This window comes from Poecilia mexicana, unplaced genomic scaffold (assembly GCF_051168715.1).
Source record: "Poecilia mexicana isolate PSO_F unplaced genomic scaffold, ASM5116871v1 scaffold_17, whole genome shotgun sequence".
Taxonomy (NCBI): domain Eukaryota; kingdom Metazoa; phylum Chordata; class Actinopteri; order Cyprinodontiformes; family Poeciliidae; genus Poecilia; species Poecilia mexicana.
In genome coordinates, this window is record NW_028263386.1 from 26,149,167 (window position 1) to 26,285,723 (window position 136,557).

At 40.8% G+C, this 136,557-nt stretch overlaps 2 protein-coding genes and 1 pseudogene across 3 annotated transcripts; 2 read left to right on the forward strand and 1 right to left on the reverse strand.

Annotated features, from left to right (window-relative positions):
- The first annotated feature begins 8,379 nt into the window (after positions 1 to 8,379).
- ephb3a (eph receptor B3a) lies at positions 8,380 to 71,165 on the forward strand. Of its 2 annotated transcripts, XM_088014381.1 has the most exons (15): positions 8,380 to 8,919; positions 23,122 to 23,186; positions 26,791 to 27,463; positions 34,739 to 34,894; positions 40,363 to 40,698; positions 44,122 to 44,246; positions 46,721 to 46,877; positions 47,059 to 47,167; positions 47,467 to 47,519; positions 50,689 to 50,811; positions 51,483 to 51,730; positions 59,073 to 59,288; positions 61,219 to 61,368; positions 64,373 to 64,566; positions 68,027 to 71,165. In XM_088014381.1, the coding sequence occupies exons 1-15, from the start codon at positions 8,856 to 8,858 to the stop codon at positions 68,136 to 68,138; spliced, it is 2,781 nt and encodes a 926-aa protein (XP_087870507.1). In that variant the 5' UTR covers positions 8,380 to 8,855; the 3' UTR covers positions 68,139 to 71,165. The 2 variants fall into 2 exon arrangements, with proteins under 2 accessions (XP_087870507.1, XP_087870506.1); XM_088014380.1 differs by lacking the exons at positions 64,373 to 64,566; positions 68,027 to 71,165 and having other exon boundaries at positions 61,219 to 62,139.
- A 23,882-nt stretch (positions 71,166 to 95,047) lies between these two features.
- On the forward strand, positions 95,048 to 96,177 carry LOC148154831 (uncharacterized; annotated as a pseudogene).
- A 26,877-nt stretch (positions 96,178 to 123,054) lies between these two features.
- On the reverse strand, positions 123,055 to 135,573 carry mfsd8l2 (major facilitator superfamily domain containing 8-like 2). Its single transcript, XM_088014846.1, has 10 exons — positions 135,498 to 135,573; positions 134,161 to 134,379; positions 133,874 to 133,936; positions 133,162 to 133,281; positions 132,870 to 132,949; positions 132,236 to 132,497; positions 129,702 to 129,775; positions 126,829 to 127,042; positions 124,711 to 125,144; positions 123,055 to 123,265 (listed from the first exon to the last, which is right to left on the reverse strand). The coding sequence occupies exons 1-10, from the start codon at positions 135,571 to 135,573 to the stop codon at positions 123,185 to 123,187; spliced, it is 1,623 nt and encodes a 540-aa protein (XP_087870972.1). The 3' UTR covers positions 123,055 to 123,184.
- Positions 135,574 to 136,557: the final 984 nt, after the last annotated feature.

Genomic DNA, 136,557 nt, shown 5'->3' on the forward strand with positions numbered 1-136,557 from the left:
TCATGGCCTTTCAGTTTGTAATTATACTAAATTATGCATCTGTAGAATGAATATGGATTTTGCTCTTTAAAAAAAAAAATCATTCTATATATGTATTTAAATTTAGGTGCTGCATGGGAGAAACATATAACATGCAAAGAGCTTAAGCTCTGAGGATTAGGAGCTTGCTGAATTCATGTAATATTGATTTTTAAAAAAAGAAAGAAATAGCGGCATGTGTGTAAGATGAATCCGCGAACGCTACATGCGCACGAAGCTGCACTCGCACGAGTCGAACCGGTCACACTTCAAAATACACACGCAGCTCGCTTTGTGGAGATGTTCTTCTGCAGTCCCCTTCTTGTCAACTTAACATTCCTGTCTCTCTCAGCTAGTTCTCGTTCCCTCCACCTCATCCCCGGCTCCTCAGGACTTTGCTCCACGCTCTGTGAAATATGTATTTTTTTTCCCCCCCTCCCTCCTCCCCTCGGCCCCTGCTGGAGCTTAGAAACTGGTTTCTCATCTGCTGCTGGATGGGAAGAGTCTGTGGGTCGGCATTTCTTTATTCCACCTGTCAGAGTGGCAGCAGAGGCGCGCGGTCCAGCCGGCCCACTGGTAACGTCAGTGTAGCTTTGGGATTTAGCTAGCCTGTTGATCCTGTCTGAGCTGGGGAACTTTATGTTTTTTCTGCTGAGGTAACACCTGAACGGAGCATGGATGAACTCTGGAATATTTCATGTGCTTTTGCTGTCTAGACACATTTTTATGTCTTTACATGAGTTTGGCGTACAGACCAACGCTATTATAGATAGCCAAAACTAGAGAAATAGCAAAACCTTAAATTTCGTCAACTCAAATAAATAAAAACGGTAATTAATGGGGAAAAACAATAACTAACTGGAACTATATTATTTATATATTTTAAAAAACTAAACTATATTAAAACTATATGTGTTCTATGTGTTTATGAATCTGTTTATTAGCTTTTCGAACTGATGTGAAATTGATTTTTGTTTCCCTACACAAGCAAATTAAGGCACTCCATAATCCTCCTTACTCTAGTCCCCAAAATGGCAACAGCAAAATTTGCGAGAAAACACCAGAGTCAGTCCAACAATAAGTGAACATGTTTTTTTTTAAAATAACATCTTCTGCTGAGTGTTCAAAATGCAATCAATGTATATATATTCACAATACAACACTTGACCTTTTTGAATTCTGTTGTTACTACTAGATACTAGTAGCAACAACTAGTATCTAGTATTAGTTACTAGCTACAGAATAACTAGTAAGTACTACTAGTTATAATATAACTAGTGACTATGTGAGTTTTATTTTATTGTGACTTTGTCTAATTCAGTTAGTTTGAATAATTTTAGAGTGTGTTTGATAGTTTTTAAATTATTAATTAAATGTTTGGTTTTCATTAGTTATGGTAAGTAGTAATACTAATAGTACTACTAGTAGTACTATAGTTACTATAGTACTGGTAACTACTACTAGTAGTATACTGTAACTGAAAACTAAACTAAATATTTAATTAATAACCTTTAAAAGCTAGCAGACACACTAAAATTATTCAAACTGAGTTAGACAAAGTCACAACAAAATAAAACTAAATTATAATGAAAAACCCAGACTTTTTATAACCCCGGTACAGACGCAAAAATATTTATTGACATCCCTGGTGACAAAAAAAATCATAACTGAGCTGAAGAGGAGAGAGCAGAAGAGATTAATGATGATTATGCATCATCATTCTGTAGAGGAGGAATTTTACAAAGTATTGACAGCAGAGGTCAGGGTTGCATTTAAAAGCCTGAGCGCCCCTGGATCAGAGGAAGCTCTGGTTACTCCACCCCCACAAATTCCTTTATGCATGCCAATTACAATAGTGGTAGTTATGTACACATAAATGTTAAAGCTCTCCAGTCCTTGGCCACATAAGGACACAGGTTTTCCTTCCTCTCATTAACACCGGGTCATTTTGAGACAAGAAATCTTTTATCCACACAACGACAACAACCCAAAATGTACCTGGTCTGCACTTGGTGATGGGATGAAATCACTGGAGCACGACAAAAACAAAAAAGGTAGCATGAAGCACACACTGCGGGTTGCTGTTACATCTGACATGTGAGGGATAAGTAGAAAGTTCAGAGTATGACAATTGGTAAATTACCAGCACTTAATTTAAATATTTAACATTACATGGGAACAACTCAGAGATAAACTGTTTAGTTGTGTTTCTCCACTTAATGAAGCCAATGAAGGAGCTTCTACCCTCATTAATGATGCACTTTTTCTTAAGCACTAGCTGTTTCCATTACAAATGTGCGCAAACCTTTGTCTGTTCTGTCAGTGTCGGAAAACACAATTTTCACAGTTGCTGTTTTTCCACAATAGGTAATATATTCTTCAGTCGTCCATGACGCTGGGTTCATCAACCATTACAGGAGACATCAGCGTCTTATTTAGTGACAGGCCTACGTGGGAGAGGCTACGTATGCGGCACATAGGGAAATTGTAATCATTTATTTTAAAGAAGAGCTAAAAATTCCATGCCTTCAAATGACACACAACCTTTCATGAACTGTGTGATGTTTGTGAGCCAGAACCCCCCACACCCCCCCAAAAAAAAAAAAAAAAAAAAACATCCTCCTCCTAACACTTCCTGTAATCTTCTTCAGTATTTTCACTGGTAGCAGGATCCGGCTGCTGATCATGTGACTCCTGTGGAAAATATAAACAATACAGCTGAAAAACCACCTCATATTACTGAAAAACTTTTTATTAAAAAAAAGTTTTGTTTTTTTTTTACATTTGCAGTTTTTCGTTAAGCACATTTATTTTCATAATTTCAGTTTGGGTAATGCTCAGTGGAAATGCAGCTATAGAAAGTACTCCTGTGCTATGGTCTTTACTTTTGTGTGTGTATGTGTGTGTGTGTGTGTGTGTGTGTGTGTTTCTGCACAGTCATCTCAAACCCGCAGCAGATGGCTGGGCCAGGCTCTGGTTCTGCTGGAGTTTTCTTACTGTTAAAATGGGCTTTTCCTCTCCATTTTCACTGCAGACCCATTCAATAAATTACAGGAATGAAATTAATTGCTGGTTTTGTTCTGGGAAATTTATTACTAAGTGAAACATATATGGGTTAATAGCAGACAGATGGATGTTTGAAAGCCTTTATTTCTGTTAACTAGGATTTTCCACTTATAGGTAGTGAAAACATGATATTCCAAATTAGAATGTAACAGACCAATAAAAAACACTATTTTTCAAAACAGAAGAAAAATATGTTTAATAGCTGCTAAAAAGTTATTTTCAAAACAAACTTTTCACCGTTATCTCACTGTTGCTAACTTGATGACTTTGTCTCTATATTTATAAGTAAGCCCCCCCTGGCCGGCATCCCAAAGCTGTGGGATATTGGACAAAACAACATTTTTTTCATAAAATGGTTCCCCACTAGAGAAAGGTTCTAAAGTTAAAAGTTTTATCTTTTTCTAAAATTTCTCCATTTGCGATTATGCTCCTGCAATTCTCCATATCTCTACCACTGCTGCAAATACATTTTTCCCCCCTCATCTTTATTCAGCAATAAATCAAATGGAAGTTTATTAAGAGTGAGAAACACACACAAGAAAAGGGGTTGAGATTGGATTTATATTGGCTTTTTGAGCCATTAATTAGAAACATTCCACACGCTGTGTTTTTCCGAGATACCAGGGGGATTGAAAGATGAATTCAAAAGTAGATTTGTAAAAAAATAAATAAAAAATTTGTCCGATTCGCCGTGGGTCTCCGAGGAGCTTCTTAGAAAACACACACAAACAAGCAATCAGCAGTCAGTGGGGGATATTAAAAAAGACTAATTAGAAAGAACTGTGCAGCAGCAGCAGACAGCGTTTAATATCACCTGGTCATGATGACTGTGCTGATGCCGGTGTGACAGCTGTTTTCTTCTTCTCCTCCTCCTCCTCCTCCTCCTCTTTTTTTCCCTCTTTTCTGCTGGTTAAAAAGAGCTGTCCGTCAGTGGTTTTGGTGGCGCGGGCTAACCCCGTCCTGCTGGGAGCTGAACTGTAGTTAATTAGTACACAAAGCCTGAGAGACAAAGGAAGTTAGGGAGGTGAGGACGGCGGGGTGGGGAGGGGGGGACTGTTTGGAAGTGTGTGTCTGAAGCCTGGGGAGAGGGGGGGACGTCATGAGCAGTTTTTTTTTTCTTTTGGGAAGAGGTTGGACTCTGAGTGTGTGGGGGTGTGTGTGTGCATGTGTGTGTGCGTGTGTGTGTGTGTGTGTGTGTGCGTGTGCGTGTGTGTGTGTGTGTGTGTGTTCCTGTGTGGAGACTCAGTGGGAACAGAGGCTCACAGTCAGATGAATTGGAAGTGTGAAGGGGAGCCCTGTCCCTGAGCTGAGCGCTATACTACCAGCTCACACACACACACACGCATACACACGCTCCTCTGGAACCCATCAAGGGACAAAAGACGAGGGTTTGGGATCTGGTGGAAAAGGGAGCCAAAAGGGAGAGAATGTGAGAGACAGAGACTGCGAAAGGTCAAAGTATGACAAGAACTAATGAGGGAAGTGTCTGTCAGGGCTTGGCTGAGATGGTACCACCACTGGTAAACTGGATCCTGTTTCATAAACTGCTCAGAGACAAATATGATCTGCTCCAGGAAAGTGTGTCTGTGGTGGCACAGAGCTGTAGGCAGGGGCTGGTATGAGTCTCAACTGGATGAAAAGTCAGTAAATATGCCACAATGTCACTGTGGACACAGTTTGAAATACAATGTGACATTATGTAATTTCTTTGATTTGGAACGGAAAAGCAAGATGATGCCTCCAGCTCTTAAAATAATTTCATAAAATCACATTGCAATATCTCAATAACAATAGCTCAACAGCATGTAAGTATCTATGGCATTTATTTATTTTTCTATAAAAACATACGGTAACACTTTATTTGAAGGGGGGTGAATAAGACTGTCATGACACTTTCATAAATATGACATAACATCTGTCATGAACATGAATATTTCATGAATTCATGAATATTTATGACTGTTGTCATAAAGTGTCATTCGGTAAATTATGACACTTTTAATACAAAGCTGACATTATTCAAAATGTCTTTGTTATGACAACTTGACATTAACCAGGAAATCATTACTGTTTAAACTTTACCTTTAATAACATAAAGTTACCTAATTTTTAAAGTGCAATCAGTAATACTTTTATAACTAATTTATATCAGTAATGATTTCTTGGTTAATGTCAAGTTGTCATAACAAAGGCATTTTGAATAATGTCAACTTTGTATTAAAAGTGTCATAATTTACCGAATGACGCTTTATGACAGTCATAAATATTCATGAAGGCTTATTCATGTTCATGACATGTGTTATGTCATGTTTATGACAGAGTCATGACAGTCTTATTCAACCCCCTTCAAATAAAGTGTTACCAAACATACTAAAGTGATTAGTTTGAAATAAACATGGTTAATGTGTCAAATAGCATACTACTACTCTATGTGGGGTAACACAATCCATTTGATCAAGTAACTGTTACCTTCAGTTGTTATAAAAAAAACTCCTATAAATAAAATGTAACTTAAAAGAAATTTGACTTCATAATTTAACGCCTTAAAATTGGGCCTCTGTTTCTTTAAGACACTCTGTCTCTGAAACTCCACCTTCAGGAGGTCATCACAACATGGCTCCTCTATTAACCCTTTAACTTTTTTACCACCATTGCACTGAGAAGTAGCTCCTATAATGAGCTCAGCAGATGCACAGTTCCACGAGGTTTTTGCTAATTGCTGCTGGCTAGTCTGAAGGAGCTGATGGGGGAATCTTAGAAGAGGGTTGCTCTGTAAAGTAGAAGCTCGGAAGCTTGAAAACGGCAGCTCTGAGGAAGAGCTAAGTCCTCAAAGACACGTTAGGTCAACCCAGGAGTTTTTGCACATCTGAATGGTTGCCTCTAGAGATTCAAGGATTTCTCAAACATGCATGAAAACAATCAAGGCGACGCTCCAGGCATGTTTCTGATGAGGGAATCAGAATATGCTGTCATAAAAATGCACCTTTCCGCGACGTGTCTGGCGGACATCCCTTTGAGTATGCGCGGACCTCCATGGAGGTCTGAGTGTGTGGGGACCTTTAGCTTGTATGTCATCAATTGTGACAAAATGGAGTGGTGTCAGATTTTAGCTGTTGGAGGATTTCTCTTTTATCTTTGGCAAAAGACTGTGAGCCATTTCTCCCATTAATGCTAGACTCATGCATGTGTTTTGATTGTATTTACCCACAGTTCCCTGCGCTGTAGTTCGCTTCTTGCTTTTGGAGCGGTTTCTGGTGTGCTTAGCATTCACATATGCATTGGAACTGCACCAAGAGTTCACTTCAACCAAACAAAGACCTAGGTTTGTAGGACCAGAGTTCACTTTTTTGGACGGCATCAAAGTTCAATTGCATATTGACACCAAACAAACTGGACTTTCTAGGCAAATGAACTAGAGTTTGGATAAAGTGGGCTAGAGGTGGTATGAATGCACCTTAAGTGTCATTCTAACAGCCAGCTGACCTGCAGTGCACAGGTAAGGATGACTTAAAACAGCATTATTTGAGTAAAACTGTTGGGTGAGGTTAGGTAGCCTTCTTTCAGCCAGTTGACCAGCAGTGTGGAGCAACAGGTAAGAAAGGGTCATCACTGATTCACTTCATGCTTCAGCAGTGGAGAGAAAACTCCAGTCACGTTCTCTGGAATCACTTTTAAATTATTTTAATCTAATAAACAGTATCATATAACTTGTAGTTTAAAACTGAAATTTTGATAGGCCCCAATAGGCCTACCAGAAGCTCCTACACAACCCTGCTAAAAGTTTACTGACTGCTGTAAAACGATTCAACCCATTCCTTCTTTTTGTTATCCCTCCTAATATCCAATTACGCCCATAGCAGCGGTTCATGCTGAGACTAAGTGAAATCTGTGGGTTTGGTTCTGTTAAATCCAGTGTGGCTGAGCTCAAATCAGATGGTTATTATGGAGTATCAGCCACCCGGGCCACTCAATAAGCCGCGGGAAGCGCTGTCTGTTCACGGCTCTCGCTGACATTCTCCGCCGGTATGACCGCAGTCCATTTAATGCCACCATCGATCGGCGCTGCAACGGCGCTGTGCGCAACCTTCAGGCCGGTGTTAAGCGCAGCGGCGGCCGTCTGGCAGGTACGAGTCTGCGGGCACACTAAGAAGTCTCCTTCGCCACCACCTCCTCTTCCTCCCACCTTAACACTCTTTTGTCCTGCACCCACTTCCACGAGCGCACACGGCTGCGTCGAGCTCGGTTTAAAGAGCTGGGACACGGACGGAAGTTTGGGGGGTTTTCACTACAAAGTAAAAGCCTTATTTTCCAATCAGTGACGTCAGACTTTGTTAAGTTGTGGCATCTTTGGTTATGATGAAGTAGATTATATCTGATCCTGTGTGGGGAGTTTCTTTCTTCTTCTTTTGCCTCAAAGCTAGAGTTTCACAATAAGAAAAAACAAACTTCAAAACCATTTTTCCCATACGATATGCTAAGTAAACCAAAAATGGCATATTTTCACCATGTCATTAATACATTTATAAATGTCACATCTCTAAATATGTGACTTTTTTTTAAATATTGCTAGCTAAATATTTAGTTAGGTTAGCTTGCTAGCTAAATATTTAGGTTAGCGCTAAATACTTAGCTTGGAAAATAAATTAAACATTTAGCTCAGATCTAAACCTTTAGTGTGGTATCTATTTTAATAGCTAAATACTGAATTAGCAAGTTAAACATTTAGCTTGGAATTGTAACATTTAGAAAAATGAAAAACAGCATAACACCCATTTTTTTCTCTCAAGTATTTGAGGATTTTAGTTGCTTTCTGACATTTGGGGTATTTATAACCCCATCAAATAACAGGGGTACACTGGGATTTTGATACCCAATTACAAATAAACACCAGATACATCTATCACTTGACGTTTGTATATACAGCACAGTCAAAACATTTTTTTAAGTGATATATAAATATTATTGTAGGGAAGTAGTTTTCAAGCCTTTCATTTAATATGACAATTTTACCTTTCCAACTGGGAAGAAGATATTTCTAAACAGCAGTTTACATTCTTTCTTTCAGCCAACTGACCAGCAGTATGCAGCAAAAACTGTGGAAGGGGGACCTGCACAGTAAATTTGTTTCAGTTAATGCATTAATTATTCTTATTTTTGTTATTTGTGTGCTCTTATTTTGAAAGTCTTACAAGGAAGCATTGGACTAATTATGTCTGCCTTGCTGCTGCTGAGCACCCCCCCCCCCCATCCCTCCCTCCTCCACCCTCTTTCGGTCTCTATTGCCATTCCGACGCACATCCCTCGCAGAGGAGCACCATCCTGGCGGAGCTGGATAGGGTGCCGCTTCTCGGGTCCCTCTGCGCAGAAGAGGACTTCACCCACCGGGGTTCCGGTACCTCGCCTCCTCCCCCTTGGGCCCCGGGAGAGCCTTCGGCGCGGAGATGCGCCCCTGGAGCGGAGCTCGCTGTCGGTAAAGTCACACAAAGAGAATGAGACTGTGAAGCGGCGCGACATTCATCACCCCGGAGGAGTAATAACGGCACCAGCCTGCATGGTTTTATATTGAGGATTTGTGCGCTTGATCGGGGCTCTAAGACCCCCCGTACCCCCTCCACCTCCTTCTCTCCTCGCCCCCCCCCCCCAATCCCAGCTGAAGACATGAGAAGAAAAAGCTCTGCTGCTTCTGCTGCGGCTCTCTGCGTTTGAGTCCCCAGTCCGTCCGAGGGGGGTCCAGTCTGCACACCTTTCTTCATGTTGCAAGCGCCTGGTTTATGACAATGGATTACTTGCTTTGGGTGTGCAGCCTTGTTGTCCCTGTGGTCCTGGCTGTAGAAGGTATGACGTTTGATTCTTTTGTAATTATTATTATTTTTAATATCTGCTTTTTTTTGTTTGCTTGTTTGTTGGTATAAAGAATAGACTGTTTGGGGAAAAAGAAAGAAAAAAAGAAAGAGAGCCACTGTACGAACTGAACCAGAGCAGTCCACTCCATGTCTCCAGTTTACCTGATGTTTATTGTCTCAGTGGGAGAAACCGGAGCCGCTTTTGTTTTCCTTAATTAAACCCACTAACACAGCCCAGTTGGTGGGTTAGGAGTTATTCCGTGATGACACCCCGCCCCCGGTGTTTCCGATGCGGCTTTTGGGACTTGTCCCTGTTGCTATTGTCCTTGTTGTCACACCAGCTAGCGGAGCGAGGATGCCCCACCTGCCCCGCCTATCCTCCCCACAGCTGAGGAGGTTCGGTTTCCCTCCACGGAAGGCAGCGAGGAGATGGGTGGGTGGGGGGACAGAGGAGGGGAGGGGGATCGTCCCTCCACCGTCACCGTGAGGACGCAAATGATGCGCTCCGGAGGAGGTTTGCGCGCGCGCGCTGCTCTGTAACCGACCGACCTGCGCCGGGCCGGTGGCTCCTTAAGCACGCGCGCGCCCCGCCGGATCAATCCCGCACATGTGTAACATATTAGATGACAAGTGTGTATTAAAGGTCAATGGCTTAACAAGTGCGCTGCGGGCCCTCTCCATCAACAAGGGAGGGAGGGGAGCGTTGCCCCCAGGGGAGAAGCCCACCCTCGCCCGCTTCTCTCCGCCTCACCTCACCTCACTCCCCCTTCCTCCCCCCATCCAATCTGCCTCTGCTGGACCGTGGCCAGCTTGATCCCTCATCAGTTCTGGTGTCAGCGAGTAAATCAATGCAGCGGCGGCAGCACTGAGAGTCCCAGTGGGCTCCCCACACAGAGACGATCAGCACCACCACCACCCCCGCTACCCCCCACTCCACACCCACTCTCTTCCCCAGGCCAGAGCCCGTTACTCAAAGCTCAGGGGTTAACTAATGTTTGTCCTCTGAGGATAAACATGAAGGGCAGATCATCAGATGGGTTTAAATGAGCTGAGCTGGAAGACAGGCAGGCACAGCCATTTTTTTCTTTTTCTCCTGCAGGTTGCTGTTGGCATGAATGTGGCATCCTGCTTTTTTTTTATTGCTAGAGTTTGTACAAAAGCTGGGAGTTTGAAGGGGAGGGATTATCAGGGGCTCTACCAAGGAGTGAGAGACACAAAACAACAACAAAACACACACACACACAAAAAATAAAAAAACAAAAAAACAAAAAGGAGAATTAAAAATACACTTTTACATTCTTGTAACTTTGTAGCTAATCGCTCAAAAATGTACGCATTCTATTGGATTTTGAAATATAAACATAGCAATTACTGATGATCTAGTTCAAAAAGTTACATTTAAAAATCCATATCAAATAGATTGCTTTTGGGGTATAGTTAAAGTATATCACAAGTTGAGTGGTTTTCATCGCCTAACTTTTGTTTTGCTGATAAACTAATGGCAGGTGATATGGACTTTTTCCACAATATTTTCTTGTACTACTGCGATAAAAGTGACGATAAAATCCCTTTTTTTTCTTTTTTTTAAGCTGTGACTGCATCACACAGCAATCATAGCCATTCAAAAACATTCCCATTTGTAACATCGTCACCTTCCTAAAATAATGGACTAAGTCATTTCTTGCCAAAAATGACTTTTTTTTGTTGCCTAAAACATCTTTTGGAAAGAAAGAGGTGGATATATTTTTTGTCGTTACAAAAAAAAGACTTGGGTCATAGTTCTAGGAAGGTAACAATATTCTTCGCTAGGACACCGGTCGCATAAGGAAGTGTGATTTGAATCATGTAGTAACTACATTTAATCATAGTTTCGAGTAAATTGATATTTATTGACGCTGTCACTGAACAAACAGTGGGAAAAAAAATAGTAAAACTAATGATATGAACAGCTTTGTTAGGGTTTTGAACATCGTTAATCAGAATTTATTGTGACAACCATGAATCAAAATTCTTATTGCGATAAGAAATTTACCATGATAAATGATAAACGATACGATAAATGTCCACCAATGTGACAAATGAGTCATTTCAGCACGCTTATGATGCAAACTGCATACAGACACTCGTTTTTCTAATCTGTATGAAATAAGCTCATGTTAATTGCTCTTGAGGGCCCCCTGCAGGTGTGTTCCCGCCTACACAGGCGCCTCTGCCTTGGGCTGGTTCTGCTTCCTGTTTGCAGATAGCTACATTGGTGCCTTACCTCCTGTTTGCACCACCAGACTGCAGTAAAGGCCTCAGCATCTTTGACATTTTTATGTTATAATTCTCTCATTTACAGTCAGCGTTTACTGTCCTCTCATTTTAAAAGCTAATAAACCAGATGGATGAGCGCTCAGAAAGAGACTTTATAAAGCAATCTGGAGGATCTACGTGTGTCTGTGTGTTTTGGCTGTTTTTTTTCCCCCTCCCCCGATATCAGCAGGGGTGATCGTTCGGATTCTTCTGCTCTCTCAGTACGTCCTTATATCGAGTCAAACCGTTATTTGCTGACCTGTAAAAGCAGATTCGAGCGGCCGCAGAGAAAGACTGAATTAGGTCAGCTCAACTTGTTCAAAGAGCTTCTCCTCAAGCATCAAGCTGAGGATCAGTATCAACTCTAACCACTGTGGTTCACTCCAGAGAGATACACATTCCAGAACAAATCCAGCTCGTAGGCAGGAGCCTGTATGACGTTCTCAGTGTGATCATCTTGATAAAAAATATATATATTTTGACAACGTCCTGGTATTTATTAAAAAACAAAAACAAAAAAAACAAAAAACAAGTGATCTAATTTCTTTGACCTAAAACACAAAGTTACAATTAATCCTAGTCTTACTTTTCCCAAAATTGTGTCTATATTTTGTTAGTTTGATTGGAACACTAGGCTTGTCACGGAAACAAATTTTACTGGACGATAAATTGTCCCAGAAGTTACCGCGTTAGACGATAATTTTGTTGTTTTAACACAAATTTACACTGGAACTGGAAGACATTTAAAATATCCAAAATAAATAAATAATAATAATAAAAAACAAATAAAATGAACTACAAAGTCTCTGTAAACAAAATTGTCTTTTTTTAAAAAGTGACTAGTTGAGACCAAAGCACTAGACTGAAGACTTTTTTCATCTTGTTTTTGGTAGAAAGAGAGAGACAAGTGAAAAACGAGAAATCATACAAATATAAATTATTTAGCTCATTTTAATTCATCATGCAATTAATTGATTTATTGCGACAGGCTTATGCAATAACTTGCATTTCAAGGCTTTATTGCTCAAAATATAAATTTTATTGTTCTGCTCTTTATAGTGAAGGTCAAAAGAATAATAAGTGTATATTAGCTTGTTAATTAGTCAGAGTGTCCAGTCAGACAAACAGTGTTCGCTTAATATCACTGATGGTTTGTACTCTATTTTTCACAACTGAAAATAATTCAAAACTAGTCCTTCCTGGAAAGTGTCTGACAATCTGGAGGCGACATCACTACCTTCGTTTCCTAAGAAACTTACACGACAATCATTTGCAAAATTGGTGCACGTGAAATTTCAAGTTCGTACCAGTAGAAGTTCGTGCAGGCTAGTGACGCGACTCAAGAAAGTTGCGTCACTAGCCTGCTGTTGCGTCTCGTGTGTTGGGTTCATCCCGAGTGGCAGAAAAGTTTTGTCTTTTGCTGTCGTTCGTTGCTTCTCCAAGTTTCGAGCCCATTAGGGTCGGAATGCAGTAGCGGTCTTTCAGCCATCTCAACAGCAGTGTGCAGCAAAAGCTGGAAGAGGAGCAGATCTGCCCTACAATAGCAGATTCCCCCAGAAAGTTGCAAAAAGAAAACCACTTTTACATCAATTGCACCCAGTTCAATGTGTCAACTATAAACCTAGCTTAATCCATCTTAACTGTCACTGCTACTGGTGTATAAAAATTCCTAATTAAAATAAATGAACAATGCTTAGCCTGTAGAGGGAGGTGAAGCAAGTAAAGTCTGGTGGTCTTCCAACACACTGAGTGAAACCCTGTATAGGTTTCAAGCATTCTTCATTTAGAGGTGAGTGAAGCTTCTGGATAGTGAGCTTGATAATTAACAACATCGATATTGAGCAATTATAGCTAATGGTATTTATCCCAGTTGCATTGATTCTAGAGCATATGTCTCTGGTTCACATGGCTTGTCTGGTGGTCAAGATTTTTGTGCTACAGTGTTAAATGTGTTGGAGGGAGTTATTTTCCAGCATCTCGCCACTCAATTGACTACTAACTGTCTTCTATTGAAATTAAATGCTGTAGACGGCAGTGTGATTGGGGTATTAGAGTGATTGCTTGGAGTCTGAGCAACAAGAAATATGTTCAAAAAACAGAATTCGTCTTTCCTGTAACCAAGAGGAAACATTACGGCCCTTTTTTCGAGGCAGTGTGCAAAAACAGGTGGGGAAGGGCAGATACTGTGCAACTTTATGCTCAATAGTTAGAAAAATAACCCTAAAGTTCTTTCCCTGTAATCTAATTAAAGGACATTATAAAAAACCTTGACCCAACACACGCTGACACTCCTACAAATGCCTAAAAGCTGGATTTATTTTTCCCCATCATTGACTGTTGATCATCACTGATCAATGGTGATGATGCTATTTTCTTTCTGTGAATATTTCATGTGTTTGCTAGCTGGCTCCAAGTGTCAGTGCGATACAAGGGATGCCTCCCCTTTCATCATACCCCTCAGCCCCCTCTCTCACAAAGTGAATAAAACATCAGCATGCATGAGCTCCCCAAGCACTTGGAGAATACAGAGTTGTGTGGCATTTTGGCTCCAGCAGGCGATCAGAAAAAAAAAAAAAGAAAAAAAAACAGCATTAAATGCCACTAGTGGTGATGCTCTAAAGTTCCCACTACTGCATTGTTTTCTTACCCCAGGGGGTGAATGACTCCACCTCTGCTGCAGCTTTATGAGTGAGGTGGAGAGCAGTGAGGCTGGGAGGCGGGAGGGGGGGACCAGAAATCTGGATTTGAGTTGTAGCAGTTTTGCCTATCTCAGGGGTGTTGTAAATTTACCAGGGAAGGGGGAGAACTGTGGAACAAATGGGATCTTTTTCAACCTTAACTGGTCTCTGGGAATTAGTGAGTCGACACGCTTTGGAGAGGAGAGTTACTGGCTAACGGAAACCCTTTTTTATGCTGCCATTTCAGTGTTTTACGGCGGCACATGAGCCGGGAGTCGGCTTTAAGCTCGAGGGTAGGCATCATTATCCTCTCTCGTGTTGGCTGCGAGGTTTTAACGGCTTTTATGATTCTGTAGGTCTGCGAAAATGGGCCACATTCGGTACGTTTTCCTAAACGCCGTCAAATAAGTGTTGCATAAGATGAAAGGACATTACATGGATAAATAGGGATGTGTTGAATAAATAAATGCACCTTGGAGAAAATAAGTGTGGAGAAATTATTTTGTAGCTGTAAACATTAAGAATCCCCTTTGATGTGCGACAAAATCAGGTCAACACAAATTAGCTCAACAATAGCTGATAGTTTAGAACTATAGGGCAAAGCATATTTTTAGGCACAGTACCAGATTATATTGTTTATAATAACAATAATATTAACGGTAATGTTATTGGCAGCTGTGTTAAAGGGGCAGTATCATGTATTCTCCAGACATGTTGTGCCAATTTATAGCACAATCAAGTAACCATTTTGTCTTCAGTTGTTTGATGTCAACTATGACTTAAAAGAAATTGTGCTGTGTAGTTTAACACTTTAAAATTGGGTATCTGTCTCTTTAAAAGCTCCTGCTCTTCCAGAAACTTCACCTTCAGGAAGTCATCTCAACATGGCTCCTCTATTAAAACTTTAACAACGTTTGTACCAGCGTTCCAGTGAAGCGCACCTTTAATAATGAACTCAGCAGATGCGCAGTTTCAACAGATGTTTGCTAAATACTGCTGGCTAGTCTGAAGGAGTTGAATGGGGGAATTGCTCTTTGTGGCAGAAGCTTGAAAGCTGCAGCTCTGAGAAGGAGCTGCGTCTTGAAGGCGGGGCTAAGTCCAACCAGGCATTTTGCATAGCTAAATATAGCTAAATGGTTGCCATGGAGATTAATTGATTTCTCAAACATACGTGACAGAATCAAAGTAACACTCTGGTTGTTTTTGATGAGGGAATAACATTATTACATGGTGTAAAGCTTAAAAAAAAGTCTATTTTACATAATACTGCTACTTGAAAATGTTTGTGGTTACACTGATGCATATTTTGGCCTATTAGCCAAAATACTGTGGAAAGGACAAAAACAGCAAACTACTAAATAACTTAAAAGTGAAAATGTTTCAAAAATAGTAGTATTTTTTTTAATTATGTATTTTAATATGCTATGTCTATAAGAATACCTCACCAGCAGTAGATATGTCCTTTAGCATCTTCACTTTGAGGAAACTGAGGTTAGCTTGGAAGCTAATGCCTAGCTAATGGCTATTCAGTTTGAAACCAACAGACAATGGCAAACTGACGCAAAATAGCTGATAGTTTAGAACTATAAGGCAAAGCATATAGTTCTGACGCAAAGTGATCTATCTGGCACTAGAGGTCTTTACTAATCAGCAATTTGTCAGGAAGTGTTTGTAGGAAAAAGGGGAAAACATGAGGACTTCGTAGGACTTTGTAGGCTTCGTAAACCAATAGAGACTCCCAGCGCCGAGCAAACCTCTACTTTACTGTGTCATAGTGCATTGTACAAAAGCATTTATGCATATGCTTATATAACTGGCTGGTATATATGGCCAGAGAACTTGTCTTTAAAATGAACTGTCGACTGCGCTGTAAATAACTCTAATAGAAATGTGAGGCCAATTTACAGGTTTATAAAATAGTGTTTGCATTACTACTGTTGTTTCCAGGTGGCAGTGGCTTTCATCTCCGTCCTGTTTCTGACTCAGAGTTTGCTCAGAATCTAATGACCATTTCACTAAATTAAAGCCATTAAAATCAGCTGCAGGCAGAATATTTACTAGTAAAAACCTCTTCCAGGCCACATCAGCAGTCTCTTTACCATCTGCTGTGACTTAGTCTTTTGGGGTCTTTTAGAAACTGTTTGTACCGTTTCCTCTCTTTCTACTCATTTTCATGTACAGTTTTTATTTTTTATTTTTAATCATAGATGACCTGAAATGCTGGTTTAATTTATTCAGGAGACAAACAATCTAAACCAACCTGATGTTATGTGAAAAAGTAATTGACCCCTAAACCTAAAAACTTGGTTGCTAAACCCTTAAAAGCAATAACTGCCATCAAGCATTTGTGACAACAGACGTTGTGTCTTTAACATTGATGAAGAGGAGTTTTGGCCCATTCATCTTTTCAGAATTGTTTTAATTGAGTCACACTGAAGAGTTTTTAATCATGAATAACCTGTTTGAGGTCAAACCACTACACCCTAATCGGATCTTTGATTAAACCACTCCAAAAGCTTCAACTAATTTCGCTTTTGGAGGTGGACTTGCTGTTGTGCCTCAAATGACCATCCAGCTTAGGGCCCTGCAAAAAGTCATCTTAAAAAGGCAAGCTTACATCCTGAACCTGAAACACTGGACGCTCTTTACTGAACGTGTTTGAATTGCCTGTTTTGAAGCAAAGACTTGTTGTCCAGATATACTTGGTTTGGTGTTTTGCTATTGGAAACAAGAAGAACTGGTGCTAAATAAGACCTAGCAAAAGTTTAGCAGTTGAATTAGTTTATTGTACAAAATTTCATACACAACTATACTGATTGAGATTTCTTAAATTTGCTGATACATGGTGAGTGCTATTATGAATATACTTTAACTGTTTACATGTTTTTTAATGACTTATCAAGTGAACAAGCTTTTTCACGTGTGACTTTAATTTCTTATTTAAGGGAAACTCCGCGATTGCGAAACTGTGAATTTTCGACAGCAGCAGAATATCGGCAAAGATTTGCACTTAGACATTTTCACACCTTGGCATCAAGTAACTCTTTTCAGTAAGTCCAGCTCAGACAGATCGTACTCCAGCCTTTGTCCCATTTTAACTCAGCGCCTCATTTTTCCTGAATTCACCTAACTTTTTTGCTAGCAGTGAAACTTTAACCTATAACAGCTGCACGAGCTTGATGCTGCTTCTGTTCACATGGGGTCTTAAACCCAGCTTTTACGGAGGCAGCGGCGGCGTCAGCCTGCAGCGTGTGCATGTGTGCACTGTGAAAGCAGCAGCAGCAGCAGCTCAGACCTTTGGTTTGCTGAGGGTGACTGATTCTGCCTCTGTTGCCTCAGGGCACCTGGGAGAGATAAGGCAACGGGTGGGGGCCGACGCTCCAGATCGCCCGCTCGAGGGGGTGGGGGGACAAGCCGGCTCTTGCGGCGTCCCCGTTCGGGAGCGGCCGCAAGCTGGTGCGCCGCAGAGGCCCGAGTGTGGCCAAGCAGAGACAACAGGCGCTGATTTCGCTGATTAGTTCCTCCTCCCTGGCTCAAGCCGTACTAATCAGTAAAACAACCTTGTTCACAGGCATTTATTTGGGTTTAACAACTGAGGTTATTAGCTGCTGTCGTTCATTCCCTTCTGCAGACAAGCATGAAGGAACGATGAAGGCTTTTAAAGAGGAGCAACGGCACTTAATGTAAATTTAGGTTTGCTTTGTGCATAAATATTACTTATTAATCATCCTGCTGAGGAAAAAAAAGGAATTTCTATTGTTAACAACAATAGAAGGGTTCGCTTAGTCTTTTAAAATGAGGAGGATTTTTTTTTTTACTTTTCCAGCATATTCCAGAGCACATTATGTTCAAAGAAAAATACAGCTCGACTTTAAATCGCACTCTTAATATATAATTCATACCCTTCAACATTATCTGCAATTACAGCTGACATAAGGTTATGTTATTATCGACTATTTTGCGTTTCATCTTTAATGGTGGCTAGTAGCAATAATAGTAGTGTTATTCATTAAGTAGTATGCCGTTTTCCTTAGGAAAAAAAAAAAGGTTTTCAGTTCTTGTCCGTATAGAAATATGAGGCAAACATCTTCATGTTGACTGCGTGACCCGGCGATTATTGATGGTGGCTGAGGCATCGCAAGGCATTAATTAGTCATATGAGTGACATGAGCTGTTCAGAGTGGGGAACAGTGGGATTCAGCGATACACGGCGCAGTAAATCATCATGAGTCATTAGAATCAGCTGAGATTTATCTCCTTCCCCGGTGCGTCGGTCCCCGCGAGGTGCTGTTTGCCGTGGAATACCTTCACATTTTCTCAACTGTCTGTTTGCTTTTCATTTGAAAACCGCCAGAGCTTTTAATCTCATTGTTTTACCAACGTGGAATATAATATGCTGAAGGGGATGTGATTTGGAAACGGGGGACGTGGCAGCCTGTTTGACGTGTGCTACAGGCAGAACTTACATGCTTGGTGTCGGTTTAACATAAAAGCCCAAGAAAATACGTGCAGAAGTAGAAAAAACTTAACATGGCATAATAGCACTAGTATTATTACTACTAACCACCACTAAATGTGGTATACTTTTGACTATAAGTAACCTACTAAGCAATGATGTTGGATGACAAAGCCTGACTTCAGACTCCAATTTACTTCATTCCTTAGCTGTTCTGTTTGGGTTTTTAGTAGCAATGCACGATATATCGACACTAACATCAGATATTCGTAATTTTTCAACAGATCAGTATCTGTGCCTGATAAATAGAACTTTGCCAATATGAACAACTGATACTTATTTTTATCTTGCCACAATGGTAGTGAAATATATCGGTAAATATCTGTAATATTACAATTAGCCAACTCCTGAAAAATAGCTTTTTACATGCACCAGTGCCTGCATGTGTGTAAATACTTTGTCTTCCTTCTTCTATACGTATTCTTTATAAAAACTAACATCTACACCACATCGTTTAAAAAAATAATATCGTATTTACGTTATTGGTTTAACAAAAGTTTTCATCCACACAGAATAAACACAAATCTGTGTTGTGCTAAACATGCCAAACCCATAGGGGGCAGTGTAGCACAAAGCTAAAATCTATGTCAGCCAATCAGATTGCTTCAAAACAATCATGATTTCCTGTTAGGAATTAATCATGGCAGAAGGAGGTTTATTTGTATGGACAGATATACAGGTTGAACTACTTTTAATTAAGAGCATTAGAATATAAAGTTAATGAAACAAGACAATGTCTATTGGGAATCATGTCAAAGCACACGTGTGGACATGCTGGCACATTATTTGTTGCAGACTGTAATGTGCAGGAACCTAAAACTTCTTTTCACAAGACACACAACTATGGGAGGTACTCAAATCTCCACTTTCGTATGAGCTTTATAGTGATTTATAGTAATTTTTAGTGATATTGAACAGAGTTTCTGAGTGGATGAAAGGCCAAAACACATAAAAATGTATTCATTTCCCCAGGCACCCGGCTAGGTCTTAGTTTTGCTGCAGCTGAAGCAGGCACAGCTGGTTCCACTGTGCCCCCTAATGAGCAGAGTACAAAGCGGGGTGTGGGACTGATCTTATTGCCATTTGGCCATTTGGGCAGCATGTGTGTAGCTTCAGACCAGGTTTTTGGTTGTTTTGTTCGCAGCTGGTGTGCTGCTGGTTACTCAGGACTTGCCTTTTGTTTTGTTCCCATATGGTAGGATGAGTGCTGGTTCTTTCTACTAGAGGGTTTAAGGGTTTATGGTTATTGTTCTAGAGAACATTTTGTTCCAGCTTGTGTCTGGACAGAGAAAGAACCAGTGTCTCCTTCACTAGCTGGTGCTGGTGGCTCATCTTTAGAAACCTGAGGTTTTAGGATCTGGATTAGTTAGGTTTTTCCTTTAAATTCTAGATTACATTTGTCTTTCCCTAAATAAATTTACTACATCTTAGTTTTGTCTCGTCTCTTCATGCCGTCTTCATTTATTGCCATGACCCCCTAGACTGGCTTGATGGAATGCAACACAACCCCACACTACCTTTGCTCACTATCAAGCTAGCTAGCTTGCTAGCAGGCTATTTCATGACGTCTATCAAAGGGCAAAAAAACAAACTATCTTGATCTTTAAAATGTTGTTGTATAGTTCACCTTTATGTAATTTTAGAGTACTAATTCATAATTTTTAGTCTTTTTATAAAGTCCCCAAACCTCTAAAGGTTGGATGACAGGTGTTAAATTAGCAGCTCAAATGCCTCTTTGCCATTGTCCTTACTTTTAGCTCCTGGCATGAATTTAAGTTCAGAATCATATTGGGCCAATCCAAAATGTTAGTAACTTTTAGTCTAATGAAAATGTATATAACGATTTGATTGGATGTACATATGAGTGGGTACGTATAGACTTGTTAATGTGTGTACTGCTTTGGATTTACATATATAAATTGTGACTTAAACAGGACAACCAAACATTTCATTGACTGTGAAACAGAAAGGCAAAGTTAAATACATTCATATTCTTCCTACTTCTTTTTGAAAAATATCTATCTATACATAGATATAAACATACTGGATGCACATTCAAAATAAAGTCTTCAATTGCATTCAATTCAGTTCAATTAATGAGATCAGATTTACAGTGCTTATGTCACACTATCAGTTCAAAAATTAATTATACTCTTCCTATCTTTATATTTCAGTGCGTTTGTGTTTTTTCCTCTGGCTTTGGTGTTGTTCTTGTCAGATAATTCTCATTAGCAGATGTAAAAGTACAACAGCTTAAAATAGAAATGAGCTCACAAAGCTCTTCACGTTGATTATTTAAAGCTTTATCTCTCAACTAAAATGTCTGATAACTGATAAAATACTAATTAAAAAAAAAAACAAATGCGGTAAATAAAATCCCAACATCGGTATCTCTGAAATTTAGACACACAGAAGAACAAGAAAACAACACACCTAAAGCTAAAATTACACTTCCTGTTTGACCTAGAATAATCCAGTGAAAGAAAAAGCGATGTACAGTGGTAGTTTATAGTAATACGTAATGTTTGGTGTGTGGACCAAACATCTGAGTTATGGTTTTCAGAGTATAGTTTTTCATCTTTTGGATTTTTTAATTCATTGACTTGACAAATTGAAACTTTTGGCTTTATTTCAACATTGTCCTCATTTCCATTATTTTTGTATGCACATTTTGAAGTATCGCAATAGCAAAGGTTGATGGAAATGGCTAAATTTGAAATAACTTCTTCAATTTTACAAAAAAAACCAAAACATTTTTAAGCTAGCTTGAGGTGGTTTTCGGCTTTTCAGAAAATGAGCTAGTATGCTAAAACATGGAAACACATTTTCCAAATAAGTTTTGATGTAGCAAACCCTCCAATCCAATGGTGGATTTGTGCCTTACCAGAGGCACAAAAATCTCAATCCACATCTCCGTGCCGGAGGGGAGGACTCCATTTATTTTTATGAGATGTGTGGTCCATGCTACTTCCTGCTTACTACAGCCATACCTCGCGTCAACACCTGACGAAGTTACGCTTTGCGCAGCGTGGTTGATTCGCTCCAAACCAGTAGATGAAAACATGCCTATTTAGCAATATTATTATTATTTTGCATCATTTTAAAAATTAGCTCAAATGCCACACGACAATTGGATGGAAACATAGCTAATGGCTTTTTGTGTAGCACGTGTTTAGTTCATAACTACACACATTCTTCCAAGATAGTAATCTTGGCTGTTTATCTGCTTGCTGCTCTCTTGTTTGAGACGGGCATCCAAATCTTGCTAACTTTGCAGTTGTGCCACACTTTTTCCATTTTAGATGATGAACTGAACCGACCTCAGACCTGACCGCTGTGTTCCTCGGTCTTCACGACGCCGTTTTCCCTCCACTCTTTGCCTTTTCTACATTCATACTGAGATTAAAGCACAGACTGAATTAGTCAATAAAACCGAGGCGTCAACCAGTTGATAAAATTTAGATGTTCAGTTTTATCTGTAGCTTGTTGCAGCCATACTTTTCAGTTTCTGTATGATCCAAACAGAAATCCAGTCTAGTTCTGATCAAGTCTCTCTCCCTCGTGAAGCAAAGTCAACCTTTGGTGATTACCATGGTTACATAGATACTGTAAATTCTGCTTAAACCTACCGACCTCCTATCAGTACCACACAAAAGCCGACGAGACACTGTTTGCTAACTCCGGTCTGCCGCCACAACAGAACCACATTTCCTACACTGCTCTACACAGAGCACGTTATTTATTTTAGCCCTCTCACACTCACACCCTCCTCCTTCTTCACTGTTATCAACAACTTGTGAGCAAATGGTGCACAGCAGGCGCCGTGTCATTGAGTCTCCATGAAGAAAGTGTAATTGTTTCACTGATTATGCACCAACAACAACAGAACAATGGGAGTCGGTGACGCTGCAGCTGTAAACGGGGTTAGTTCCTCCAAGGTGAGGTGAACCGACCGGACCTCCGCCCAGGCGGCTCCAGGCTTCCCAAGGAGGCCCCAAGTGGCCCCTGGTTACTGATTCTGATCCGGGCTCCTCCAACATTTGTCCGTGCCAGCCGAAGAAAGCGGTTTTTGGGGACAGGGTTGCCTGTTGTTTGCCTTTTATTTACAATTTCAATGTCAATTCCACATATTTTCAAAATGGTTGTTATAGAGCTTCAACCTGAATGTGAAGCGAGTTTCAGATCTTCAAATGTAGACAGATTGTCCTCATGGAGGTGGCACCAGCATAAGCTCAGGCACAAGGTATTTAAAAGGCTAAATGCTAAATGCAATTTACGCTAGCAGCTATTTGCCTCCAACACGCCGTCTGTTGGGCCAAAGTTTCCGAAGATTATCAGACCTTTCTGAACCACAAAGTGAAAATCAGGCTGAAGGCATCCAGGAGGATGCTTTGTTCTGAGCTCCTTAAATGAGTGAGGACAGAGGAGTGTGTGCCAGGCGTGAACACGCACACACACACAGCTGCAACACAGAGGCTTAATTAGGCTGCATCACAGATCTGCTGTGATTGTCAGCGCTTTCAAAAAGTGAGCGCACGTGGGTGGAGGTTATGATGGCGAGGGAGAGCAGGCCTTACCTGCTTCCTTTGTCTTGTACGGGGAACTTGCGTGTCTTTAATGCTGTGCAGCCATCCACCCTCCCACCCCCCCACTCACACCATTTAACTTGAGCTCCTGTTTCCTCCCTCCTACTCTCTGTTTGCAGAAACCCTCATGGACAGTCGGTGGGCAACCACAGAGCTGGCTTGGACCACGTTTCCAGAGAGCGGGGTGAGTTAGAGTTAGTGTGCTTATGCATTGAATTTGCTTTGTGCATTGTGTTTTTTGCTTTTGTTTTTTTTTTTCTTCTTCTTCTTTCTCCTCCAGCAGCATTTGTTCCGTTTGCCTGTTAATAGAGCCCAATCTGCCTTGAACAGCGAGCCTCCCTGCTGTTTTATATCTTTGTTTTTGCAGGGAATGTTTACTTTCTTGGATAGTAAAAAGCACACGGTGACATTGTGTGAAATAAATGTGAGATTTCAGTGTGTACATCTTTCTGGAGTCCTTAAAAGAAGTGCAAAAGTTTGCATGTGTAGACTGTACTCGGTGCCGCGAAATGAGCAAATATCGAGGCCTGGAGAAAATCCCCTTAATGTGAGGACTGCATAGGTGGGCCGCAGCTTCTGTCTCTCCCCAGGAAAGAGGGCCTGGCAACTTGAAAGCATGCGTCTTTTATAACACAGGCCCAAGAGCGCATTACAGGCAGAAATTAAGGGTTTTCAGTTGATACCCCCTGTAGGAATTGTGAGAAAATAAAACAACATGAATTTGACCCCAGGGCTAACAGCCTGACAGACCTCCCCCACACCCGGCCGGCGCAATTTGTCTTCGCTACGTGAGCGCAAAGTCAGTCAATGGAAATGCTGGGTTGCCATGGAAACCATCTCCACCGGCTCCCTCTTTTTTTTTTTTTGTGCTTTTTCAATCCCCCCCTCTTTTGCTCCGGCCGGCTCTGAATGTCCTGGCATCCATGAAGTCATATGTCAGGACTGGCGAGGCACCGCATCCCCCCCTCCATCCTCCACCCTCGCTCCCCTCACGCCCCGGCAAAGCCCGTTCGTTCAGGGGCCGGCAATTATCATATTTGTCAGGTAGCGCGTCAACGTGTTGCCGGTGATTTACGACGTCTGATGCCGACTCTTTGGGCTCATCGTTTGGGGATAAATTGCCCGGCAGCCCGGAGACGTGAGATGAGTTATGCATTATTTTCCCTCCAGTTGAAATAATCAATTTCTGGGGCAGTCATTTGTTATGGAAACGAAGCATTCGGTTGAACTGGGAACCAAAGGGGGAAAAAAAACAGAAACATTGACGTCTCACAAGGTTATTTCCTAATGGACTGAATTTATTGACCAGTGGACAACATATATTAGGGCTTCTAACATTAGTTTGTATATAAACATCCTTGTTAAATACAAATATAGTGCTTTGCTAAGGCATTCCCCAACATTAAAATTAATAACTATGAACTTATTAATTACGCAGAGTCTAAAAAGTGTTGTTCAGTACTTTGTAGGACCAACTTTCAGCTGCAAATCTTCATCACCCCTGCACATCTAGACGCTTTTCCCATTCTTTTTAGCAAAGCAGCTCAAGCTCAGCTAAATTCAACTGAGAACACCTGTAAACATAAATGTTATGTGATAAGAGTTGGATTTAAGTCAGGACTTTGACTAGGCCAGTCAAAGTGTCAAGTTGTTTGTGGTCTCAAATGCCCCTTCCCCATTGTCAAGTCTCACTCTAGCCGGTTACTGCCTGGTCCGGTTCTAGTCGGGCTCGTCTCCATCAGCAGGGTGTTCCTCACGATGTGGGTGTGCATATGGGTGGGCCGTGAGCACGCTGCAGCTGTGGTCGATTGATGTCATGTGGAGCATGTATCCTTGGGCAACCAGAAATCTCTCACTATAGTTGTTTGTTGCCCCGTCCAGTTGATGCAATTCGTTCTCTTCCATTGCAGTCGATAAAAAGGTTTGGACCTCAAGGTTTGACAATGGAGTTATTGATTTGTTCAAGCTCACAAACTATTGAGTTTGAGCTTGAACCATCACTGAAAATGATCCTTGAGATGTTGTTCATGTAACTCTACAGACCTGCTCTGGCTGTTTTTTTGGATGATTCCAAAAAAAAAAAAAAAAAAAAAAGGGAAGAACCACGTAGGATCCGCAACAGAAATCCTTAACAGGTTTTCTTCCAGTATGGCCCATGGTGTTGACATCTTTTGAGCATGTACCTTTGCCAGATTTGAGCCAGATTTTCCAAAATCTCTCGGTGTATCTGTTCCATCCGGTTGACGCTGTATTTATCCTTCTGCCACAACTCATAAAAATGTTTGGACCCCAAGTTTATCAATGGAATTATCGATTAGTAGCTTCTACGGTTGTGGATTGGTGGTTGAGATGTGGATATGGTTGACGTAAATCTATGGGTCAGCCAATGAATGCAGTTTGCTGCTAATCAAATAGCTTGAGCACAATACCCAACTAGATCCAGCTTGAACCACCCAAAAAGCTAAGAACTGCGCAGTATCTGCAAACGGAGATGATTCTGGCAGGGGCTGTTTTATAAATGCAAAAACAAAGTCAAAAGTTACTTTAATTTGATAATCTTAGTGTTTCCTGAGCTACAGCTCGGCTGAGCGTGGCAGCTTTATGAACTAATACATGTAAATACATGCACTCATGGTTCATTTGTATGAAGACATAGTGCGTAGCACTCACACCGCTGGACTCGATCACATGCACGGAGTTCCCTTCATTAAAGACACACGGAAACGTTTGAGTTTCAACGGTGCCGTTTGTCTGAGAGACCAAATCTCTTTCCTCAAGCTCAATCGATTGCGCCGCATCAGATTTACAGACAGGTCTTCCTCCACTCTACGCTGCATCTTCTGAGGGTAGGATTTGATAAAGCTTTTAAATCGACACATTTTGCTGTGATCACAGCCGAAGAAAAGTGCCTGCCCCGCCCCCGTTTCTTTCCCTCAGACCTCCGGCACGCGCTCGGCATCGGAACTAGTCAAACAGATAGAATGCGTGAAATGTGTTTTAATGGGAAAATGTTATCTATTAATAGCCCATAATGATTGGAATTTTCTGAATGATTCATGCAATTAGAAGCGTTTTAGCTGCAAATTATTCCTCACAGGCCTCGTGTACACACAGCATGCTGCGGGAATGTGTGTCAGTGTGTGTGTGTGTGTGTGTGTGTGTGTGTGTGTGTGTGTGTGTGTCTGCGCGTGTGTCATTTCTTTTTTGTAATCCGTTCCAAGCGCCACAGGACTGTTTTGAACGTCTTCCATGTTTGAGCACTTTGCATTAGGAAGCATTAGTTAACGTCAACTAACAACATATTTGATCTTTTTGGGGTTTTTAAGCGACTTAAGACCAGAGTCTGTGTTAAGCAATGGAATATTAGGACCATTGTAGCTAGAAAACCAAAAGAAGCCAAAAAACTCAGAAATATTTAGATTAATCTCAGACATCTTCTAGAAAAAACTTTGACGTTTCTGAGTGTAAAAAGTTGAAATCCTCCAGGGAAAAAAAATTAATTTCTGAGTTTGAACAGAAGAAAACTTAGAAATTCAATTAATAATCTCAAATGTTCTAAAAAAAAAAAGATGGAAATTTCAGTTTGAAAAGTGAAAAAGTTTCAACTGCAAAGTTTTCTCTGCAAAGTTTCTGAGATTAATCTTAAAATTTCAGAGTTTTATTAGCAGAAATTTAACTCTCCCTTTTTTTTTTTCAATCTACAATCACTAACACTCGTTAGCTTTCCAATCAGGTTACTAGGATTTGTTTTGACCGAGTTCCTCTGTCTTTTATTTTTTCCCCTGCAGTGGGAGGAAGTGAGCGGATACGATGACTCCATGAGCCCCATCAGAACCTACCAGGTGTGCAACGTCCGGCAGCCGAACCAGAACAACTGGCTGAGGACAGACTATGTCCCCCGTAAAGGAGTGCTGAGAGTCTACGTGGAACTCAAGTTCTCTGTCCGCGACTGTGCAAGCATCCCCAACATCCCGGGCTCCTGCAAGGAGACCTTCAATCTGTTTTACTACGAGTCAGAGGGGGACGTGGCTACAGACAGCAGCCCCCTGTGGAAGGAGAACCCTTACGTGAAGGTGGATACTATTGCTCCGGACGAGAGCTTCTCTCTGCTGGAGGCCGGCAGGATCAACACCAAAGTGCGCAGCTTCGGCCCCTTGTCCAAGGCCGGGTTCTACCTGGCCTTCCAGGACCTGGGGGCCTGCATGTCGCTCATCTCAGTCAGGGTTTTCTTCAAGAAGTGCTCCACCACCATTGCCAATTTCGCCGTCTTCCCTGAGACCGCCACGGGTGCAGAAGCCACCTCCCTGGTCATCGCACCAGGGGCCTGCGTGGCCAACGCCATGGAGGTGTCCGTCCCTCTCAAATTGTACTGCAACGGGGACGGAGAGTGGATGGTTCCGGTGGGCTCGTGCACCTGCGTCGCCGGCTATGAACCCGCTGGAGAGAATACACAGTGCCAGGGTAAGAGGACGGGACTTTCACCGCACACTGACCTTTCACAGTAAAGAATTGCTTTGACTTAAAACTGACAAAAAGTTGAATCTAAAACCTAGAAATACCTACAGACAAGATCAGAAGTTTAAAATGAATTTCCTTGACAATTTATAGATTTGCCTTTAAATTAGGTTGACTTGGGTCAAATGTTGTAGGTTTCTTCCACAAGCTTCTCACAACAGAGTAGAACTTTGACTCATTCCTCCTGACAGAACTGCTGGAACTGGGTCGGGTTTGTAGACCTCCTTGTACACACGCATTTTTTCAGCTCTTCCTACAAACTTTTCAATGGCCACTCCAGAACACGAACTTCGTTGTCCTTAAGTTACTTTGTAAGTAATCTAGTGTTAGCTTAGGGTCCTCATTCCAAAGACCCATTTATGCCAAAGCCTGAACTTCATGCCTGATGTCTTGAAATGTCTCTTCAATATTTCCGCATAATGTTCTTGTATTATGTTGCCATTTACTTTATGAAGTGCACCAGTCCCTCCTGCAGCAAAACACCCACACAATATTATCACATTCTTCACCTTTTGCAATCTTCCCTCATTTTCCCTCCAAGTAGCAATGGCCCTTAAAGCCAAACACTTAGAGTTTAGTTGCATCAGACTGCAGCAGTGTCTTCCACCCTGCTACCCTGTATGTCTTAGATGCTTCCCTGCTTCAGCACATTGATTTCAGTTGATGGGCCATTAACAGACTCTTGCTGAACTGCAGGGAAACATCTACAACATACAGGGCAGAGGCAGGGCCTTGAGAACCAAGGTTGAGAAACATCTGGACTAGAGGACATGTCTCCAAAAATGAAGGATTTTGTTTCTGACTGCATTTGCCAACTTTACACTGGCTTTTTTTCTTTTTTTTTACCTGGCTTTTGGAACACTGAGCTCTTCCTCTCTTCAGCCTTTCTTTTCACCGTAGATAATGACAGCCTCTTCTTTTGTTTTGTTCCAAAGTTAAAAAGTTCAGTGATCTTAGTGTCTTAAAACTTCAGAGTTTGTTATTCTGGTATTTAGCAAATAGAAATAGTTGTTGTAATCATAATTGATCAAAGTAAATAAATAAAAAAATCTAATTTCTGAGGTATGGATGTGACCTTCAGGAACAAATGCAAACATCTGGCGTATTTCTACTTCAATCCTTTTTCTATAACGTGTTTATTTAATATTAATACATTTAATAGAATAAATACCTACTGAATGTTATCAGTAGAGTTTAAGTGCTTATCGCAAATAACATACCTTATGCTGTGTTACTATGTCAATAGCTTCATAATAGCCGTGAGTAGGTTTCTTTTAGATTCCATATCATTAATGATTTTTAAACTAGACACATTTCCTAAGAGGTTTTTTTTCCTTTCTTGTGAGGGAAACATTCAGCTTCCTTCTGTCTGCCTGCTGACTGGAAGTGAGTAGCAATATGTAGGGGAAGGAGCAGCGCTGCATTACACTATGATCCACAGAGGAAGAGAAATCTCACTTTCTTTGGGTGGAAGAGCTTTAAATTGAGGGAATGATGCAACGACATATTATTAACTTTTAGGTCCCGCTAAGAAAGAGACTTTTAAGTGTGTCTGCAAATGTTCAGCCGTGCATGCACACGGTTTTGGAGTTTTACGAAACTAGAAACGATTGTTTTTAAAACGTCTTTAAAACCAACATTAGAGTGAATAAATTTCAAAATGACGCTTCCATGTTTAATATTTTTGTTCTTTCTAATCGATGATGTCATAGCTCCATCTCCCTCTCTCTCTCTCTCTCCCGCTTCCTGGCGCCGATCTGTGTGTTTCTGTCGTTCTCTGGGAGTGCTACAGCGCTTTCTGGCGCAGCATCCTGTCGTGTGGACTCACATTTTTACAAAAAAAAATAAAAAATACCAAGCTCCTCTCTCTGTGCGCAGGGAATCATACTGTCATATTATAAATTGATACTTAATAAACCTGCAGTATGTAACTTATATAAAATGTTTTTTTGTTTTTTTTTTTCATTTTTGCATATTTGTTGAAACTATCACTATGTTGTGACAGTTTGGTATGAGACAATCTGTGAAAAAAAAAATCAAGCTCCTCTGCCTTCTCCCAGTTCTAACTAGAAACAGCCAATCAAGAGCTAGGAGGCGTGTCTTAGCGCTGTCAAACACAATCTTGTGTTGCACCTCTCATCCCCCACCCCCTCTACCTCTTTGCTCTCTGCTATGCTGCAACTTCTTCCTGATTCCAGAGTCTGTTGTGAATGCTCAGGCTAGAAAAAGAGAAATTTAATTTAGTTGAGTTACTTCTCTTAAATTCAAATCACATTTAAGCATTTTTTTTTTTCAGTCTCTTGTAAAATGACAACAGTTCAGTAAAATGTAGGTTAGGGTTTCAATTCTTGCTCACACTCCCCTTCAGTAAGTGGCGGTAATATAAACTAAAAGCTGTTTGCCAACAGCCAGTAAAATCAAAAGAGAAGAAGATGCTAAGGCTAGTTAGCATAGCCACAGATGCTATGGTGCTATGGCGGATAAACGTTCTTTCTGTTACAGTAAGTCATCTCTCCACCTTTAGCCATGATGTAAACATTTTTTTTTATAAAAGTTACGTACCGCAGCTCTAAGCGGACCATGCCCTGTACAGTATTTAACTTTTATTTTTATTCGTTCTGACTTTTGTTCAACTACAGCTCCTTTGTATGCTCAATGCAAGTCACCTCAGCCTGTGCCCTCTTCTTCGCATTTATTGTGTGGCTCCTGAAAGGGGGGATGCGGGGGTGAAGGAGGAAGAGGGGGTAGGGGAGGAGTATGAATTAATGAGGTGTTGCAGAGAAGAGCCGCATACAAATATTGTGCAAGCGGGACAGGAGGGAGAGAAAGATAGTCGGACGGCACAAAACCGAGAGCCAATACATTTTCGCGAGGCAAACGCAGATAATAGAACGGGAAGATGAATCCCAGAGAAGAGAGATAGCGTTGGGGAGGGAGAGGCGGAGAAGGAGGGGGCGTAGCTGGGGGCGAGGTGTGAATTGCCAAAGCGCGGACAGAAACAGCTGCTAAAAGGAGGGGAATGAAAATGGCAACTGGCGGCAGGAAGTCAGAGACGGCGCACGCGAAACCTTCTCTCACCTGGGCGTGAGAAATGGTGTTGAACACGCGCCGGAGAGCTCATTCGTCGCCATTTGGCTGCTCAAGGTTAAAAGCTTGCCGCCGAAGCCTGATAAAAAGCTCTCCAGGGCCTCAGCCAGCGCTTGTGATGAGGAAGTGTAATTTCCTCGGCGGCCTACCCGTTAGTTAATCTACAGGCGGCCACGCTCATTAACACCATTCAGACCAACGTGAGCCAACACCGCCACGCTGACATTAATCACTCAGACGTTTCATTTCTTACCTCCGTCTGGCCGCTCCGAGCCAAACGCTGCATGAGATAGAGGGAGGAGGAGAGGGGAAAAGACAATAGAGGGAGATATGGAGGATCAAAAACAGGAAAATCACCGTGCCCTCCAAAGAGGTTAATGGATTAAAACAAGACAGAGAGAGAGAGAGAGAGAGAGAGAGAGAGGGGGGGGGGGGGTGACTCAGCAGACACTCAAAAGAAATGAGAGGAAAATAAACTAAAGGAAATAATGGTGGGCTATGTTTCATGCAGAAGAAAACAAGGATGCTGAGCGTTTTGTTCCGTTGCAGTTTTGGTCATTTTCCAAAGTTTTGGGTACAAAATGGAGATGGCCGGACATTTCATGTGTTATGGATGTACGAGTCTGTGTCCTTCCTCTGTCTCTTTGCACACTTACATAACCTTAACATACAAGACTGGCAACAGTCATATATAAACAAAAACTGACTTGCTGAAGCAAAGCTTGTAGCAAAGCTTTGCTGAAACTTTGCTTCAGCAAAGCTTGTAGCGCCCTTAAGTGGACGGTAAATGTCACTCCGTAGATCCATTTGTATAACTTGCAACATTTGATTCTTTTTGGCCTGTTTTATACTTAATCAAATTTCTAACCCAGATGAAGTGCAATTACTTGACTGTTATACCTAAGTAAAATTTTTTGAGTATCCTTACTGGAGTATTTATTCTTTGGTGAACTTATGATTCATTTCTTTAAGCTGGTGGTGTGAAGAACCCATTGGCGGTGTCAGTGGCTGGCCTGTTGCTCCGTGGGGGGCGTCGGGCCAGCAGTGGGCCGTGGGGATTGTGCTGTGCTCTGGTGGGAACCCCCCTTCCTCTTTGCCTCCCCGGGGTGGTCTCACCAGACGGGATGGCACTCTGCCCTTCCTCCCATGGCGCTTTAGCGCTCCAGCCGCTGCGGCGGGTTAATGGTTGGGGGCTGTGGGGCAGTTTCTCCTCGTCAGCACTGACTGGTCTGACTGCTGATGGGCTGTGTGGGTGCTTGACCGCTGGGATGACCAGCTTCCAAGTTGCAGTTTATTTTTACATATTGAACCAAGATGGTCAACTTATTGTGTTTGTCAGTTTCTTTATTATTTATTTTAAATGAGCTGTTCTACTCCTAATTGTACTGACTGAACTAATTATAGTTGTTTTTACATGTTCAGCCAAACTTGTGAAGCTATTGGTGTATTTTAGTGAGCTGTTCTGGTGCAGAGTTACAAAATTAGTTTGTAATTCAGTACATTTATGTCTGTGTTTAAAAAAAAAAAGAAACATTTTAAGTCAGTTCAGCAGTTTTTCTTTTTCAGATCGGTGTCAGTCGATCCTGAACCTCAGATATTGGTACTGGAAATTAATAAGTGGATCGGTTCATCTCTGTCCAAAAACATAGCTGATAGCTTAACTCATCTCTCTGTGCTGGCTGTAGGTGTGTGTGTGTGTGTGTGTGTGTTTGTGTGTGTGTGTGTGTGTGTGTGTGTGTGTGTGTGTGTGTGTGTGTGTGTGTGTGTGTGTGTGTGTGTGTGTGTGTGTGTGCATGGTCGGTTGTCCTGTGTCTCTGTGTTGCCCTGTGATGAACTGGTGACCTGTCCCGGGTGAACCCAATAACTGCCCCAATAACCGGTGGGGCCAGACGCCAGCTCCCCTCTGACCCAACAAGGAGAAGAAAACAACGGGCAGATGGATAAAACAGAAACAGAATCCTTTAGGATTAACTCTCAACTCTATTGAAATCTTGTGCTTTTTGGGATTATAAATATTTCCAAACTTGGAAATTTGTTTGTTTTAAGTGAGGAAAAAAAAGTGAAGTGGCAATTTTTTAGCTAACTGATTTTCAGTGTGCAGCAACAGGTGGAGCAGAGGCAACACGGTGCTGCACACATTTTTATCAAGTAATTTTGCCAATAGATTGTAAACTACATGCTTTTTTTTTACACTATTTTCTATAGAAATTTAATGTTCCATAAAAATAAAATATTCAAACAGCTAAAAGTATTTTTTTTGTTCTTTAATTTAAAGATCTAAAATTTTGTGGTGCTAATTTAAAAATATTTACAAGGAATTTTGCTATTTTTGTGCTTACATATTACCTGAAATGTGGACTATAACTTGACATAAAGAAAAGTCATGAGAATGGACTAGTTTGACTCAAACCTTAGAGTCAGATTCAAAAAATTAAATTAGCTGTTTATTGAATGTTGAAATTTCGTCTGATTTTCTCAGATTTTTGCGTCATACTCAATGCATTCAGCTTTGCTGTCATTAGATTATATATTTTACTTTTGCAGGTTCTGCAGTGGCTTAACTACAGAAAAAAATAAACTGTTAATTAATAGTTACAATGTATGGTTTCTGGTAGAAAGGGACAACATTGTAAGATGAACTAAACTGGAGCTGGAAGTGTTGGGACTGAAGTTGACCTGTAGTTTGAATATAAAATTGTGGAAATTGGAGTTGCGAAAATAAATTTGCTCAATGGAAACACGGCAATTTGGAAAAGAGTTTTTTTCGTGAAAACGTTTCTGCAGTAGTATAAGATGTTTTTTTTTAATTAGTGTATTTCAGAACACTGCAATAGAAACACCTTTTTTCGTGTCACATGATCGACAGGCGGATGTTACTGCTGACAGAAACGACGAAGAAGACGATGACAGGAAGTGGCCGGAGGATGATGGTTTTTAATGACTTCTGGTGTGAACAAACTGATTCACATCTGATTTTAATCACGTCTCTTTGTAACGGGAACACCGCAATTGCAAAATTGCGTTATATTTTTCAGCATTTGTTTTGCGCATATTCGCAGTAACTCGGTTACTGTTGCGAGTTTTATTGCGTGATGCCGCAGCGGGGCTGTTAGCTGTTGGATTCTCTAATCATGCCATTGTTTTGACTTTGGGTGGAGCCGAAACTGAAAGCCCACTTAGCCTAACTACTTAATCACCCTCTCCTCTCTCTTTTTCTCTCTCTCTCTGGGTTTTATGAGCAGTCACGCTGACAGGACAGATGTTTGCCAGACTCCCCCACTTTTACACCACCGGTTAGGAATGTGGTGAACAGTAAAACCAGCGGCTCCCGAGGCAGATCTATCCAGACCTTTCGCTGCTAATCCCCTTTATCAGAATCCTTCTTTAGTCTGGGCTTACGCCGGTTTATCCTTAAGACTCCATATCAGCCAACTTTCAGCCCGACACTTAGGAATTTAAATTAATCTCTTGGACACATCGCCTCAGATTACCGCACTTTGTATACTCTCCTCATAACTCGGCTGAGCTAATTCATGTCTGTTCTGATGTCCCTTCATTTGGATTGATTTATGGGCTTATTATGGAGCGTCTTCTGCATGCACGCCGAGGCCCTCGTTTGTATTCAGCGGCGCGGTTTTGGAGAGCCGTGAGGAGCCGGGAGACACTGATTGATGGGTTCGGGGTGGATCCCTTTTTTTTTTTTTTTTTTTTTTTTCTTCACACAAGCATTCTCCATCCTTGTTTTGTCTGACAACAGCAATCTCCTGTCAGCAGTCGGTCTTCATCTTTATCCCCCTTCTCCTCATCTTCAACATGAAACTTTGCTGTCATCGCGACTCCATGTTCGGGGAGATTAATGTCACTGAGCACAGAGGATGAAAATGAAAAAGCAAATGCAAGAGAAAAAAAAAAAGCACAGATAAGTCCCTCTGCTTAAGCGCACGCCGATGCGGATGCTTCTTTTGTAAATGTTGAGCTTTTTTTGCAGGTGCATCGGAGGATGCGTCCTGATGTGACAGCTGCTGGTCTTCCAGATAAGCGACAGCGGCGTTTTGTTTTCCCCGCTTCTTATCGTCCTTTCCCGTTTCTCTCTTTCTCTCTCTCTCTCCCCCTCTCTCTCTCTCGTCCACCCAGCTTGCATCCCCGGGACTTTCAAATCCAAATTCGGTGAGGGGACGTGCGCTCCCTGCCCGGCCAACAGCCGCACCAGTTCACGAGGAGCAAACATCTGTCCCTGCCTGAACGGCTTCTACCGCGCCGACAGCGACCCGCCGGACTCCTCCTGCACCAGTGAGTGACGCGCCGCCGCGCAGAAAATGACTGGATCTGAATAGAAATGTTCACAATCCTCAGTGAGGTTCAGTTGAAAGATTATAAGCACTTGGTTTTATCTCACCTTTATATGGACCTGCTTGTGTCTTTAGTAAAGGTGGTGATGATGATGATGATGATGATGATGATGATGATGATGATGATGATGACGACATAGGTCGTCATAGCTAAATGCAAGTATTCACCAGATTGAGAAATAATTAAAAAACTAGAGTAGGGATGCACCGATTCACTTCTTTCACATTTGATACCGATATCTGAAGCTTACCGATCCAAATCCAAAAGTCTTTTCTACTTATGGCAGGATATTAACTGTTTAACAAAATCACCCATTAAGGTTTTCTCTGAAACTTTGCAGTAAAAGTCACCCAGCTTACAAAAAGCCATTATACATTCAGCTTCTGCAGCGGCTGCATAACATCAGGAGAATTCAACGTTTCCATGACCATATTGTCAGGCGCTATTGCCACCCTTCACTCTTCTGTCTCTTTTCTTTCTTTTCCTTCATCACTCGCTCCCAGTGAGCTTTAGAATCTCAGCCACTGAAATTATTAAACAAGTGTTGGCATCGACGGCGGTGCAGATCCAGCCAACAGGCCAAATATATTATTGGCATGCAGAATTTGCATACATGCCACTTGAAATATAATTTCCTACCAAACATTGCGTCCAAGCGGTCCTTTGTAATTGGGATATTGCACAAGTGGATAATGAGACAATCACCGTTTCACATACAGTGCAGATCTAGTTTCAGACCCGTAAAATATAAACTTTTTTTTAAATTCACATTTTTCCAAGTTAATTCTCCTGAAGTATTAACTTGAATTCTGTGTTGTGACTTAGTTGTTGGGTCATGTTAGCTGTAGTGTAATGGCGCAGATAAATCACAGTTTGGCAACTTCCCTGGTTTTGAGGTCACTGGTCTGCCTGAACATCGCAGAGCAGCAAACAGAAGCAAATGCCAAATTTATTCATTGCATTTAAAAGAAAAAAAAGCAGAAACCCTATGAAAATAAATAAAAACCAAGAAAGATAAAGAGAAGGATAGAGATGGGACGCTTATGAGCAGAGCAAGGTCGGATATTTTTCTTTTTATAAGTGAAATCAAAACTGAGCCCTACAGGCCTCGTCTCGAATAAAAACATCTGCTAAGCCCAGAATTAAATGTTATAAAATAAGTTTTTCATCAGTGAATTTGGCCTCGTCCACAAAGTAACCCGAACTGGATAACTTGTTAAATCAGTTAAGACCTAGTGATGTATTTCACAGCATTTATTAGATATGGCCTGCTGGTGCAAAGCAGACAAATTATGATCCTTTTTGGCTTTCCATATGTGTACCAAATGCGTGCCACAGCTGCCTTCGCTTCCTTGGAAACCAAAAATGTTTTTTTTTTAAACTTCTAAACAAGAAGCTCCAGCAAACCATCATCTGCCTTTGTTGCATTGTTTTATTGTGTAGGGCTGTAGAAATGTTCTACTTATTGTTAGTTAGTTTTTAACATTTTTTTCTCAAAAAATGTTTTTTCTTTTTTCTTTTAGAGAAAACGCCAACATATCCTGAATAGCAGTGATCACCAATAACTGGGTCTATTGTTGATTGTACACATTGGGCTATAATGTCTGTTTTTGTTCTCTACAAGCTAGCACAAATAAATCCATTAACTTTGTTATTGAAAGAACAAAAACAAGAAATCTCACCAAATGCATTTGGTCTAGTTTCTACTACACATAAGTTAGTACACTTGAAATAAGAGAAAATCTTGCAGATAGATTTCCAGCAAGACATAGCAGCTTGTTTTAGTCAATTATATCCCTGATATTAACGATAATATTCCACTGGCAGATTATTTCATTTATAATTAATTTCCCATTTCCACTGGTGGAATAATCTGCCAGTGGAACTAGTAGTTTTTATATTAAGGAATTTTTAACTTTAAGCAATATCCTTCATGTTAGTTTTGTTTATTTCAAGCGTGCTGAGATTTTTGCTGTAGAAACTAGACCTACTGGGTCAAACGTTGTGTGTTTGCAGTTCCTTCTGAAACAATCCACTTTAGCTCCTGTGTTTTTTCTCTGAAATTTGAATTGTTTATGAGTACACAGATGTGTTACTTCACCTCATGTTTTTTTATGCCATTTTTGTATATGTCACATTGTTGCTGGAAGAAAAGAGCCAACCAAAAAAAAAAAAACGTTTGAAAGCAGCACATGATACGTAGAACTCTGACACAAAAAGATACAGTAAATTCCCCCAAATTAGTATTTACTCACAAATGTCTACATTTTCATCGGTTAAACTGATTGCCAAACTATTTGCATTTGCATATTTGCTCCTAAATACTTTACATCTGTCTAAGTATGAAGGAGCAGCTGCTCACGGATGGTTTGAGGTAAGGTAGTCTGAAGGCAGCTGTAAGTACACTGGTTAAAAACAATGTGACTCAAATAAAAGGTGAGAAAATATTGTCATTATTACTAATAATAATGTTAGAGTGGACCCTTTCAAAACAGTCCATACTTTAAATTCAGTTTGGCTCTAAAATGGTGAACCCAAACTGACTTCTTACTTCTAACTTGCTTCTAAATCAGAGAGTCTGTGCATCCTAAAAAATTCTTAAATTGATGCATCGAAAATTAAGGCCTTAAAATGTCGTAAATTCCATAGAAAAATGTAAGTTGGTGCAACTTACGTTTATCACAGTTCTTAAATTTTGTGGTGGCAGGACTATTTCATCATGTATGCTACGCACTGCTTTTCTCTCGTGACTTTTCTGTGAGACAAACCTTTGAGTCATGTGCAGACATCTTCATTGACTGCATTCTCGTGGCGGTTGATGCTACCGCTAAGTAGCTTCTAACAAAACCTTGCTAGCTAGTTTAGAAACCTAGCTGACTAGCTAGGTTAAATTAATTTGTCTAAAGTTGAAATGCATTAGCTATTTATCTAACTTAAATTAAGCTAACTGGCTAGCTTAAATTAATGTATCTAAAATTAAAATACACTAGCTTTGTAAGTTAATTTCAGATGCATTAGTTTTTGCCTTTATCATGGAAGTGTAAAATTATCGCCAGTTGTCTGGAAGACGTTTGTCTTCACCACTGGCTCACTTCTGTTGCTTGCCTATAATGATGCTACATTCAGTCTGTGCAAATAAGCTTGGCACTACTACTACATCAAATATGCCATTTTCTTTTGTACCGTTCCGTGGTGATACAGGTCTTAAATGTCACTCATAATCATCTTAAAAAGGTCTTAAATTTGAGTTGTTGAAATCTGCAGAAAGCCTGTAAATGTCAGTATTTGAATGTGAAGGACTTGCTTTAGCGGTAAGCAGGCGGCTGTGCTGCTGGCAGCAGCGCGGCCTGCTTGTTCCACCAGTCCCTCCCTGGCCGTGCTGATTTAGAGCGACATGAGCTGCTAAAGTTGAGCCCCAGGGGCCTTTCGCCACGTTAAATGACACACACACGGCCCGCAACTGTCTCCCCCAGATCCTTGTCACAGGAACACTGTGGACTGTGACACTGACCAGCGCACGCTGACAGGCGGGCAGGGACACAGCCACCACCTTCCACTAGAGACACACACACACAAACACGCATGCGGGCGCGCGCGGGCTTGACAGTCCTGCCTCTGCGGTCTGTCAGAGCCGGTGCCAGGGCCGCCTGCGTTTTGTGTTTTTGAAGCTGCGCATTGCACAAGAGAAGGCGATGGATGGCAGCTTGGACTCAGCGTGTGTTTTAGACGGGTGTCCAATTAGAGGAGCTTCCACTCTGAACTCCGTCTGCCTAATTAGAAAGGATGGGGCGAGAGAAATGGCCGCTCAGGGCATGGCAGCTGAGGAGGTGGACTCTGTGGAGAGAGCCGTTCGCTCTCTGGCTGCAGTGAGACGGGCTGGATGCTCCGCTGCCAGGAGCCGAGAGGCAGAGCACCTTAATAAGATGAAAAGCCTGTTTGCACAAGTGATCTTTGTTGCTTTCCTCGGCGCTTATCGCACTTTATCCTGATTTCAAGCGCTCTCTCTCTGAAAATGCTGCGCTGCTTATAGAAACACGATGGCCCTGGGTCACACTGACTCACAAACAGGAACTCTCTGTCATGAACAGATTAGCTATTTCAAACTGACAAGGGGTCAGCCAAGCTATGCTTGAGCATGACAGTTTATATGAATCACATAAAAAATAAAAAAAAAAGTTGAACGTTGCTTTATTTTCAAGCCATTTTTTTTTTTTGAAGGAGCCTGTTTAAAGTAGAGATGCACCACTCCCATTGGAACTCAGGGGTTTGAGGATTTCAGGTATTTAGCTCCCTAAACTCCATGACTACCAGGCAACAACAACAACAACAACAACAAGGATTTCCTGTAAACTCATCAAAAATATCATTTCTAAATGAACCTAAATAATCATGCTAGTAGTTTTTTTGCGCATAAACTACCAGCCCTAATGAAGACGCCATAAGATTTACCTCCTGCCTTTATGTAGCAGATATAAAGCCCTGGAAACCAGCGATGCTAAACCTCAACCAATAGCTGAGGTTTATCGTTGGCCAATACTGATCAGATGCAGAAAAACAGCTGAATTGACTTAAAACGTTTCTATTTTTAAACACAGACATAAAAGTACTGAATTAGTAATGTTTTTGATAACTCTACACCAGTGCAGTATCAGTTAGATACAAACAGCTTCACAAGTTTGGTCAAACTTGTAAAAACAACTTTCATTTTTTCAGTCAGTTAGCTTGGGAGGCTAACAGACAATGGAAATAAATAAAGAAACTGAAACAGGCAATTATGAATTCTAAATATAATGTAAAATAAATAATAAAGCGTGATGTCGCTCAGAGCACAACGCATAGAATTAAACTGGATAGATCTGCCCTTATGGATCAGGTACATTGTCACAGATACCGATCTAGAATTTTTTTTCAATATTGGGACCGATACAGATATTAATATCATATTGGTGCATCTCTACTTTGAAACTGCCTATAACCGTGTTTGCATAGCCTTCTGTGTGTTGGAGTGTGTTGTAGAAGAAAACATTGTCTCTCTGACTGGTGGTTCCCTGCAGCCTCTGGGGCCAAATAGTCTGGATTTATGCTAAATAAAGATGCTGAAGGAGGTGGAATATGATCCCTTTTACCCTTTTTAAGACATTTCTGTACATGTTATGTGTGTATTCTCACTAAAGAATGTCAATATTGCACTCCACCTCTGTTATACTCTATTTTCTGCTCACATGCTACCTATTGTTCCCTTTTTATAAAGCTGTTAAAACAGTTTCTTTAACCACCAGGGAGGATAATGTCAGCGCTGCACCAGGAGGATGACTAAACCCTCACTTGTGTGTTTTAGCACAGCCTGCCCACCTTCTCCAGTGCCCACACACGTGTGTGTGTGTGTGTGTGTGTGTGTTTCTGTGCAGCCATCCCCTTGGCCCCTCGCAACGTCATATCCAGCGTGAACGAGACCTCCTTGTCCCTGGAGTGGGATGAACCCATGGACACGGGCGGGCGGGGGGACCTCGTCTACAACGTGGTGTGCAAGAAGTGCCTGCGCGACCTCAGCCCCTGCACGCGGTGCGACGACAACGTGGACATCGCTCCGCGCCGCCTGGGCATGAGGCAGAGGAAGGTGGTGGTGAGGAACCTGCAGGCCCACACCCGCTACAGCTTCGAGGTCCAGGCTGTCAACGGCGTGTCCGGGAAGAACCCGTCCTCGCCCAACTACTCCACGGTCAACATCACCACCAACCAGGCCGGTGAGTAAAACCCCGTCGCCGGCCTGATTCACGGCGGAGCGCCGATCAATACCACTTAGCATCGTGGTAGTACAGGCTGGTTAAAGGATCCCGCTTTCAGTCAATGTCAATGAGCTTCCTAATGAGTGTTGGGTATCAACAGAGGTTCTAACACGGAGAGTAAACAGTGTGGAGGAAAGCTCATTGAGAGTGACAGCTGGACAAATGCCGGGCTGCAGCTCTGCGTTTCTGGGACAGTTCTCAGGAAGAGGCAGATAAATTCTGCTTTATATCCCCACTGTCAGCACTCGGCAGACTAAGCAGGTTTCTTATCATACGTCTTGACAAATGTCACCGTCCAACATCGCCACTTAAATATATGCAACATCATCATCAACCAAACTGTTCAGGGGGGCCTCTCCCAGACGGCAATTACTCTCCCAGTTAACCTGCACTTAATCACCTCACTGCAGTATATATGAGCCCAGCTCAGTGACTATCAACTGAGTCAGGCGTCACAAATCAATAGGCTGCAGAACAGTAGAGGTGAATCATCTACTTCCTCTCCCAAGCTGATTGGGATTGAGGTGGGGAAAGTTTGAACATTTATCATCTTTCCGTTTCGGTTCGCTCCAAGTGCTTCGGGTACCAGGCGTTCCCACTGAACAATAAACACGATTTCAACAGCCAAGGTTCATTTAGAATGTATTTAGACGTGACTCAAAGTTAAACCTACACACAAGTCTGATTTAGGCCGAGTAGTCCACATGTGGCTGGATATCTGGGAAAACAAATGCCTTTTTAAGCGTTTTGGCCTTCCGATCATACAAAAAAACTCTGTTTATTATCACTGAAAACAATTGTTTATAAAATAGTGGAAATTTGAGAGAGCTCTGTATTTGTGTGTGCGTGTGTACAAGGAAAAACATTTTAATAACTTTATATTCTAATAAACTGTTTAGTTTAACGTAGTTCAACGTGTGTGTGTGTGTATATACACACACAAGGAAAATGTTTTTCCTTGTACACACGCACACACAAATACATATATATATATATATATATATATATATATATATATATATACACATATATTGCTATATTGCCACAATAACAAAAGCCACAACACAAGATATGCTAAAGCAAAAGGTAACGGATGTTTTGCTAAAATGTAAATTATGCTAAAGCAGAACTTTTGCTATCATGGCACTTATATTAAAATGTTAAAACGTAATTTATGCTAAAACTGAAGTTATGCTAAAGCAGAAGGTAAAATGTTAAATATTTTGCTAATATGTGAGTTAGCTTGGCAAAAAGTGAAATATTAAAATAAAAGCTGGTTCTTGCATGTTAGTTGACAACATAGGACTTGCAGGGACGGCCAAGATGGCGGACTGAGTAGACGCTGTCTTCCGAGGTCTGCGCAAAAAGGTCATGAAACGCGGTAAAACTTTGACTATATTATTACTGACACTGTTAAAAGGTAACAGTTTATGCTAAAATGGATGTTATGCTGTTGTGTTGACCCTTTTGGGCCACCGTAGATTCCAAACCATGGCACCATTTATAAGTTATTGCCCATCAGGCTTACAGCAGATGTCTAAAACTATTCATTTTCTAAACTATCCTTTCAGAGGGAACATAGTTGTAACATCAGAGACCAAATTAGTGTTTTGTTTAGTAGCATTTGATTAAGAATAATCAATCTGGGTTTTATCATAACCACGACTTTATTCCAAAGTATTTTTAATGTGGCTCCTAATGTCTTTGCTGCTCTGACCTAATAACGTTGACCTATAATGTTTCCTCATAGGTGTGCATTCATTAACGGGGCAGCATTCACTGGAGAGTTACCTTAAAGAGTGCGCTAAAATAATGAGATGACTGGAAGTGATGAAAAACCCGACAAGAACAGGAGCGACTTAACATTATGGATTCATTGGATTGTTTCAAGAATTTTCTGCGTTTTTATATATCTCTCTCTTTTTTTGTCGTTTACGTTTCTGTTCTTCTCTGTTGATTTTGCGCTCAGCTTCCATAACATCAACTTCCCGTTTCCTAATAGCAGCCATGAATTCTTCACTCATTATCTTCTGCTGTGCGTTTCCTTCAGCAGATTTTCAGTTGTCAGATGCCCATCCATCTTCTGCTGTGTGTTCCTACATTGATTAGTATTCTTCCTGGATTTCCAGCTATAAGTCCTTACGCTACACTCTTACGGCTTTCTGCACCAAGTCAAATTTCAACCTCTTTCCATTTTAATCAGATAGAAACATTTTCTCTGTAGGGATTGTATTAATGAAACATAAACATGGACATTATGCTACAATTATGATCCAGAAATGTTTTAAATGCTCCAAGCCTGCGTCACCAGAACACAGTTGTGACTTTTTATTATCCCAGTATGATAAATGTTCAGTCCAGAACATGTTTCACTAAATGTAACAGGAAGAGAAATCAGTTTCAGTCACTGAAACCACTACAAATGAAACCCCAAGCCTTTTTCTCATTCTTTATTCTATGTCACAGCTTGACCTGTAGTATTTATTTAATTTGAGGAAATACTGCTTTATTATATTTTACCCATCAGAATTTCTGATTTCTGGTTTTTGGAGAGCTTTTATCTTCTGATTCAAATGTATTTTTTTACACATTTGTTAAAACTGCTGCCATGTTGTAACAGTAGAATGAGACGGATGATCTGTGAAAACATTGATCTCTTCCACTTCCTCTTTGAGCTACTATTACCGCCTGCAAAAATGTGCCGCTCCAAAAACAACCAATCAGAGCAGAGAGGAGGGTCTTAGCGCCGTCAATCACACTCGTGTACCTGCTACTAAATGTGCTGATGGCAGAGAAACCACTTACCGTTCCAGGAAAACCATGACCACCATTGGTCACCATGCTAACTAACCTGAGCTGTATCACAGCAGAGAGCTAGAGGGGGGCAGGAGGGGAGAGCAGCGCCACAGGAGACTGTGATTGACAGCGATAAGATCCTCTTCTTGACTCTGGTTGTGTGTAGTTAGTGCTGGTAAAAAACAGAAGAGATTGACTTTTTTATTTTTATTTTTTCACAGATTATCTGTCCCATACTGTGACAACAGACTGACAGTTTCAAACAAAAATGGAAAAAATATGTTTTATAAAAGTTTCAGCTTTATGGTTCATATTATGAGAAACATAAGGACATTATTAAAAAAATGTTTTTGAGGAAAAACATCTTTTTAACTTGTTACTACAAGTTACCATGGTAACTTGTAGTAACACCATGTAAAAAGAAGAAGTCTGGAACCATTTAAGGTTGACTAAGCTGAAAATCATCAGATTTCAGTCCACAGCCATTTTTTCACTGCATCTGTGTTTACAACTTTGAAAGAAGCTCTCAGCAACTTTTAAGTTACATCGCAGTGATATACTGTCTCTCTTGGTGACTCCCTGCAGCACCTTCAGCCGTGCCAACAGTCCATCTGATGCGCTCCACTGCAGACACCCTCAGCCTGTCATGGCTGCCCCCCGAGAAGCCCAACGGGGTCATCCTCGACTACGAGATCAAGTACCAGGAGAGGGTAAAAGCCCTGACATTACCACATGTCACATTAAATGTTTAAATGAAGATTTACTACAACTTGATTGTTTTGAACACTAAGTGAGCATTGGAACGTGCTGCTGGGGGGCCGGGGATGAGGGCGCACATTTTAATTGTAGCAGAATCAAAGTCAGCAGCTGGTAATGTGTGCCTGCTGCGTCATTAGCATTAATCAATTCCCTAAGAACAGCCTGCAGGCATAATGCAGCCAATTTGTAACCTTTGATGGTCAAACCTGAGGCTTTCCGACCCCGCTGCTGCACTAAAACAAGCTAACGGTCAACTTTAGCCACGTTAGCAGCTCCAGTTCGATGGTTTGCTCGGCCTTAAGGTCACAGAGCTACCGCTAACCCCGCAACAGAGAACATCACCGATAATACGACATCGATTTGACATAATCGCTTCATCTTTTAAACCTCTATTTCAGGAGCTGTGATGTAAATAGTAAAATGGCTCTTATCGTGTTCATAGGGTAATTTGCATTAGATTAGCTTCACCGGAGGATTTTACATACCAGCGTGGCAGGTCCAGGCAGAGCGGCATTTTGAAATTAATTATGCGTCACATTTTTAAAAGACAAAACGAATACGAGTATGAATAATTCACTTATGATGTCGAGGGGGGGGCGAGGTTTGGTAATTGGATTTTCTTGTTAGAAAGTATTAATGAAAAACAGAAGTTATTGGATTTGTGCTTTAAATACAAAAAAATATATGCAATTTAATCAGAAATCCCTTTTCTTTTATTGTGGTCAATAACATCAGCAGAAATGTAAATTTGTGATGAATTTATGATGAAACCATATTATCTCTGATCAGTGATCATTTTGCACTTACAAAGTGGGTTATGCTTCAGCCATTAGGGGTATACATGTATACATATATGCATATATGTATACATTTATGTAATAAGATGAAATAATGCAAGATATTAGGTTCATGTGAACAGGACATGATCACATTTTATCAATGTTTGAGGGGAACCAAAAAAAATCCTCTTTTATAAGCGAATAGAGGAAAGTAGGAGTGGGCATTTATCATATCATTTATTTAATGTGAAAAACTTTTTTATCATATTAAAAATGTTGATTTATCGTTGTCTTGATGCATTTCAATTAATGATAAAGCCAAAAAAACAAAATAATATCAGAAATGTTATTTTTACAATTTTCTCCACTTTGTCTCATGAGGGTGTCAATAAATATCAGTAGATTAGAAAATATGATTGAATGTGATTACTGTGTGCAGTTCAGTGATAGAATTCTGACTTTTTGTGGCGTTACCATGACCTTACAGTTACCCCAAAAAAGAAGCAATAAATGATTTTTGTTTTAATTAGAGATGTGCTCAGCCATTTTTTCCCACTTCTGATACAAATATGAGGATTAGTATTAGCTGAGATCAATACAATAGAGAAAAATATTTTTTTTAACTTAAAATGTCTCCTTTTTTTAAACATAGACATAAATGCACTGAATTACAAATTAATCTGATAACTCTGCATCAGTACATCTCAGTTAAATCCACCAACAGCTTCATCAGTTGGTCAAGCATGTAAAAAAATTAGTTCAGTTGGTACTAATAGGAGTAGAACAGCCGATGTAAAATAAATAGTAAAGAAACTGATAAAAACAATAGGTTGGCTATTTTGGTCAAACATATAAAAGAAAATTTAACAAAGTTTCTTTCAAATGATTCAGAAAGAACAATTAGGAATTCTAAATATGTAAATTAAATAATAAAGCATGACGTCGTTCAGAACAAAGCATAGAATTAGTCTGAATAGATCTATCTTTATAGATCAGGGACATTGTCACCGATACCCGATCTAGAATTTTTTCAATATTGGGACTAATACAGTTATTATCAAATTGGTGCATTTCAAGTTTTAAAGGTCCAACTTTTAGAAAGAATCTATTTTTCATATATCTGTTAAAACTGTCACCATATCATGACAGTCTGTTATGACACACAGTCTGATAGAGGGACCTCCTCTGTTTGCTTCTATCATCGTCTGAAGAAATGCACCGCTCCCAAACAAAAACAACCAATCAGAGCCAGGAGCGCCGTCAGTCAAACCTCATGTTCCCGCTGCTAAATGAGCTAACGGCAGAGAAACAAGTTACAGGAAAACCGTTTATCTGCTGTCAGTGGTGGCCATGGTAACTAGCATTAGCATTTATGACAGACTGTTAACTTCATCGTAGCATAAAGTGAGGGGACAGGGAGGCAGAGTGGCATGAGCATGGCCATGATTGACTGCACTAAGCCACGCCTCCTGTCTCTGATTGGCTGCTTCCAGTAAGCTCTGGGAGAAAGGAGAGGAGCTCAAGTTTTCTTCATACCATGCATTCACGACATAGTGACTGGTTCAACAAAAATGTAAAAAGAGTAATATTTTTAATAAAAAGTTACATTCTGCAGCTTTTGATGTTTTTTTGTTGTTTCCGGTCAGGGCCAGGCGATGGCTCACACCGTCACGTCCCAGCACAGTTCGGTCAACGTGGAGGGCCTGCGGGCGGCCACGCCCTACGTGGTGCAGGTCAGGGCCCGCACCGTGGCCGGGTACGGTCGCTACAGCAACCCCATGGACTTCAGCACCAGCCTGCACAGTACGAGCGCTTTCCTCCCTCTGCTGTCTGTCCTTGATGGTCTGCTGCCATAGCTTTTCCTAATGAAGGTTCAGGCTTAATAGCTTTTATGACCGACTTAATTGGTATCCATTACACATCCAGCTCAAGCTGCTCTTTAATCCGTCTGCTGGTATTTATTCGTGTGCGTTTTACAATCCAGGTGACCCCCAGAAGTCGGTGCAGGACCAGCTGACTCTCATCATAGGCTCGGTCTTGGCCGGTCTGGTGGTCGTCGTTGCCTTGGTGGTTATCGCTGTTGTCTGCCTTAAGTAAGTGTTTGATTTTTTTCCTCTTTTCCATCACTGACAACACGAACTACATGTTTCGCCGTGTTAATTAGACTTTGAACAAAGAGGCTCATTAAATTTTCAGATGAATTCAAAGGGTGTGCGCTTCCATGCAACTCTTGCCTCTTAAGCTCCAAGGAAAAGAAAGCAGCGGCGCTCTTCCTCGGCCTGGCTTCCCGGCTGATGTCGGAGCGGTTTATTAGCTCGATTTCGCCGCGCCTGGGAAAGAGCCGCAGCTGATTGTGTGAATGTGACTCTGCTCATGTGCTTGTTGTTTACAGGAAGCAACGCAGCGGGTCGGAGCTGGAGTACACCGAGAAACTGCAGCAGTACAGTGAGTTTCTGTGTCCTGCTCCTCTCTGCTGCTGTAGTCATGCCAGTACAGTTAACCAACTGATTTGGTCAATTATCCAATCACCTGTTTTGAGTCAAAGAAGACATGTTCCTGTTAGCTCGGAGGAAGTCAGACCTCGCAGATGAAGCAGAGAGTTAGATGCATGTGCTGCCGGAGGGTTATTGATTATTGGGAGAAGAAGAAATAAGTCAAAGAGTGAAATAATGGTTTTTATTGATCTGCATTATTTCTGAGGAGATTTTAGCATGCACAAAGCCTCTGCATTTCCATTGTTGCTGTTTGATGTTTTTTCTTTTTTTGCCTTTGTTGTTTTTCTGATTTTTCCTCAACTGTGCCAAATTGAACAAACTACCCCCTAGTTTAGTTGTCAACTAAACACTATAATTTGTTCAGATTAATGTTTACAACCAAAACAAAGGATAAAAAATATGAGAATGACCAATAAACTGCAAATTGTGATTTGAAAATTATGGAGTGCTGACTGTAAAGTTATGCAATCAATAATGAAGCAATAATTTGGGTTATTTAGCGGTCCTAAGAGAGAAAAAAATGGAGGTACAAAGTTATATTTTCACAATGTTGTTCATGCATTTTTATATGTCGCAGTTCTAAATATTTAATCCACAAGCTAAATAGTTATTTGTAAAACAATTTAGTTGGCTAAGAGCGAAATAGTTAGCCTGCACACTAAATATTTATGGAGCCAAATATTTATAGGGATAAATATTTACACATTTAGCATGCTAACTGTACATTTAGTTCGAAGTTAGCATGCTAACTGCATATTTAGTTGAAGTTAGCATGCTAACTGTATATTAGTTTGAAGTTAGCATGCTAACTACAATACAGTTTGTCACTGACAATTATAAATGACATGATGAATTTATGACTTTAAAAAATTAAACCCCCTTCATTTGCTGTTCAATTTTGACTGTGCAGTTTTACAATGAAACCCATAAAAATGACCTATTTCTATTAGTTAGCTCTGGTGTTGCATTCAGTGACCACATTGAGAAGTTGTCACTAGTGATGTTGGCCTCTTAATGTGAGGCAGGCCATGGCAGGTTTATTTAAATAGCACCATTCATACCCAAAACAACAATGCATGCAACAGCCTGCTGTCGCTACATGTTGGTCCAGGAGGAGTGAACGCTGCAAGTCAGCAACTAGATGCAATCTGAGTTTCCTTAGATGGAAACTTTTAACCATTTAGATTAATGAACTAATCTTGATAACAATGAAGTATTTGAAATATGTGTAACTGACTTGGCATATGTCTGTATCAATAGATTTGATGGAATTTCTTCCCAAATTTTCTACAGATTTACACTGTTTTGAATTTGTGCTGCATAAACTGAATTCAATTGGCACTGTTTGACGAATGGCAGCGGTTCACCAATTTCAAGTATGAGGAGTCACTGATGGTTTTTAAAACCTTGCAGCAATTCTGAAAAAAAATCCAACATTTTGTTGTGTGACCAATGTGTTGTACTTATATTTTTAGATTTTTCAGCACATATTCTGTGATGTAAACCACTGAAATATTTCATAAGTTTAAAGGTTTTGAAACTCATATATGTCAGAAATGTGATTTTCTAACGTCCACAATTCATACAGAGAGGCTGGGAATCAACTTGTAGGTGAAATCCAGACTGATGGTGACCCTTTCTTAACTTGGAGTGTTTGGAGTTGATCAGTTTTCTGGCCTCAGCTCCTCTCGGATCTGGAGAATTTCTTGGTCATTACCACAACATTTTAACAATCTGATCTTTTGTTTTCACTTATGCTCCATAACGCGCTGCTCTCCCGCATGCTGGCAAATCAACAGATCATGGTGTTCAAGTTGTTCCTGGATTGTAGGAAGACGACATTCTTGGAGGATGTTTTCGTTCCACTTTTTGTTCTTGGGCTGAAGTAAAACCACATGATAAGAAGCAACCACACACACGGACCGTATCAAGATGCTTCACTGTTGTCACAACATGGGGCTAATGGAAACGCTAATCTTTTCTGCATTGAGCATTGCATTGCATTTGATTTTGTCAATGTCCCAACAGTCACAAGGATCAATCAGGGAAATTCATTTTGACTGCTCGTCCTTCTACTTGTTCCCTTGTTGTCAAAGGCCGTTGTTCAAAAATTGTTGCTTTGGCCACTGCTGTGTGGAAACTGCTGGTATTTTCATGCGTTCATTGGGGAAAAGTTCCACATTTAGACAGCACTGCCAAATAAGCACCTTCAATCCACTGTAGTTGTTATGCCAGGCCACTAGATGGCACTGTGATTTTGGCATGTCGTCGAAACGCATATGTGCTTTCGAACATTGGCTTCCACCTCACTTACAAAAACATTAACCAGTCTCTGATAAAACAAGTGCTCATTCTTATTGGAAGTTCTGCCATTATTTGTTGTCTTCCCATGCAACAAATCCTGTAGTCGTGCATTCTGCACATATGTGCCTTCACACCTTTGTAGAAAGTCTGTATCTTAGGGTGTTCCCAAAAAGACTTGGTTTCAAACAGTGTCAATCGCTGCATTTCCATTACAAATATATTCCAGGAATATATTTCTGGATATGTTTGCTTAAGCCTCGTTTGCTGTAGTAGAACATCTGATCATTAAGTTCCGGTTGGTCCAAAATAAAAACATTCTTTAGGTTATTCATGCCAGGAGTTTCTATAATGCAATTTTAGCGAAATGCTTTAACACAGAAACTGTTTTTTGGGGAGGTAACATTCAAAACGCCACCTGTGCTGATAACATGATGATATGGAAATCCTATTGGCTGGCAGTTTTATTCCAGGACAAAAATGCTAAGAAAATGGGTTTATGTCACAAAGTAAACCTTTAAGCCAAAAAAATAAAAAAATTAAAAAAATTGCTCAATGCAGCTTTCATTGGATTTTACCTTTAGCCTGTCAATAAGGAACCTTGTAGAATTTCAGACATAAAAATGAGAAGCCGTTATAAAAATTCACAAAGTACATTATACTATTCACTCCAAAATGCTAATATAGAAATCAACTTTATTTATTTAACTTCAAATCTGACCACAGTTGTGTTTTCAGCGATCACTCTCTACGTTCCGCCTCCAATTATCCAGTACACATGCAAGGCTCTGATCTTTCTTTCTTGTTTTTCCTCCTAGTTTCTCCAGGGGTCAAGGTGTACATTGACCCCTTCACCTATGAGGACCCCAACGATGCGGTTCACGAGTTTGCCAAAGAGATAGACATCTCTTGTGTGAAAATCGAAGAAGTAATTGGTGCAGGTAAGCGCAGCAGCCGCTTTTGTTCGGGAGGAGAAAGAGATGGCTTTAGTTTGTTATTCCTCAGAGCCTCGGGGTGCGCCCTGTTAGAGTCCTCTCTGGGAGAAAAAGGGATAGCATTCACAGTGCCCTTGAAAGCTGGAAAGTACTGACGTGACTGTTACTTTTCCCCCTTCTAGATTGTTTTCTTTTCTCTTTTTATTTCTCTCCAGCAGCATGTTTTGTCCTGATGAGTCTGGTCCTGCTCGTCCAACTTTCATGCATCCCTATGTTTTCTTTCTTTCTCTCTCTCTCTTACTTCCCTGTAAACATACTTGCTAGGCACTAGATGCAAAACCCTCAAGTACTTCGCCCATCCTCTGTCTCCCTGCAACACACCCAGGTTGCACCCTCGACCGATACCAGTCACCCCCTCTCTCCCCAACATTTTTGATCCTTGAATCCCCCCTCCACAACCCTAAGATTTCCTCTTCTTTTTTTCTAAACGTGTCCCACAGTTGAAGCCGACCCTCAACTCTTTCAAGTCAGTCCTTCACACCCAAATCCGACCAGTAACTCTCCCTCTTCCTGCATTTCCCCCCAACTCCCTCTTTCCCGACACCTTCCCTCTGCTCACTCAACCCCCTCCCCACATCACCCTCCCTCCCTCCCGCCACTTTATTCTCTTGCTGCAGGTGAATTTGGCGAAGTGTGCCGCGGCCGCCTCAAGCAGGCCGGCCGCCGGGAGATGGTGGTGGCGATCAAGACTCTCAAGGCGGGCTACACCGAGCGCCAGAGGCGAGACTTCCTCGCCGAGGCCTCCATCATGGGTCAGTTCGACCACCCCAACGTAATTCGGCTGGAGGGTGTCCTGACACGGAGCTGCCCTGTCCTCATCATCACTGAATTTATGGAAAACGGCGCGCTGGATTCCTTCCTGAGGGTGAGCATGCTGGGAGTTGCAAATTGCGGCACCTCTGACGGGGAAGATTACTTTCTGCTCGCATCAAAGCCGAAAGGAACACACACGCAGACAGTCAGCCACAGCACCTTTGGGTTATTGGAATGTTTTACTGCGTGTAAAACAGCCTGAGGCGCTCTCTTGCTGAGTGATAGACATTAAACGTGTAATAGAAAGCTTGAAGACAGGCATTGTGTCTTTGCTTGACGCGGCTGAGTGATGCTGACAGCCTCTTCGCGGCACAAGCTCCTGCTGGATAACTTGTCACACGCAGACTTTTGGATAAGTTTGCTTTGGTGTGTTAGAGAGTCCCCGTACAACCACTGAATACATTATCGATCAGAGTTGTCTGTACACACCAAACCGCCTACGCAAAATGTTGAACAAAGGCAGGATGAAAAATGAGATGTCACAAGGTACATTTCCAGCTGCGTGGGGGCTATTACATGTCATTTACATTCAATAACGCTCGTTTTCCTGCATGGCTGAACTTTGAACATGTCTACTCTGTGAAACTGGGGGGAAATGAGGCTGCTTCATGCTAGTTTTGTCTCATGTTGCTTGGCGTGATAACTGCTTTAGCTATCAGCAGCTTGGGTCAGGGGTGTTCTGGAGATTCAGGAGTCTTGACATCTTCCAGCTTGTTTTGATTTATTTCCATTTCATTGGGTTCCATTCCATTTACTCACAAATAAAAGCATGTTTCCACCACAGAAACTTTGTCCAGGGATTTCATGTCCGCCTCCTAATTCAGTAAATCATTTTAAAATACTTTAATCATATGAATATTTTATGGTCGTAAGTGGAAATAAGGACAATCGTTTTCCCTCTGAATTGATAACAGATCCAGGAGCCCAGCCAAGACGCCTGTTCATGCATATTAGATACATACCGAGAAGTCTAATGCAGGCATGTTACCACCATCTCGTGGTCAGAGTGGTCATTTATTTAATTACTACTATGCAAAATTGCATCATGCTTTCATATATATTCCATGCATGTGTTTTATTGAAATGAGCAATTTGTTCTTAACTCTGAATCTGCCTGAAGGTAAAAACACATACACATATAGATATGTCAAATTCAGGAATGAAGGATTGAAAAAACAAGGGTGTGCCTGGGCTGTGGTGTATGCTCCCATTGCACATGTCTGTCAGGCTTTGTTTATTACATATCTGTGAATGTTACAAATATCATCTGACTTTTGGGTGATGATTACGTTCTCGTTTCTCAGTGTAAATGCTGCGAAATGATTCACACTTTATGGCCAAACTGCAGTATTTTTAATCCCAACGAGAGCCGCCTCTCCTCTCCTCTTAGAGCAACAAGGAGTACTGCGTCAGCAAAATCTCTTTCATTTTCTACAGTTGCAGCTTTCTCCATACTTTGTAGTGACTCTAAGTTATAAAGTCAATCAATCAAGTTTATTTGCATGGCACATTTCAGCAATAAGGCGGTTCAGAGTGCTTTTCATCATAAAATCGCAAAAATAGAGACATAAAAACATCAAACAGACACCAATTGAGAACCCAGTAACAAACATTACATTTTGTCAAGTACCATCATCAAAACCATCAAATATGTTGGTCCATGTTCCAGTGATTATGGGTTGAAAGCAACTAAATCAACTGCAGTAATCAATGCGACAAAAGATAAACACATGGATGAGATGTTGAGACATTAGTTCTCTAATTCTGGAAATGTTCTTCGGGTGATAGAAGGCCGACTTTCTAACTGTCTTTATGTGGCTCTTAAAGTGTCGTCTGTCTGACAGAATTGTCAGTCACAGCTCTTTTGCTGAAAATCATAGCTCTTATTTTTGCGCCCAACTTGCTTAGAGAGAACTTGGTTGACGTTGCTGAGTTGGGAGGATTGTTCTTTACTATTTCACAGAAAAAGAAAAAAAAAACATTAATTTGAGATGTATGTCTTGACTGATTTTTGGTGTTGACTCTGCACAATAGGTATATAACAAGGTCTTGCAATATTGCAATCTCATTATATTCTATCATCAAAGTAAATTCTGTCTTTTGAAGCTTTAAATTTGACACCCTTGCTGTATTTGAAGTAATAAGGGACGTAGCTCTTGAGATGCACACAGTCACAGAGTCGACTAATAAAAAGCTTGCTGAGCGGGGTGATAACATTATTATGTTGTCTGTGTGTCAACATTTTGGGTGCGCAGTAAAAAGAGACTGTGACAGAGAATAGGAGTGATTTCTAAGCAGTGTAAGAACATTGTGATAGGCTAACTGTTAACCGCTAATGATACTAAAGTTAGCATAGAAGGCTTATGAACCGTTTTTTGATGAATTTAGACGACATTCGACAATCACTAGTTGAAAAAGTGGAGCTCTATAACTCCATATTGAATAGATATTCTTTAAAACTCACCGCAAGCTTTATAAAACCTTTATCCTGTTCGTGAACACAGTTATTTTTCTACACTTTTTTGATAAGCTCATAAATGTTAGATTTTTGTTAGTATAGTCAGACATTTTTGATCAAAAAGTACTTTAGAATTTTTCTATTTTTTATTAAAAAATGTATCTATGTAAAATAGAACCATCTTTTTATCGTATGTAATTCCATTTTGATTTATCCTCTTGTAGTTAATTTCTACCGTCGCCTGGAAGGTCTTGGCAAAATGCAAAAGCCACAACTAGAAAAATAAAAGCTATGCTAAAACGAACGCTATGTTAGCAAGTTTAGCATAATTACCATTGTGGCTCATCTGGTTGAAGTTGTGCTTTTTTGTTGTGGCATAGTTTTTTTTTTTTTTTTTTTTTTTTTTTCATTTTTATGACCCTTCTTTGCCACTATAAATTTAGATGGATGTAGAACTAATTACTGGTTTTTGTAAACTATCTTCATTGTAAAAAAAACAAAAAACAAAAAAAAAAACAGTGAAATCGTCATGAAGTTGGAGTTGGAGGCTCATTTCATGCAGTAGAAATAGTGCAGTTTAATGGGTGGAGTTGGTGGGTGAAACCCCCTGATTGAACTTCTTTCCTACATCCACTGGTTTCCCTCTGAGCTCTGAGGTTCAGGATGAACTCGGGCTTCTTTAAGTAACTACCAAACCATCCTACCCAGCAGCACTGTAACAATGTATTAAACTGTATCCTGCTGACTGCGTTGGGGCCGCTGTTTGTGGTAACCACAACTTCCTCAGATAATTAGGCTACTTTGTAAGTTTTATTTGGACTGTCAATGCCCCCGTCGATAGACTGAAATAGGTTTTAGGCTGAGTGAGAAAGTAAAACTCGTCTCTATCTCTCCGAGTTGCTGCTCTGTTTCATGTCCTCGGTTTGAAATTGTGCCATTGTTAGTCGTTCTTCTGTAAGACGAAAAAGAAGTGTGCCCAAGCACAGCACGCTCTGTGGAAATTAGTGTAACATTACTGTTCCTGTCAGTAATCACTGGAGCTACATCCACTGAACAACATAAATACCAGTTAAACATTTTTTTCATTTTTTTTTTTCAATTCACCCCTGCTGCTGCTAAATTAACTTTGCATATTGATTCTTATGGTTCTAATTTTGATTTAGGTTCATTGTATTACACACTTACACATCCGGTGAGGTGCAGAGGTGAGCAACCTGTGGCTCTTACAACCCAAATAGGAAATGTTTTCATTTATGAAGACAATCAGAAAGTGAGGTTGTAGCTGTACGATGTCTAAAACAAAGGCTACCAAAGGTGAAACGCTTTCAAAAGTAATTTAGTTTTATTTATTTTACCATTACATTTTTACCTAGCTTTGTTTTTGTTTTTGTTTTTTTGTTTTTTTACTCATTCAGCTCGGTTCATTCAACAAAGAAATAACACATTTCCATGTAAAAGTTAGATTATTTATGTTGTTAAATGTGAAAGTACAAATAACCAGCACACACTAGAAATGCAACTTTTAACACACCATTTCCATTGACCATATGGTTTGAATTACGAAAATAAATTTGCTTAATGAAAACATGCCAATTTGGGGGGAAAAACCCAAAAAAACTTCATGCTTTTCAATAAAAAAAATTTGTTCCTGGGTGAGGAGGTTTTTCTTCTGTATTGAAATAAATGTATTTCTCAAAACGGCAATGGAAACACTCCTCTCACATCACATGAGTCATGTGAACACCCAGATGTTACTTCTGGAGGAAATGATGACGAAGATGACAGGAAGTGGTAGGAGGAAGATGGAACAGTATGTTTTGTAATGACATCATGCGAACAAACTTATTCATCATTTTTAATCGCATTTCTTATTAGAAATGGCGCAATTGTAAAATGCTGGTTGTGTTTTTTTCGACATGAATACTGACAAAGTTTTGAGCGCATTTGTAATAGTAATAAAATAATAACATTGTTGCTGTAAAGATACAGTTCATAATTTCCTAAGTGTGTTTCTGTTAAAAGCAGCTCATATTCTACCTGCAGCAGATAACACCTGTTGTCATTAGTTGGTCCCACAGGCTGAAGCTAACAGCTTGCCGTAGAGGACAGGTGTCAGACTCCAGGCCTCCATGGCTGGCCTCCTGCAGCTTTTAGATGCACCTCTCTGTCAACACACCTGAATCACATAATTACCTTTAGTAGGACTCTATAGAATTTCAGTGCAAGAAGAGATAATTTGCTTCTTTGATTTAGGTGTGTTGGGAATTGGGACGCATCAAGAAGTTGCAGGACAGCAGCCCTTGAGGATTGGAGTTTGAAACAACTCCAGTCTCATAAATGTGATGTTTATGTTTGGCCTTATATTCAGTATTAGGTATTAGGTCTATTCCTTTGATTATAGCACAATCAACTGTATCCTTCAGTGGCTTTAAAAACCCTATATATCTGAAATATGACAAAAGCGATTTTACTTTGTAATTTAACGTCTTTGGCCTCCGTCCCTTTAAAACTTCCTACTCTTCCTAAAACTCCTACAAAGAGGTGAATCATTTATGCAGTTCACGTAATGGTTACAATAACTGTGACATTAAGTGAAGTGGTCCAAACAAAAGAAGGAAAAAAACAACAAAAGCTGATAGTGATTAAAGTTTTAACTTCATAAAATGTTATGTTCTGTTTTACTGGTTATGTATTTACTGTGACCAGGGAAGCTTCACATGTTGACAAAGGAAGATCATTAGTGGCACGCTGCTAACTGTGTAAAACATCATCAGCTTCTGTGTAATTAACAACCCAATTACAAACATGATGACAGGTAACTTTGTTTTTAAGACGTTAAAGTCCCCATTAGTTTTTCACCCTGATAGCTTCACTCAGATACCAACTAATCTGGATTTATACTGAATGAGAACGTCAATAGTTATACATTATAGGTAACATTTTAATTGCTTATGTCCTTTTTCACAAAACCTCACGTGTTAAAAAAAACTCAAACAATTGATTTAATAAGCTACATCATTAAAACAGTGTGTGCTTTTACTACTAATCAAGGGCAACTCTAAACAGGAGAGGTTTTTAGTCTAGATTTAAAGGAAGTCAGATTTCTGGAAGGTTTTTTTTTTTTTCAGATTTGTGGTTCATAGAAGCTGAATGCTTCTTCTCCATGTTTGGTTCTGGGCGGTGCAGAGTAGACCACAACCAGGAGACCCCAGTTGATAGAACAACAGGTTTTGGATGTATTTTGGTGCTAAGCCCTTCAGTGATTTATAAACTAGCAGAAGTATTTTAAAGTCTTTGAGCTACAGTGGAAGGAGTTGGAGATTTTGTCCTATAAGAAGGACTTTAAACCACAGGAACAGCATGCTGGGAGGTGTTCAGGTGTTGTAAATCTGGACCCGTTTCAAACCACACCCCCAGTCCACAGAAGGTTCATGGATGAAGTGATGGATTAGTGCAGATGCTTTGTATGACAGCAGATTAGGGTGATCTGCTGCCATGCTAGCTAAAGAGAACAGCTAAGGGAAGAAGAAAAGCTAACCTGAAACCGTTGGACAATGTAAATGTTTTATTCAAATGGGTATCATTCTGCTTGTTACCACGTCTTTATTTGAAAACCTGTTCTTGGAAATTACAGTCAGTAGTTGTAGCTCCATGTGAAGTTGTTGGGGTTTTTTTCTACGTTAGCGGAATATTGACAAAGTTTTCCTCACATTCATAATGGAAACGCAGCTTCATTCAGCTATCACATAAATAACAGAAAAACCTCCTGCCTGCTCCCTGCTCTCCTCTCTCCTGCCAGTGTCACTCAGCCGGTGACTCAGGGGAACTCGGGGTTCTACTCTAATGAGGAAACTACTGCGTTAACAACCACACACACATTTATTTACTGTCCGAGTCAGTCACTCACGGGAAATTCTCAACTCTTGCTTCCCAGAAGACCTACTTTCTGAGCTTTCAGGACATGTGCGCATGCAGAACCTTCACATGCGGCCTGAAATAACACACATGCATACACAGGACTTTCTGAAGGCCTGCAGTGAATCATGGCTGTTTATACATCCATCCATCCCAGCCCGTTCGCCTGTCGAACTTCACCGGAGTGTGCAGACTACAAAGCGAGCGTGTTTACCGTTTCTGCCATGTCACATCTGTGCATGCGTTCCTGCTTTTCTCACAGCCGAGTCAAAGGAGGCAACGATTATGCAGCATAGTATTTTCTCCAGTTTCTCTTCCCGGTTTTATTAGATATTCAGGTCATGAGAGAAGAAACTTCTCCCCGGTTTTTTTTTAATTGTCTATTGATGTTCCATCGATTCTCTCCGGCTCTCCGATCGTCATGGGGTCACGAGTCTTCACAGGTCGGACCGATCATTTATTCTAATCTCCACTTTGTGACATGCTTCACTAATGTGGAGAATTGTGAAATGAACCCTGAAAGCCCCACAATCTTAAGATTTGTTTCATGCTTCTTTAATGGTTAGCAAAAAGGAGGGCAAATAAATAAATAAAGAAGCTGCAAATCAAGGACTTTTTGGTGCAAGATGGAATTGGAAGGCGGTTTCGCTTTAATGTGTTGTTGTTTTGATGTCGATGAGAAATCCGCCTCGGTAGCAGCCGTGTGTCTGCGAGCGGCCTGTCAGTTTGTTTTATGTTGTTTTTGTCAAAGCGGTATTAGACACAAGCGGCTTCGGTGCAGCAATAAAGTGTGTAATTAATCTACTAATTGGGCAGCGTGTGTGAAAAGGTCAGCTGTCAGTGAGCGTCAGCAGCAGCTGCGACGCATCATGACAGATGTCATGTTTGTGTGGCGTCAGTGACTGATCGGCTCCCCTCCGGTGTTGTCCATATCTCTTATACTCCTCCTACATTTCCATAATCATCACATCCTCTCTCTTCCTCGCCGCCCGTCCTGAATCTCTCTGGCTCCTATCTGCAGCTCAACGACGGGCGCTTCACCATGACGCAGCTGGTCGGGATGCTGCGCGGCATCGCTGCCGGGATGAAGTACCTGTCAGACATGAACTACGTGCACCGAGACCTCGCCGCACGGAACATCCTGGTCAACAGCAACCTGGTCTGCAAGGTCTCCGACTTCGGCCTCTCACGTTTCCTGGACGACACGTCTGCTGACCCCACGTACACGAGCTCCCTGGTCAGTCAGATTAATGTTTTCTTTAGTCTAACTCTTACCGTTTCTAAAAGTCGTTTGTTTTAGATTTTATGTCACATACTGAGGCAAAGTAGCTCATAGTTGTGAAGTAGAAGGAAACTGGTTTTCACGTTTTGTTTGACTGGAGACACAACAATCTGATATAAATATTGGTACTGGTTCTGATATCTAAAAACGTCTAGATTCTAGTGTTGTGGCACTTTAATCAAACTCCAGTTCGTTTGCCTAGAAAGTCCGGTTTTCTTGGGGAGCTGTGAATGCAAAGACAAACTCTGGTTCTTTGGCACAGCGCCACCACAGGCAAGGAGGGGAACAGGTTTTTCAAATGGTTTGGTTGTTTGACACAGTGAAAGAGAAACACAGCAGTAGAAATGTAACAAATGTTGCAATTTTGGTCGCCAACTGAACCGAGTCTAAAGGACTATCAGGAGGGATAACATCCTGTTAGCTGTTGGCAGATCGGTCCAGCTGAGCTGTGGATCTCTGCAGCTCCTCTATAATTACCACAAACCTGTTGGCTGCTTCTCTAATTAATGCCTGGTTTGCCAGCTCAGGTGGTCGGCCATGTCTTGTTTGGTTTGCAGATGTGCCATGCTCTCTCTGCTTTCAGATGACAGATGGAACTGCTTTAAACTTCTCCACAGTTTGATCCCTGACTAGTCTGCTGTGTTACTTGGTGTCGGTGATTGGTTCACCAATGTATAAATGTATTTGTACATAGAAGAAATTCCACACACTTCTGAAAGGAAACTCGTGTTGTGGCAATAATGTACACACGTAGCCAGTTCTTCTATAAAAACATTCCAGAAAGTTTTTATCCACATAAACTCGTACAAATACGTCCATGGGTGTTGTTTTAACATGCCAAAACCATAGGGGGCAGTGTAGCACACAGCTGAAACCTATTCCAGCCAATCAAATTGCTTCAATATAACCAGTATTTCCTGCTACAAATTAAACACGGTGCCAGGACATTCATTTGTGTGTGAATAGGTATGGAGGTTGAGCTGCTTTTAAATAGAGTATTAGAATATAAAGTTCATAAAACACAAGATGATGTTGATTGGGAATCACAGAGTAAATATGTGAACATATTGGTGCATTACTTGTTGCAGACTCTAATCTCTGCTCTGTTTTCACATGTACACTCGCAAACACAAATAGAGATTTCTCAAATCTCATCAAATATGTAATCATGTTTAGTGATACTAATCGAAGTGTTTGTGTGGATGAATGAAAAAACACATAAGATGTCTTCATTTTCCCAGATATACAGTTACATGTGGACCAAGAGTATAGGGGCAGAATATAAATTGGTATTGGTAAAAAAAAAAATGTTGAAACGTAAATAATTTGTCCCTCATTTCCTAATTATTTCCTTCTTTTAGATTTTTGGTTGTGTCCTCTTATTAAAATGTGGAAACATTGAATCGGTCATACAGAGGAACGCTCATTTGTCTTCAGGATATTTCACTCAAGGATCAACAAAGTTTAAACCTTTAAACCTCGGAGAAGACGGGAGTGAAGAAACAAGTACATACGTCGTGTTTTATAGTCACGTACACAAAATCACACTTCCCTTACAGAACTTACCATGTCAAACATCAGCGTACATAAAACGACGATACAGTCTGGATCATGTCTGATTTCACATCCGTGACCTTTCGACACAACAGTTCAACCAAAGGCCAAGATGATAAAAACATGTCTCAGAAATACCCGTCCATAAGCTCCTTTTTCCAGTAAACAAGTCAAAGTACCAATTTGTCACCACAGTTATAACAAAATACAAAGAAGTTAGTGGTGTATGAAAACTTGCGGGGCACTGTGTTTCTGTGCTTCTCTATTGTTTCTGGATTGCCGTGTATTCTATAGTAGCAATGTGTTTGTGTGTGTTTGTGTGCGTGAGCAGGGAGGAAAGATTCCCATTCGGTGGACGGCGCCAGAAGCCATCGCCTTCAGGAAGTTCACCTCGGCCAGCGACGTGTGGAGCTACGGCATCGTCATGTGGGAGGTGGTGTCCTACGGAGAGAGGCCTTACTGGGACATGAGCAACCAGGACGTGAGTCGGCCGCGCCGCCTCCCCGACACACACGCACCTGCGCCGCAAATTCCTTTGCAAAGAGTTTTGCCACTAAAGTTTAGCGGGGGCCAGCTGGGAGTTCCTCTGAGCGGCTGTGGCTTTGATTTCCAGAGTGACACGTTGGACCCCGGCTCTGTTCTGGAGTCTTTATCTCCTCTCTGCAGATGCTGGTGCAGCTGTGTGCCTGTGTTCTACCTTCTTTTTTACCACCTTATTTACAGCTCAAGCCCGGCACACACCCTACAAATCCATACTGCAAAGCCTCCCCTCCTCACACTCACAAAGGCATTCTCAGGAAAGGCTTTTTTTTTTTTTTTTTACGGGCCTTGTTACCTGTCGGCTATCTGCTCTGCACAGACACTGGAGCTGCAGCACCGAGCTTTGTAGGAAAGAAAACAGAAATCTCTGGGTTCCTCCTCGCTGAGCAAAGTGCCGAAGCGGTGCGTACTGTACACCTCCACGCAACTCTCCGAGGACTACCGGCTCTGTATCGCGCTTCAAAAACGAGACGTGTAACACTGATACCAATAAAGCAAGAGGAAAAAAAAAAAAAAGAGGCAACCAAAATGAAAAATGGCATTAATGTATGTATAACTTTCACAACAAAACCCTAACGCAGTAATGAAAAGCATCAAAGCAGAGGCTCTCCATTGTTCCCCGTAGCCTTTGTGCCACAGCCGTTGCTCAATAAGCAACAGAGTCAACAAATACGAGATATAAACAGAGGTACTCGCCGGCTGGAGGCACGACACAAAATCAAAGGACAAGCAGCGGGAGGAGAGGAGCGCAGCAGAACTGCTTTATTGTTCCCAAATGCCAGTTTTTTTATTGTTGCGGGGAGCTGGAAGCCCATACAGAGCTTATGGAGGTAAATGCAGTTGCTAGGCGAAATCTAATCAATGAGCCAACGTGCTCTTCCTTCACTTATTGTTTTCCACGTCAGTCACAGCAGTTCTGAAGTGACAGCATTTGGGATTAGTTTTTTTAGAGTTTGGCAGAGACGCTGAAAGGAAGGATGGAATATTTGACAGCACAAACTGAGCAGCTGTCAAACGCAGGACATAATACAGAAAGTGGCGATTATCTTACTAGAACGCCAACAGACACTAAACAGAGTCTTTATGTGGTTAGTCAGAACTACATGGTTGAACATGATGGGGTTTATTTTAGCTTGTAGCTAAGGAATGAGGAGTTTGGTTTTTTCAAGTTGAAATGCTTTGTTTGACACCCCTAAGACTGTAAAAGAAATGATAGGTTATGGATTGGTGGTTCTCAGACTTTAAATTAAGTAGCTCCTCACTTATTACTTAGATTTAAAAGTACCACAGTGCTGTCAAGCACGGTGGCCTGGAAGGGTTGGCAAAACGCAAGAGCCACAACGCAAGTTATACTTTGAAATTGTTCATAAATTCTGTTTTACACTAAAATTTAATGTTGCTAGCAGGTTTAGCATACATTCAGTTTTAGCATAACTTGTATTGTAGCTTTCTGTTGTGTTGTGGCTACTTGTGTCTTTTTGTTGTTTTTTGTGGCTTTTCTTGTGTTGTGGTTCCTCGTGTTGAGCCTTTATGTTGTGACTTTGTTTTTTTGTGGCTTTTCTTGTATTGTGGCTTCTTCTTCTTCTTCTTGTTGTGTTCAGTCTCACCTGTGAAACTTGCATACATTTAGTCAGCAGAAAATTCCCCTTCAAAGGTTGATGCCAAATGCACAGTAGATACAAAACCCCCTGAATCAGATCACAGGCTGAAGAGGATAAACAAAGATGCTTATGTTTAAGGTAGATTTGCTGTTCTCTTGTTTTGAATTATTGATCTTCTCGGGGACGACAGGGACACAAAAACTGCATTGATATCCTGGTGAGACTTGGCTTTACTTTTCTTTTCAGTTCAGTTCATTTCCCCTTCTTTTCAGTGCATTATCAGTCCCCAAGAGGCTTTAAACAAAAATCAGAGTCTCTGTGTGAAATGCTGAGATCCAACGAACGCAAAAACTGCACCAAAATGGTCATAAGTGTCAGCGAGGTCCAGGTGGAACATGTCTGCATCTCATCTGGACAAACCGCTTCCTCCGTCTCTGGAGGCTGCTGTGTTTCACAAGAGGTTTTACTCACAAAACTAATTCTGAAATTATGACATCTTTGTGCATTAGGGGGTGAATGAATTTGACATCTGACTCACAGCCCAAAAAAAAAAATAAAAAAAAATAAAAATCTGCCTCATCCAGACCAATCAGAATTGACTTTGTAGACATTTTTATTTGACCATGCAGCCACTTTCTAAATGATCCTGTATTTACATGCAGTGTAAATGCCAGAAATGTGTAAATATTTAATCTTAAAGATGTCTAAAATAGATTTATTATAAGTTCAAACTGACGTGTTTTTAAGTTAAGATTGACAAGCATAAAACAAAACAACAAAAAGCAGAATAAGCTCAGATCCCACCAATTACTAACAGCAGCTGTACTGGATGAGCTACGCATCGTCACACTTTCCCTTCACAGCCGATACATAGACTCAGTCCAGGACTTTTCGCTTTTTTTGTTGGCGTTAGAATTAATTGCCTTTTAAAAATAATTCAGATTTATCGTGTGCCTTGGAGACGTCATGTCAGCGCCGCATCATCTGTATTCTAAGAGCAAGTCGATGATCCGGGCAGGTGATGCCACTTCATCAAAGTGACTCAAAAACTACAATTCGTGCAGAAGAACAGAGATTTTTATCTAATCAAAAATAAACTGAACTTTGTCTCAGTGTGGAAATCATGTGTATTGCTCAGGTGCTCATTTTAAATGTTCTTGTCTATTAATATTTAATTGTGCGCCTTCAGAGGATGCTTCCTGATGTTCAGAGTAACAAACTGCTCCAGTTCAAATAAACACTTAACCAGTCTCTATGTTTTGAATTCAGTGGACCTTGAACATACAATGTTTATGCCATTTAGCTTAAAATTATTGTACTTATGAGTGGTTTTCCTTCTGTCAGGTAATGACGGCAGTAGAGCAGGACTACCGGCTGCCCCCACCCATGGACTGTCCCATGGTGCTGCACCAGCTGATGCTGGAGTGCTGGATGAAGGAGAGAAACCTGAGGCCTAAGTTCTCGCGCATCGTCAGCACCCTGGACAAGCTGCTCCGCAACGCCGCGAGCCTCAAGGTGGTGACCAGCAGCTACTCAGGGTGAGTCAGACATGTAAGTTTGATTGGACCAGAGCCACTCAGGTCGACGCCCAACAGCACTGGTGTTCAGAGCAACTCCATGACCTGCTAGCTGCGTTTCCATTGGCCTTAAAATTGCACAAATCGGAATTCCGAAAAAAAAAAAATTTGCTTAGTGGAAACAAAGCTCTAGTTTTTCAATAAAAAGTTTGTGCGCTAGGATGAGTTCTTTTTTTGGGTTGTTGTTGGCTATTAGACTGGAGAAGAACCCATATTCATGTTCCCATCAACACACTGAACAGGATTTAAAGGAAGGTAATAAAAAAATATCCAAAGCTCACCAGTAGAGTGATCAACTTGGGGAACCATTAGATTCCAATTTTGGCTAATCCTGTTTTTTTTTTGTTTGTTTGTTTGTTTGTTTTTTGTCCAAAAAGTCTCAAAATATAGCAACCTATTTTATCGTGAATAACTCGCATTTTTCTCTCTATGCTTTTGTTCCCCCATCATCGTGACGTCTGAACTTCTCCTCTTCAGATTTACTGAAATCTATATCAGTTGAGGACAGAAAGGTCTAATTGTCCAGATGTTATTATTGATACAGAGTTTGAATAAATGATACTGGAGATATTATTCAGCCCTTTGTGACTGCATTGTTGCACGATTGGAAACGGTGATGTGTGTTGTGATTCAACATACTGCGTAGCTTGATCTGGTCCAAAACAGAACACCGAGCGCTCCTTCAGACACAGAATCAATGTTCCTCCAAGGTCATCCAAGTTCCCATGATTCTGGAGCAGAGATCTGTGAAATGCCCAAGGACCAGAAGAATGGTCTCCTACTGCCTGAAGCAAAACATTTAAAACAGCGATACCAGCAATAGATTTCACTCCCCTTTATAATTGTACTGAACTTAAAGTTTGGATTTTTCTACATTTTTTTTGCTGTGATGTTATACTATTGTGGTAAATTTTGCTAACTTTTTTTTTTTTTACAAATTTATTGAAAATGTCGCTATGTCGTGACAGTATAATCGGTAAAAATAAAAGTTCCTCTGTTTTCTCCCAGTGCCAACTAGAAACAAGCAATCACAAATAGGAGGCGGGTCTTAGCGCTGTCAATCACCTCTACATGTGGCGCTGCTCATCCGCCCTTCTCCTCGCCTTGCTCCCTGCCACACTGCAGCTAGCATAGCATGTTGTGAATGCTAAGGCTAGTTAGCACAGACACCAAATGACGCCAGATAAACAATTCTCCTGTAACGGTAAGATGTTTTCTCTGCTATCCACACATTTAGCAACGAGTACATGAGCATGACTGACAGCGCTATGACCCACCTCTTGGCTCAGATTGGTTGTTTTTCTCCAGACGGTAACAGCAGCTCAGGTAGGAGATGAAGGAGTTCGATCTTTTCATGGATTATCTTTCACGACATGGTGACAGTTTAAACAAGTGAAAAACTATTTTTATGGAACTTACATCCTGCCGCTTTATTTAATGCTTCTAACATCTATACTACCAACCTTTATACATTGTATGAAGGTGTTTGAACCATGTGTGTCCATGCATTGACTTTTAGTGAAGCATTTGTTTCAAAATGCTTTTTAAAATCTGACATTTTCCCAAATGGATGTCCGTCTGGAGGTTCTTAATCATCTGTCTGCTCTGACGGTCGTCACTTTAAAATAAAAGGCAACGTGTTTGTAAATGGAGGCAACTTTGCTACTGTGGGCAAAGTTTGGCACAAAATAAAAAACAATCACTGTCCTCTTTTTCTTCTTTTTTTTCACTCCATCAGCACTCAAAATGGTCTGGAGGTTATTCCATGACGAAAGCAGAAAATAAAGCAGTAATGCATTTTCCTTCTTCCTCGTGTGAAATTGTCTTCGGTATTGTATATGACTGGTGCTCAGCGCAAGATAAAGATTGCTGCTGCAGAGACGGGCAGCGCTGCGCCTCTGGGTTGCTGGAATAAGATGTCACAGAAAAAAAAAATGTCTGGCCTGAAGAGAAGCACAACAAGGTGCGTGCTCGTTGGCTTTGCTTTGTTTTATACTCCGTGTTGACTCGATAGGATGCCTCTTTGGGCTGAAGGGCCTTTTTGCTGCCAGACGGATGTCTGCCTCTGAGTCTCTGACACTTCTCGGTGGAAGTGGAGATGTGATGTCGTAGGTAGCTGTGCTCGCCCCCAGGTGTTGGGTTTTTTTTTTTTGTTTTTTGTTTTTCCAGCTTTCTCCTTCTGACTTTTTGCCGACTTGGAACGCTCCGGCATGCTGACGTGTTTGTTCTGAATTTTGTTAGCCTGGAATTCAAGTCAACAACATTAGCGGTGTTCTTAGCGGGTGCTCAGAACACCGGATCGGCTGGTGATGTATAATGAATCAAACGCGGATCTTCAGCACTGTCTATGCCGCCGGGCTGGCTGGCTGACAGGCAGACAGAAAGAGAGACGCATACAGCAGAATTCACACGTTCAGTTTCCAGGTGCGGGTACCGGCTCCTTGGCTCCCAGTTTTCACTCTAACATGGAGTCCCCCGAGGGCATTTCCTGTGCCAAGATTTGGGCTCAGCGAAGCTAATTGTGTGTGGAAATGTAATGGCTGACCTCGCTTTAATTCCCCTTCCACTTGGCTGGATGCTGGAATGTAGGTGATAGGACAGAAAGCGGCACACGGGGTGCTGATGTGGAAAAGCAGGAGGTGATGAAGTGTGAGTAATAAGGGAGATTGAGGAGAAGCTAAAAGAGAGGAATGTGTTTAATTAGGTTGCTAATGAGCTTTTTAATGCATCAGGGGAGGGCGCGCCCGGCAAACGCAACGGGCGGGAAGAAGGGGAACGCGCGCGCTCCTGTTTGCGTTGTGTTGCTCGTGCGTCTGCATGTTCCGCTGTGGCTGTGTGCCGATGACATGCCAATGATTAATTTATGGCCTCATCTGTATGCGGCGGCGGCGAGTGATAGATGGGGAGAGGAGAAGAATCATGTTGTCAGAGCGATGATTTAGAGAGCGTCTGCGTCGCCATTGGCTGCTGGACGATGCCGCGGTCAGATAAAGGGGATGCAGAGAGGGGATATGAGATGCGGCGCTATCTGCTTCAGCATCTCCAGCCACACGGGCCTTAAAAACAAGGACACTGGCCGGGGAACAAAGGACACTCGGCCACTGGTGTCCCAAAGATAGCCAAGAAATATGTTGAAGTTTTATTAAAAACTGAAAACGTGATGAATAGATTCTGGCCTGGCTGTGGAGCTGCTTACAGCAGACGAGGCTTCAGATCAGCACGTTTTACGGTTTATTCCCATGATGTCGTATTTTATTATTTGCAATCGTAGGATCTGAGAGTGAGGAACTCTGCAGAATGGAGCTCCTCCGACACAAAGATGGGTTAGACCTTAATCCAGCTTCAACAGAAAGACTCGGACTCGCGGCAGCTTTGGCGTCTGAGAACTCAATGCTGACCTGTGTGCCGTTTGTCTTGGCAGGGATCTGCTGCGGCTGGGAGGAACACTGCCGGGACACAACAGGAAGAGTCCAGAAGACAGTCAGGAAATCATCCGGCAACAGATGAGCCAGACTCTTCCCATCAGAGTGTGAACTGCTGCAACGCATACAGAAGGAGATTAAAGAAAGAAAGAAAGAAAGAAAGAAAAAACTACCTATGAACTCTGACGAGGAGAATCCGATGTACAAAGTCTAAAAATACAACAACAAAAAAAAAGAGGGCGGAGAATAAAAGATGAAGGCAATGAAAGCGGACCGGTTCGAAGACTTCCTTCCCACTGGAGATTTAACGTCTGTATAAAGACAACTTCCCATTGCGGTGTGTGTGTTCATTACTTGACACTTGTGGATTTGTGACTGTTGACATGAAGCCAAACTTCTTAATGGACCCTCTCAGGTTGTGTTTGCATGCCTGCATGTGTTTTTTTTTGTTTTTCCTGTTTCTTTCCGCTGGTTGGGAATCAGCATTTCCTGCTTGCCGTCTCACCGAGGAAAGGCGAGCTCGCAAACAAACGTCTAAATGACGCAACAGTGCCAAGATGAAGCAAACCCAACCTTCAACACAGCTTGACCTCCGATTCAATCTGCTCGACCATTTGTTTTGTTCTTTCCTTTATTTCTTTTGTAGTTTGTTTAATCCCAACCAAATAGGTTCCTTAAAGTTATTTTTGGCGATGAGAAAAAAAAAAAAAGGAACTTTTCATCCTCTTCCTCTTAAATACCGTCTTCCACAGAAACGTACTGGGAGATCCGTGTTTTACGAACCTGTACAAAGCATCCGAGTCTTCACCCTCTCCCGAACCCCCCGCGTCTCTCCGCGTTGGAGGCGAGACGTAGCTGACACTGTGCGGGACGCGGTCATGTGCATGCCAAAGTGGAAACTCCGTCATGAGAAACGTACTTACCAAGTTCCACATTCGCTGTTGCTTCGGTGGCATCGTTTGAATGCTAAGTTATTACCTGATACTGCTATTTTATTTTATTTTTTACTTGGGCTTAACTTTTTTATTACAAAGCTTGTTTTTTTTTGTTTTTTTTTCTTCCCACATGATAAGAAACCAGACAGACGTGAACGAGTGAATTAAGGAGACGTTTGACTCAGACAGGCTAATTATCTTTAAAATCACTGAGCAGACTGTGTCAGGATCGATGTCGGGCTTCTTCCTGCCCCAAGCAGAGCTGCAGATTTTACTCAGAAAAAAAAATCGCAGATTAGCAGGAACTTAAAACTGACTCAGAGGTAGAAAAAAAAACTGCAGAACAAATCAGCCATTGTTTCGTTTCTTCCTAATCAGTGTTTTCCTCGGAGCGCCAGCTGTCAGTGCAGTTTCTATCTAAACCAACTGCCTGTATATAACACCATGTTTGTATTAGACCAAACCACTGAGCAGTTACAGCTATCCGACCTGACTTTGGCCCTTTGCAGGGCCCTCACTTATCTGCTTGTTGTTATGTTTTCATAAAGCAACGGATGAGGGAATTTGACGGTCATTACCAGGGATGTCCCGAAACCGATCCGAGTCGTTTCGGAAAACGCCTCAACTGAACGATTCCTCATATTGTTTTATAAAGTTTTGCACTCAGGATCGTTTTCAGAAAAGTTTTCATCCACATGAACCCACACAAATCCTCCCTTGAGCGTTTTTGTAAACATGCCAAACCCATAGGGGGCAGTGTGGCACAAGGCTAAAACCTATGCCAGTCAATCAGATTGCTTCAAAACAAACAACTTCCTGTCAGGAATTAAACATGGCACCAAGAGGCTCATTTGTGTTGACAGATAAAAAGGCTTAACTACTTTTAAACAATGTGTTAGAATATAAAGTTAATTAAACACAAGACAATGTCGATTGGGAATCTTGTCAAAGCGGATATGTTGGCACATTATTTGTCCCAGACTAATTTGTGAGACCCTAAGTCTCTGTTTTCCTTTGTTCACACATGCAAACACACAGTTTCCTCAAATCTGCACTTTGATCAGAGTTTTATTAAATAATTGTTCTTGGTGATTAAACTGAGTTTTTGTGTGGTTGAAAGGCTAAAACAAAAATGTACTTTTTTCCCCCCAGTTATCTAGCTACAAGTGGACTAGACCTAAATTTAGTGAATTTTAATCAATGTTTGCATTAAGTCGATATATACTGAAATTAAAATAATAAATCCTATAGCTAACATTGTTGTAACTGTGTAATGTTACATTATTCCGACAGAAGAAGCCGCTTTGAATAAGGTCATTGTACATTTCTGCATCAATTTTTAGACTTCATAAAGTTAAACTACTTTTTATCCTGAAGTTTATCAAACTGAAAATGTCATCAGATCCTGCCTAGTGGAAACTTGTGCAGCTTCATTGTTTCTATGATCTGACTCGAAACAAAGAGTTACTTACTAGCCTACTAGCTTAGCATTAGCATGCTTACTCTGGTTTATTAAAAAGAAAGGTTTTTGTTGATTATTTGGCGAGTGTGTTTTACCTCCTCAGTCGGAATGTCACAGCAGCTCTGAGTGATATTTTATTGCATTTCTAGTTAACTGGTTGCAGATAAAACTTGAAAGAAGTCGTTCTCCTGCTTTTGGGACAGTTGGAAACAATCTAAGTCATATGACTAACAACATATGACTGATAGACCAGGAGCTGCAGCGGCCAATACAGTCTCTATCACTGTGAACTTCATTAGTTGGGGTAAAAAAAATAAAAATACTAAGACATTCAGGAAGTGTAGATTTGTGACACGTGTGGTGTTATGATTTCCATGGAGGAAATATGTTTACAAAAGAAACAACTGCACAGCTAGCTAGAGCTAAAAATTACAGACAGAAGGCCTAAAATGCCAATAGCAAGTTTTTTTTTTAAAAAAAAAAAGCCTAAACCAATACCTGGGATCGGATCGGGACATCCTTAGTCTGTCCGTATCTGAAGTTAAAGAGAATCTCGCCGTGAAAGAAGAAAACGTGTCTGTTGGGGCAGAGTTTTCCTGTGCAGTTAAAGGTGTACTAGATTGTAAAAAAAAAAAAAAAAAAGAAAAAAAAAAAGAAAATGTGAGAAAACTAGAATAAAAATAAGCATTTCTTCTTTCAGTATTTTTACGATAATCATATGCAAATAAATTATTAAACACATCTCTGGTATTCTCTTTGATTCCTCGGCGGGTTCACTGGGCCGAAAGTTCCAGGTCTCCTCTGATGCAACCGCGGGGATGAAACGAAGGGAATCGCGAGTGTATTTTACCTCCTCAGTTGGAACATCACAGCAGCTCTGAGTGAACTCATTAAGATTTAAGATTAATCAAAGCCCGGATCGGCGTTGCTCGCCAATTAGCGAGACCGCAGGACTGTTGTGGGGATTTCGGTCTCTGCTGCTGCTGGAGAGGCTTCAAGGAGGCAAAGTTAATCTGGCCTTTCACCAAGCGTCGGTGTTGTTTGGCTTTAATCTGCCGAGCAGGACGCGGAGCGGAGCGGTCCGGCTGAGCGGCCCGTCACCCTGTGTCTGTATTGACTGAGCAGGCTTGGCCACTGAGAGGCTCCTGGGGCTCTCGGGCGTCCAGGAGCAGATTCTCACACGATCGGACGTACGAATCCAAAATCCAACATCGAAGCTCATGTTTTAAACTTTGATTATAACTAATTAAAGGTATTAATTATGTTTTAATCAATTCAGCAATATAACTGCAAGAAAAATAGAATATTTAATATTTGTTCATGTTTTTTTCTCATTTTAATTTTTTTTTTTTTTTGGCTAACCTCTCTTTTCTGGTTAAAATTTGTGCATGATCTTACCTTTATGTACCTGTCGTTCTCCACACATATCTCTGTGGCTCTGTTGTAAAACATAAAACAACATTTCCTTTAATTTTTAAAAATCTGCCACCCAAAGCGAGTGGCATTCAACGGTTCTGCTCCATCTGTCTTTTGTAGATTTGCGCACATTCGTAATGGAAACACGAGCTGCGTTTCCATAGCAAATGTGCGGCTTTTTGGGGTCACTTTTGATTTTACAGAAGAGCTCTGGATTCAACATGTTCAAATGACAACTTTTCATGAGCGGTGCGACGCTGTGAGCTCTACAAGAAAACAAACACAAACCATCTTCTTCCTACCACTTCCTGTCGTCTTTGTCGTTTCAGCCAGTAGTATCTGGCTGTTGGTCACGTGACTCGTGTGATGCGGAAAAAAAGTGTTTCCGTTGCTCGTGTGAAATAGTTAAGTTCACTACCGCTGAAAAACCACCTCATCCTCGCGCAAAAGCCTTTTATCAAAAAACATGAGCTTTTTCATAAATGGCATGTTTCCATTAAGCTAACTTATTTTCGTGATTTCAATTTGTGCAATTTTTAGGTAAAGTTTAAGCCATGACACTGGCGCTAATCTATCAGCCAATCAGAGAAGACGTCTGCGTCTTATTTAGGCGTGGGAGCGAGAAGCCGCTTGTACTTGGGGAAATTGTCGCCTGTGATTTGCGATTTTACAAAAGGGCTACAGACTCAACATGTGCGAATCTCAACTTTTTTCCAAAATTGATTTCTGTTAAGCAAATTTATTTTCATACTTTGTGGAATTCTCTGGTAAATGGAAACGCAGCTACTGATCCCTAACTCTCCCCGTCTTTGCCGAGCTTGCGCCGGGGGTCACGCTCAGGTTCTCTAATCATCAGCGGCGCTCTCACAGGATGCGACGGCGGCCGGGTCAACATCCAGGCCGCTGGCATTTATCAAACGTGTCAGCGCTACCTGCTGCTAGCAGAGCAGATAAACGCTCTGTGATGGCGCATCTGATCCGTCTACTGAGAAATCCTCAAGCTTGGAACTAACAGGAGCGGCCGGCTTTTTAATCACCAATGTCTTTGTTTGTATTTACCGTTTCCTATGAGACCAGACACAATGTCAGGAAGTGAGAATTTGCATCCTGTTTACCATTAAATATCTGAAGCGTTTACAGCTGCTCACCAAGAGACAACATTCACAGCACCTCCATCTCACAGAAGCTTTCTTTTTTCTTTTTTTTTTCCCTCTCCACTGCTGCATCTTTGAAGATGATGCAAAATGGCAGCAAACCTGAAGGAAAATCTCTCACCACTGTATTACAGGCCATTAGTGGGGAGAAATCAGCTGCGACAGAGGTTTTAATGAGCGAGCTTGGCAGACTGGGAAAGTCGAGAAAGCATCCCCAGCGCCAAGCGTTGTTATTCGGCTGCCGCCGGTCGCTCGGCTTCGAGGCAGATCCAGAAGTCACTGCGCCGACCCCGACGATTACTGCCAGATTAGCCGCAGCGCTGCCACTAAACCGGACCAGACTTGGACTTCGGCAGGAGGGAGAGAAGCGCGCGCAAATCTGCTGGATTGGAGGCGATTTTTCAGATTTAAACTGGCGGCCACACGTCCTTTTGAACGCACTCGTCACTTCTCTCCCGGGCTCAAAGGGCTCATTTGCCATCCTGTCCAAAGCAAGTTTAATGCCTCCAATTACAGAGGGAGGCTGGGTGGGGCGAGAGCAGGCAGATTTGGAGCGAGGAGGGCTTGGCAAGAGAGTTTTGCTACGCATCAGGGCCTTTTAACAGAGTAGTGATTTGCTGCTGGTGCTGCTGCTGGTGCTGAGGCTGCTTGTGCGGGCTCATCAATGGAAAACTACCCTCTTTACGGGGAAGGCAGGCAGCACTAAGCCTAAACTGTGAGGAGAGACACTGAAGTCTGGGGCTCTTTAACGATCTGCTATAGTTGCTCTGCGTTGGAAGGAATTTCTGCGCCTGCACCGAGAGCACAAGCGGAAATCAAAGCCCTTTCAGAAGTTTTTCATGTAATATAGTTTTCTGTTTTAATTGAATATTCTGAAATATCCAGAAGAGGGGGGGGAGGGGGAGTCGAGGGTGTGAAGGGAAGCAAAGGATGGAGAGGGAGTGAGCTCAACAGCTACAGCTGCACTGATTATGTCTGACAGTCGAGAAAAACCTGAAATGGTCCCACTGCATTTCTAAACTTTTTACTAAATGGTTACCTTTACATCATCGGTTAAGCGTGTTGGGCTGTGAATCAGAAAAGTCGTGTTTGTAATGCACCGCAGGAAGAAAGACATTCACAATGTGACTCAACCGTGACATCACTTTCAATAATCTGCATTTACAAAAAAGCACATTAATTAAACTAAGAGATGTTTTAATCCATTTATGTAAAGATGAATTATTTAACCATGTCAAAAAGTAGGGCTGTGAGATTAATGGAGTCAGCAAGAGGAGACAGAACAATATTGTGTTTATGGAATATGGTGAGATTTTTATTAGACTTTCTGGAAAACTAAGAAACTCTGGTGTTTGTCCTCAGAGAGTAAATATAAAAACTACTTCTGAGGCAGTGCTAAGAGCTTTGAAAGAAATGCTCCTTTTAGCATCATCAGCAGGCTGCTAGCAAGCTAACATCACTGATACCTTCACTACTAATAGCAGCTAATGCTTAATGCTGCTTACAAACAGCCTTACCTGTAATTCTGTCACCTGTTTTTCTTTAGTTTTTTTTTCCCCAACAGGGTCACCAAAATGTTTCCAAAAATGATTTAAAAGCGGTGAAGGCTTCTACAATGCTTTTCTAACCGAGTGCTGTTGACTAGTCAGGTGAGCTCTTCAGCGGCCTGAGTAGGCATCCATTTCAAATGATAATTCGCTTTACTCTGCAGGAATATGACATGAATTCAGCAATGTTTTAGTATAAATGTAAAGGTAAAACTAGCAAGTCAGCGCTAAGATAAGTAAGTAGCTTGGCACTGACAGCATGTGAATGTGTGAATGACTGAAGCGTCAAAGTGTGAAGCGCCTTGAGGTGCTTTGCACTTGATAAATGCTACACAGCTACAGGCTCATTTACAATTTAAGGTGAAGCTCTGAAGCACATGCTAATTTAGCTTCATTAGAAGCTAACAATTAGCCAGCGGTGACATTCAGTGCTTACAAACTGTTAGTCTTCTCTGCCATTCTCGCTTCTTTTCCACTTAAATAGACTCTGGAAGCATTATCTGTGTAATCATGGTAGCTTCTTCATCGCTTTTACCAAATATTATCAGCAATTCATATTAGTTAGCTTAGTGCAGGACATTGGGCTCATGTGAAAAATGACAGGAATTTTGAAATATTTTTTGGGGAGAACTAGTACTACCTCATTTTTTCACAGACAGCAATCAGACCAAAATGTTCAGGTTTTAAGCTCATCTAATTCTAAGGTGTCCCTAAAGACAGAAACGCTTTGAAATTGTTGAGGGTTTTTTTTTTATGTGTTCACATATGGAAAATCTCAAAGTGGTGAAGAAGCGTGAAAGAATCTCTCGAGTGTAGGTCAGGTTTGATCTGTTTGACATAGATTTTGAATTTGAGATAATTAGATACATTTTACTAAATGGAGAATAGTCTCATATTGGGGAGGGAGGAGACAAAACCCTAAAGTCATCAGAGAAAACATGAACTGAAAACGCAGAGGAAGCAATCAGAGAAGCACAGGAGAGCAGGACCACCTGAACTAGTCAATAGAGAGCTGGCATGGTAACAGACAGAAGCAGAACATATTGCACCTAAAAATCTCCATCAAAATGAGGAGGATATGATAACTAAACAGCATTTTCACCAACTCTGTTCCTCACTACAAACTGGGAATGTAGGGCAGGTCACAATGTTCTCCACATTTTCATTCAGCTAATAACATATTTTGGTTATTAAGGTGCATAAAGTCACAAAGTACACATGACTCAAAGGTTTAAACTTCAGTCACTATCAGATGAATGAATTTGCCTGAACTCACAACTGGCAGCTTTCTAACAATGTTCAGCAGATCTGTACTAAGAATACATTTTTGGTTAGCGTGTATCTTCTGTCTCTTTTTTAGCTCAAAATGCTTCCTGATATATTTGATGTAAAAATGGTGGCGGTCTCTTTAGGACTTTTAAGCATGTTTTGGCAGCCATTTTGACAAAAAGTCAACTCAAGAACTACTTGATTTCTTTTTCTTTTTTTTTTTTTATTTTTTTATTAAGCGCTTCAAACATCAGCTGAGTTTCCATGACAAACATGCGCAAAACTTTGTCTATATCCAGCTAATGTCGAAAAAACAGTTTCACAGTTGTGGTGTTTCCATTAAATAAGAAACGCAACTAAAATCAAGTGAATAAGTTTCTTCGCAAGATAAGTTACTTAAAAAAAATGCCACGCCTTCCTGTCGTCATCTTCTTCGGGGTTTGTGCCAGTAGCGACATCCTGTTGTTGATCGTGTAACTCGTGTGACGTGAAAAAAGTATTTCTGTTGCAGTTTTGCTAAATAAACCAATGTCAATACAGCTAAAAAAAAAACCCACATCATCTTGGTGCCAAAACTTTTTATCAAGGTTTTCAAATTGCCCTGTTTCCGTTTCGCATTTTTTATTTTTGAAAAGTCAAGTTGTGCAATTATATAGTCAATGGAAATGCAGCTAGTGGGACCTTAAAACACACACCTTCAAATCAGAGTCCAATTATTCTAGTTCACTCTTACTTCACCAGACAAAACCAGAACCTGACAGCAGATTGTGACTTTACTTCAAGAGGAAATATGATCCCATTTTAATATGGAGACATCTCCAGGTGTGGGATTTTGTTAAACCCCTGGCACATAGTAATTAACCCCTACCGACCTGTAATAAATGTAGAATTTCACAATCTGCCTCCATCAAAATGTTACTTAACATGAAAATCAGACACTCAAGTAAAAAAAAATAAAAAAAGAAACTTCCTTCTTTGAATCCTAATAGATTATACCAAGCATTTCTTGTAACCAGATTACAGTAATCTCGTTAATGATAATCCGTTACTCCCTCTCACCCCGCTCTAACTATAACGTGGGAACATTTTTAGCCAAACAGCTGGCACTGCGTGCAGCTATAATCTTTACTGGAGCTTTCACATCTAAAGAAGGAAAAAATAAAGAAATGTGGAGCAGTGGAAAAAGCAGCATTTGTTTTCCTTTTTTTGCCATGAAATGATTTCTTCACATTTAATTAAAAGGGCCTGCAACGCCAGAGTCCCTGCTCTCTTTGCACACATGTCTTCCACACACACTCCTGTGATGGTAAATAATGTTTTCCAATTTTGCCTTTACCTTTCAGCACTGTTGTCATAAAAAGCCTGGGGGACGAGTGATTAGCATAACAGTGGCTTTGTGTGTGTGTGTGTGTGCGCGTGCTTCTCCAGCTCTGTCAGCCTGCAGCTGGAGCTGCGAGTGGGATCCATTAAAGTAGCCTGTGCAGCCACTGCCACTGACTAACCGGTGTCAGCGCCCTGTCGACTCTGAACGGCGGGAAACTGTGCGGCAGAAAATCTGCTAAAGCCATCGTTCCCCTCCCCTGCCTGTCATCAGCAGCTCTGATGCTGCTGCTGCTGCTGCTGCTGCTGAGCCAGGGCTGCTGATCTGGAGGCCACAGCCAAAACAGGAGGGGAGAATCAGCAGACAGAACAGCGAATGAGGTCAGGCAAAAGGAGGACGGGAGGGGAGAATTAAGAGGCAAAGGTATACAAAGAGGTGAAAGGATTGGACTAGCATGTCAGCTAGTACTTTTCAGATCGTGCTTGTTATTTTTATGGCATAAGGTAGAAATGATGTGAGATGTGAGAAAGTATTTAGTGCATACTTATGCTGGGTTCAGGAAGCACGCCTGAAAAGTCCGATTGACTCGGTTTGATTCGTTACATTTTCAGCTGCTGCAGTTCACTTTCACGCCACACTGTGTCAAACGAACCAAAGCATTTGAGAAACCAGTTCTCCCCGTCACCTGTGGTGGCGCTGCAACAAGAACTGCTGAGGAAAACGAAATGAAAACCACTGAATGAAAAACCACTGAGCGTAACTTCCTTCTTCACGAAATGTAAACAAAACTGGAGTCGAGTCAGATTTTAGCGACTGTAGGATTTTTTTGTTTTTGGAAAAAGAACACAAGACATTTCCTCTGGATTTGTTCTGGTTATATTTACCTCTCACTCTGACGTTAACTGGCCAATATTTGGACTGAATGGCTTCATTCACTTCCTTCGCTGCTATTTCCAAACCTTAAATATGCAGACAATCCAGAAGATCCACTTCATCGTTCACGACTCATCCTTCTTCTCGGCTCCGTTAAAATTCAAATACAATGAATCTGGTTATCATATTCTATGTCACGTATGTGGAAAAAGTTATATCCAAAAAAGTTAGCCAAGTCTCACTTTTTTAACATGACGAAAAAAAAGAGCCATGATGGAAAAAACAACAACAAAAAAACAATAATATGCATTTCATAAGAGGGGGTGGAGTTTTAAGACGCCGCTGTACTTGGGGAACCAGGAGTAAATCTACAGTTTGAGAGCAACAAGGAACTTAAAGAACATTCAGTTCTATAGTATAAAAGAGAGCGTGACCACGTGGAGCTTTTCATGAGAGAAAGAAAACATAAATCTACAGGGGGGAGGACAGTGAAGAGAAGCTAAAATCAAAATATGATCTCTTTCCTCTCACAGGAACTCTAGCTGCTGCGATTTGAATCAGCTGGAAGGCTTTCGGAGAATTTCTTTCAACATCATGATAATAAAGAATTACCTCAACTCACCGTAGGAGTGGAAATGCAAGGACTAGTATTTCTGCTGGACTTTTAAAAACCCACATTCACATAAACAGTCAAAGGGAAGGAGGCGAACAGATGAATTGGATGACACAAGTGGTCGAGTTTACAGTCTCACAGCCGGAGTTGGGAATGAAGAAAATCCTGACAGTAGCTGTCTCTGGGTTCGTTGGGCTCTATGGTTCACTGGCTTCAGACAGGAGGAAAAGAGCAAGCTAAGCAAAAAGTGGAAGAGGATGGCAGCAAAACGTTGCTAAAGCATTTCTCTCTTCCCCCTCCCCCCTTTTTCTCGCAACGAAGAGCGCATCAAATACGAATCACATTATAAATAACCCTCAGGTTTCTCTAGAAAGCCATTTAAAAAATGTAATTAGTGACAACATAGAGTCTCACTCGTCAAGGTAACCGTGACGCTTGTGTCTGGGTCAAGCAGGCCAGAGGAAGTGTGGGCTCAGCGACAGGCCAGAACTGGCACGCTAACCTGGCATCGCACGATGCACGGAGTCGGGCCAAGCCTTTATCTTTGCCCTTTTTAGGTCACCACACATGATCCAGCGCTGGCCTAAATCCACACACAAAAATTGGACAAGCCTTATCGGACCAGAGCTTGTTCTGTCAGCGTGAGCTCCAACAGCAGGACAGCAACGTCAGCTGTCGTCCTGGTAACGGCAGCTTCCAAAAGTATTCACACTCCCTCTATACGTAAACTCGGTCATGTTTTATCACATCACATCATAAAACCTTTAATGTATTGTGTTGGGATTTAACCCATTTTTTATTTTTATTTTTTTAAGGATAAAAATCTAAAGTGCAGAATTAGTTTATATTCTCCACTCTTGAGTCAGTGTTTTGTAGAATTATTGACTAAATCCAAACCCAGAGATTAAAAATGCTTCCAAACTTTTGCAAAACAGTTCCAGATCAACCAGATGGTGGCAAACAATATCTTTGATGTCTTGCCATAAATTCTCAATCAAACGTGAAGCTGCAGTATGTAACAGTTTCCAAGCTTCTGAGCTTCTACATTACGGAGCAGCCCTCTCCCATTCAGCTCCTTCAGACTAGCCAGCAGCAATTAGCAACACCTGGTGGAACTAATCTCATTATACGAGCTACTTCTCAGTGCAAAGGGTTAGAGGAATGATGATGTGATGATTCCTGAAGGTGGAGTTTCATTTTTAAAGAGGCAGAGGCCCAATTTCAAGAAGTTGTCTATTTAAAAACTGACTTCTGTTCAGCTTTACTCAGAGTTAATGGTACAGTTTCACTCTTTCATTGCTCTGCAAGTAAATAGGCATTTGAGAAACTTTGTGTTTGCTTGAGGATTTTGAGAATGTTCTATTTTGGGTTTATCTTAATGGAGATCCTTTCTCCCCATGTTGGGTTTGAAGCCAACTGGAAACCGGACTTCTCATGACTCTCCTTCACCAGAACCAGAACTATGTTGATACTTAGGGGTATCAGAGTAAAGGGGACTAAAGACTATTAAGAATGCATACTAAAATCATGCATTCTTTTTCTTTCACTTCACATTAGCTGCGTTTCCGGTACAAATGTGCACAAATCTTTGTTAATACTTCACTAATGTAAAACAAACAATTTCAAAAATGTTGATGTTTCCATTAAATAAGAAATTAAGCTAAAATCGCACGTGAATAAGCTTGTTTATGCAATAAGTCATTACAAATCATTGCAGCGACGGAGGTAAACAGTTACATGAGATTATAATCACAATTCAGTCATGGCGCTAATGCTTATCATCTACAGCCAATCAGAGGAGACGTCGGTGCCAAACTCTGCCTACTTGGGAGCGACTATGTGTGCGGCATTTTGAGGAAATTGTACTGAGTGATTTTACAGAAGAGCAATGGATTCAACATGTTAGAATGACACAACATTTTATGAAGTGTGCAAAGATGTGAGAGCCACCTGCACATTGTCCAAAAAACAAAACAAAAACAAACCATCATCCCCCTACTGCTTCCTTCAGCATTTCCACCAGTAGTGGCATCTTGGTTGTTGATCACGTGCAAAAAATGTGTTTCCATTGCAGTTTTACAAAATACATTGATTTTGATAAGGCTGATACAGCCTTTATCAAAAAACAGGAGTTTTATCGAAACTGGCGCATTTCTTTAAGCAAAATTATTATTTTGCTTAAAGAAATGTAAACTACAAAAAAATTATTTTTGTAGTTTAAATTTGTGCAATTCTATGGTTAATGGAAACGCAGCTTCAGACGCCCTTCTATGGACAAACATAAAATTCCCTTATGATTCATTGTGAGGAAGGTGTTGAAGGTAATAAAAAAAACGAAAAAAAAAAACTATCCTATCTTGAAACTGAGGATCTCTCTAATCAATCTCATAAACACTTCAGCGCTCCACAGTGTTTTCTTTGTTTGGATGACACAGATGTATCTGCCGCGGTATTTACCGAGCTTAGAGGCTTCGCTAGCCTCATTCAACACAGCCTGGCTGTTTTTAGTTTCCATGCAGTGACAGGACACTTTAGTTGCCACCTCGATTTTCCCAGAGCGTCCTTCTGATAATAGTCGGGCTCTGACAAGGTGAAGCTGGGAGATTTCACAGCTGCGTTGTTCGTGTTTGACGAGGAGGCCGTGACGACACCGCCGATCTGCCAGGAGGTGAAACATCAGAGGGAACACTGTCCTTTGTACACTAGAATGGATGAAAATGTAGCGTGATGCGGCTTGTGAAAGACCACATCTGACTGCCAGGGTGGGTTTCAAAGCTCCGGCGCTGTGTGAAAAGAGGGGCCAACAGAGATCATTAGCATGCATGAGAATGGAGCGGAAAGAAAGAGCAGATTATGCGTTTGTATGTTTGCCGATGAGATAGAGGGGTTTAGGTCCCTCAACCCGGTTTGAATCGCAAATCCTCCCCGATGGAGGGGGGAAAGGGCACGGTTGGAGAGAGGCAGGAAGAGAAAGACTTTTCAGTAAACCTTGTGGGGGTGTGCTGTGGTTTTAAAGCAGATGTCCCAAATTGGTGAAGAAAAGAAAAGGCAAAAAGACCAAAGGGATCGGCGAATCCTACGTGGAAAACTCCTATCCTAACGAAAAATCTCCGCAGAGCGAGCATCGGCGCACATCGCTCCACCGAGCTGCCAGTCAAAGTTCGGAGAGGTTGCTTTTGGCGCCGCTTTTGTTATGGCCTGTGGGACGCATCGGCAACAAGGCCGTGACCGAGAAGGCCGACTGGCTCCGCTTCAGTGGGGGGGACCCCTCCTTCTACGCGTTCGACGAGAAAATGAGGATAGACACGGAAAACAAAACAATAAAAAGCTTCCTCGCCGTTGGAGCCAAGATCTGTCTGGTCCTTTTTACCGGAGTTCTACGGAAGCTGATGGCGACGCCGATGTGTGTCACCGCTGCTTTGTAATTAAATGTGAAATGGCTGTTTGACAGAAATTCGCCGTGATTTTCTTTTGTCTATGTTGCACCGACTCACACACGCACACACACGGACAAACACACACCCACACACACACACGCTTTACAAAGGCTGATTCTCATCGCCCGAAACTACCTGTATATTCAAAATAAATGGCCTGCCAAGCATTTGATGGCTTGGCTAGAAATCCCAAATGCTTATACTGCCTTGGCTGCTTTCAAGTAATCATCCCCATGGTAACACCTGACACTAGCTATTCATCATGCAGCCCATATAAACTCCCGCACACTCACAGCGAGGCGACTTCTTGCATCCACGGCTGACAAGTAGCCACACAAAGCATGTCAAAGCATGATGAAGCATTCAAAAGCAAATCTTATTAAAAGCTTTGCTGCATGTCTGCCGTCTGTGTCCAGGTACATCGTGCCCCTCAATATTAACTGCCAGTCATTATGGTTAATGCGACAGGTAGAAGGGAATTTGTTAAAATGGATCTGGCTCTAATGCGTTGCTGTGATTTAGATCAGTCAGTCGAGTGCGCTTGCCTCGTCAGTTCAGGGGAGAAAAAAAAAGAGGCTCTGATGGTAGCAAAAAGCTGGAATGCTTTGGCTTTAAAAGCAATTACACTTCTGTGAGGAAGTGTTTTCCCTTCACTTAAAGTTCAGGTGATCAAATTCCATCAGCAAAGAAATTGGAAAAGTTTTGAAATTTTGAATTTTGATTTCATTTCTTAAGAGGAAAACAACCTCCTAACCCAACCTGGCTTTGATTTAAAAAAGTTGCCCCCTTTTGAAATAAACAAAATATTTACAAAAGCTTATCTAAACTCTACCAGTCACCATAGCTACGATTCCACTGACCCTAAAATTGCGCTTATCAAAATTGCAAAAAAAAACAAAAAACAAAAAAAAAAACGTTAAACTCAATGGAAACCCTTTTTGTCCCATCGTACGAGTCCTGATCAAAAACTTGATGCTACTACTGGCAAAAAAGACGAAGAAGATGACAGGAAGTGGTTGGAGGATGATGGCCTGGCATGTTTTTAAACAACTTACAAATATGTTCATGTGGTTTTAACTGTATTTCGTGTTTAATGGAAACACTGCAATTGCAAAATTTAATTTTTTTGACATTAGCGGGATATCAACTAAATTTGTAACTGAAACGCAGCTACTGAGTCCTTACTGCGCAATCTCTAGACTTAAGAAATCACTTAAATAGAACTCTACTGACAACATGACGAAGGTTAAAAACTCAAAATACTTGGTCTGATCAGCAAAAATATAACAATAAGTGGGAACAAAGTCACTGATTTCTATCAGTCTGGTAAGTATTACAAAGATATTCCTAAGGTTTTGGGACTCAAACTTCAGTAACCATCCACGTTTAAGTTTGTTTTTTTTAATTAGTCTGCCTTGAAACGATAACATTCAAACAGATTTTACTTTTGTCTGAGGTGGTTTTCAGCTTTTCCGAAAAAAAGTTGACGTGCTTAAGAGGGGATGGAAACACATTTGTTCTGACATGGCAAAGATTTACCTCGCATGACTGAAAAGCTGTTTCTACCGTTGGCGTGCCTTAGAGTTGCATTTTTTTCTCTATGTCTCTGGACGGCCTGTGACATCATCAATACCAGCGGACATGACAGAACAATTACACCTCTCTCATGAAAAATCTCCGTTTTCTGAGATGTGTGGTCCAGGCTAGCTTGCAGCCTCTACTTTCCGTTGATAGCAGCCATACGTACCGTCAACATCTGACAAAACGCCTGGGTGGACCTAGCCCCACCTTCAAGGTGCAGCTCCTCTTTGGCACTAAGGTTTCCAAGCTTCTGCGTCACAGAGCAGCCCTCCCCAGCAACTGCCCTAATCTGCTCCTTCAGACTAGCCAGCTGCAATTAGTGGAACTGAGCATCTGTTGAGTTCATTATAAGAGCTACTTCTCAGTGCAATGCTGGTAAAAATGTCATTAAAGGGTTAATAGAGGAGCCATGTTTTGATGACTTCCTGAAGGCGGAGTTTCAGAAAGAGCAGGAGTTTCTTAAAGAGAAAGACACCCAATTTCAAGGTGTTAAATTATGAAGTCAAATTTCATATTTGATATATAGAGCATTTTTATAACTGAAGTCAACATAGTTACTTGACTGCTATAAAATGTAGTGGAAAATACATAATGCTGCTCCTTTAAAATGTGTTTGATGATCTAAAGCATCCAAATATGACAACAAAGTCAAACCACGAGAAATCTCTAAGAGGGCAAATACTTTTTTACAGCCATCCGTCAGTTTTATTGATGCGTCTCAAACAGGCCTACAGGGCATAAGGGTGAAAGAAAGGAGTGAAAGTGAGGAAATATTTATGGTGTGCAGACACACACTTCCTCTCATCACTTCCTTACCCTGTCTCAGAGGACACACATAAAGACCTAAATGTTTATCTTGACACTGCCACTGCAGTGTTTCGGAGGCAGGAAGGTAGGGACCCAAAAATAAACTTTCACTACCCGAACAGAAAACAAAGCCACTTCCAAGACGAGATTTACTCATGGAAGGTTCTGAAGTTCAAATAAGGTAAAGAGTACAAGATGAACTAAAAAAAACAACAAAACAAGACAAACAAGCCGATGGGATCCGCAGGAACAATCTGGCAGTGAGCAAAGAGAGCATAGGATCCTACATCCTGACAGGCTGGTCTCTAATGTGTTTGGTCAATCAGGGAGCTGAAAAGGCAGAACGTAAAAAGCAGATTCATAGTGAAATTCAGTAAAATAACAGGAAATAACTCTGAAGTAAGAGAACTGGAAAATAACCTTCTACCAGACTCTAAACAGACTGAAGAGAACCTAGCAAAATGCTTCATACCTTTTTCACATTCAATTTATTGGAATTTTATGTAACAGACCAGCAGTAATGCATCAGTCAGAAAACCTGCTAATCCTGGTGGTAGAGACGCTACGGCAGTCATCCATCAGCATTCTGTGCTTCTGAGTTAAAACATGTTTAAAGTTGACAGGAGATTTGAAAATATCACTAATTAATTATGCACCACCTATAGTCTTAAAGGGCAAACAAAAAAACTAAATACAAATACATCTTGAAATCTACATTTTTTTTGCAACTTCATCCTCATTAAAGTGTCCAAAATTTCTGATCCTGTATCCATGACTTGTCACTTAATTCACTGAAGCTGTAAGCATGTAGACAGGAAGTGGTCAAAGAGTTCTGGTCAATGAAATAAAGAAGCCTGACCTCATACTACCTATGTGTTCATATACTGACTACACTATGTTACCATTGTGCTTCCAACCATTTCGCCAGACACCAACATGTCTGTGCTGTTACTGCTGTACAAACAACATTTAGCCTGGTGGGCAGCAAGTAAAGCCTGGTGGCCCGCCAGGTTTATAAACACATTGGAGGACACCCTGACTGAAATAGAATTTTTTTTCTTTACATTTTTTAAATTTATCTAACCTTTATTTAACCAGGTACATTGGTTGAGAATAAATTCTTATTTTCAACAACGACTTGTTCAAGAAACATTAACACATTCTGCAAACAGAGAAAAGGAATGAATAAAAATAAAAAATTTAACTATTTTCATACTGACTAAACAGTATAATACACGACAGGTCAACAGTTTTAAAATCAGGCACGTTGATCTTGAACTAGGGTTTTTACTAAGCTGATGAAGGTCGATACTAATGTTAGTGTACTGAGCTTTTTTAATCTTTGAAAGTTGCTCCAATCATGGAATTTATTGGAGCGCAGACACTAAAGTTCTGAGATATCTGTTTAAAAGATGAAACATTTCAGTGGCAAAAAGGAAAATATATTGTACAAAAAAAGACTTTCAATTTTCACTGGTAAATTAAGGACAAAATTAACCACAGGTAAGCTATGTTTTAACTATTCACTTTTTAACAATTCTATTTAAGACACCAAAGATTTGGTTTACTTTGCACTAGAAAAATCTTGACTTGACTAGGTTATAACCCAGGTTATCACCTCTAACAATGGGAAGACTAGTGCTTGGAGATCACACATTTGCTCCCACACTTAATACTTTAAATTTGATATAATCTGCTTTATTTCAAAAAGCTGCTATTTCCCATTAAATTTTAAAGTAAACAGCATCAAAATGTATCACATATTTTTTTATGGCACATAGAGAATGGCATTTCTCTGAGTTTTATCTATGTGGAGTAAAGAGCCAGCAGCAGGGGACTGACGTAACAACTTTCAGGTGCTTCAGTGAGCCCCAGCTGGGGTTAAAACCAGTGACCTACTGACTGATGGCTGGCAGCTCCATCACCATGGTGACCCCAATGTAAATCTTTCTGGCAATAACACGCAAGTGTGAGTCAAAAGTTCACTATGAGGAGAACAAAATGAAAAATAGTGAAGAACTGTACATGAAAAAAGAATGTTTTGTTTCTGCGCTTTTTGCATTTTTATGAATGAAGAAAGATGTTAAAGGTACATATTGCACACAACGGAGCCCGTTTGTTCAGCCAGTGAGGGGTTGGAAACTCCTCTGAGTGTGGCAAAAAAGGTGAAAATGTTTTTGACTCTTTTGTTGCTGGTTTGTTTGACCCTAGCCGTTGGTGTTTGCTTACTTGCGAGCGAATCCCTCAGCAGCAGGAAGGCAGTATGACACTCAGTCCTGGCAGCAGGCTGTCCAATACATTTTTTATTGTGTACATTTTGACTCACCAACGCAGGAAATCCCCAGGTGTATTAATGATGGTTTTCTCTCCAGGGAAGAGCTCTGTTGTAGGTTCCCTGTCAAGATTTACAGGGCCACCAAAAACACAACTCTGGCACACGTAATGCTATTCAGCGTTATTGATGCTAACGGTGGCAACACAAACAGGGAGTCCCCTCCTGGGATGTTTTAGCCTTGTTATTACTTTTCCAAGTTAATTGAGATCAACAAAATTTGGCTTTTTTGACAAAAAATTGTTACAAAGTGATTTCTACAAAATAATGACAATTAAATTAATATACTAAACATAAAATAACTGATTGCATTCATCCCCTTTGACTTACCTCCATTTGCCTCAGTAGCTGCGTTCCACTTCAAATGTGTGTAAATCTTGTGTTTTGATATTCCACTAATGCTGGAAAAAGCACAATTTCGCAATTGTGATTCCATTACTTAAGAAACACAATTAAGTCACACGTGGGATAAGTTTGTTCACGTCATAAGTTACTAAAATACATGAGGTGCCATCCCTCCTGCTGCTCCTTATCATCTTTTTCTGTAAGTAGTAACATCCGGTTGTTGATCATGTGACTCGTGGACATTTTGCATTGTACTCTCAAAGATGCATGTCAAAAACAGCTCTTGGTCATTTAGTGCTTGTTTTATTTAGAAGCAGAGGTTTCTGAGCCATCTAACTTAGTCAAGTTAGATGTGCTGGTCATTCCCAGATGACATCACCTTACAGGTGGAATGTGTCATCTGGTCAGCCTGGTGTCTTTTTCTGTGTTTTCTGTTTTTATTGTTAAGTTCTGATTGTGAATAACCATAAATGTTTAATACGAAAAAAGGAAAGTCTAAAATACCAAAATAGGAGAATCTGAGAATCTGAAATGCGAAATATCAAAATAGCCAAGATCAATATTAGGAGCAAGACAACTGGGATGCATGAAACAAATAACTGACATATATTATTCTTAAAAAAAAACATTTTGTTGCATCTTTACAGTACAATTAACACAATTCAGGAACTATTTAAACAGTTGTCAACAGAACACATTAGCTTAGCCGACTGCTGATGTAACTTTTCTTAGTCACATTTCAAGCACAGATTCTTCCAAGCGTCCACAAACAGATATTCTCCTCCTTGCTGACTTAACTCCTGTGATTGGCTAAAGTAGTGCTAATTCTGACCCTTCCTGAGCTACATTAGACATTTTATCTTTTAAAAAAATTAGCTGATATAAACTCAGCCGTTGCCATCTGCTGCTTAGTGATTCCTTCCTGTATGAGATTGTGGGTCATTTCTAAAAGAAGCTGCGCTTTGAAGCGGCTCTCCTGGGCTGAATTCGGCCCAGAGGCCACCAGGGGAGGATAACTGCTTTATGTTGTCTCCAATAATGGGAACATATTGATCGATTGCATAATGAATGGGAGTCGCCGAGCTAGCTAACAGTTTTGTTGAGACTTAAACTGTGTTTGAGATTGATGTCTTCACTTAAGATGAATGCAGCAGTGAGAGACTTACCAGAGATTTAAGAAGCTTTAAGCCTAAGCTGTTTTCACAATATGTGTGCATATCGTTTGTACTTTACATTATCCCAAACATTCAAAGACTTTTAAGTTAATTTTACAGGCCCATCAATCTATTAATACCACTTTTAACTCATAACCTCTGAAGAAAACCCAACTTTGACATTTCCAGCTCATGGATTTGCAGGGTATTTGTCAGACTTTGTGTCATGGTGAGTAAGAGTGGAAGACACTAGACACGACCAAAGACTCTTTAATGAGTTAAGTAAATGAAAAAAGACTTACAGCAGGACAAAGACCAGGAGACAAGCAGAGAAAACAACAAAAGGGCAAAAGGGAAATGTTGGGAATATAATAGAGGAACCTGCTAGAACCTGAAGGGCTTCAATACTGAGGGAGCGATGGAAGTGGAAAAAGGAACCAGAAGAGCTAATTACAGGTAAGTGGATGCAGCAGAGGAAAGGAGCAGGTAGGGGAAATAGGGAAATGATTAATAGCTGGGAAGGGGAGCAAGAAGACAGAGATGAAAAATAAACAAAGAATGGAAAAAAGGGGAAATGAAAACAGAACCTAGTATAAAGTGTAAACAGAAAGAAATAAATCCAAAACACAAACTGTTGCTCCATTCACCATACAGTTGAGAAAACTGGAATTACAACAAACAATTTACTTAATGGAAACATGCCAATTTAAAAAAAAAGATTAAAAAACTAAGATGAGATATTTTTTCAGCTGTATCGAAATGTGTATATTTTGCAAAACTGCACTGGAAACACTTTTCGCGTCATAAGTCATGTGATCAACAACCGGTTGATACTACTGGAGGAAACCACAAAGAAGACAACAGGAAGAAGTAGGAGTACGATGGTGCAGCATGTTTTTAATGAGTGGTTTTCATTGTGTTTCTTATTTAATAGGAACACCATAATTACGTTTTGTTTTGTTTTTGACATAAGTGTAATATCGCTTCATTATCAATATTTTTCATTTTGGCACCAGTAGCCTTCATGAATACCAGTCAAACAGGAAATGGGCGAAGAAAGAAGAGGGGAGGAGAGATGCAGCAAAGGTCACAAGTTCGGGAATCAAACCCAAGATGACTGGTTCCTCCATATCTACCTCCACCAGCAATGACATGCTCTCATACAATGAAGAGGAAAAAGCATTTGATGGATTACAGTTTTGTTTTGTTTTTTGTGTTACACCTAAGTGCTCCAGATCAAGCAAAATTTGAAATCAGACAAAGATAACCAGAGTAAACACAAAATGCAGGCGTCAAATGTTCAGATTATTCAGTAAAACTGAGAATGATGTATTATTTTTCTTCCACTTTACAGTTTTCCTCCAACTTCTTGCTGGTCTATCATGCAAAATCTTGACAAACTAGGCCAAGGTTTGTGGTTGAAACGTGAGAAATTTGATAAACCTTAAAAGGTTATGAGCACTTTTCCTGAAAACTTGAGTCCTACTAAGGTTGTACCTACAACAGGGATCACTACCAGCTGCAGTTTGGTGAAATGTGAACATAAAAGATAAAATTACCACTAATATGTTTATTTTCTTTAATCTATTTTTGTTGCTGTTCATGTAAGCTCTTGTGCTTAAATACTCAGTAGTGTCTCCTCCTGCTGCATGGTTTATGAAGTGTAATGTGTGTAAATGTCTGTTTGCTTGCTAACTTGAAGCCATAGGAAGAAGACAACACTACGGCTACCAGAGGACATCCCACATATTTCATTAAACTCAGGATATTTGTGCCTGCTTTGCGAAAAAGGGCAAAACATTCAGCGTGAGAGAGTCTTCCAGGCTTACATGGTCAGTGTGAATGCCCTATATGTACACTTTAAATACCGTGTGAAAAAGGCTCCGAGTTAAATGTCTCTGCAGCGGAAATCCAGAGGCGTTCAGTGACCCTGTGATTATTACAGCAGGTTTTTCCATTGTTCTCTCTCAACAAATGTCAAACGACTACAGGAGCAGTTTGATCAGGATCGACTTTAAATGTCTGGTGTTTTGGTTCCTGACCTCAAGAATGTAAAATTACTCCCTCCAAGGATGCACAGTACTTTAGATTTGCACTAATTAGTAGTAGTAGTGGTAAACTTTGTTCAGGAAGGGAGAATGTACATTAATTTCACCATTTGATGCGCTGTGAGTTAGCATGAAAGCTAATTTGCATCTGCAGTCCCTTGACAGATTACAAAATTAGAATAAAACAATGAAAAAAAATAGAACATATAAAACTACTGGTTGTTTTCTAATCACTGGCACACAGTCATGCAGTTAATATTTACATACATGAGCAATTTTTAACAATATCCTCAAGTCAGATTTGGAATCTCTCAGAGCTGCAGCTTCTCATATTATCACCAATGTTAGCCAAACTCTTCTGTTCGCCTTCAGAGACCTGAAGTTTTTCTGAGGCAACTTCGACTACAGACTCTTTTTTTTTTTTTTTTCAAATATAGCATTTATTTTTGCGAAGCTTTCATTTTCTGCCGTCTTAATTTGGCATGAAACGCGCCTGTTTTTCGCAGGGTTTGTGAATTTCTTTGTGTCTTTCTCCCCTTTCGGAGCTTCAAAGCCTGGAGTAGAAGAAAGCCGAGCTTCCTGACTGCTAGAGATTCCCTATCTGTGGACTGCAGATAATGAGGTTGCTATCTGTTAGCTCGAAGAGAGCAGCCGAGCCGGACCGGAGCATCTGTCCACAGAGAATCGCCGCCTCGGCCGGTCAAACAGCCCGCATGCGGGCTTTTGTGTGTGTGTGTGTGTGTGTGTGTGTGAGGTACACGCTGAATTCCTTCAAGTTTAATGTCTCCATCAAAAGAAGATCAAAAAGAGAAGGATTAGAGCCGTGTAACAAAGGTAAGTGTGGAGAGGAGTCTTCTCTAAAACTCCAGCGAGTTTTTTTTTTTGTTTTTTTTTTTGATACTGCTCATCCCTGCCAAACCGTAGCCATGGCAACAGTGGAGAGAGGGGAAGTGTGCGGCATTGATAAGAGTGCGACATGGGATGAAGGGGTTGACAGATCATTCTGGAGAAGTCTGACCCCTACCGCGGTTACGTCCCAGAAATTAATGCCGTTGTACGCAGATGGAGTGTGGAGATTGACAGCGTCGGAGCCGATTCTCTCTGGGAGAGCAATTTAACACATATCATACTACAAAGTGTTAACTTCAGACACCAGTGGAGGGTATTTTCACACTGTAAATGTCTGTGACTGCGGGTCTCTTCTTCAAATACTTAAGGATTTATCTGCTCCGCCGAGCTTTCCTCCGCCGCACATTGTTAGGGAAATATGCACGAAAACTCCTCCGCCATGCCTTTAGCCGCACTTTAGCATGCCGCCACGGTAACGAGTGTCACACACAGGATCAAAGGTCCGGCTGAAAGGGAACAGACTCACGTAAGAGGGGACGGAGGGGGACTAATACCGACACGCGCTCCGGCTCCTCATTTGTTAAAGTCGCGCTCTTTGGAAGCGGGGTTTAGTATAAACAGGACTGGGGAGAGAAAAATATTCGCTCGCAACAGAAGAACCAGAGGGAATTCTTTATTTCCTCTCTTCATCTCTGAACACATCAAGGAGAAGAGAGGAGAGAGGGGGGGAGAAAGGGAAGGAAGATGGGGAGCGCTGTAGTGTAGAAAGGGCCTCCAGCCTGCCTCAGGGGCAGCAAGCCGGATACAGCGTATGATTTGACAAACAACGCGAGTCTTTGCACCACTGATTCAGACAGAGTGTACTTAATTAGCAAAAATGGACACTAATTGAGCCCCAGCTGTATGTGAAAAAAATAAATAAATAAAAAATGTGAATCTCTGAACACACACCAACCCAAGAGCTTGGAGTCTCTCTGATCCTCCCCCCCTCCCTGAGCTCCGTCTGTTCACTTACTGAGCGGAGCGGCTTGTTAGCACGCCGGGAGATTTGTAAGGATAATGAAAAGTCGAGAGAGAGAGAGAGGCATAAAGGAGAGGGACTTCAGTTAGCAACACCGTGTCACGCAACGTTACAGGGGTCCTGCAAAAAAAAAAAAATCTAGATTTTATATACACATCTAAAGTGTTGTCAATTGATTAAAAATGTAATCAGATCAAACACTTGTTCTGTGATTAATCATGAATCATTATGCCTCACTTTTTAAACTTGAATGTAGTTGTTCATGGAGATGTGGTTAAGTCCCACCTTCTGCTGAAGCCCAACCAATTAAAATACAAGAAATGATCTAATTAGTTTGTTTTTTTTTTTGGTACTGGTAGTCTCCCAGTACTCAGCAGTGATTCAGGGAAACGTCCTCCAGCTCACATGCATACAAGCAGCAGCAAGCTTGTCCAGGGATCAACTGAGGATAAGATAGATTTTATTTTCCACTCCTTGGGCACCACTCCTTTCTGATGCTGCCCTGGGCAATTGCCCATAAAGTCCCTATCAAAAACTGCCACTGTGCACATGGTTTTCAAAGTATGTTTTATCGTCTCAAGCCCAACATGTTTTCAGATTCTCAATTGTTCAGGTTTTTATATTCAGGAAAGTTTTAAAGGAAGTCATTTTGTTTTAAACGTTCATTTAGAAATGTTCCTCTACATTCATTTCCTGTGAAACTTAGGATTAATCTGTGTTATCTGGTATTGATTTTGAAGTTTTCAGATTAATTGCATGCATTATTAAATGTTGACAGCCCTAATAATAATTAAAAGAAAAAAAAAAAGAAACAGTTTCACAGCTTATGTGTTACTCCCAGCCGGCCGCTCCCGTTTCACCGGGTTGTATTATTTTTCCATGCTGCTTGCTGAACAGGAAACAAACTGTAAATGTGATTTCAGGAGCTCTTCCAGCCTGATTAAGCTGCTGCAGCTAAATGAACAAATTCAGCAAACTTGAGCGCTGACTTTCCTAAAACATGCAAATAAGCTTTTTAGTATGCTAATGAAAATGTAAATATCCCCTCCACCCTCTTTCCAAACAACAACAAAAAAATCTAAATAAAAGCGAGCAGCCAGGAGGAAGAGCAATAAATGGTAAAATACATGTTGTGTGGTTGTGCTTTTAAGCCGTCAGAGATTGAGGAATTCTGTCCTCTCCGCAGGTTTCAGCCGCCGTGTGATTACAGTCATGTAGTGACTGGGCTAATTGTGCTGCGGCTAGCATACTGACTGACAGATCGTTTTGTGTTCAAGTAGATGCTGTCAAACAAAGCCTCGCAATAGTATTCACACCCTTCTTCAGGTTTAGCCATGCTGCAGTAACAAACTTCGGTTTATTTCGATGGGATTTTATATGAGAGAGCACGAATATCACAAATTAAAATCTGAAAAGTGTCCAATCTGTGAGAATGTTTGAAATTGTAGGTTCAACTATTTTTACTAAAAAATTACTTGGGTAAATTTCAGTCTCTAGATGTCAAAAGTGTTGAGTCCGATAGGCTGAATACAAATGCACGCCACACTTTTGAGATATTTCATTTGTAAATGATGCATCATTTTCCTTCCGCTTTGCAGTTTCGCACTGATTTGGTTCGACTTGTCGCATTAAGAATCCCAATATGACGACGTTCCTTGCTGCAGCTTGACAAAATGTGGGAGAAAATTTCCGAGGGGTGTGAATATTTGTGCAACTAAAAAAGATCAGGAACACCCTGGCTTTATCTTCCATCCATCCGTCTGGCCGGATCAGGCTTCATGTAGCTAGCCCAACACTTTCAGACACTCAGTGGTTTATCAGTTTTAATAAAAAACTGACAAACAAAAGCATTATTGCGCCACAGACTGCGGGTCAAGAAAAAGTTAATAATATGGTCTCCATAGGATTTCTAAAGTCTCCAAAGACACATCTTTTAATCTTCCTCTTCATTTTGCGCAGACACACACACACACACACACACACGCACCCCCCCACACACACACACACACACAAACACACCACGTTGGAAGAAAATGACTAATGCGATCAGGCTTCTGAAACCGCATAATAAGTTAGAAAACATTATGATGCATAACATGCTCATGGTTAATAATCTATTTCCCTCTCGGTGGAGGGCGCTCCCATTAATAATGTGCCATCAAACCTGTCTCATTTAAACTAAATCAGCTGTTTAGGAGGAATTATTTATGGGGACTTTTATAATCAGCTTGTAAAACAGATTGAATAATGGCTAAATTCAACATCATCTTAACGTGCGTTTTATTTGCCAGACAATAAACAAAACCATGTGGTAAAGCCTGCTAGCGTCTGGCCTTGGTCTGGAGTGCCTTTGACACTGTGGACCATAATATCCTCCTACACCGTCTTCATGTGGAGGTCGTTCTTTGTGACACTGTTCTGGACTGGTTTAAATCTTTCCTCTCCAATCGGCTGGAATGTGTTAGCCTTGGCAAGGCCAAGTCCCAGGCTGTCTCTGTCTCCTGTGGTGTCCCACAAGGGTCAGTCCTGGGGCCCCTGCTATTTTCCCTCTACATGCTACCTTTGGGTCAAATCATTAATCGGCACAATATCTCCTTCCACTGCTATGCCGACGATATACAACTTTACATTAGAACTGGAGCATCATCATCACCATTTTCACTCACTGCCTTCACCACTTGTCTGGAAGAGATAAGGACGTGGATGAATCAGAACTTTCTCCAGTTAAACTGCTCCAAAACTGAGGCCATGTTGATCGGAACACCTCACCAGGTTCAATCTTCAACCTTGACGACAAGCTTCTTTTCTGGACAAGACACCCCCCTTTCCACCACTGTTACAAATCTTGGAGTTAGAATGGATTCTCATCTTACATTTGAAAATCATATTAAGCATCTATTTAAAACCTGTTTCTTTCATCTTCGCAATATCTCCAAAATTCGTCCATCTCTCTCTTTCTCTGATGCCGAGACTCTCGTCCATGCCTTTGTCTCCTCCAGGCTTGACTACTGCAACTCTGTGTTCATTGGAATCCATAAAAAACATCTTCAGAAGCTTCAATACATTCAAAACAGCACAGCCAGGATTCTATTGAGAGCCCGTAAATCTGCCCATATTACACCTATTCTGCATGACCTCCATTGGCTTCCTGTCACCTACAGAATTCAGTAGAAAATTGCTCACATTACACATCAATGTTTAAACAGAACTTCACCAGATTATCTGAAGGACCTTCTCATTCCACATTCATCCACCAGATCTCTGCGATCACAAGACAGCAACTTCCTCCACCTTCCTCGCTCCAGATTAAGGACCATGGGAGATCGGGCATTCGCTGTGGCTGCCCCCCGTCTCTGGAACTCTCTCCCGGATTATTTGAGAGCTCCGCAACCACTGGTTCACTTCAAAAGAGGCTTAAAGACTTTTTTATTTAAGCAAGCCTATTCTGCCTCCACATGATTTTTATGATGTTGATTTTATCTATGATTTTAGTTGCACTGTGTAGCACTTTGAGATTTTTTCTAATGAAAAGTGCGGTACAAATTAAATTGATTATTATTATTATTATTATTATTATTATTATTATTATTATTATTATTATTATTATTATTTTATTATTATTATTATTATTATTGGAGTCTGATGTCAAGAAGTCACCGGTACTATCTGGGTCCAGTTAAAGTCTGAACTGAAGCGAACATGCTGGTTTTGTCCTTGGGGGTTTGCATGCAGGGCAGCAAGACCGGGCACATGTCACGATTACAGCTTTAAATCATGAAAATTCATTTTATTATCATACAGATAACCTGATTAAATGCAAAATGCAGTTTTCAAGTAATGATTTCATTTATTAAGGGTAAACAGTTTCCCTGGCCCTGTGTAAAAAAATAATTTCCCCCGAAGCGTAATTTAAATCATATTTGAACAATCGTTTTACTTTATTCACTCTGGGGTGTTATTTTGAGCATGACATGCAATATTAAAAATGGTTATTTATTTTTTTATTCTTTTAATCTGGTCATTTGGGTCCCAATCCGATGGCCTGATAACTAGACTGATAATTACAAATTAGCTGCCGTGGGGTTCTTCACTGTTTTTATAAAAAAAATCTCTGCAAAGCACCACATTTACTTATTTACAGGAATTACAATATATGAGTTACAACATTTAATTTCCCTTTGGGACCAATAACGTATTTTTGAATTCAGTTTGGATATTTGGAAGTATAAATATTTGTACCTCTCTTTCTGAAATGGGGGTTTAAGAGCTTTAGTTTTAGTGATACAAATCGCACTTCCTTATATGACTTGTGTCTTGAAAAAGTGCATTATTACAATATTTTTCCAGAGCACTGTTTGTATTTGTGGGGCTGTAACTGCTGTGCCATGCAGTCACAGCCATACAGTTACCTAACAAAAAAAGTAAGTAATAGTTTTTATCGTGACTTTTATCTTTATCACAATAGTGTCACAAATTATCGTGATAAAACTTTATGTCCATATCTTCCACCCCTAGCAGCAAATCACAGACAGATGCATCTCAGAAGGTTCCTCAGTTCTGACTCTCGAACATCACAGAGGCTGGAAGCCGACAGCCGTCTGGCTGGGGGCGAGAAAGCAGGACGATCTGCGTGAATACAACAAAACACCGCTCTCTATTTACGCCACATCTCAAACACGTTCAACTTCAGGCTTTGACTAGGTCACCCCAATACCCTCTCTCTTTTTGAGCCATTCAGAGGTGGGCTATTTGTTGTGCTTTGGGTCATTTCGTTGCATTTCCATTACAAATGTGTGTAAAACTATTTTTGATATTCTGTTAATGTTGAAAAAAACAATTGTGGTTTTTCTGTAAAATAAGAAATACAGTTAAATTTCACACCATGTCGTCGTCCACCTACCACTTCCTGCCTTCTTTATTCATGGTTGTTGATCACATGACTCTTGTGACGCAAAAATAAAAAGTGTTTCCATTGAAATACACTCCTTTCAGTACAGCTGGGGGGGAAAAAAATCACCTCATCCTAGCGCCAAAACATTTTATCAAAAAAACCCAAACAAAAACAATTGGCATGTTTCCATTTGGTGAATTTATTTTCATAATTCCAAATAGCGCAATTTGAAGGTGAATGGAAACGCAGCTAACCTCCTGTGGATAACGGCTCTCACTGTGAACGTTTACCAGAGACAGATGACTTTGTCCTTAATTTTTATCTACAATGCTTTGCTTCAATTATCTCTGTCTGGTAATAATAATAATAATAATAATAATAATAATAATAATAATAATAATAATAATAATAATAATAATAATAATATCTGAAAACATTTATGTGAAAAACAAAATTTAAAAAAGCTGAACAACAAATGCAGCTATGGCCAAAGGAGTTGTGTTGTGTTTCGCAAATTTTGAGGCTGAACTTTTTGTGGCGATAAGTCACACTGCCGACACTATCAGGAAACGTGATCTGATGTGTGCCAGCTCGCTGCAAAGAGCTTTGCTATCTGCAAAGATTTACTGGATAACAAAAGCCCATTTTCGGTGTGTTAATGCTGCGGCATTTCAGCACAGGTGAGGCTGTGATAGAGTCCATCTGAAATCACTTTATCAATCTAATTAACGGACTGATTGCTGTAAAGGAATCAGTCCGTTATTCCTTTACAGCGGACTGATTGCTGTAAAGGAGGTTCAGATGAGCTGGAAATGATCGTTTTCAGTGTTCGACAATGTTTGCCACTGGAGAAAAAAACATGCAGCCAACTGCAAAGAACTCTGGCCCTGATAGCTTTCTGGATCATGGAGCATGTTATTTATGAAAGGTCCAATCACAGTGAAAACAGTCTGGTTCATCAAAAGTCATCCTTTAAATATGCACATTCTTCATGCCTTCCTAACCAACATCTCAACATTAAATTTAAGATTAAAATTGGCATATTAAAGCTGCAGTATGTAACTTTTGCAAAAATATGTTTATTATAGATTGCTTAAAAGTATTCCCATGTTGTGACAGTATAAGACACGTCCTCTTTGCGTGTCTTATACTGCAGTCTGCAAAAATTGCGTCGCTCCCGGTCAAAAACAACCAATCAAAGCCAGGATTAGGGTCGTAGCACTGTCAATCAACTTCCTGTATGCAGCTCAACGTGCTAAAACTGTAAAAACAGCTTACCGGTACAGTAAAACTATTTATCAATGGCTATGCTAAGCAGCCTAAGTATTCATAGCAGACTATGTCGTAGCTTACCAAAGAATTACACAGAAGCAGGGGAATTACACAGAAGAGCTAAATCAGATGCAATTATTTTTGCTTTTATTGATAGCAGGGGAAATCCTAAACGCAAATCCTTTCCAGAGAAAGACAGTAAGATTTAAGCTCCGCCCCTTTGGTTCCACAATCTCAGCTGCATGTTCTGAAAGTACACATTACCTGTGGTCTCAGTTATCAATTTGAAAGACAACACAGTGATCCATAAAGGAGACTTTTGTTGTTGTATGTCTACAGCAGATGGTAGCTGCTTTTCTATTACAAATGTGCGCAAAACTCGGTTGACATTCTGCTAATGTAAAAAAAATGCAGTGTTTCCATTAAACATTAAAGGTGAAAAAAGTGAAATATGCTACTTTCAGTACAGCTGTAAAAAGGAGCTTAATGTTGACTTAGCAAGCACTAAAGGAGAACAGTCACCCCCTGAGGTGAGCTGTGTCACCACCAGCGTCTGATTAACTTGGTGGATGTGTAAACATCTGCATGCAGAGTCTGGTTAAGATTTTTAATAAAGAGCCTTGTAACCATAAAAGTGGGGAAAAAAAGCAATTTATATCCAAGATAAAACTTCAAAGAATGACTGCAGTCCTTCAAGAAGTACAAAGATGATCAGAAGACTGAGAAAGAAAAGTTTGAAGGTGAGAGCCACCATGAGTCCCATGGTGTTCCCACCATAAATCCACCTAATATGATGTACTGAATGTGAGGGTCTGCTTCTCATTCATGTGAGTTGGTCAATGCTGCCCCAGAAGACTGAACTAAATAAAGCCTGGGACCAAAACATCCTCCGAGAGGAACTCCTTCCAACATTCCAGGCCCAATCCGGAGATGGCCTGAGCCACTTCCCAGCAGCATGGAGCACAGTGTTACTAGAACAAAGAGAAAACAAAGAGGCTTAGACAGCAGAATGACATTTTATAGCTAAGACAGGAAAACGTCCCACATCTTAACACCTTGAGAACCTGTTTGTAGTTCTGAAGAGGCGGTTAGATAAACAGAACATTTTTACATGAACAGATCATGATGAGTCAAGCTGCTCCAGTGGCTGATTTATAGCAGAAAGATTGTAGAAGATATTAAACAAAAGGGCCAACACCATAAATACTGACTCCTCACATAAATATGAAGCGTTTGCGAAAAAGAAAAAAAAGTGGAAACTCAAGTACTTTTTTTTTTTTGCCCTCAACGTTCTCTGCTAAAAGCATAAGAATGAATTGTGTCAGCTTGTTCCAGTGGTTGCACATGCATCTTAAATGAAATTAATTTGGGATTAAAAAAAAAGGGTCTCCTTTTAAACTACAACAGCACCAGATGATCCGATGCCTCAGAAGGAAACGAGAATTTTTCTCTCTTTGTTCACCATGATGTTTTCATCTGTATTTGGTTTAATGCAGAATTATTAAGTTGGTGCTAATATTTTAAAATAAAATTCAATGAATTATGTGCAGGACATCATAGCGACTGCTTCCTGTGGTGTTAATCTGTTGTTGACCACATTCTTTATTTTAACCACAATTGAATTGAATTTGCATCATTCGGCAAAAGTGCTACATTTCATAAAGCACTGCTAGCTTTGTAACTCACTATTTCCCATTTTCCAAATCCTTAATCTTCTATAGTCTTTGGTCTATAAAAACTGCTTATTTATGCTACGTTCACACATCAGGAAATGAGATTCAAATCTAATTTTTCCATCATAGTCTGAACACAATGGAATTAGTTTTTTAGTAAAAATACAAATTCCAGTCTTTTTACCCCCTAAAAATTGATTTATGTCACTTCTACATGTGGGCATGCATCAGATAGCTTTTGAAAGCGTTTTTAGTCACATTTTATTCGACTTTTCTGCACCAGAAAAAAGCTAAATGTAGTAATTCCAGACATTAACAACGGCTGAAGGAAGTAGGGCCAACACTTAACTTTCCTCTGAGTTTCCTAAGACAATACTGTCAACTCCCATTGATCAACGTTAAAATCAATCCATCCATTGTTACTGCCAGAAACAGTGAGCTGTTGTGTTCAGAAGTCTGACTGCAGTAGCCTTTAATTAGTAGCATGTACAACCAAGCAAAGGAAAAAAAAATAGAAAGAAAGTCGCTGAGTTGACAACATTGGGGTGACTATTGCTCAGGGCAAACGTGCAGACGTGACCTGGTGGGCCAGTCTGTCAGTCAAACCTCTGTCACCAGAGAGCAGAAGAGGACAGTGGTTGATTTTTATACCTTTGCTGAGATAGAAAAGATCAGCTTCACATCCAAGTATCGGCTGATCACCGACCGTCTAAAAATAAAGGAATCAGCAGGTCGATAAATCAGTGCACCCTAATCAAGACCTGGTGAACTTTACATAGAAGGTCAAAGCATGTCACATTTATTTAAAAATGATTTCCATTTCAAAACGTAATATCACAAGAACTCAACAGAAGATGCTTAGTTTCAACCCTAATTTGCATCTGCAGACTTGCTGAGATTTCACATCTCATCACAGAGGCTCAGTTTCTGTTTTCAAAGGAAAAGAGATCTCTTTTGTTTTCACCCCCCATCTTATTTCATCCTCATTAATATCAGCAGTCTGTTTGAACGCCATCTTGAATACTCAGCAAAAGTTTAACCTTTGGCTAAAAGCTTTAAGGTTCAACCAATATGACCACAAGTGTATTGTCCTCATTGAAAGAAAGTTGACATCCCGGCAACACATTTTTCCTAACAGCTAACGTAATGGTAAGTAACAGGTAAGTTTGATTAATTATCCCTTGTAAATCACTAAAACCTGGGGATTTATCTTGTTTAAGATAATGGATGCAAAAACAGAAAAATACTTATCTTCACTAGTAATTACAGATGGAGTTCAGACCATTGTGTGCTTTAAAAAGCACACAATGCACCAACCTGCCTCTTTCACAAAGCAGGTTGGTCGTGAAGTGTCAAAGATGAACCCTCTTTAACACCAACTTAGCCAGATGTATCCTCCAAATACGTGAGATTTAAAAGATTGAAACAGGCTCACAGAACCAAAGGAAACTTGAAATTACATAAACCAACCATTACACATAAAATGCATTTGAAACCTCTATAGCTCTAAAAAGTAAAATGCACTGTTAGCACCATAGATCTTTTCCAGTATCATTACTACTCATACAACTTCCTCTGGTTCAGTGATCTGTCCTGTCTTGACACACATCATTATAACCCATCCTATGTGAGTTAATGGCAAGTTTTTGCCTTAAATTCCCTGGCTACCTCACTACAGAGGCCTTCTGTCATCGATACATCACAACCTTAAGCTGCAAAAATACCCAACTCTTTCAGGAGCTGGCCATGACAAGGCTCTGACTATCTTGCCTGGTTGCTCAGACTCACATCAGCAGAGGGTTGACTTCAATCCCCTTTGGAGAAAACACACGGACAGCGAGAAGGCACCTGAGTACTGCTAGGAGTGGTTTGTGACAGAGGCTTTTTGCCTTGTATGTCTCAGTGATTGCATGGCCCGCGTCTGAGAGAGAAAACATCCCACCGTCACATAAAGCGGGAGGCAGAGGTCACCAAAGGTCGACAGCTACACTAGAGAAACTGCTTTGAAATGCCTGTCTTCTACGTGTCATACCTTATGACCGAAGAGGAAATTAAAGTTTTAGACTTACCCAGAGTCCAGAAGTAAATCTGTCAGAAAACCTTTGGGATCAACTGAAGAGGGCAGTGGACAAGAGATGTTCTTACGATCTGACCGATTGGAAGAACTTTTGCTAAGCAGAGTGGGTAAATACTGTCTTGTCAAGCTGTTGTCAGGACTTGCCCAAAGACTCTTTCTAAACAAGACTGGATGATGAAAGTGAATGAAAAGGTGTTTCAACAGGGTTAGTTTTACTGATACTAAAGAGAACAACAAAGGTTCTTCTTTGTTGACAAGCAGGATGGGTTTGAAAAGCATCTAGGCTTTACTGATCCGGATCGATGAGGCCGTGTGGCTTGGAGCGATTGACCCATCTGACATTAAAACAATGACGAATGCCTGCTCATGTTTTTATTGGCATGAAAACTTTGGATCATTGTCAGAATGCTCTGATACGACGTGTGCTGACTTTTTTTTTCGTCTTACAGTACAGATTTGATTGCAGGCAGCGAGGAAAGATTTCACATCTCTACACTTACAGCTTCATGCTGTGTTTCTTATTTCTAAGACGAGTTGCTGCAAAGCAATGAAAGTATGTCCGTGGGTGATCTCAGGCCATTTCTGTACATTCACTGCCTCGCAATAGCACTCAGACACCTTAAATCCAGCTGTTCTGTGAAGGTCTTGCGGGTTTTACAGAGCAAACAGCGTCATGGAGACTTAAAGCAGGATTTAAGACAATATCCCAAAGGTTAATCGTCCTGTGGCATGTGTGTTCAACCTATCATCTTTGAAAATGGAAATAATATCCCACAACTGCAAGTCTACCAACACTTTATTGTTCACTTAATCTGACCATTGTTGAAAAAAAAAAATCAGTAACTGTTTAACTGTTTCCATGTAGGAGAAACACCAAACATGTGGAAGAATGTGTAATAATCAGATGAGATACAAAAAAACATTTTTTTTTTTGTGCAAAACACAATGTGGGTAGGAGACTAACTACACATCACCCTCTACACAAAGTCACCACAGTTTTGTTCATGGTTGTTTTGCTTCTACAAAAGAATTTACTCCGGGGGTGTGAATACATTTTTTTAGGTTATTGTATTTTCTGGACTTTAATTCTCCCTAGTGTATGAGTTTCATCAGGCACAAAATGCATCACAAAAAGGAAAAAAAACACAAGAGCTGGACTGGAGTACAAGTTGCATTTCCTTAGAAATTGTCAAACGTAAGGCAGACCTCGTCTGTTTTAATGGTATGATCCTGTGACATGTTGTGTCCAGTCACCTGCTTTTCAACGAAGTCCTGGAAACTATCCACCCCATGGTGGACAGTCTGCTCGGAGGTCTGCTGGCATTTTCTCGGTGTCCACTCTCTCTCTGAACTGGGCTGGTCAGGAACAACTCAGCACCGCTGAGCACTTCACCTGCAGAGAGGAGCAGAGGCGCATGCGGTGTAAACCTGGGGTTTTAGAGAGGCTGTTGCGTTAACCTGGCCTGCTTTGAAAGTTATTCTTATTCATTTTCTGACAACTACCAGGGTGTGGAACGAAACTCCTGCCTGTTCCAGCAGAAACTTCTGCAGGAAGCCAATGCAGACTGGTTCCTCCGGCTCTGGACGCCTATAGCTGCCAGCCTGCATTAGCTTTCTTCCCGTCTGGAAGCTAATGTTTACTCCTTGGTTCATGTCCGTCAGTATGAATTAACTTTTAACCCATCAGTCAAAAAAACACATCATGAAGAGGCGTAAAAAGTATTAAAGACAATTTTCCTTCCACTTCACAATCATTTCCTTCTTTGTGTTAACACAAATCTCTTTTAAGACACATTAGTTTGTTGCTATAATATAAAAATAGGAAAGAAGAAGTTGCCTTTGTTTCTAAAGCACTTGTAGTAATTGATGACTGATTGGTGTCGCAGCTTAAAACCAGGGATGTTCTGCGTCGCTGGCAGCTGCTGAACGTTCCAGCATTTCAAGCCTTTTTCTTTTCAGCATTGCACATCTTCTAACTAATGCGAGAGAAAAGCAGCAAATTGCAAACATCTGTGTCAAAATCCAACAAGATTTTTTATTCCCCCACGACAAGAAACAAAAACTGGGGGGGAAGGGAAAAAAAATCATTTTAATTATCCTTGAAATGACAATTTTTCAAAGATTTTTCTGCATGAAAGTGTTTGACTACAGACACCGGGGGTAAGCTCACCAGGCTGAAGATGACAGAAATTTGCTGTATAAGTCGTCACCTTCTCTTATTTAATCATTCACAATGCGACGCCGAGCACACCTGAATGAGAATGTACATTTCCTTTCTGGAAACACAACAGACTGAGGCGAGGATTAATTAACATGTTTTTCTTTTTTTTTTTTTAAGCCTCGTTAAAATGCGCTGCTTAAGCTTTTATTTGAAGTGTGTTGCCGCAGCCACCAGTCTGAGGTCTAAGATGAGTCTGACTGCTGTCTGCTTGAAACAAACCATATTGAGTCATTTCCATTCAGGGAGACAGATGAAAACAGAGAGGAGCAGAGCGTAATCTAATCCTGGGACTATTTTTCAGACGTCCTGTGCAGGTTACCAGCAGCCACTAGCAGATCAAAACAAGATATGGAAGCGTAGTAAAGTGAAGGGCACGCTTGATTTAATTAGAGAGAACATTTTTTTTTCTGTCGCTGACGCATAATTCACCAGTGTTGTTTTTTTCTCTCCTTTTCTTTTCTCCCTTTATTTTCCATCAGACTGTAATGAAAGTCAGCGCTGATTGCAGCTACACCGGTGAATCCTCTACTCATTTTAACACATTAACATAGTTTCCAACAACTGGATGAGCTCTTGATGAAAGCGATTTGATTAGGAAATGGTGGAGGCTTATGAAACCAAGGCAGAAGCATCTGATTTAATTCAGCTTTGAAGTGTTTTATATGACAATCAATGATTACATGTCTCCAAAGCATAAAATCTCTTTTTCTTTTTCAACTAATCATTTTTCCCCGCACTTTTGTTGGCAAGAACATGTTGCATTAGTGTAATTCAATGACAAATACCATAATCTTATCATGCTATCATATCAACAGACATGTGATATTCCGTGTGCTAGTCAACAAACCCACTGCAGTATTTTGGTGTCTGTGTTGCCTCTGAGCCACAGCCTTTTATTGAGAATGAAAATCTTTAAAAACTTAGACTAAACCCTCTTTCAGGGGGTTTTCATATGCAAATTTCAGGAGTTTCTAGACTGAAATTAGACAAATATTAATATGAAAGTTCACCATGAATGTGGATGGATGGACAGACAGATGGGAAATTAACAAAGATGGTTCCTGTGTGTGCGACCCAGTAAGAAAACTTTAATATTTACGCTTCTGATGGAAGTAAATTGAGCTAAAGCTAATTAAATGGGACACAAACTGACACATAGCCTGTTTCTTTATAGTTTTTTTTTAAATAAGAAATAGAGAAATGTACTGCTATTAGCAAGAATTGCTAATATTAGCTTGTGTCTGAGCACCGTAGTTAGCTTATCCTGTAGATTTTTGAATTTGTAGCAGGGACATGGTTAAGTTGGGTCGAACCTCATTCCCAGATTCCCCTTTGAGCTAACATGGCTATTGACTTGCTACGCAATTCCACTTCACTTCTCTGTCTGGGCTTTTCTCCCATTGACTTGGATTTCTCCGGTAGAATTTCAACCTATCAGCGAACAGCAGGAGAAGTTGTGAATGATGACGTTGATTTTCTGTACTGTTTTAGAATTGTATGCTGTCTGTTGTTTTAGCAACAGCAGGTGAGGACGTGAATGAAGCCATTTAGTACGGGTTGGCCACTCCTACAAATTTTCAATTAGCATTAACAACCATCTCTGCACTTTTCTCTTCGCAATGGGGGATGTTTACAGTGCAGGCAATTTCCGGTAAGCTTCATAGCACTGAAACAGCCAAATGTCAGCAATTGGGTAAAACTTAAAACCTCAGCAGAGTCCACGCCTCCAGAAAGCAACCGTTTCTCAATAGTCGAGGGTCCAAACCGCTGCTTCTTCTCCCTTCCTGATCTTCACTGTGAGAAAATCTCCCTATTCATATTCATTGTGTGATCTCATATTCAGATGGGAGATCTTGCTGTTACTACTTTCATCTTTTTGCATATTGAGTTTTGAGTCCGATTCTGTTGGCATCCTTAGCTATCCTAATTCTTTATCTGTTTCATGTTGTTTCTATTGAGGATTTTAAATTCAGACAAAAAGTTTTTTTTGCTTGTTTGTTTGTTTTTTTCATCCCGAAAACCATTTAAATGTGAAATATTAGTTCTTTAGGACATGGGGTATAGATTTGTGTTGAAATGTCAATAAACAATCTTGTTTTGCCTTTCAATTCACCACACATGTGCAACAAACTGCATGCATAAAAATGCATAAAGGGATTGTTTCTGCAGCCGCTTTCCATTTTTCTAATGTTCAAGAGAAAGTTGGGGGATGAGAGTTCATGTAGAAAAGACCCAATTATGACTTGCATGCTCTCACACTGCAACACAGGGAAAAACTCAACACACCAACACAAAGTGCAGAACTTCACAAGAAAACTTCACATTATGCTCTCCTCTCTTTCTCCCTCTTTGTTTTTGGCTCAATGCAAACTGGCTCTCTTCCTTTATTGTTCGGTGAATTCTTTAGGATTTTGTTAAAGGTTCAGCTGCAGTTAGTCTTTTAAAGTCGTGCAGCTTTATTAGTCCCAGTGGGAGAATTATGTAGTCATCCATCAAACAACATGAAAACCAAACAAAAAGCTCTGTCCACAGTAAATTGTTGAAGCCTTTTAAGTCTTTGTTATGGTTCAAATTTAATTTAATTTTATTTATCATTGTTGCACAATTTAGCTTAGTGGCACCACTGTGTTGCACAATGATCTATAAAATTATTGATATCAACAGTTAGATTAGATTAGCTAAGCTATGTTAACTGCTTAGCATCCAGCAGTTAGCTTAGCAGTTAGATTAAGAAATACTGTAAAAACAGCAGATATGGAAAAAAAAAAAAAAAAAAAAAAAAAAAACTTTATGCAGCCATGTCTAAATGCATGTGGCTTTTAATTTAAACTGATGTCCACCAGAGCAGTACCTGCACGGCTCAATGTCCATTATCGGACCATAGGCCATTTAAGAGTTCAGACTGGCACTACTGTAATTCGACCTCATCCTCGTCGGCCATGTGTGACCACTCCAGCACAAGATCGCCACATCCCGCTCGTCCATCTGTGGTACCGGCTAAGACCAGAAACACACACAGCTGATGAGACAATTGGTCTGCACAACAGACGCCTCACACCTCAGACTGTCTGTAACCACATAGGAGAAGCCAACTTGGTCAAGATCAAATTCCTCAACCTGACCCCTATCATGTTCAAAGCACTGTCAATCTGCTACAAATGACCATACCACAATGTTATCAATGCAGATATGAAGATCAGTAATTACTGAAAATATATTTTGAGTTTCTCTATATATTGCGAAACCCAAATGTTCATAGATTTTTTTGTACTCTTTTTGCTGTTTCTCCTCTTCTTCCCTTGAACTTTCTGAGACGTCCCTCGCGCCCCCTGGTGGCCTCCCAGTGGGCTGCGGGCCTCACTTTGAAAAGCAGGAATACAACTTTGAAGAAGTAAAAAAAAAAAAGAAAAGGAGGATGAGTTAATGTTTGACTTCACAAGCCACAGTTTCAGCACAAAGATACTGATGATCTTAACCCGTCCAACAGCTCCGCAGTGGAACATCTGCTCACTGGTAGCCATGATTTGCTCTAGACAATTTTATTACACACGCACACACACATGGCGCTGACAAGTAATGAAAATGCAACTTATTGCTGCGGAGCTCCTATTGTTGCTATGCCTTTATGGCTACTGCAGCAGGTACAATCAGCTCCAAAAATAACGAAAACACCATTACACAACAAATAAATTTGATAGTTTGTACTAATTGGATCCGCTCTGTCTTTCTGTTTTAGTAGTTACTCTCCAAGTTGATTTTTTTTTTTTGCACTAAAACCCTCCTGTTGTGCCGAGAGAAACAGGCTACTTAAAAACAAAAGGAGAAATAGGAGTTGCTTTGAGAATTAAAAAGGCGCTTGACAGCAACAGAATGTAGTGTGTTTAGCAAAACGTGAACGTCTGAGTATTTATTAACTGAAGTCAAAGTTCAGTCTGTGCTCCGTGTAAGGATCATAGTTTTAGTTGTTAATTATCAGACTAAACAAGAGACTTAGGAATACGTTCATCTGAAGCTTTGCTAACACTGCAGAAACACTAGTGCTTTAGCTAAACTATTTTTTTAGCTAACTATATTTAGCTTAGATATAGTTTTCTACTAAAACTATCATATATTTTTTCCAGGTAAAATATATTTTTAAAATCCTTGTTATATGACTGAATTTATGAGAATTCAACTCAAATAGCTGCGTTTCCATTAATGAAAACTTTGTCAAAATTCCCCCAATGACGAAAAACCACAAATTCGCAATTGCGTTGTTTCCATTAAATAAGAAACGCAATTAAAAATCACATGCAAGTTTGTTCAGACAAGTCATTAAAAACATCCTGAGTCATCATCCTCCCACTACTTCCTGTTGTCATCTTCGTGGTTTTTGCCAGCATCCGGTTGTTGATCATGTGACTGTGTGATGCGGGAAAAAAAGTGTTTCCATTGCAGTTTTGCCAAATAAACCAATTTCGATACGGCCAAAAAACCACCACCTAAACTTTTTAATGAAAAAATGAGTGTTTTTTCGAAATTGGCAATAATCAAATTTATTTTAAGAATGTCAAATTGCACAATTTTACACTCAATGAAAATGCAGCTGTCGTTTTCTTTATAATTATGTATTTTTTGATTTCCATGTTAGCTGTTGTGGCTAGTAGACAGAAATATTTACTGTTTAAGATTAAATATACAGAAAACAGTTTAGAGCTAAGGCTGTCTGGTTTATGTTGGCTAATAATGATCAATGTTTTTCTTCAAGGTCTGACCTACTTTTTTTTTTCTGAGGACCGTAATGCAGAAAGGAGGAAAAATTTATGTTTCTTTAGTAATCAAATGGAAAATGAGGGATTTATGGGAAAATAAAGGAAGCTCTCCCTTATCACTTATCAGTTTCCATTACCTCTCTGTCAAGGATAAATCTGTAATGATTTGATTTGATGTTGATTAGAGGAGATTTTCTTGTTGCTACATTTTTAAAAATCTGAGACGAAACAGAACTGTACTTCCTCCCAGAACATAAACAGTCACTGATAACTACTTTCAACAGCTGATTGTATTTTCTATGTCCCTTAGTCAATCTTTCTTGCAATATTTCTATTACATATATACAAGAGTTCAGCTTATCAATCAGCGTTGGAGCTCTATGGCTTAGATATCATTAAGCTGTTGCTACATAAATAGTATTTCCCAGCTACATCAACATTTGAACTCTGTGACAAAATCATTGTTTCACCCGTGTGTTTTCAATAAATCATGAGTGCGGACAGTAAATGCCCCTCTGGGTCACAAACGCAGCAGCCAAGAGGTCAGATTCTAAACCAGCGTTGGTGATATAAAGCTCATCTCAGCACAAATATTTCCAATTATGACCTACTGGGCTTGCTGCTCTCCCCTAATAGCTTCCTCCGTATCTGACACTCTTCATTTCACGTAATGAGGGTCTTCAAGAAGTGAATAAAGGTATGCATGTGATTTGGTACAGGGGCAGAAAATGAGATCTGTCTCGGGGCTAACTTCAAACGAGAGCAAATTTACAGCCCAAGAGGAACTCTGTTGCTTTAAACCAGACATCTGTTCTTTGTCCCTCATTGGGGCTGAAAGGAGGCAGTCTGAGCTGCTGAGCCAAGGAGCCTCGTGTCTAATTCTTTGCCAACTTGTTTGTCACCGTGGCCTGATTGACCAGAGAAGCAGCCGGCTAACTCAGCCTAATGGGACAGTCACCTGGTACCTTATCGCAGAGAAAACACAGAGACTGGAGGAACGAACACTGAATGAATGATTGGATTCAATACTTCCTGTCCTTTTCAAGTGAGTTTCTGTCTATATCTCATCTGCAGTAGAAAACTTTTATGGGATCTTCATTGATCCATTGGTCTTGGAGGCTAAAGCTAATAGCTAAACCATCAGATGTTGATATTTTATTCAGGCGTCGCAGCGACAAGCCCTTCATACTAGGGAGGCACTACGGATGCGGCGTTTTGGGGAAAATTGTAGTTTGTGATTTTGCAGAGGAGCTGTGGGTTCAACGCTTTCCAATTACAAACTCAACTTTTGAACTTTGTGATGCTGTGAGCGCTCTGGTGGAGCCAGCTGCGAATTGCCCATGGAGGCCAGTAGCTGCGTTTCCATTAACCATAAAATTGCACAAATTGCAACTATGAAAATGTCACATTTTTCAATAAAAGTATTTTGCGCTAAAATTAGGTAGTTTTTCAGCTAAAATTTACCAGTTGTCCGAAATTAGTGCATTTCGCAAAACTTAAATGAAAACACTTTTTTCGCGTCACACGAGTCATGGGATCTATAACTGGATGTTACTACTGACAAAAACCATAAAGAAGATGACAGGAAGTGGTAGGAGGACGATGGTTTGTTCTTGTTTTTGTCCAAACTATGATTTATCGCATGAACAGGTTTATTCAAATGTGATTTTAATTTCATTTCGTATTTAATGAAAACAACACAAATGCACAATTGTGGGGTGTTTTATGTTAGCAGAATGTCGGTGAAACTTTTGGAAAGGAAATGCAGTCAGTGGCTACAAATAGACGCTTCGCTGTGGCATGCAAACTGGCATGATGCGAAAAAATTGTTTCCACTGCAGTTTTGTAAAATTCACTGCAGAAAAAAAAAGTTTCAATCAATAAATACGTTTTTTTCAAAATCGCCATGTTTCCATTAAGCAAATTTTTATTCGTAATTTCAATTTGTCCAATTTTATGTTTGATGGAAAGTCAGCCAATGTTCGCCTCTTGGACTAGCTGTTCGTTCGCACCGTGGGACTGCCTAATCTGGATGTAGAGACCACAGGTACTGTAGGACATTAACTACACATAATCTTTTTTTTTTTTTTTTTTTCAGATTCACACATCAGAAATCACCTCCAGTTTACAGCTTGTTCGTTTGCGAGCCATCCGTAGGCGAGTCCTTACCCTCCCAGACCTTCCTGTGTTTTTATGGCGTTGAGGAGCCATTTAACATGTTTCAGTTTCCCGCTCCACCCACCGAGAGCCACATCAGTCCCAGCCATCTTCCGGAGGAGGAGGTTTACCGTCCTTCAGCCGTATCAGCCTTTAACATCTCGGCTTTATTCCGCGGCTCAGCCCTGCAAATGGAAGTCTTTCCAGCTACAGTTTATCATAAAAATAGGCTTTAAAGTGCATTACACAGTTACCTTGAAATCAAAGGGGGATGTAATAGAGATGTTTTAGACTCAGAAGCAGCAAAAAAAAAAAAAAAAAGACTGCCTGGAAGAACAATAGACAGGGAGATGGGATGAAAGCCCCCTGACTCTGGGATATAAAGAACCTGTCATCCAGCAGCAGCTCCCACTGTATCTTTTAATTAACATCTCACACACCAAAACAAACACACCCTCAATAATGCAGCAGCAACATGCTACAATATTAATGTCAGATGGAATGAGGTAATTAGACGGGATGCTATTTTAAGCGCGTGTTCGCCCCTGCCAGTATGAGCAGCAGGATTATTAACAGGGGGAAAAGAAGAAGGGGATCCTGCTAAAAGGGATCGGAGCAGCTGATCCCGTGTGTGCCTTGGCCAAACGGGAGGCGAGCGGGGCCCGGCGTTTTGTTTGTCAGGTCCAACAAATGGTGACAAATGACGGCAAATTGGAGTGAAGGCCCCCCGCTGGGCTGTGGTCTGCCCTCAATGGACCAGGGGTGCCGGCTCGGGGGAATAAAGACACACACGTATGAAGTTGTCGAAATGCAATAAGGTTCAAGGGATGCAGAAAGATTCTTTAAACAAAACTTATAAAGACGATTAAGAAAGACGCCACTGAAGGAGGAGAGACAAAAGGCGCCACGGCGACCTAATCCAATGTTTCACACGAGGAGCAGAGCCTCCTCCTGCTCGCCGTTCGCCATAATCCCAGGAATCTATAAGATCGAGACAGATGGAAAGAAACTTTTCTGTTTCTTTGCGTCTGGGAAAAAAAAAGAGAGAGAGAGAGAGAATAATCCATGCATCTCTCACCTCAGAGCTCTGATTTCAAGCTTTTCTGAAGGGCATATTTGAAGTGAACGTCGTCAAAAATAGATTTCTGGGGCCGGGTAAGTACAAGAAAAAAAAAAAATGTGCGTTTCATTTAATTGACTGGGATCGGACGAAGATTTTTAATTTCCCACGGGATCGCAGGTTGCTTACTTTTGTTTTCATACGCCAAAGATGAAGAAGTGCACTCAGAGAAGAAATTAGTAGAATATGGGTAACACTGCTTTGTTCTTCTTCCTTATTTATTAGATTACCTATGCTGATGTGTAAAGGTGCAGTACTATGTATTTTCCAGGCATATGGCACCACTTTGTAGCACAATCAGCATTACCTTCAGTTGTTACAAAAATGCTACAAATATCAATATATAACTTAAAAGAAATTTGACTTCATAATTTAACGTCTTGAAATTGGGCTTCTGTCTCTTTAACAAGCTTCTGCTCATTCTGAAACTTCGCCTTCAGGTAGTCATCACAACATCTCACCTCTATTTACCCTTTTATGAACGTTTTTACCAGCATTGCACTCAGAAGTGGCTCACATAATGAGCTCAGCAGACATGCATATCCACCAGGTGTTTGCTAACTGCTGCTGGCTAGTCTGTAGGAACTGAGTGGGGGAGTCACAGAGGAGGGAGAATCTGTTTTGAAGCGCAGAAGCTTGGAATCTGAAGCTCTGAGGAGGAGCTTTATCCTTGAAGGTGGAGCTAGGTCCACCCAGGCGTTTTGCACAGCTGAATGGTTGCCATGGGAGATTCAAGGATTTCTCAAACGTGCACTAATGAGTCAAAGCAACACTCCAGGTATGTTTTTGGTGAGGGAATAACATTATAACACGATGTGAAACTAAAAAAAAGTCTTTTGTTTTTTTAACATAACACTGCCCCTTTAAATCGTTTCCAGTCTGGGAACTTTATTTTGTCTTGTTCTACTAAGAGCCATCACAGCACTTCCAGCTTTCACCATCTCTCTGCTTCCTTCCTCCCTCCTCCACACAGACTGGCCATTGTGTGCGGCCCACCGATGAGATTTGCATGCGTCTTAGACTGGATTACACATGCAGCCTCTGGGAACCCGGACCCCTACGGTCTCCCTTCAGCTGACAGCGGCCTTTCGGCACGCTACTTCAAATGACGCTCACGGCCTAATTGGCTCAGGAATGGTTTCGAAGCAAAGGTTAAATTCCAAGATTTGGGAGAGCATGAAAATAATAAATTAAAGGGTTTGGGATGGGTTGTTTTTTTTGTTTGTTTGTTTGTTTTGCAGCTGCGTCAGAGAATTGACGTCCTGAAGCGTTTCTCGTTGGGTTTTGTAGCAGACAGGTCTACTTATAAAAAGCGCAACAGGCAGGATTCATCTAGAACAAACTTCTAGAAAACTGCAAAACAGCTGAAACACTGAGTTCCTTTGAATCAAGGCTAAAACTCCCACCTGGTTAGAGCCGTTTTTGATTAAAACTAACTAGAACATTGATTGATATGTCTGATGTATATTTGCTTGAGTGATTTGATGATGGGCGTTTGACAAGATGTAATGTTTATTGCTTGTTTCATTATTGATGACTGTGTGATGTTTTTATGGTGTACAGCACTTTGAACCGTCTTGTTGCTGAAAAGTGCGGCACAAATAAACTTGAGTTAACAGTAGCAGAAATTTTATGCGACATGAGTGGAGAATATAGTTTTGATGTCAATGTAAAATAAACAGTTCTCAACATACTTTTACAAATCAAAATCTATAAAGTGTGGCGTGGTCATTGCCCCATGGTCAATAGTTTGTACAATTTTTTTTTTTTTTTGCGATTTCTACCAGACTGATATTTTTTCCTGAATTTTTATTAGCAAAATAGCCCAACCTAAGTCAAATCACAGGAGCTGGAGGAAAAGTTTAATGGTCCAAAAATACCAATAAAAAAAGATCATAAGAAGGGTTTAGTTGTTGTAGTTCTAAAAAATGCTTCAATAAAGGTTTTTACACTGGTTACTGTGAAGAGGATACATCATTTTTGACACACAATATTTTCATGAAATATAAAAACAGTTTTTCTTTTCTTCATAATACCACTTGAAGACGGCCCTTTCTTTTGTAAGACGTCTGAATTACAATAAGAAACAAACTTTTTGGTTCAATTAAAATACAATTCAGTCTAATTGTAACTATTTGCACATACACAAGAAAATGTAGAGCTCTGTAAATATCCAAAGCTTGAGATGTGGTTTAATAACCAAACCCTGCCTGAACAGCGTTCTCCCAGACCCGTCCGCTGTGCTCCTTGGCCTCCATGATGCTGTTTGTTCTCTAAAGTTCTACAGAACTCCTGAGGCCGTCGCAGAAGAGCTGGATCTATATTGGAACGAAATTAAACTCACGAGCTGTTTACTAGAAGACTTTGTTTTTTGCAGGTAGCTGCGTTTTATTCAGGCGTAAAAAAAACAAAGGGGGGCTAAACGCAAATGCACGCCACATTTTTCTGTTGTTTTTTTTTCCCCAAAAACCTTTGAAAAATACCTTTTATTTTCCAACTAGTTGTGCACATAAAATCCACAAAGAACATGAGCAAATGTAAATGCGTTCTTGGGGGTATGAATACTTTTGTCAAAGCCAAGCGCTTGATCTGAGGATGGTGTGTGAACGAGGGTAACGATGGCAGATAAGAGCAGACAAATCTGCTTAAAATAGCCGAGGACGCTGCAGTAATCTGCCAGGAGATCCAACGGACATTTGATGAATTGATTTCAAACAAATAATTTCATATTGCTTCCATGTCAATACTCCCCTTGATCACGATCCTCCGTGTGCGTGTGGCAGTGCTTTGCGGTCAGGCCTCGTCAGCCGTCATCTGAGTATTTTTAGTGCATTTGCTGACACCGGGGGAAAAAAAATAAAAAAAATTGCTCTGAACTGCAAACAGACAACAACAAAAAAATCTCATCTCAAAGTATTTGTGTGTCATTCCATTTATTCATATTGGTATTAAAGGTAAATTGACAGACGGCGTCTTCCTTCAAGCAGCCAAAGCCCCGCGGAGCCTCTCTGCCCAGCAGGATTATAAATGAGATAGGATTTAATATTGATCCTCGGCTGACCTCCTATGAAGTTCTCATCATTGGATAATATTCTCCACACACGCCGTTAATGAGCTCAGTGTGCTCCCGCAGCCCTGCGCACAGATAAACCTTGACCTCAACGCCGTCCGACAACAGCCAGCAGAATTGGGCGTTTGCCTGGTTTTCTCCAGTCAGGGTTCCTTTGGGTGTTTCCAGGCAATATTCCGTACTGCGCCAGACTCGAATGTCTGGAGGTCTCAGGACTTTTTTTATTTTTGTCTTTTTACCAAGATTTAAAGCAAAACTCCAAAAGTTCAACATGATTTTATAGCAGGACAGAAAAAAAACCCAAAACAAACAGGAAGGAATGGACAGACAAGGAGTAGCTGCTCCTCGAAGGCGGAGCTAAGCCCAACCAGACGTTTTGTACAGCTGAATGTTTGTCAAAGGAGATTCAAGGATTTCTCAAACATGCATGAAAGAATAAAGGCAACACTCCAGGTATGTTTTCGATGTGGCACTAATATTATAACATGATGTAAAGCTAAAAAATGTTGCTTTTATATAATACTGCCTCTTTAAACATGGAAAAATAAATATTTTTGTGCTCTATCTTAATTTCCACTTTTCTCTAGGCCTGAAAAACCCTTCAACCCGTCAACTTCCATCCATTTCCAGACTGCTTAGCTGTCTCATCCAGTCCTTCCCACCCCTCTCCTCTCCTCCATCATCTTTCTGCTGCCGTTCCTCAGTTCTCTGCCGAGCAACGCCACCTTCAAAGGGCCAGACCGTGAAATATCTGCTAATTTTTTACCTCGCACTGGAACGAAACGGGTTGATGAGCAAATTTGACCGTCAGCGCTCGGGCTCTCATGGTTCTCCTCCCGCTTCACGAGAATCAGGCCCGTCTTCACAAAGCAACAGCAGGTTCATAAGCAAGCCACACACCCAAATGAGCCCGATGATTATCTGCATACATTTCCAATGCTATTACAAGCGGCTCCAATCAGCGAGAGCGGCTGTCTTCAACTCAGAACATGCGCATGTCCCACAGGCATTAATTTCACCTACATATTAGTTCGGGGGTGGAAGCTTAGTGTGGGTGGACGCAATTGATTCAGTGCATCTGAGGCGACGCCAAGCCGCACGGAATCCAGAAGGGACGGCGATCGGGGGGCCTGCAGATGCTCCCCTCAAATGCAACTGTCACGTGCAATAAATCAAATAATTTCCCCGCCGCCAGCTAGTCCTGGTTTTTCTGATTCCGGAGCCACTTATGAAGAAGGGAACGTGCGAAAAATGGTGATTTGCACTCATCGATACTGTCCCCTCTCTGCTCCCGCTCCCCTGTCAGCTCATTAGTCGCCCATCTCGATATTGCTTCAAGGTGTGGATCCAAACTCTCATCTAATTATGCCTGAACACAGGCAAAACTGTGAATTAGATAAAGCAAAACTTTTGCATAATTAGTTGGAGAGAAAAAATATATATATTCCTGCTTGAGTGTTAATCTCTCGCCTAGAGACAGAGAACTCAAGTAGGTAATGTCTGCAGTCACAGTAGGCCTTTCCAAAGGAAGGTGTTTCTCAACAGACACAGCAGATTGGGCGAAATTAATGTCTGTCATTTTACTTTTTCTTTCTTAAGTTTTTTATTTTATTTTTTTTGTTACACTAATGGGGCAGAGAGAAAAGGGGAAGACATTCAGCAAGAGAACAAAGGACGGGACTCGAACTCGGGACTGCTACATCGAGTCGTCTCCTCTGAGTGCGGGAACGCAACGCCTCCATTTTTTTCTTTTTAAATATCGCTAGCCTACTTACCTGGCATATCAAACTTTCATTTATGCTTTTAGTTTCACAATCTCGCTGATTTAACCCAAAGTATCAGAAGACGTGGAGGGTTAGCTACGCCTTCAGCACTTTGACATAATAACGGCAGGCATATTGTGTCAGCCAGTTTCCGTAACTTCTCCTTCTGCCTATCTGAACAGAGAACGTCCGGTTACATTTCAAAATAAGAGCATCAACATAAAACACACTGTTTTCATATTTCACGGTTTATAAGTTGGGAGAGTTAAACATCGATACCTTGCCATTACATCAAAAGTAAAATCTGATGATTTCTATAAGTTCCTGAATGATTTCCGCTGCTGCAACTACTCAGTCAGTGTTTGCTCTTTTAGAAACACCCATTTCTCTGTCTGCCCCCCTACCTCCCCACCCACCTCTGACAGAACTGGGCATGAGCCACACCCTGACAAAATCATCCACAGGTCGCATTCCCAAGTCAGCAAATGTGGGTAAAACTGTAAATCATTGACCTATTTGGTGCAACACCAAGGGCTGAGACTTTTTGGAAAATCTTTTGATGAACAGTCTTCTCTGGAGAAACAAAATCACACCCTGAATATCTGAAAAAAAAAAAATATATATATATATATATATATATACATATATGTATCTCCCTGGAGAATTAAAGCTCTTAATAAATTATTTAGAAGGACAAACCTCTCTACAGAAAATATAGATGACAGTTAAAGAGGGGGAAGGAAAAAAAAAAAGGAGAACCATGGAATGAATATAGCTGCGCTGCACTATTTCATCCCCCCTCCTTCACAACTAATAACTCATCTATCATCTCCAACCTATTAACAAGCAGCCTCAGTCCGGCTAATCCCATCAGGAAGAGGAGAGCCACTCGGCTGCTGCTAGCATAATTGTTACATATTGGCTCCAGTCGGACGCTGGTTTTCCCTTCAGAAGCGCAGACCTGTTATCTTTTGTCAGATGACATCGCCAATTTAGCTTTAAAGCGCGTCAATGCCAAAATAACAGCCTCTAAATGTATCCCTTGATACAAGCGGTTTGGTCTGCTGCATAAATTAGGAGATCTAATTTTTAAATGCAAGCGCTGAATACCAACATGACCCCACCTCGCATTTCATGTCAGCCGGCGCGGGTTCTTTCAGGTATAGAAACGCTGTGAAATTGCAGGCGGGCGTACACATTTAGGTGTGCTCATTGTCGTGATTTCACATTACCATAAAAAGCAGATGCTTTTAGCCACCAGGAAACATTTAGTAGTTTCCTGTAAATTCCGGATGCATTTCGAATGTGCGGTATGTAATTACCCAATGCTGTCTCGCAGCGATGTGTCAAAGATGCACCAAATCTAAATTTCAGCTTTCAAAGCCGACGGCCGTCGATTGTGCCTTTCGTGTTTTTGTCACTCTGCGTGACATTCAAAGAATTTTGCTTCTGAGGAACTTTCTTTAGAATATCCAACATACTCTGTTTTTTTTTTTTCTAGGGTGCTAGACTCATAACCTTGAAACTTTGCCTGTGGGTGACTTGAGGACCCACAGGCAAGAAGTGGAGACCAGTATGAGGTAGGTTCTAAATGAAGACAGGAAGTCTCTGAAAAACCCCTCAGAATGAATAGACATGAATGATTAATGAGGAGTCGGTACGTCCAACAACAGCGGATGTAATCTTTACGAGTGCTGAAATGAATCCTTGAATGAATCGATTCAAAAGAATACTTGACGCAAATACGTCTGAGTCGATACGTCACCTATTACATATACCTGAACATTAAGTGGAATGGTCGTGTTTTTTTTTTCCCCATTTGTTCACAATTTTCAGTGAAAGGACAATCTGAGAAAAAAGAATGTCAGTAGCCGTTCTACTAGTATTAGAGCATGCGTCGTTCTTATTGGAAAAAAAAAACACAAGGTGTGATGCAGGTATATCGATTACTTGAGAAATTAAGAAATTATCAGATAGAATCCTCAATTCCACTGAATATTACTAAAATATGATATAGGTGCAGTCATATACAGAATTGCATTTACAATACATGACTACTCTTTGGTTTCATCATCAGGTAACTCAGAAACCCAAAATTATTAGCACTTGTTCAATCAAACAAGTGCTAATAATGTTGTCTAATGGTTCACAAATACACGCGGCTGTTCTTGGGTTTCCTTTTAATCATACTCAAAGGAAAGCTTGACATCAAACAAAGCTAATTTTCTGGTAAGTAGCGCTAATCAGCAGAAACACTCAAAATGATGAGCTTGTATTTCAAGAACTCCCTTAGAAACTGAAGCAGACGTCAGTGAACAAACAGGAAGTGCCAGTGGCTACTTGGTTAGCTCTGAAGCCCGATTTAAGCATGTTCTAACTGAGAGGTGGATATGCTAACAGCTGGACTCAGTGACAAGCTAACTACTGTTAGCGACACATGCTAACAGTAGGGTATTTCTTTAGTATGTTTTGTAAATTCCAAAACTAAACAAATCTTTTAACCAAGAGAGGTTGTTTGGTATAACATGTGACAGATTTAATGTGATACAAACTGACTAAAGTGTTGAAAACTAGCTTCAAACTAACGCCATCACTGCAGTATGAACTAGCAGAAGCCTGATGAAGATTGATGAGAAATCTTCAAGTTCTCCACTCAGAATATGAAGTTTGTTTGCTTTGTCACAGTTTTCCTTGTTTTTTATGCTTTTGAGTAAAAACTGAATGCACTATAAAACATGTTTCCTCAACCACACAACGGTGACTGATAGGAGGATTTTTCTTCCTGTTTTTTTTTTTTTTTTTTGCTTCTTATATAAACAATGCAAGCTGAAAAAATCCAGTCCTTTCTGTTCTCAAATCTACATCAGTACAGTTACATATGAACAAATTAGTATTTACTGAGGTGATACAACCACTGAACTCAGTCAGGCCTCAGTGTTTTGTAACATTTTGACCAGACACAATATTCCTCATCACAGTGAAATGTGTCCTGTGAAAATCCTATGTTTTGCTTCTATGTTAGAGACTTCCACCATGTTTCATTTTGACTTGTTTATACTCTGCTTTATAAAGTATGCAAAGCAACTTTGCATACTTTGAGCTTCTAATATAGAGGCTCATATTCCTATGAGCTTCATAAACTTGTTTTGTTCATCAAACTGAACATTTAGCGTTTCAGATGCTTCTGGTCAGAAAATACCAAGACACAAATAGACCAGGAGCTTCTTCAACCTTCACTGTAAAAACTGAAAACATGTAACATGTAATTGCTTCAGAAAAAAATAGATTCATTGAACTAACAAAGTGATGTGCGCAGTCAATAAAAGCTGCGAACCTGAAAATACACTTAGATTTTTCAAAATTGACCTAAAAAATATCTATATATATATTATTGCATAGCTTGCAGCAGTTGAATCTGACAAAATCACTGACAGTACATTAGAAACAAAGGGATCAAAAGTTTAATGAGATGTTCAGACAAAAAATAATTTAAAAGGCCTTGATTGGAAACCTGAGATGATACCTTGGACTGGACCGGAACATCCGTCCAACAAAGACAGTGATACTTCACAGTACAGAAAACTTAGGTGAAGCACAAATTGTGCAGCAAAGCAGCAAAGCAGATATGTAGGGTAAAAAAATAAAGATGTTACACATTGGATGCTATTTTATTGATTTTCTTTTTTTTTAATCTCACTAGAAACACTTAATCTGTTCAATTTTGCAGTAGGTTACGTGCTGTGTGGCGAGCTGCAGGCCTGTGTAGACTACAATAATATAGTGTTTGCAAATCTGTTTCAACTTTTTTCAGATGGAAGAAATTTGTGGCTCTGACAAATCACCGGCTCTCCGAGGCTGCGCATTTTCTTTTCTTTAATCCAAACTGTATATAAAACCCTTATCTACTGAAGGTAAGATAGTAATGATTCATAACTTCTTTTCAGAAACTATTTGAGACAATCCAAGCTTCCTCTTTTTGTAATTATCTGACCTATTCTTTCCAGCGTGCAGACCTTCATTCATCAGAACATTGTCATCATTTATAAAAAAATAAAAAAAATAAATAAAAAAGGTTGAAAACCCGGTACAGTGTACAGAGCCTTTTATTTATCGTCTTGCTAATGGAATGTTGAACTGAAAGAAGAAACGTTCCTTCCAACAGAGGAGGAAACTGTAATTACTGCTCCGTATCTGCTTCATCGCAGTGGCAGTAACAGGTTCCACGCTCTGCTCCACCAAAACATCCACTGCGTCCACTCTGCCTGGCTTCGCCGACTGATTCCCCCCACCCCCACTACCCCCACCCTTTGCAAAGTCCCATCTCCATAGCGACGCACGCCTGTCCTTGGCTAACAGAAATAATTGGTTGCCCCTACATCAAATGGTTGTTCTGTGTATCTTTAAAAAAATTTTCACCGCCGCGGCTGCTGAGCTGGCTGGTTCGGTTCACGTGAAGCCACGAAGGCCCTCTGACTTCTTCGTTTAACGTGGAACGTACCGCATGCCGCCTTTTTAATTCTCACAAAACGATGGTAAAACAGCAAATAAAAAGACAGCAGTGATGGGAGTTACTCAGCAGGTTTGTTAAGCACCTTAAGCTCCTGTCAGAGCACAGTGAGTAAAGCAGTTTTGTGTATTTTTCTCTAAATGCTATCTAGCTGTGCTTTTTTTTTATATATCCATAAATACCCAAATGAAAAATAAATCCTCGCAGATTAAAATGCAGGTTCAACGTAAACTGTCTGTTTTCGTTAGTGGAAAGGAAAGACGCGTCCTGGAAGACAGAGCTACTGTTCAAAGTGAGTCAAATTCTAGCCTGACCCGAATCTGTGCACTCTGTTATCTCCCTTAAAATGTCAAGCACCTCAATACGCTGATCAGGGCATAAAAGTACTTATATATATTATGTCCTTGAGTCCCAGAGATTAGAATTTCCATTTCGGGCAAAAAGAAAAAAAAAAGAAGGCAAATATCACATGCTGAGCGAGGAAAACTGGAAAGGTTACTGAGCCTTATCTGCAATTATGCAAAAACACAGAGGCTGGCCGAACCAACACTCGTTTCTACAAAGAGAATCGACAATGCCTTGATGTTGCTTACAGCATTCCTCCCTCGTCTGCCGATGTGTAGCACGCAGCACATCCTAGAGGAGAACACAGGCAAGAACAGCTGACTGTACACTACTCACACCTTGTCAAATTGTAAATTATGAATGTATGTTATTAAAATTTAATTTGTTCCTTTTAGTTAAAAGGATAGAATTGGCAATTTAGCAAGTATATTTTATTGTATTGTTTTTTTCTTAACTCCATGAGTGTGTCATTTGTGCAAGCCGAACAGGAAGGAATCCAGATAACAACATGGTGTAATTACATCCAAGTCTGTGTGTGTGTGTGTGTGTGTGTGTGTGTATATGTGTGTCACTTTTTTCCTCTTTTCAGAAAAAAAAAAAAGAAAGGTACCAATAAATCTGTGAAGAATCACTGTCTTTGACCCTCTTCTCCTGTCAGGTTTCTTGACACGAAGCTGCTAAGATGTTGACAACTCCACTTTCTGCACTCATTGTGTCAGCCGTTTCATTTTCAGAGAGAGCTTTCCTCTTCACAGGGGGAAGAATAAACCACATTTCTGATACACGGGTCGCACAGGAAAGGAAAAGACAAAAAAAAAACAGCTTTTTTGTCCTACTCATACATGGGAGTATAAATAGTTCTCCTTAAAAATAATAGCTTTCATCTACAATTATGCCTGTAAGTACTCAACGTGAGAGCAATGGTGCCCCCTTGTGTAAAATGTAATTAATTATCTGGTAGTAATATGAATAATGCGGTTCATCCTAATGCAGGCTGATGATGGTGGAGACGGTGTGCAAAGCTTTTTGATAATCTTTATTCCACGCTCATACGCTTTCCTCTTCAGGAAACTTGGATTTATTCTCTCTGAAGTGAAGGGCGACCCCCTCCTCCCCCCGGTCCGTCTCGGCCCGCTCCTCTCCCCTCTACCCTCCGCTGTCAGCGCTCTGGGCACACTGCACCACCCTCGGCTCGGCCAGCCGCTCGTAGGACAGGACTGTCATAACCTGCAGACACATACAGCGGCATGTGGCTACGGAGAACGGAGGTCTTTGAGTAAAAACGTGTGGGCTATTAATGACATGCTGAGCAAAGGATTTTCCTTTAAAAAAAAAAAAAACCTAGCGGTAACTGCTTTTTAACTCATTGGGTCGCAGCATTATCCCGACGTAGACAAAGTGCTATTGATCAAGGCAATTAGCTATTAATCACAGCAGGCCGGTTAAAGGCCCAATGAAAGGGATGTTTAAGTTTAAACACTGAAAAAACAGAAGGATTTAAGGTTTGGAGGAGAAGCAGACAATGCAGTGACCCCAAAAACCAGGTTTCCCCAAGAGACCGTTTCGTCTACAGGCCATAATCTAAGACATAATCTAAGAACACCTGACACCTTGCAGCTCGTTGAAAACGTCATCATTCACTGTTTAGAAACCGTAATATGAAGTTAAGACTAAGATTATGCACACCCACGCCCTGACAGGATTAGATTTTAACATTCATTTCTTTCCTTGGCGTCACCCTGCAGCAGCTGAAGTCCTGATGTCCTGAGACTTTTAGAAGCATCTCTTCTCCACTTCACCGAAATCAAATGAATGGGTCGTTGGCAGGTCTCTACAGAACTGAAAGACTTGTTCATGAAGGACCTCAATCATTTGACTAAAATGTGTCGTGAAAGAGATGAGAAGTTGAAGGACAGCAGCTCTTGAGGTTTGAAGTTGGTCACCACTGGTTTAAAGCTAAATCTACAAGGGGAATGAACAAATCTGGTCTTAACTGTAGAAATGAAGGTGATAATGTTGAATACATTTTAATACCAAATGTTTTATGTAGAGGTTGAACTCCACCTTATCTACACTGTGCACAAAACAAGACACAGTCAATGAGACATTGTAATGGGTGCATCTACAGTGGGGAGCTAACAGTGAGAAGTAGCTTGTTTTACTAAAGGTGTAATGAGATCTTGGGCTACGAGCTCTCGTAACATTAAACCTCTATGATATTTCTAGTTAAATGAAGCCTGTATAATGAAAAACACTCCAGTGTTGTCAGTATTTCACTTTGTCTGCTAAAATGAGGTTAGCTTTTGTTTTGAGTCCCGAAAATGTGGCTGTGTGCTTCAGGCTTGATGACCAGGTGTATCTTTACATACAGAGGCCCATAAAGGTCAACAAAATGCAAAGCCAAAACACAACAACCAAAACCTGAAAGATGCAGAATTATGTGTTTTCCAGACACATAGTGCCATTTTAGAGCACAATCAAGATACTGTTACATTTACTTGTAATGAAAATGCTGTAAAAGAAATTTGACTTTTTAAGTTAACGCCTTAAAATTGGGACTCTAGCTCTTTAAAAACTGCTCTTTCTGAAACTCCGCCTACAGGAAGTCATTGCAACATCGCTCTTTTTAAGGACGATTTCAGCAGTCAGTGAAAAGCTCCGGCTCTACTTACTGTGATCATGACGAGCAGAGCCAGCATCATGCCCAGCATTATGTACAAGTTATTGGTCAATCCTCCGGCCCACAAAGGACCCAAGATGGTAGCCAGGCCTCCGACGGAGCGCCGGACCCCTTGGCTGAACCCTTTTAGAGAGGCAAAACAAAAATATTTCATTTTTATTTCACTTGTGCCAATATTAAAATAGGGCTTTGATAAACCATATTTGCAAGTTTTTTTTATTTTTATTTTATTTTTTTTTACAATCCTATGTGCACAGCGACGATCTGTTGTTTGCGCATCTTGACAACATAACATGAGCACACCTTGAGTTTTCTCAGCAGTGACTTTGGAGAAGAGCGACACCTGAGACACAGCTACGAATGGAAGCCCCAGCAGCTGCAGGAAAACTCCCACTATGAAGGCTGAAAGCTGCCACTCAAATCCACCTGGAAGGCACGGGAGATATGGAGAAATAAAATCGATGGATATATGTTCTGTACAAATTTTTTTCAGGTTTTTATAGAACAGATTTGCTTGTTTTGGCTTTTCAGCTCAGTGTCAACAGACTGAGCAGAGCGACTGGTTGCGTTTCCATTACAAATGTGCACAAAGCAAAGTGCTGTCTATATTCCGCAAATGTTGAAAAAACACAATTGCAATTGTGGTGTTTCATTAAATAAGAAACACATTTAAAATCACACAGATAAGTCATTCAAAACTTGCTGCGCCATCATCCTCCTACCACTTCCTTTGTCATTTTTGGTAGTAGTAACATCCGGCTGTTGATCATGTGACTCGTGTCACACTTGCGTCAATGTTTCCATTTGAGTTTTGCGAAATGCACAAATACAAGATATTTATATTGAAAAATGTGTTTGTTTTTTTTAAATTGTTGTGTTTCCATGAAGCAAATTTATTTTCATTATTTCAATTTGCGTAATTTTATGGCTAATGAGCGTTTCCAGCCATATTGCATTTTGCGAAACTACAATGGAAACTACAACACATTTTCTTGGATCACACAAATCACACCGTGTCACGAGTTTCTCATTGAAACGTTTTGAATCCATAGCTCTTCTGTAAAATCGGCTTGCATGAGTCCAAACAGGCGGGGCTTGTCGCGCCAACGTCTCCTCTGATGGCTGATGGATGATGAGCGCCAGCGCCGCGGCTAAATTATGGATATATCTCAAGTAACTGTTTACACCTGTCACTGAAATGTTTTTGCATGACGTAACGCGTGAATAAGTTTGTTCACATGTGATTTCATCTTGACTTCTTATTTAATGTTAACACTGCAATTGCAAAGCTGTGTTTTGTGGACGTTGGCGGAATACAGACAAAGATCCGGGCACATTTGTGGTGGAAACGCAGCTGGTGGATCTCGGTTTCCCCCTCTCCCTCCACTGGTTTCTAGGTTCTCCTCCATATAAACGGCCTGGCTCCTCCACAGAAAGCTCTTGTCTGCAAAATAAAACCTCTGCCAAGCTGGCAGCCAGTCCGTTTCTGCTCTGTGCTGCCTTGCATCATGCACATGTTAGTGGGATTCTGTGCCCACTCGAACGGTTGGATGTTCCTGTTCAACTTGAACGTCTATAATCTTACAATGAAAAGGCAGTTCTGCAAATTAAGCCGCTCCCTCAGAGGACCGAGTCTGGAGATGCTTTTTTTTTTGCTCAGGTATCTGTCATAAGTTTGATGCCATTGTTTGTTTAAGTGGAACTGAAACAAATACAGAACAAATGTAGGCTACGCTCTAACAAATAGCCTCCCCCCCACCCCCCCATTTAATTAGATTACTGTAATCCTGTTAAATGTACCCAGGCTGCACCCGGCTCCAGCACCTGTCACTGTTAATCAGAGCGATAAACGTGACGAGCTGCAACAGACGCAGGCCAACATGAGCACACAGGATCCGGCCTGCCTGCGTGAGCTCCTGCTGGCCCACCAGAGCCTGAATGATATCATTTAAAGAGCTCATTCATTTCATCTGCCGGGTGACCCAGTTCCACTCCGCTGTACGCTCCCGCACACCAACACCGGTCAGACAAAGACGACTTGGCTCTGAGCCTTGAGTCTCCGTGCGTGCTCGTCGGGTGTGTCTGCGTGTTTTCACGGGCAGGTCAGCACCTCGGGGCTTGCAGAGGAAAACGAGGCACCAGATACAGGCGGTGCAGCAGATGACCAGGCCCACGGCCAGCACCACGCGGTCCGCAACCTTGCTGCTCAGCCAGCGCACGAAGAAGAAGCCCACGATGACCTCCACCCCACACAGGCTGTACATCAGGCTGTTGCCCAGCTCGCCGAAGCTGAAGTAGCGCTGCGTCAGAGGGGTCACCATGGTCTGGAGAGGGAGGGGAGGTAAAGACAGACAGACAGGTTAGATTTGATAGAATTCGAGGTAAAAGGGAAATTACTTATAACAGGATTGCAAAACATCATTGTACAGAGAAAGCGCACCTACGGAGCCCGTCTGGTGAAATGGGAGGAAAAAAAATAAATTCATGCCCACGTCTTAATATCTCATGGCCACGACTTCATAACGACTTGTTTAATTCGTGGGCACAGCTTAATATCTAATGGGGACTACTTATTTATTTAATGGGAACGACTTAATAATTACAAGTTGTGGCCATGAAATATTAAGTCGTGGCCACAAGTCTTTTCCTATCTTTAAAATAAACCATGTATGTCACTCAGTTTCATAAGGTGCTACAAGCAAAAAAAAAAAAGATCTGTAAATAAAATTGGATTAAGTACTGTTTCAAATGAAATTCTAAAATTAAGATATAGAACCAGAAACTTTGAGGGAAAAACCCGGCTGACGGGAAACTCGAGTGGAGTACGTGTGTTTGGAAACCATTTCAAGTTTAGTTAAATATAATCAAAAGAAGTCCAGCGTAGAGTTCAACGCGTCGTGTGAAGAGAACTCATTGTACTGTGACTAAATAACTGTTTGGCCTCCTGAGAGCCACTAATCTGAGAGACAAATAAAAAATTGGTTTCATTATGTGGGCAGTAAAGACAGAACCCTGTTCAATGGAATAAGGTCGTGTGGTGTAATGAGTTTCAGAGTGATACGCACATTAAAAGAAGAAATGATGGGTTTATCCTTGCGAGTGGGCAACATAATGACCTGGAGCTACTGTAAACGGTCAGCTCTGGACTCAAATGTTTGGTGTCAACATTAACATCAGCTGACTTTCAGGTTTCACGTAGTCGGATTTCTACTTTTCCAAAGGGAAGCAGGATGTTTGACAATGGGAGTCCTGGGCCTACTTGGGCTGAGACTGAGAAAGACTGGTTCAGGCGTTATGAAGGTATCATTTTCACACATGGATTGGCCTCTGCAGAGCCCCGACCTGAACTCTATTGAAAATCTTTAGGATGTGCTCCGGAGGACTTTACCCAGCAGTCTGAGCGTCCCGTCATCAGCCCACAATCTCGGTGAGAAATCGATGCAAGTCCAAAAGGATACAAATGACTTTGGGTACCTTGAGCTAATTAAAGACAATTACACAGGAAGCATGTGGCGCATGCTGTTGACTGCTTCCCTGCTCACAGAATTGTTTTTTTTTTTTTTTTCTATTTGCTTTTTCTCAAACAATTTTAAGGGTTTCACGTCACCAAACAAATTTTAGTTTTTCTCAGTCGCTTTGGTGAATTTCTCGAATCGTTTTAGACATTTGCAAAACAGAGTAAGTGCGTTTCTCAAAACTATTCATATAAACAGCAAAACATCACGGATTGCCTGCAAAAGCCACAGTTCATCTCTCAAAAGTAAATATCTGTGTCAATGAACGCATATTTACTTACAGTCAAACCGATTAGTCCTGTTGTCAATATAACAGTGTACTCTGGAGGGATGATCTGTTGTAAACTATGACTAAAGTTTTGATGACAAGAACTGTTGTAATTATGAGAGATCAATGGCAAGAGACTGTAATTTGTTGATGAGTTTCTTATACTTTTCCATCTCCATGATGAGAAAAACTCGTGTCTGGAGTTAAGGAATGAGGAGTAGGGTGAGAGGATCTCCATTAGTGTCTCGTTGTGGATCACAAAACCATAATGTGATGATGTTGGATTGATGGAAACTGGCAGATGTGCTCAGCCTCTTCTCTTTTACCTTCTAACTCCTCTTCCTCTTCTCTCTGGGTGCTGACCCCATCCAAGTCCTCGTCCTTCCATTGTCAAAAGTGTAACACTGTGTTTTTCTCTGGCTGTATACACTACATACTTACCAACTGATGGTTCAAGAGATGTACCTTTGAGATTTTTCAGAAAACCGGTTGATCATTTGTTGATTTAATCTAACACGTTTACCCATGTTGACGAAAACCTAAATTCACCAAGCAGTAATTTACCAATTCAGGACAGATTGAGAAAAATAAAAAGTTGAATGAAAATGAATTAAAATGTGATTGACATATTACGACAACCTGTTGAAGCATTTTGCATGTTCAGACTTATACGATGAATTTACTTTGGACATCGAGTCTATTCAACAGAGACCCCTATAGTACATTTTGATCAATGTGACATAAGAAATTGAAAAAGCAGAGGATTGTACATAATCGCGTTCATGACCGTACATTTGCCTTTTGCTCACAGAAATGAGAAACTGCTTTTTGTTTTAAGTATTGAACAAATAGTTTTGAGAATTTCTTTTCTGTTCTGAGAAATGCACCAAAAAGAAAAAGTGTAAAAATGCTTTTTATGATCTGAAACATTTAGGTGCAAGATGAACAAAAATCCACAACAGAATATATCTGTAAAGGAGCAAAAACACTTTTTAGCACCGTTCACCCCAGTTCACCCTAACATTGAGAAAAGGTTGATTTTTACTTTGTGTTTATTTCATCAAGAATCTATAAAAACAAAATTGTTTAGGTGTCTTGAGTTTTTCCACGGAGGGATTCGCTGCTGCTCTAGCCCCGAGTAAAAAAATGAGCAGAATGTTTGCAAGCTTTGGCTGATAGATCGAAATGGTTGCTCCTCACCTCCAGCGTTGTCTGGTTGAATAGAGTGATGAACTGAGCCGTAAGGAGAACAACTACTTCTTCTCTCAGGAACTCTGTAATGTGGGAGACAGAAAAATCAACGAGAAAATCAGCAAACAAGTTCGACTGAAAAAGCTCTCGACTGGCACGCGATGCGGAGATAAAGTTCGGTGCGGAGAGAAAACTGGAGAGCCTCGCCCAAGCTTCTTCTGCGTTAAGACAAGTGTGAATTGGAGTTTTTCCTCTTGTGAGAACGAGCGATAAATAGATCTTAGTCAATTCCATGTCTTGGTTCCATCTTTTCCTGGAACAGAAGCTCCCGTATGGACGGAGCGGGGTTGGAAAACGAGCTGGGCTCGCAGCTAAATTTGGATGTTCTCAGCAGATGGCTGGAGAAAAGCCTCCACGTTACAGCGAGTGGTCCGCTCTGGTTCAGATGTCTTTGTTCTCTCCTCTGTTGTTTACTGGAGTTCGGCTTTTGTAATTCGCTCTTTTACAGTGTGTGTGTATGTATACTGTCTTAAAGCAGCTGCTGATACGTAAATACGAGCCAGAATAGGTTCAAATGTTGACTACAGATTTTCTCGATAAGTTACTCAGAGGATTGTATGGTTCCTACACATTTCACATGTCGAAAGGTCAGAAGCTTCCACTGTCAGACATCCAGAGTGGCGATCCTGATTTGTTCCTTCCATTCACAGATAAGATAAGATAAGATAAGATAAGATAGATGAACAACAAATAAAACTAGATGAATGGATCTTCATTAGCCTGATGTGTGTTTATGTGAGTATTTATATGTTATAATGATCCCAATGTGTATTAGAGAACATCTACAATAAATTCAAACTTTTTCACTCAGTTCTTCCTTTAATAATCGTTGTAACGTTTCTCACTGGATCAATAAGTGTTGAGGATGTTCTCAGAAAATAACCAAAATGCTGCAGTTTTCTGTAAATGCACAGGGAGGTTGATCCAGTTCTAAGCAAATGAAACTGTAAAGACTACAAGCAAACTATTAAAAAACACCAGAGCAGTTCAAAAGCCAAAAAGTAAAAAAGAAAAAAAAAAGAGAAAAAAATCACAGTGATTTTATTTTTAACTATTTTTCTTCTCCTTGGCCCCTGACAGAGATGGGACTTAATGAAAGAAAACATATGCTCTGCCACATTTTCAAAGGTTCTCCACAGCTATAGAAGAAAACAAAAAAAAAAGTCCAGGAGAATCAATAATTCAAGGGAGCGAATACCAGACACACTGTAACAGCTAAACAGAGCAGGGTTTCTAGTATGGCAGATTCTCTTCAGAACAAACAGGAATCGATGGGAACTCTGGCCACTTTACCAATTCTGTCTCCATTTCAGCCACGAGTCAACCACAGCAGGCCAGTCAATAAACAAGGAGGTCTGCAAGCCTTCTCTTTGCCTCAACTTCAAAGAGTGAGAAGATCGATAAGAGGGTTTGAGACACACACACACACACACACGCACACGCAGTCATTTACAACTATCCTTACTGGGACACCGTACTGACTTTCATCAGCAGTAGAGGGCCTGACCCTAAACCTCTCTCCAAACACTCAGACTGACGATGAGATGTTTTCTAGAGTAGTCACCCATTCAGTCCTTAAGGGAGATTACACCAATATGAGGAGAGTAAAAATGGCTCCTTGGATTACAGATCAGGTCTAGAGAAAACCTGAATATTGGGGCAATCGTTTCCAACTAGTAAAAGTCAACCACATCCTACTTAGTTAGTTAGTTCTACCATTGCTTCCTGTTCTTGCAGTATGCAAGTATGCTGTTCCCAAATGTGTCCAGTCAGCGCCCACTGATCAGCGTTGCCAGGTTTAGTGAAAGGCAAGCAGAAAACAAGGAATGAATCATGTGGCGGGTAAAAATATCCCTCCTTAATTCTTTAAGCACACGTGTAACAGCCAGTAATGGAAGATGCATTCAGGTCCTTGGAAGCGGCGGAGTCACAAAGTGAAACATAAACGAAAAAAAGTGAAGACAGAGAAAACAGGTCCTCACTTTCCACAAATGACCTGCTTTTGTTGGTAAATATTGTGAAACTGGTCCTCTGTATGTGGTATATACCAATACACACACACACACACACACACACACACACACACACACACACACACACACACACACACACACACACAACCGTTCAGAGTGCAGCAAAAGATAATCAATGATGACAGCCAATCACCCCTCGTCTTGTATGTATCATTACTATGAGGCTAATGCAGTAGGACGCCTAACATCATTTATATGTATTTTCTGCTTATACAAACACATACACACAGAAGTCCTGTCAATACAAGAGAATCTGATTTGATACGCTGCACAAAATCCATCTGAGCAGAGAAAGTCAATGTAACTCTGTGTGCATGTTTGTGTGACTGCAAGAAAGTCAATAAAGCAGATTCAGAACTTGTGCATCGGCTGTGACACCTCTTCCTACACGAAGCCTCCAATAGCCTGGAGGAAAGTTGACAGTCAGTCTGAGCCGAGCCATTCGCTCACCGTTGCTGACGCTGAAGTTTTTAAAGGGGTTTGAGGTTTGGTGGGCTCTCTGCGACGCGGACGAAGTCTCCGATTGGTTGGAGTCGACGGCTCTGTAGGTACGCGCCTCCTCCTCGTCTGAACCCATCAGGGGCGCCTCCTCTTCCTCCTCTTGTTTCATCTCCAACACGACGACTCCCCCCTGCGAGCTTATGGGCGGTACGTCCCAGTACCCAGCCAGGACGACGAACTGAAGCAGCGTCCACAGCAGACACATGAAGATCTGAAAAAGACACACATCTGAATCCTAGATGTCTGAAACATCACGACGCGAAATCAGCTTCAAATTATGTGGAAAATTGAAACAAGTGTTGAGGGAGGGAGGGGCCTCTACATTTCATCTTGGCTGAATCGGTGCAACAGGTGTTTCATTAAGGCACGGTGGGATGGAAACAGACAGACACGGGTTGTTACAAGCCTGAGCTTTGCCGCATATTGTTTTATTTCTATTGTTGAGAAAATAAAGCAGGGGGGGTGGAGGGGGCGGTGGGATCCATAAGAGTTCAGAATGCAGAGCAACTATTTCTACGGCTCGTTTCTGTATTCATGAGCCTTTCAGAGAACCTCAGATTACTGATTGTGTGGATGCGGTTACCCCAGGAGACGTGTACTTATTCACAACAAAGGGCCCCAGTTTGAAATCACACAGCCGCAGGAACAAGTTGAACGCCGGCCCTGGAGAGACGGGAGGAAGAGCTTTAAAGATGAGACAAACGGAGGACGTGCACAAGACACTAGCTGTACACCCAGGTGATTTTATTGAATGGCCTCTTCTCCTCGCAGATCACACCGCACATCAAAGCCAAAAGATCCTTCCTGGTGTCTGATGTTTCACCGGAATACAGAGCAGAGTGCGGAGAGGTGGGAGAGGGAGGAAAGGAACTGACCGACGAGAAGGCCGGCCTGACGACAGGCCATGATGGCGGCGAAGATACCGGCGCGCTCCTCTGGCAGAGTGCTCCGGGTTAGGAAGCCAAAGATGGAGGAGCCTGCTCCTGCACCCACACCTGAAAGAAAAACAGTACATTTCTGTTCTGGAGCTTCGCCCTTGAAAGCTAGGTTCCACCCAGGCGTTTTTGGACAGCTGGATGGTTGCCATGGGAGATTCGAGGATTTCCCAAACATACATTAAAGAATCAAGGCAACACTTTTGATGAAGGAATAACATTATGACATAATAAAGAGAATGTACTTTTTTTTTTTATCAAATGCTACCGATAGAAAAGTTTAACAAACTCAAACTTGATTTGTACAAAAATAGAGAGTGAATAATGTGTTTATTGTGAGGGCATTGATTTGTTCAGGTTTTCAGAAGTACTGGATCTAATTCCAGCACCCAAAAAGGTAAGAGGCAGCTAAGGTCTCCAACTCTTCTCCTCCTGAGGCAGATGTAGTTGGACTCTTGGAGGAAACCAGATGTAACGGAAAAAATGTTTTAACAACCTGCAAACTTCACACCAAACTGCCTCTGAAGACTCAAACTGCCAACAACTCCAACCAAAAGACCTGGCACAGTTCAACTATGTCCTTGATGGTGAGTAATCCATGACTCGCACACATGCCAATGTGAGTGTTTGTGTGTATTAGTGAGTATGTTACCTGCTACAAGCCGACTGCATAATAACAGCCACTTTGAATAGCCAATAAAATACATGAAGTTACCTGGGGACAAATGAAAAAGAACAACGCTAGTATTCAGGCTCTGCAATGACAGCAAAGGCTTCATTTAGAAAGTGTAACTCTGGATGTATGTTTAGCTTGAGTCTTTGCTGATATTATAGAACCAGATTTTTTTTTTATTTTAAGTATCACGTAACCTCCTTTTGAAGGGAGATGACATGTCAAGATCTCATAACGCAGCATTCAGTGAAAAGTAAAACTCTCACCAGCGATTTCAAAGAGGTTGGAGAACAGGATGATGGATTTGGTAGTTTTACTTCGATCCGACCAGACTCCAAAAAGAGGACCCGTGAGCAGCGCGCTCAGGCTGAAGGCAGACAGGCCCAAACCCAGGAAGTAAGGTGGAGCCTCCAGAATCTGCAGATACCTCCATATTGTGGGCAGAATGACGGCTGGGACCGCAGCAGAGGAACAGGAGAGGAGTTCTTACAGATGAAATTGGTGCAAAAATACTGATACTGCTTGAACTGTTTTACATTCTTTGTTGGGATTTTTTTGTGACAAATCAACACAAAGTGGTCCAGGGAAGGTAAAATGGAAGAAAAGAGCACATGGTTTCTAAAAAAAACAAAACAACCCCCCCCCCCAAAAAAAAAAAACCTAAATAAGCTTTGAAAAGCATGTCCTTATGTATTTATCCCCCTGAACAACCTTGGGTTAGACTCTGTAGACCTGATAGTCCTTTAGAATCGGTTCCATTGAGGATCAAAATTGCAACTTTTATTACATTTTCAGCTAGCGAGGCGCTGCACCAATATGCAAACCCTCTGAAGAACACACTGAGCACAACTTCATTTTTCACGAAATTTAAACAAAAATGGAATCGCATCAGATTTCAGTGGTTGGGACAGTTCTTCTTTGTCTTTGGTAAAAATTGAATAAATAAATAAACACGACACGAGCCATTTCTCCCGCTAGCGCTAGACTCTGGCGTTTGTTTTGGTCGTATTTACCCAGAATGCCCTGTGCTGCAATCTGCTTCCTGCTTTTGGAACGATCTCTGCTCCGTAAAATGCTATTACGAAAATAAATTTGGTCTCAAAACAGACATATTTTTCAATAAGATGTTTTGGCCCGAGAATTAAGTGATTTTTCAGCCGTATCGATTTCGCATTGCTTCAATGGAAACGCTTTTTTCACATCACTTAAGTCGTGATCAACAATTCCGTTACTACTGACGGAAAAGACAAATAAGAAGACAGGAAGTGGTAGGAGGATGATGCGGTGTGTTAGCAAATGACTTATCGTGCGAACAAGCTTATTCACATGTCATTATAATCGCGCTTCTCACTGCAATTGTGAAATTGTGTTTTTCAACACTTTTTTTTTCCATTTGTAATGGAAGCGCAGCTAGTGATGCACTGCGTTGTGTTGGTCCGTCACATAGAATGCTAATGAAACCCTTCAGTTTGTGGTTGCAGTGTGAAGGTTGGTGGAGGATTGTTAACACAGCACTGCACATCGGACATTCAAACAGAATCCATGTTATCTGTGATGTGCTCTACCAGGAGAATGTTTCAACAGGATTATTTGAAAAACTTACCGTACTCTATCCCGCTCAGCATGAATATCAATCCAATGGTAAGGAAGGTTACAGTCCTCTTCCGGTGATTCTCCATTGTGCTGACTTACTTGCCACCCTGAACCGAGTACATGTTGTCATGAAATGTCGTTCAGTGGCGCCACAAGATAACAAGACACACCGTGCGTCCACTTACAGCCACTGGCCCGGATAATTGGAGGAATAAGTCACACCATTGTACAAGATCAGAGCACGGCTTCCTAAAGACAGACAACTGAAGCGAGGACTTAGCCGTGTGAAGATATCACATCAGCACAGAAACAGTTTCACCCCGACTTGAAATAATTACAGCAGTACAACTCCATTAGGCATTTACACTAAAGATGAAATTCTGCTCGAATCCCATTACAAGTGCAGAACCAAGCTGTGAGCCTCACGGTCAAGGCAAGGTCTCAAGTTGCCAGGTGAGGCAGAGAACCCGGCGCTTAATACATTTTTAATCTTGTTTTCTTCAGTTACATCAAAAGCATCAGATTCTACTGCCGTCCTGTAAGGAAGTGGGCGCAGCATATTGTATACGTGCAAAGCTTTTTTTTTTTATTACAAAAAAAGGAGTTTAGTGCCAACTTAATTCAACAAAAAAGTCCAAATAAACATATACGGTTGAAACAAGGTGTTTACATAGAAAAGGTCACAAAAACTTTTTTTTTTGACATAAATCAGACAAATGTTTCCTCTCTCAAGTCAGTCACTTTCTGCAAAATCCAAAGTGTTCTTACAACATGACAACACCTAAAACACATCAGATCATGTGTGACATCATGACATTTGTGACAAAAACATTTGAAAGATAACTCCAAAAGTCTGGTTCAGCCTCGGGTACAATTTCCCGATGCCTAAAAATGCCACATTAATGTTCACATTCAGGCCAGAACAAATGCTAACGATCTTGTGAAGATGCAGAACTGATCCTTGTGGCACCCAACAAGTCAAGGGGGCAAGGAGAATCTCATTAATGTAAAATGACTTAAGATCCAATAGGATCAACACAGAGCTGTCCATCACTTCAAAAAGAAACAAA

Excerpts from the sequence above, each read along its gene's own strand:
- ephb3a (XM_088014380.1), top strand. The coding sequence starts at position 8,856 with ATGACAATGGATTACTTGCTTTGGGTGTGCAGCCTTGTTGTCCCTGTG. Across the intron at positions 46,878-47,058 it reads CTTCAGCACCAGCCTGCACA|GTGACCCCCAGAAGTCGGTG; the intron begins GTACGAGCGCTT and ends TTTACAATCCAG. Across the intron at positions 50,812-51,482 it reads CGAAGAAGTAATTGGTGCAG|GTGAATTTGGCGAAGTGTGC; the intron begins GTAAGCGCAGCA and ends CTCTTGCTGCAG.
- mfsd8l2 (XM_088014846.1), bottom strand. The coding sequence starts at position 135,573 with ATGGAGAATCACCGGAAGAGGACTGTAACCTTCCTTACCATTGGATTG. Across the intron at positions 132,498-132,869 it reads ATAAGTACACGTCTCCTGGG|ATCTTCATGTGTCTGCTGTG; the intron begins GTAACCGCATCC and ends TGTCTTTTTCAG. Across the intron at positions 123,266-124,710 it reads CTCTGCTCGTCATGATCACA|GTTATGACAGTCCTGTCCTA; the intron begins GTAAGTAGAGCC and ends ATGTGTCTGCAG.